At 48.5% G+C, this 119,831-nt stretch overlaps 1 protein-coding gene across 2 annotated transcripts; it reads left to right on the top strand.

Moving 5' to 3' along the window:
* The first annotated feature begins 14,039 nt into the window (after positions 1-14,039).
* LOC104329532 (gamma-aminobutyric acid type A receptor subunit alpha3) lies at positions 14,040-94,246 on the top strand. Of its 2 annotated transcripts, none has more exons than XM_075435248.1 (10): positions 14,040-14,058; positions 23,807-23,935; positions 28,239-28,360; positions 53,738-53,805; positions 57,583-57,803; positions 68,779-68,861; positions 72,593-72,736; positions 74,371-74,523; positions 77,142-77,353; positions 85,766-94,246. In XM_075435248.1, exons 2-10 carry the CDS (start codon positions 23,847-23,849, stop codon positions 86,093-86,095), a joined length of 1,422 nt encoding a protein of 473 aa, XP_075291363.1. In that variant the 5' UTR covers positions 14,040-14,058; positions 23,807-23,846; the 3' UTR covers positions 86,096-94,246. The 2 variants fall into 2 exon arrangements, with proteins under 2 accessions (XP_075291363.1, XP_075291362.1); XM_075435247.1 differs by lacking the exon at positions 14,040-14,058 and adding an exon at positions 14,260-14,431.
* The last annotated feature ends 25,585 nt before the right edge of the window (positions 94,247-119,831 follow it).

The raw sequence follows: 119,831 nt of genomic DNA, 5'->3' as shown, positions 1-119,831 counted from the left end.
TTTTATAAATGTGCATAAGACTGCTATCAGCTTCCATGGGATGAACTTTATATAGGAGACAAAATACTGGAAAAGAAAGTGGTCATGGGCAAGATCCTCTGAAGCTGCGACACAAAGTCAAAGAGCTTCAGCTTGTATCAAACCAAACCACCTGACATGACTGGGATAGAAAGCAAGTCTGACCCTGCCTGCAGGAGGCTCAGATGGAAAAGACTAAATTCACTGAAGGAAACCAAGAGCTGCAAGTGGACAAGCCTAGCCTCTTGCAGTGATTCAGGGACTTCCAGACCCAGAAGAGCCATGTCCAGAGCAGAGCCTGACCGGCTGCCTGCATAAGTGACCACAAGTGTAGCTGTCTTGCACTTCCAATTAAAAACATCACATGGAAGGCAGTAAAGTAAATCCACATGATGAATCCTTTTTTTGGCCAACAGTGGTTTGCTGTCCACAGCTGTTCCAGATGTGTTTGCTGTGGGCTGGAGGCCAAGGACAGCTGGCTGCTGATCTGTGAGGCTCAAGCCATGGCAGCAAAATGCAAGCTAGGCAAAGGCATTAGCTCAAAATTACTCCTCAGAGTCTGTGGTGAGACCTCATGGGTGTTGCAATCGTAGGGGGGGTTATCGGTGCTTGCTGGGTATGCTTTGCATGGCTTTTAGGATGCCTGGAGGCACTCTGATAGCCCTGCTTTCACATGTGTGCCTTCCCACCAAGAAAGGCCAACCTTTCTACTTGCCCACTTTCCCTTTCCCCTGACCTCTACACTCTAGATATCTTTTATAGCTACGGTTTTTACAGTTAACAAAGCACTAGCCCTTAGATCAGCCTTTTCAAGACATTGCACTTCCTTGCAAGCAGCCAAGCTTTTTTGCAAACCTAATATTCTCTACCTTGATTTCATTAGTCTTTTTGGCCCAACTTTTTTTTTGATGTTTTAGTTTCTAGCTTCATTTTTAACTTTCTGCTCTTCATCAAACTTCTCTGTACTATGTATGCTGATGTTACTGAAATGTTCAGGCAGTGAAGCTTAATGTTCAGGAGTTGGGAGATGAAAACTGAATCTGCCTCTTTTACCCCACCCCATGCTGTGCATATGCATCAATACAGCACAGTTACCTGACCCCCATGGATCTTCTCTGAAGCACCTCTGCCTCACTGAGTGCACAGCGTACCCAGTGCTTGCATTCAGTGTGGCTCTTAGGTTTTTTTTCTTTTGCCTATTGTAGGATCTGTTCCTTTGCTGCACAGTAGTACTCATCACTATTGTATCAGACTGCTTCACATATGGTAATGAATTTAATTTCACACCACCACTACTTGGAAGACAGGTTATTTTTATCCTTTCTTCAAATTGTGAGAACTGACATGCAGAGCTTAAAGCAGAAAAGCAGCGAATGCTTTTGGCTGTCAAGCTGAAGATATCTAGGGTCATGATTTTGGAATACTTAACCCCAGATGGCTCTCTGCAGTGCAGCTGCTCCTGAATAACAGTAGTGGGTTCGTGGCACATCTGTAAGGCAGACCCAGCAGCTCGCACATACCTCTGGGAACCAAAGTAAGTGGCTCCCTATGGAAGCTTGGGTTTGAGTGGTTCTGTTGGTACTCTGTAGGAGCCAGAGGCAGCACCTGCTCCACAATGTCCCTTCAAGATGAGCAGCCTGTCTTTCTGCAGCTTTATAGCTATGTGTTATTTGTCCCTCATTATCTGCAACAAATAGCAGTTCCCTGTAAGCAGGAACTGCTGCAACTTCACTGTGCTAATTCAGTCTGGGATAGGTGCATTACTTCCTGTAGTAAAGTAATAGGATTTTATAATTAAACAGTGTCATAATTTGCTGCTCTTATATCTGTATGTAAGGACATCAGGGCTGCTCTGAATTCTGGCACTCCTGATTTGAGTGCTTGACTCTACAACCTTGTGGGTATTGCTTGTGGAGAGGCTTCACAGACTGCTGGCAGCAGAGACTTGCGGCCATAGCAGTGTTTATGGACTTTGGTCCCCTCCCCATATGCTTTGGCTGCTGTTTATGATCCAGGGTTCTATGTCTTCAGTCCAGGGTTTGACCAATGTGGCCTCGTCTCAGTTGTTCCTACCTCACCAACCAGTCCCAACGTCTCTGACTTGACAGGTAGAGCTGTCAGCCACTGAACTCCCTCTTGTCCCTTTGAATTTGGAATTCCCACTGTGCACGTTCAGTGTGTGCTTATGGACTTGCTTTTTGAAGGGCATTCAGAAAGGTTGCTTGGGGGGCTGAGTGGAGTCCAGCTCTGCAGCAGTATGGAAAGTATTTCTTTCTCCTTTGCATTTCTGCTTCTGTTAATACTGATTTTTCGCTAATGCTTTATCAGGGATGGTGATGAGCAAGGAAAACATGGACTGCAAGCAACACCATGTGATCATTTTCCTTGTGAATAGGTGCTTGGGTTGGCTCAGCAACACAGCTATGGAGCAAGAAATGGGAGAGGAGTGCAAGAGAAAAGGAAGGTAGCAATTCCTGCTGGAATATGTGACTAATTGCTGTGCTTTGAATTCAGGGGATTTGCGAAACGTCCAGGACAGAGGCTGATTAATTAGTGGTGATGTCATTCTGTTAGCAATTCCAGGGTAGGCCAGCTGAAGGGTGTGTGTCTGTGCCTCTCTGAGGGTAGTCACTTGGGCTCTCTGAGTAGATCTTTGTCCTGGAGAGGTTGCAGCTTCATCCAGTTATCCTTCTGCCCAGGAAAAGCTTTTCAGCAGCATGCCGCTCCCTGGCTTACTTGGCATCTGAAGACTGTTTCACTAAAAAGCTTTTTGTAGCTTTTGAACTTCTCAAAGAAACCCTCATAAAAAAAAACCCAAAACCTCATGTTTTCATCTCTAGGAAGGGGTGAAGTTTTGCAAATATCTCGTGTTGGTCTGTGTGCAAGACTGTGATGCTGTGCTTTATTGCCATGTCCTGCAGCAAGACACCTGAATTTGGACAAATCTTAGCAAGTTCCCAAAATAGCCCTTGGCTAAAGGCAGGCAGAATTTTCCCATCTTACCTGGGGACAAAGCTTCCATCTTTCCATCCTAATAGTGCTGAAGTAAAAAAAAACTTGTGAGAACTTCTCTTCCTACAACGGTGTGCCGAAACCCTTTCTGCCTGGAGGCTGCTTTGGCTCCTGGAAAAACAAGGAGATAAGCAAGGGACTTCTGAGTCCCTTCTACCCTTCTGAGGTAGGATTGAACCTCCTCCTCCCCCCCAGCCTCTCTTTAGTGTCTTTTCCTTTGCTGATGGGTTCTGCTTCCTTCTCACCTGGTTTTTTTTTTCTCCTTTATATACCCTTTTTTTCTCAGATCCTCTTCAAGCTTAATGAATGTGCTGCTTATTCCCTCTTCCAGGTATATAATTATTATATTTAATAAGGCCAGATCTAGCCCTGACCTGTGCATTACCTCCTGCGCTCTCAACACTTTTCAGTTTGCCTTGATGTTACAGCTTACAGTAATGTAACAGCACATCAGTCCATGCAAGAAGGTCCCTACCAGTCTGGTGTTGTTTAACCCTAGCCAGCAACTAATCCCTGCACAGCCACTCGTTCATTCCCCGCTGGTGGGATGGGGGAGAGAATCAGAAAAGTAAAAGTGAGAAAACTGGTGAGTTGAGATAAAGACAATTTAATAGGTAAAGCAAGAGTGGTGCTTGCAAGCAAAGCAAAACAAGGAATTTGTTCACTGCTTCACATCAGCAGGCAGGTGTTCGGCCATCTCCAGGAAAGCAGGGCTCCGTCACCCCTAATGGTGACTTGAGAAGACAAACACCATCACTCTGTCCCCTTTTTCCTTCTTTTTCCCCTCACTTTATATGCTGAGCATGATGTCGTATGGCATGGAATATCCCTTTTGTCACTTGAGGTCAGCTGTCCCAGCTGTATCCCCTCCCAGCTTCTTGTGCCCCCCAGCCTACTTGCTGGTGGGGGGCTGTGAGAAGCAGAGAAGGCCTTTATTTTGTGTAAGCACTGCTCAGCAGTAGCTAAAACATCCTTGTATTATCAACACTGTTTCCAGCACAAATCCAAAACCTAGCCCCGTGCTAGCTACTATGAAGAAAATTCTCATCCAAAACCAGTACATCTGGTCAGAATGGCTTTTTTCTCAAATAAAGGAAAAAAAAAATATATCGGACCTAGGAAAAGGGACTTCTGCTTGTGCTGTTAAACAGAAGGTGGACAGAGAAGCTGCTGTAGTAGTATTTTTCCTGCCGCAGCTCCTGGCACCTTGGATGGCTCCAGATCTGCAATCCACAGAGCAAGGTCTGCTCTGCTGCTCCTGGCAAAACGTGTGAGCCTGATCCCTCTGTGAAAGCTGATTGTGGGCTCCTGGATTTTACCAGAGCTCTTTCTTTTCTTTATGCCTTCCTAATTATCATCTCTGCATCTGAAAATTGTCAGGTTTTCATCAAAATCTTGGGGGTTTGTATGCGGAAAAATTTCCATTTATGGAAGAAAAAAATGTCCTATTGAAAACCTCTGGCTGGGGACCTTTCAGATTTGCTCCAGAACATGTGCCCTACTAAACACCACCTCCACAGCTTCCCTCCAAACAAGGGAAGCTATTTGGAGGTTGCATATCTAATACCTAATGCTTCCCACTGATCGCTTACCCTTTTGTGTAAAAAAGGTAACAAAGTAGCCTGATTAACTGGGATTGAAGGAATTAAGCCTGTGTTTGTGGAGATAACGATCAATGAGGTCTCTTTTAACACACTTGTTACTCTGGGCTTCCTTTGATTGGCATGTCAGCAGCTACACACCATAAATTACCTTGATGGATTCCCTTGTGCATCTGAATTTAAAAGAGATGAGGCAGAGGGTTATTTTAGTTAATATTCCAGTGTGTGATTTGTGAGGTGCTGTGCAGCTTCTGTCTCGACTCATAACCCCTGTTCTTTCATGATCAACGTCCTGTCCATGGAATTGGCACTGCAGTTGTCCTTGAACCTGCCTCTGGGCTTTCTGTAGCTCCCATATTCCTTGACCGAAGAGTCCTTTCTGCTTGGACCATTCTTTAAACAGTATATGCTCACAATGCCTTAAGGAAGGAGCAAGTGCTGTGAGACTGAGGCAGTTTAATTACTGACACAAACTCTTGGCAGGACCTAGCAGGTTCTCCCAGGTGACCAGCTGGGGCTGCTGGCACGGATTCTGGAGAGAATTAGCTAAAGAACTGTTCCTGGGTGCATGTGGATCCACAGCAGAAATTTTGGTGCTCTCCACTGCATCCCGTTAGCAGTGAAGTGAGAGGCTGCCTTCCACGGATTAGAAAGCACTTCAAGTTGTCATTTACTCAGACAGATTTCCCAGCTGACTGAGCATTCTCATTCCACTAATTACAAACCAAGAGGGTGGCGTGTGCAGTGGCTCCCAGACAGGAGGAGCTCCCCTCACTGATGGTGGGGCTGGCTGGACTGGGAAAAACAGAATGGATCCTGCTAATTATTATCCTCTCCCCTCCCATCAGATGGAGCAAAGTAAAGCTAGCTCTGATGAATCCTGCGAAGTTTGGTGCTCAGATGTTGCAGCTGGGGCTCAAGTCCAGCCCTGCAGGTGAAATGTATCAGCGCTGGAGGCAACTCAGAGCCAGGACCCTGGCTCAGGCTGGCTGCTGCTTTGGAGTCACCTGAATAGCCCAGGACCTGGGACTAGGGAGGCATATGAAGGGAATAGTTAACGAGAATCTTTGGTAGGTGACCAAGCCATTTTGGGACTGTCTTGTTCTTAATGTTTTCAGCTGGTGTGGGAGGGAGAAGGCTTAGGAAATGTTGCTGTTTCAAATTCCCCAGTATTGAAGGCTGGTGTGCTTTGGGATCTGTGGCTGAGTGGAAGCAGTGATGTTCATCACAGTCCAACCAGCCTCAGGGCTTCCTTCTCTGTAGGGCTGTTCTGGTTCATGCAACTCAGCCTATTCTGACTATTGCTGGTCTGGGGGCAGCTACAGCGTCTCTTTTCTCATCTTGAGTATCCTTTGACTCCCTGGGCCTGTGATTTCTTATTTGGCTGAGGCTGACTGCATTTCCAGAGGCTCTGTGTCCCATTACCAGCCAGCTGATAGCAGCAGCAGAACATCTGCATGTCTCTGTGCCCTGTGGCTCTTCCTTCTCTGCACAGCTGCTTTGCTCTGCTGTGTGCCTTCCCATCATCAGATGCACAACTCTTCTTGCTGCTTTTCTCTGATCTGTTTACACTAAAAAAACTCCTCCTGAAGCAGACAGGCCCTGGGAAAGCATTGGCTATCAGTAGTACATGTGTAGTCACAACTGCAGCTGGATTCTCTGAAGCACTGTGCTAGGAAGGAGTCCCAGCTGCCCACCCTGGGACACGTAGCCTAATGTCTGTCTGCCTCGGTGTTGGCCCAGTTCTGGCAGGCAACTGATGTAATGGTTTCCAATGCATGTGTGTGAAGGTGTTTCTGAGAGTGGGGGTCACCATTAATCATAATGAAGTTAGAGATGGATGGGACCTGATAGATAAGCCAGTCCTCCAGCATGCTTCCAGCCTTGGCACCTGCTGTGCGTGAGAAGCTGTGTGAGTGACAGTGATACAGCACTTAGGCTTTGAACTGCCCCTTTTTTTGTGCTTCACCACATGCCAGGACAAGGCTAACACATGAACCATTTCTGAGCGGTTCTTCCTTTCATTAACTACTGAGCTTCTGGCTCAGCCTCAGCTTCCCACGCGGGTCCCTCCAGGAGCCAGCAGTTGGAGTGTCCTGTCTCCTGCAGCCACCACTCACCTTAATATCATTAAGAGCTCTTATTACCTAGGTCTCTGCTGTTTTGTTTCAGCTAATTAGAGCTGATGAGATCCACTCAGTGCTAAGGCAGTTGCCTGTCCCTCAGCTTCCTGTGGTCCTTGTAAAGTTTACCAAACATGACAAGATATTAATCCTTTCAGAAATCATAGCACAGGCAATGTGGTGATGTTTAGAGCTCTTGTTAAAGTAGCAGCTTCAGCTGAAGTCTTTAGGAAACTTCTGCTCTCCTGCTGACAGGCTCTATCTACAACCATAGTGTGTGGCTAACTATCCTGCTTGATGGAGAGGATCCTAAAATTGCTGTGTCAATGAAAGTATAATCAGTCTCCAGATGTGGTAGGCTCCTGAGTGCACCAGAGTTCATACTTCCCTTGGGATTTATTCTCCTAATGGCCTTTGTACCTGAAGCTCAGCTACATCTTTGCACCAGGAGGCTCGCTGTTGTTTGGTGCGCAGCTGTAAACTGAGCTCAGTTTATCAAGCGATTACAAGACCAAGGTCTCCTTCAAGTTGACAAAGAAAGCTGAGGAAGGTATTTGGAGGGTAAGGAAGACCTGGAATAATACATTCCTTGTAGTATGAACACAGGGCATTTTCCAAACACTTCAGCTACTGTTGTCAACTTCTGCAGTTTTTAGTGTGAGCCTCCTCATGTTTGGCCCTGTTTCAAGTTCTAGGTTTTGGCTTCATGCCACTCTCTACTTTCCTTTTAAAACAAAAAATAAGTTCACAGATTTGTGGGTGCAGAGACAAACTCAGAAGGACCATGGATCAGAAAAGCAAACAAGGAGGACTCTTAAAGCCAGCCTTCCTAAACACTTGATTTAGATAAGTGTTAGGTACCTAAATTGCTTAAGCATATTTGGACTTGATAAGCATGCGCAAAGTTAGAAATTAAAATGCTGAGGCATCTAAAACTTTATGACTCCACAGGGGGATTTTTGAACTGATGCTGCTATTGCAACTGCAGAATGAAAAAGAAAGAGTATGTGAACAGGTCTTTCTCTCCAGGTTTATTTTTGCTCTTGCCAAGGGACTGCAGGACAAATACAGTCTCTTTCAGGCCCATTAGCTTTTATGAATTTGTTCCACTGCCAGCATATAGTTTTTGAAATTAGAGACAGCTATCCCTGCTAAAAGAACTCTGGTACTTCTCCATGTAGTTGGACCTGGCTTCTGGAGATTGGATGGACATATTTTGTCATAGAAACAAGGCTCCAGCTCTTTACTTTACCAGGATCTGCAGAGACACAGACCTCGAGCTCTACAGTGTCCTGGAAGAAGGGTTTTTTAGCTCTGTGAGTTGTTGCGTGGGTATACATGCTGAGCACCTATGTAAAATGAAGATGTATAGCTATCCCAATGCCCACTTCTGGACTTCCTTGGGCATGTCTAAGCTATGGGTAAAACCCCAGGTATTCTGGAGCCCTTATCTAAAGCAGCAAGGATTATGTGATCTTGTATAGAAACACAGTGTTGTGCCGCAAGCATCCCTTGGGATTGTATGTGTAGATCAGTACCTCTCAGGGAATGTGGAAAGGTGAAGAAAAATTGTCATCATGTTAGACCTGTCTGTTTTGTCACGGGCTGTGTCTGTGGCCACAGGTGAGCCATTTGTTGACTTTGCCTTAGCCCACCTTCCTTCTTTTACCAGCACAGCCCCACAATGCCCCAGTGGCTTCTGAAAAGGATGCTTCCTTTCTCACTTACTTTGCCAGGCTTCTGTAGACTGAACTCCTGGTGGTGGGAGCCACCTTTGCATTTCTGTTGCCAAGGTTTAGCCGCAATGTTATCAGGTGCTTGAAATGTATGGATGAAGTGACAAACAGCATAACGCGGGATACAATGATAAAGCTCTCTCCGTTTTCTAAGTCTAAGGTTTAGAGGTGGAGAGTTTCAGCAGCAATACCACACTTTTGCTGTGTGTTTGAGAGAGTGAAAAGAGTAGAATGTCCTGCAGCCCCTTTCAAGTGTCACGGGGAAAAAGTGTGTGGGAAAGTCTGCTTTTGTGGGGACCAGCAAATCCTTACCAGTCACCTACTCTTAACTCATCAGCATGTGTGCGATAACAGCCAGTGGGTTTACTGGTAAGGTGGTGCCCAAAGGACAGTCCCCATGGGAGACCACTTTGAAGGGGAGCCTTGCCTTTGAACTGTGCTAGGGTAAAGTTTGGTCTTGAGCGGTTCCTGGATACCGGAGACAGCACAGCAGTTTAGGTGGCTCTTTTTTCCCTCCTGGCAGGCTTTGAGGGCTTCACCATGGAGAAGGAAGGGAGGGGACTGCCTTACCATGGGGGAAGGAGATGCTGCCTTTCTGCCTCAGCCCAGTGCTATGCCTCTTTGCTGGGGGCTAGCCCAGGACTTTGCTCCCTGCTGAAAGGAGGAAGAGCACCAGCTTGTTGCTGATTTGTATGGGTGGCTCCAGTTTGCCTGCAAACTGGGAAAACCATCAGCTTTTTGATACTGTTTCTTTGGATGACTATTAGACTTTGCTTGAGGGGTGCAAATGTGGTGCCACTGAGGGCAAATAGCAGCTCTGCCGTGCCTGCTGCCTACGTGGGACAGCCGCAGCAGGGAGGCTGGGACAGTGGCTGCAAGGCTCCCAGCAGCATGCAGGATGAGCGGTGGCCCCTGTCTCCGACCGAGAACACAGGCGGGTAGCTGATTTATGGCCGAGGTGAGGTAGGGGTCTCTCTGAGTTAAGCTGTAGGCGAGTTGCCATGGAGATGGGCTAATAAAGCACCAGGCAGCAGCCGGCTCTGACGCTGCTACGGTTGCAAGGAACGGGCGGATGGGGAGAAGGGGCAGCTGGCCCAGCAGGGATAGGGAGAGAGAACAGGGTAGCACCAGGAGAGCAGAGCAGGACTTGGGTCTGTAGGACGGTTGAGATGGCCCTGGGTGCTTTGAGAGAGGAAGGGATGATGGCAGAAGAGAGCCCCCTTCTCCCAGCTCTTTGGGAGGGGGTTGTCAGTGTGGTGCTCCTTAGCAGTGAGTACGACCAGCAGCTTGCAGGGAAGGGTCTGGAACCCTATACAGCCAGAGTATCTTTTGTTCTGGTCTCCTGCCTGCATCAACCACATGTCTGCTTAGTGACTGTAAGCTGGCTGCTTCCTCTGGCAGTATGAGAGGGCCTCAAAGCAGATGTGGATGTCAGCTTCCAGAGGCCACCTCACACAGGACCGGTGCAAAGGACTGTGCTGCACTTAGGGTTAGCTTACGTGTGGTTAAAATAGGACCTGCTCCATGCCAAGGTGGGTGTCTGCACACAAGCAGTCAGGACCCTTCTAACTGCAGTGCCCTCCCTGTGCTGATGAGCCTTCAGCCTCGGAGCAGGTCTGCACCACCCAGTGCCTCTGGGGAGCGGTGTGTTACTGGGGCACATCTCCCTTGGCACGCTGCCCTACTGCCTTTCAGCACTGGGGAAGGTTCTGTTCCCTGTTCCCGGCTCGGTCCTCCATCCCAGCCATTGCAATGTAACTGCAGCGAGCTTCCCTGGATGCTGAGTACGGGTGTTGGGTGGGATGAATGGGGGGATGGCATGGACTTGCCTCCAAAGAGGTGGGTGTACTGGAGCTGTGCTGCACATCTCTAAGCTCTTGCTCCAGCCTGCATCTTCAGAATGGACCCTCCTGCTTTGCAGTAGTAGGGGTTGAGTCTGCAATCCCATTCAGTTCAAGGGTGCTGTAGCATGGACCTAAAACGAAGCATACTTCCATTCTGGCTGGTTGAGCAGGGTGATGGGAGGGAAAGGCTTAGCTAATTGTTAGCAAGATATTCCTAGGCTGAGATTACTCTTCAGTAATATGGTGACAGCCATATTTTAACCTTGATCACCATAAGAAGGGTTTTGCCTCAAAGCCATCAGCTCCTGGAGTGCACCAGATTTAAGGCAGGTGTTCCAGCAGGTAAAGGAGAGCAGGGTGAGGGAGGTTGTATATTTTAAGAAGGAAATGAAAAGCCTTATGATGGAGTGATGCATTAAAATATAATTGCTTACAGGTTTCACAAGATGTTTTTATGCCTCTTAAATTGATGGATGTATCCACAGAGACTGATGCTCTTAGTGGAGGGTTACCTTTCTTTCTGAACAGAGTAGAGATCAAGACAATTCCAATTAGCTAATGCCAGCTATTAACAACACTACCACTACCCTTAAAGGTTGTCTAAAGCTGGACTTCTTGAGCTAGCTAATGCCTTCTGCGCTGGCCAAAGCCTCTCCTCCCCTGACAGCATCCCCTGTTGTTCAAAGCCCTCCTGTGCTGAATAGCCCTCGTGTCTTTAACTCAGTCATCATGCACTATCCAGACGGTAGGAGGGCTCCCCTCCTTTACAGGTCAGTTGGCTTTCGGCATTGGCTGGGATGAAGGAGGCCTTCCACTGCCTCCATTGTTAACAAGGCCTCCCTTGATGTCTCTGCAGGGCTAGCTGGTGGGGTGAGCCAGCCAGCCCTTCTTGTTGCAGCCTAACAACAAGGGGCACCGAGCATGAAAAGCTTTGGAGTCTGTCTGGTGCAGCCTCCATAATCCAGGAGGGATTTGGCTGGTTGAGATTTTGATTGTTGCTGCTTGGCAGCAAGGAGCAGACCTTGCTGTGGTGGATAGGTGCCTACTCTGCCAACGATTTGCATGAGCCGATGTGGTGTGGATCAGGACATCTGGAGGGTGGAAGAGGTTGCAATGCACATGTCCACCGAAGTCCTCATTTAGGGTGCTTTTTAGGTGCTGTACTGCTTGCTCTGCTCTTAGCAACTTTCTGTTCATGTGGCTACACCCTCATAATTCCTTACCTTGTGCTTTCTTTCCTGTCTGACCCCAATAATGGCCACTTCTCTCAACTTTGTAAGGAGAACTTGGCATGTGGTGTGGCTACAAGGGGAGGGATTTAATTTGATTTTTAGATTTCTGGAAAATTTTTTCCAGTAAAGGGTCCCATGCTGAAGACTATTTCAGGCTGCTGGCAGTGTCAGAGGAGACTTCTGAGCAGAGGAGGCAGTCTTTGGAGAAGGCATCTCAGAGTGGAGTGAGATATGTTGCTCCTGGGGAAGTCTGTATGGCTGTTGCTCATGGATGAACAGGCCTCAAGAGAAGCATGGGTTTTGTTGCCTGTGACTATTGTTAGCACTACTTAAGTCTGTAAATCTTGGAATGTTCTTCAATATGAGCCATTTAAAATCCTGAGTCATTTCTGTCTCCGGATATGCTTGTCTCGCTTACTTTGTTTCATGCTCGTTCTCATATCCAAGGCAGTTCATGCCAGCAGCTGAGTCAGTTTGCAAAGGAGGAAGAAGAAGTATTAGGGCCTCTTCTGCTCTCAGCCTCCAAGCAACCAGTGTTCTTGAGTTAGCCATGTCCTGTGTCTGGTCTCACCTCTGGGCATGGTCATCTCGGTGGTGTTCACCAAGGGAGTGTCACCTTGCAGTGGGAAGATGGTGGACCAGATCCTTGGGGCTTTTAGCCAAGTGTATTCAAGCTGTGCTGTGGGACTCCCTCCGAGCTCTTCCCTGTTCCCTTGCCAACATTCTTGTGTTCACAAGCATATAAATCAGGAACAGAAGATCTGCCTTGGAGGAAACTTAGATGTAAACAGAAATTCAGTGTGAATAAGTATGGCCAATTTGTGTTGCTCAGGGGTTCTTCCTTAGCTGACCGTGCTTTGAGTAGGAGGATTAGGATTAGATGATGTTGTCCTGAAATCTCTTCCAAGTGTGAATTTTCCTACGATCCTACTATTTGCTGTCATTGTGGACACCAGCAAAAATGCTCCTCTACTGACACGCATGCAGAGCTCTCTTTTTGAGTGATGCTTTAGATTATGGCAGGAGGAATTCAATGCAGAAACAGACTTTTTAAAATGGGAACTGCCCCACACCATGTACTGGTTGTTGTCATTCACGTATGAGCCGTCTAAGCACAATTAAAATGTTAGCTCTCCACACAGGATCTCAGAAGTAAGGTCCATGCAGCTCAGCTGAGGCAAAATATCTTTCAGAGGTCAGAAAATAATAACTTGAAGGCCTGGTTGCTTGATGCTTCAAAATTGTCCTGTGAGTAGTTAATCTCCATTGGCTAGGGTTGGATGTTGTGTTGAGGGCTGGAGAAGGTTATCATGATTACATATGGTTTGTGATAGCCACAAAGTTCCTGTAAGAAACCCAAGCGCTGCATTAACACTAAGAACTCTTCCTCCTCTGGTCTAAGGGATGTCAGGTTTGATATGGGGGGTTGGAGCACTGTGTTGGACTAAGCTCAGGTTTTGCTTGAGATGTTGGTCTTCAGATCTTGTGGGGGTCTTCAGATCTTGTGAGGCTCATCAGGTCTTGCCTATGGCCCCTATCCGGCAGAGGAAAGCAGAATTCTACTGGCATTTGAACTGCTGCTAACAGATATAAGTCTGGATAGCTAGATTAGTAAAGACCATGCTCAGATCATAGGGAGATGAAATTTTGCTTTGAAAGAGAGCCCACGTTCTCTTCCTACTGCCCAGAAACGAGTTATGATGAATGCTCCTATCTCACCAAAGTCGAGATGGCTGTGGTCTGTAGGGATAAGGTAGAACAGTGATTGCCCCTAACTTTCTCCTGGAAGCAAGAACTGGGTCATTTTCTGACATCAGAATGCAGAGAACTGACAGTTAAACTGGATTTAATTACTCATGCCTTGAGGGCCCTTGCCCTGAATTATGTTTGCATGTTATTTTAAGTGTTCCAAACCAAGAGTATTTTAGAGGCAGTGTGGGGTGGTCAGTAATACCTGCAGTTATGATCCTTTATCTCCTCCCGCATCCTCAGTGGTGGAGGAATGGTTATGTACCTCGGAGTCACAGCTGCGGCTGAGTCTCGCAGTGCGTGTTGAGCAAGCAGAGCTCTGCAGGGACAATATATTTTGAGTGCGCCTTACTGTCAGCTTTCGCCTTCCCAGCTTCACTGTCGTGGGGCTCCGCAACACCTCCAAAGCCCAGCCAGCTCAGTCCACCGCGTCTCGCCTCGCCCTTGCTCTGGGATCCCGGCACCGCCACACTGGATCTGTCCACGTTTTCACTGCCTGCTCCTGGCTGCGTTTTCACCTGGCTTCCTCCTCCCTCCTTCTCTGCGTTGATTTTTCCTCTGCGTGCCGCTTTGTTGTGATACAGACCTTGGCCGTTCCAAGTTGCGGGCCGAACTCCCCCGCCCCGCCGGCGGACCGCGGCTCGGCCAGGCCCCGCAGCGGGGAGGCGGGTGGGCAGGAGCCGGGGCGCAGCGCACCCCTCGGGGTGCCGGCCAGCGCCCTGGGGAGCTCCCGCCTGCAACAGGTAGGCGCTGGGGTCAGCCGGCCTTGCTCCGCGCATCCTCCTGCGCCGAAAGGAGGGCGGGGGGTGCGGGGTTTCGCGGAGGGCCCCCGGGGCATCGCTTGGGGTGCTGGCCCCGGCCCGGGGCAGGGAGAGCGGTGGGGGCGGGGCGCTGCGGGGAGGGCAGCTCCGCACAAAGCGGGTGGGTAAACCCTCCTCCGGGGCGCGGGGAGGAGGAGGAGGAAGGCGGGGGGATGCTGCTTCGCTCCCTCCCTTCCTCCCTCCTTCCCTCGCCGCGGCCGGAGGAGCGCACAGGCGGCGGCTGGCGGGCGCGGAGCGATGCGGGGCTGAGCGGGCTCCGGCAGCCCCCCCCCTCCCCGCTGGGGCAGCCGCGGCGGTGAGTGCGGGCGTGCGGGGCGCGGCGGCGGTTCGCGGTCCCGCTCCCCCGGCGGCTGCACCGAGCGGAGAATAACCGCCCCTCCGGGGGCTGGGGTGGGGGGGCGCGGGGGGTAGTGCGGCCCCCCCGGCCGGGGAGGGGGGCTCCCGGGTGCCGCGCCGCCCCCCGGCTATTGTCTGCGGGCCACTGAGCAATAGGGGGAGCGGCGGCCCTGCAGGGGAACGGGGGGGGCTCTGCCCTGCTCGCATCCCCCGGGCGGGGGGCTCGGGAGGGCGGCCGTGGGGCCGGAGTATCTCCGCTCCAGCAGCAACTCCGGAGCGTGTTGCTCCGGAGCAGAGCGGCCGCTCGAGCAGTGCCGAGGTCACACACACCCTGCCCCCCCCCCCCCCCCCCCGGTTGGGGACCCCGGGGGCTCCAGCCCGCCTGCCTGGCACTGCCGGCTGGAGAGCTGGGAGAGGTGTCATCGGCTGTGATGGAAAATGTCTGGATGAGGACAATAGTGAGCCCCGTTCCCAGGGCCGGATGGTGAAAGCAGGTTAAGAGCTGAGCTGGGAGAGCAGCACAGGAAAGCAAAGTCAAATTTCCCCCAAATCCTGCAGCCAGGCCTAATGGGCACTGATGCTGTGTCGGGGGGGGGGGAAGGAAAGGAGTTTTGGGGGCTTCAGTCTCTGAGGTTGCTATGGGAGGAAAGGGAAAAGAGCTCAAGATCTTTCCTTATCCCTCCCTTACTAGGTCCTTACTAGGACCGAGACATAGAATCATTAAAAAAGGAGTAGCATAATGCAATTAAGCATTAGGCAGTCCCCACTGCAACGCTTATCTATTGTTCCTCGCTCTGCTTTCTGCTAGAACGATTCTCGTCTGGACGAGAGAAGTATAATTGAACAAAGAGTTGATTTCCCATGCCAATTGCATCTGTGGTCTCTCCCCTGAATGTGCTGATGGCTGGCTGCAAAAGCAGCAGCATTCTTGGACAGAATCGGAGAACCAGAACCTGCTGCCATGGGCCACCAAGAGCAGCTCTGGGTGGTTGCTCACCTGAGTTGTTCTGATGGCAGCAGCAGAGCAGGTTTGCTCCCTCACATTTTGGGGGTCTTAGCTTCCTTGTGGGGAGTGTGGAGAAAAATAACAGGTGGTGAGGCAGGTCCAGCCTATGACTAGAAGATGCTATGTGTGGTTCAGGCAAGTCCTCTCCTTTCTGTAGTCTGTCTTTTAACTTTCTCTTTACCCTGGAGGATAAAGGATTTCAGGCTGTTTTGAGGTGATGCTGTTTTGGTGGAGTTTGCCAGCCTGCCCTTCATCCTGTGTCGGTGGCGGCTGGGTGCCCTGCAGTGCGCACACACACACGCACAGAGGCAGGAGTGTGGGAGCCTGACACTCCTGCTCTTTTCCCAGAGAGCTCCAAGCAGCTGGAGAGGTTGCGGCTGCGCCTGGGCCCCACGGCACATGCTTGGCTGGAGGATGCATCCTTTCCCCTGGCATCTCCTCCTGGTTCACAGCGCACAGCAGAGCTCAGCGCGTGGCTATGCACACATGCATTCTCTGCACTGCTGTGAGGCACGCTCAGCACTGGGAGGCTGCTGCATTTCCTTGCTTCTGGGGCTTCTCATCACAAGTCTGCATCATGCAGCTTTCTTCCTCCTGTTCTTTCTCCTTTTGTCTTTCTTCTTTGTAGACTGCTGCCTGTCCCACTTCACTCTCACCTTCTTCTTCGTCTTTTCCTGCTTGATCCATTCTTTCACCTCAGTTTCTTTTTCTCTAAGTAGACCTTGTCCTCTTCAGCCTGCTCCTCTCAACACAGGAGAAGCAGCTCAGCCCCTCATCTCAGTAGGAGTATTCCTGCCAACTGTTTACAAAAAGTAACACAATACCCAGGCTGAACACTGGCATAATTACATACCCAGCCAGAGTGTAGTAAATAATCCTCCCTTGCAAGCTTTTGCCCAGTGGCGAGTCTTTTGCCATTTCCTTTGCCTGTGGGCTAAATGTATTATACTTGCTTGCATTTATTTATATTCTGGAAACACTAAGCGCAGTCAGTGCACAGATGTGTGGTATCAAAGTGGATGTACGCTGATGTCTTGCACCGTATACGCTTACGGTGCCGGTATGCATCCTGTGTCTGAATACGCACCGTAGGGCTCTGCTCCTGGGTTCGGGCTTGGACAGTTGTGCTTGGCAAGTGCGAGGGCTGTCAGGGAAGAAGCAATTGCTGACGTGTGGATATTGTTCCATCAGTGAAGGAAGGATGGTTGTGGGGTGAAGGTCAAGAGCACCAGCAAAAAGTGCAAGGCTTGGCTAGCTGTGTTTTCGTTGGTTAGACTGCTAGCTAGTTGTCCAAGGATTTGTACGTACATAAGATTGCAGATTGCGGGTGTTGTCAGAAAGGTTGTGTTTCCAGTTGTGCTTGTTAGCCTGAGTCTGTCCGCAGTTGCTTTGATTGTGAGTCAGTCTGTCTGCAGTTGCAGTAGCTGTGAATCAGTGTCTGCCTGTAATTATGTGGGTGAATCAGTGTTGGCTTGTTACACTTTGAGTGCAAACGGTTTCCTGTAGCGATTGTGGGTGTGAATCACTCTACAGTCCCTCTGGATGTGTTTTTGAGTAGAAAGATACAATACTGGGATTAATTTTGTTTTGATGAGGAAAAACTGCCAAGCGGTTTCTCGTTTTGAAAAATTAGAGCTGGTTTGGGAGTTGGGCACAGAGCTTGTTTCTCTGTTACCAGCTTTCTACAGAAGAGTTTCACTTTAAGGCTTGCTCCCAAGATTTCCATTTTGATCTGAACCTTTAATTTCTTTGCCTTGTGCCTCTGGTTCCAAGCGTCGTCTTCTGCCAGCATCTCTTGCAGAGCTGCAGACAACACATTTGGTAACCATCACGTGTGCCTCGTACATCATGTGTGTGGCAGACTGATGGGAAGGTTGTTTATGGCTTGTGCAGCGTGTGTACTTGTGGGGACGAGCCAGCGTATGCCTCTTGGGTAGTTACGCACAAGCATTTTCATGCTCGTGAATCAAAGACTGGTTCCTCTGCCATGTGTCTCTTGCTGTGAGCTAGGGCTGTTTCTCCAAGTAGATGGTAAACAGCAAGTTTGATTCAGGTAGGCGGAGGTACTGCTGCCTGTTTCATGTCCTTTGATTCCTATAAAACACTGTAGGAGCTTCTGGCCTTCAGCAGCACCTGTACGGCACAAAGCAGCGCTAAACTGAGAGGCAAGTTGGAGAAATTTGGGCTAGCTCAGGTGATGGAAGCAAAGCACTCTGCTCGGTCCAGGGTAACAAACTGAGCCTTCCTCCTGTGCTGGCGGGTGCAAGCAGAGTGTGATGCTGGCATGACTGGGCTGATTCCAGTGCGCACTGGCTTGAGTGTCTCTGCCTGTGTTGTGCAGTGTACGAGTGTGTCCCAGTTAGCTCACTTCAGAACAAAGGGATGCAAACAACCAGCAGGACAAAGGTCTTGTGAAACACCACAGTGTTTTATTCCATCGTTTCCAGGCTTCCAGATGAACCATGTGTGCTCATTGCTGCCCCTGCCCTCAAATAAAAAGGGACTTCATCCAAGGGACCCTTCTTTTTAGCTGAAGTGATTAACAACTGAAGCAAAACCTCCCCAACAGGGACGCAGGGCAGCATGTGCATCGCCTGCATTTATTGCTGCTGCACTAAGTGCTTTCTGGCTGCCTGTCTCTGCAGAGAGAGCTTGGAGCTTTATATGAAGAAGCACTAGGAAGGGTGTAGCAGTGGTGACCACAAGGCTGGTGTGTTTATGGAGGATCAGGGACAGTTGGGCAGAGCGCAGCCCATGCAGTTTGGATGATTTTGGAATCCTTGAGAGGTGTCGAAGTACCTCTCCTAATGCCTGGGATCTGTTTTGCAGAGGCTGCTGTGCAATGAGGAAGGACTTTCAGGAGCTTCTTGTGCTGTGAAAGCGCACCTGACTTTCGGGGTAAATCTGCAGGTGTTGTGAGGTCACCTATAGTGCTTTGCTTGGCTGTGCTACCGTGCAGGTGGGTGGATGTTCTTGGCACCCTCCAGGTCTAGATCACTCTCTTCTCCATGAGTGGAAGTGCTTGTATCTGGCTTTTGGACTGAGGCTGCCTCTACTTCCTGGTCTGTTTTCCAGCTGGCTCCCCAGCATCAGCTCCTCATTGCTCCCCCCTCCCGGAGATACCTGACTTGGCAAAGATGTGGAGCAGCTGCAGGTGCTGTGGGCTGAGAGAGCTGTAAGTGCTCAGCACTCCTTCACTTGATGCCACTGGTGTAGGTGCTTGCGTGTGGGCATGCTCACCTAATGACACTGCAGGTACACGGCTTCTCTGGGTGCAGTGATGGGGTAAATCTGTCTTTTGGGCTCCTTCATGAATGCCGCCTGTATGATAAGAATAATGCTAAGTGAATCTGATTGTTCCCTTGGCTATATGTGTGCCAAGGAGGCAATAATTTGGGAGAGATACTGATGTGTCCTGACGGTCACAGATGTACCCAGGTGGGTTTATGGGCCTCTTCATTCCCTTTCTGATGCTTGCAGTCTCCCCCTCTCTGGGCTGTTCTCCTAGATTTTTTTACATGCTTTACCTTTCAGTCTCCACCTCCAGAGCTCTATCTGTCTTTCCCTTGTCAGCAGTAAGCCTGTTCTAATCACTCTTTCCTAGGAAGGCATTTCAGAATATTTAATGGTTTCTAGAATAAGGATTTTTGAAAAGATCAGGCTTAGTATGCCAAGTCAGGAGATACCCAATGTTAACATAATTATTAGGGTACCTTGCTGATCTGGAAGGTACCAGCACTTTTTTCGTTCCAAAACCCACCTCAGTAGGAGCAGGGGCTGGAGCATGTTGCTGTGTTGGGGAGAAGGAAGATTTTCCAATTCCTCATTCCAAAACTGCACATCCAACAGTAAGGCCGTATTTCTCAGGAGTGTTGTTATACTGTGATGCTCTGGAGATTGGACAGACTACATGTGTTGGAGAGGAGTGGGTATGTTTATGATGCCTTTAGGTATGTGGTTATAAAGAGACGTGCCAAAATCCAGAGTGCACAGAATTGTAAACATCAAGTATTGCTGGATTCCAGCTGCAAAGTGTTCGCAGGGCTCCTTAGAAAATCTGCATTTGATTCAGCTGTAGAGGTTAACAGCAACTGCAGAATTAGCGATGAATGCATTTGCTAACTGTGCCATTAAGAAATGAGCAGTGGACAGATGGAGGAAGGAAGTGCAGAGCTGCTGTGAGTACGTACCATGCTTATAGGCTCCATCTTGCATTGGTAGAGACGAGAATCAGAAGCTATAGGGTCATGTTCTTTAACTTATGTGAAAGGGGGTCAGTCTAAGGAGTCGTACCACTCTTTTCTGAGCTTAGAAATCTTTGCACTCTGCTTTTTTTTTTTTTTCCTCACAGATACTATGTAATTTCCTTTCAGCAAGACCTAGTAAGAGATTTGGAGTTTTTTTCTTCTTTAAGACTATTACCATCCAATTAACATTCCTAAACCCTCACTAGGTTACATGCAGTTAAATGCATGCTGCCTGCATCCTCCCTCCCCTTCCTAGAGCATCAAGCATCCCTGCAGGTATTCAGATCAAGAGTTGGCTGTTTCAGAGCCTTCCTGAGTGGGATGTGACAGCTGGACAGCATTTTGTTTAAGCACCTTCTGCAAGGGCAGCACCAGTTCGGGCTGGAGGAGCCCCAGTGTCCCTTTTCCTGAGGTGCACTCGTGGGTGTTTCCATTCCTTTCCTGCGCTTGAGATGGTGCTATGCACCGAGGGACCCCTTCCTGCCTGCTCTGCTCTGAGCAGTAACTGCTCTGGGGCAGGCAGTCCTTTCCAAGAGCAACTCTTATGTGTAAAACCTGAGGAGCTCAGTTACTGGGCTATTGAAACCAGGACTGATTTCTGGCCTGGCAGGTTTGTAAAACCTTATTATTAGAGAGGCTGTGTGGCCAGTAGTTATTGGGCTAACAAAGCACTTGCACTGGCTGAGATTTTGTGTGTCCCTGTGGTTGGTGCTGGGCCTGGGCTAGCAAGAGCCCCCGGAAAGGGGAGAGGTGATGCTGAGAGCTGTTGTGCCATGTGAAGCTCTGGCCATGGGGAGCTCTGCAAGATCCTTTTAACTGTATGAAGGGTGGAACCTCCTCCTCTGTAAAAGCCTCCTTGCATCCTCCAGAGACATGTTTCCTGCCTGGCAACAGGGTGAGGAGCACTAGCGCTGGAAGGGGGTTGTTCCTTCTGCCGCTCCCCCAGCGCTGCCTGCCCAGCCCTGGCTCAGTGTCACAAGGCCACCAGGGTTCATCACCAACAGTTAAAGCACCTGTGTTAATCAAAAATGTCAGCCACAATCCTCAGGACCGGGTCTGCTTCTCAATCCATCTCTAAGTGTAAAGGAGCCAAAGAACAAGAAAAATGCCGTGCAACCACTTCTATCCAGCTCCCCAGGAAAAATACAGTACAAGAACCGTAGGAAAGTGGTAGAAAGCAGTGCCAAGCTATTTTCCATGCTGTGTTATCCTTCCCAAGTCTGTAAGTGCAGCCATGGTAAACCAGCCATCCGTGTACTCTCACACCACATTTTTGGGGCATTCTCTGTGCCAACAAACTGAACCATGGCTAGCAAAGTAATCACTTGGGCAAGTAGTTAAAACAGATTTTTCTCCCAGTGCAGGTTATATTCTGACACTTAAAATGAGACTTAAGCGTGTTTTTAACTTATTCAAGAAACTCTGTTATCCTTGGCTAGCACCTTCCTCAACAGAACTATCCAAAGTAGAAAATCAGCCCTTTATCTCCATGTAATATTGAAGGAAAACTGTATGAACAAGGTTTGGTGGAAATGCGTTTTTTTAGAACTTTTTGGCACAGATAGGCAAGTCTTACACACATCTACATGGAAGGTGTAAGTGCTTCCCACTTTTGTCACTTCTCCTGACCTGTCACTTTCTGAATTGCCTTGATGCCTCATCTTCTAGTCCTCTTTTCTTTAGCTACTCTGTCCCGCCTTTGGTGCGTAATCTGCTCAGCCCACAGTCTCATCAAATCTAAAAAACAATGTTCTAGAGGAGTCAGATCAGTTTCTGCAGAACCAGGAGGCATTTGCTGCAAAACTAAAGGGTCCTTATTTGTATGGATATCCCTGGTCAAAAACTGCTGTCAGTGCAAATTCTGCCGAAGCAAACCATTTATTGAAATCAGCATTTGAATGGGAAAGTGTTGATTTAAATGAAATTTGTCAATGGTATTGTGGGGAGGGGGCAGGGGAGACAGCGATGTTGTTTTCACTTTTGGCTAGTGTTTGAAATTGCCTTAGGAAAAATAAATCAATTAAATCCTATTGTGTAATATGCAAGTTTAAGTGAAATGAAAGGGAAAAGTTGAAAGGAAATCTGTCAAGGAGCTGCTAATTGAAAGAGTTTTGAATTTGCCTTGTAAGAAACATCAACATTTTAGTTGTCCTTGCTGTGATTTGGAACGAGTCTCCCCTGTTGGAATTTCCCACAGAACAGATGTTCAGCCTCTTAATTTGTGCTTCATCAGCAAATACTTGAATTTCCAAGACTGAGTGTCCCTTCTCAGCTGAGGGTGGCAGGAGGCAGAGGAGCTATCCTGAATCAGGGCTTCTCTCACCAGAGGTGTAGATGTGTAGATGTGCCCATGCCGGAAGGCTTCTGCAGCCTCCAGTAAGCATGTGCTTCTTTCATGTATCATCCTGATTAAATAAGCCTGAGCACATCAGCAAATGCTCATATGCACAAAATTAATCCATGCACTGATATTTGCAAAGATTTGAAGTGAGTGATGGGGAGGAAGACAGAAGTAACACATCTGAAGTACGCTCTATGCAAGACAATGCGAGAGGCCAAGGCTATTTTATTTTTCCTGTGCCGGCCATTAGTGAGTGCCAGGACAAAAGCTGAGGTGGGTAGGTAAGGACTTGTATTGTCTGGCTTTTACCTTCTGTCTATGTGGTAGCTCATGTCCTCCTAGAGTTGTGGTGAGCTATAAAGCAAGGATCAAGCACATCATCCAGGAAGACTGTACGGAAAAACTGTTGTGGAGCGACCAGGGGCAGCTCAATGAAAAATCCTGGCCTTGTGCCCCTTCTCCTCTTCCAGTCGACTGTGGCAAGAGTAGCAAGACACATATTGCTGCACGTACATGATGTATGTGATCTCCAGGTGCTTCCATCCTGCTCGGCTGAGCTCCCTGCTCTCTCTGCACGGGATTTCTGCTGGGGGTTCCTGTCTCCCATGTCTGTGTGCAGAAACCGCAGCTCCTTGGTAGCACTTGCATAGCTCACCTGCCCCCTTCATCCTGGGGCACCCTGTGCTAGCTGAGAAATGTCATTCAGGTGGTGGGATTTATCTTTCAACCCAGCATCTCCTTTCTTGCTGGAAGGAGCTGTCTGAGGCTCTGCAATGTTGGTGTCTATTGAGTGGGGAAATCCAGAGGTCAGATTTGGCTATCAACATCTTGCAATGGTTTCTGCAGTTTGTGATTGAAGTGAGCCTTCATCTCTGGCTTGAGGGGCTCACTCTGGCCGGTTGTGCCTGGCTGCCGAGGTGCTGAGCCTCTGCCAGGCTGAATCGCATGTGTGCCAGGCATGAGGTGTCGTGTTGGGAAGACATCACAAGAAGCTGTATTTATACAGGCTGTTGCTTGGCAGTGCTGTTCCAAGGTGTGTCAACATAATGAGATACATAAAAGGGGAAGGCAGTTAAATGTGCAATAACATCACAACAAAAGTAAAACTGAGTATTAATGAAAAATCTGAGCACACTAAGTGCACTAGTCGAACACTCCCACTACCTTGTGCCTCAGTGCGCGAACATAATATCTGGCAGTGTCGTTACCAGAATTAAATGAGGGCCTAACTGTCCAGAAAAAGATGTTTGGAAAAAATGGTTCTTGAGACTTTGCAAGTGGTTCTGCTGTGTGGGTGTCCCCAAGGCAGCACAGGTAGTGAGGGGAGCTGGAACTTGCTGCAAGGGGAGGGTGGTAACTGAGATTACGGGGTGAGGAGGAAATGATGGGTGGAAGAAGAACCACTGTGGTCATTTTGGACATGGAGCTGAAAGGTGCTGAAGCACCTGGGGAGCTGCTGGATGTGCTGTGAAGATGGAGTGAGGGTTTGTACATGTTTGTACATGCTTGGCTCTGACCCCATGCTGCAACTTCCCCAGGGCCAGCAGTGCTGCAGGGGATGCTGCTGCCTTTGGTCCCTGGAGGGGTCTCTGGGACTTCAAATACAGGACCCCCAAAACACTGACTGCTGGCTAACATAGATGAACTGCTGGGAAAAACTGAACTAAGCGGATTGTTTTCCTCCTAGTAAATAAAATCTCTTTTCTCTTCTCTCCTTCCCCTCTGTGCCCACCCTGGTAGGTTTTGGAGGCTTGCTTACCAGTCGCCGCGTGCTGAGGCCATGGCGCTGAGGCTCCTGGGAACCAGGTCGCTCGCTCTCGCTAGCCTTGGAGTCGTAGTCCTGACTTTGGCTCTCCCTGCTGATGCTGGGTAAGGTGGTGAGCACTGAGGCTATTGGCCAAGGCTGCAGTCCTCTCGCTTTGCTTAAGTATCCTGGGGCCGGTACCTGTGTGAAGTAGTCCGGGGAAAGCACTAAAAAGTGTCTTTGCTGTGTTTGACCCTCCCCTTGTCCCCATCCCCACGCATTTCACCCAGGGACTGTTTCAGGCCCTTGTGGCTGAGCTGACTGATTACATTAGCATTATTTGAGCTGCTCTCACTCAGGACAGATGTCAGCGGTTTTTTTGCAACAAAACCAATTTTCAGATTTGGCCTCTGCACAATTCACTCTTGGCAAGGACTTGACTTAGAAGAGTTTTAACTGGGAAGAGAGACTTCCCCCCTCCCCTTTAATTATTTTAATACTCCATTAAAGAAAAGAAAATGAAACTGCTTCAGCTATTTGGTTGTTTATGGTATAACAACCCATGAGCAGCATGCCTGATCTGTAGCACAGGAGGTCTCTGGCCAGCCCTGGCTAGGCATGCTGCCTGGGTTGGTGTCCCTCTGGCTGTCCCAACACTGAGAACACTGCCACCAGCCTTGCCCTCCCAGCCTCTGGGAGCTGTCAGATGAAGATGAAAGCCTGTTAGTCCATGACAGGCTCTGCAGCCCAGCTCTGCATCCCACCAGAACCACTGGTGAGTCTTGGTGAGCTTGGAGAGCTCTTTGAGGAAGGGAGGCAGAGACCCCCCCCAGCACAGCCTACCAGCTGCAGGGAGGGAGGAGCTCTGCACAGAAGAAGAGAAATGCAAATAATACATGACTTCTATAAAAAATTCAGAAAAGCCTTTAGAGTGCCAGGTATGACCACTGAAATGCTGCCTGCTGAGTTACAAGTCCAGCAGCGATCAAGGAATTTCATGCGTGAAAAAATGTCAGTGCTGCCACTCCTGCTTCACCCACGCACTCCTCTGCGTGTGGTTGTTTGCCTAGCTGCACACTCCTACCCTGTCCTGCCCACACCACTTCACCTCCCTGGATCTGACTTTGCACAAGCAAACGCATCCTGACTATGCTCTGACACGTAGATGCCGACCCTTCGATGCATGGCTGCCTGCCCCTGCCCGCCTGCATAGGTACAGGCAGCCCGGGCACTGGCCTCTGGGTCCCCATCCCCATGCGGGGGGGTGTCAGCAGCCCCTCTGCCTGCAGCCCTGCCTCTGCCTTCCCCACTGCCGCCCTTTTGCTCCCTGTCACACATCCACTGATGCAGCAGCCACTGCTCCCTTGCCGCCTGCCGTGCGGGTATCACTCCGGTCCACAGGAGGATTTGTTTCTTCAATTGCTTACGAGGGGACCCTTGTTCAGAGATTAGCATGCCAATGTGGCAGCTAGCTCTCCAGAGAGCATGTGCACAGGGACGGGTGGCAAGGTAATGACTTTTCCTCAAGCCTATCCTAATTAAATTTGCTGTAAACCTCTGTCTTCCCTGCCTAAAGGCTTTTAATTATTTTAAAATGGTGATCCCCATACCTCTGCCTTTCCTTAGGGTTCTTCACTGGGGCTTTGAGACAGATAAACACGACTTGTTTTTACGCTTTGCTAAAGGGCAGCTTTAGCTTTATGTTAAGGTTAGATGAGCCAGCCCAGACCTCAGCTGGACTGGGGAATCACCCAAATCAGGTGCCAGGCAGAGGTGCTGCTGGCTCTCCCCTGTCTCCACCTTTCGCTTGCCCTGGCTGCATCGCTCTTTCCCCTGCGCCTCCTGAGTGAATCCCACGCTGCTCACATTGAAGTTGAAACCTCAAATGTCAGGCTAAGTAAAACAGCTTTGAAATTTGTAAACTCACTTTTCCCATCACCGCTGAGCCTCCGCTAGGAGTTCCTTCACAAAAATCTGTCCTCTCGCTCTTCATATTACGGGTAATTTTTAAAGATAGCTTATAAAACATTAATGAATGAGCTTTCATGAGCATGCTAGCTATTCATAAGTTATAGATGGTTATATACCCATCAGCAGCCACTGGTACAGATTGCTTTTAACCATGACATCTATTGAAAGCTGGTACAATTGGAACTTCACTAATTACAGTAGACATTTTTGAAATTCCTCAAAATTCTACTCAACTGCAGGGAGTTCAGCTATTTCAAATAATTCAAGTCTAGATGAAAAGCCAAAACCAGTGTTTTGATTTGAATGCGAAGTCTCAAAGGCTGTGATGCGGTTTGTAATATCAGCAATGTTCCGATGTTTCGGATCTGACAGGTCGCATTAGGGCTGGGACGGGTGTTTTCCTGACCACGCCTCGCTCCCCGTACCCTATGGGAACTGCACTTTATTACTCTTATTGGGCTCCTGTAGGCTGAGCTTCCTGGCTTGACCACTTCTCCCATGACAGCAGGTATTGGTTTGCTAAAAATCAGAGGCCAAGTGGCCTTTTGAGAAGTGGGATCTGATCCATGGAGAAGCTAACTGCAAGCACTTGAAATACAATTTCCCAGAGTGTTTGGTCATTGATGCCGATGCAAATTAATGTCAAAATTGCCCAAAATGGAATATTTCAATTAGCTGCAGCATGCTGAATAGTATTGATTCAGCCTGACTCTAAAAATACCTATACCCTTCTCTCAATTTTTCATTTTTTGCTAGAAAATACTTTTTGCTCTTCTTTTATCTTACAGAAGCTGGGTTTTCTGTTGGGAGCACATTTTGACCAAATGGACCAGTAGTGTCAGGGGTAACTAGTCTAACCAGATGGGATGCAGCAAGATGAAGCTTTGAACTCCTTAAATTATATTCCTCTTTCTGTTTGTTTTTTTTTCCCCAGTTATTTCCTGGCGCATGCTTAAACCAGTGGCTGCACACATCAATGGGAGCAAGACAAAATGAGGCTGGAGAGGAGGAGGAAAGGGGCAGGGGTATTGGAAAGCAATAATTTAGGGGCTTCCCTTCCCCTAGCTGTGGGGAGTGGGACCCTGCTTCAGAGGGTCATAGGTGCCCTCCATGGTAACTCCACCCACATCTTGCATCACCAGTGTCTCTCTAGTTTGCTGCATTCGTGGTCTGCATCTGGGCAGTGCTCCCCTGTGACTTATCTCTCCAGTTAATGGCACGGGGCTGATTTGCCAGTCAGGACTGTCCCGCTCCCAAGGGGCTCCTGGTGCCACTGCTGAGGATTCCTCTGCTCCAGCAGCCTTTTACCCCCCTGCCTGGCTGGGCTTCCTCAGCCATCCCGCTGCCTGTCTGTGCCTTTAGTCTTTTTTTTGCCCTCATTGATGTCCCTTTTATTTCCCCTTCCATATTCCTTGCCATCTCTGCATCTCTATAGATTTGTCTTTTGGTTTTCTGTTACTTCATCTTCTGCCTTTCCACTTGTTTTGGTCCTAAGAGTTATTTCTGCTGGGGAAAGCTGTGCTTGGAGCCGCAGCACCAGTACTCTGTGTTGTCTGAAATCTCTTTTAGAGAAAGCCAGTTTCAGAAGGATTTGCAGGCTCCTTTCCTGTTGATTGAAAGGGAGACATAAAATGCAAATGTATTATTTGAGCCTCTTGGGCTTGCAAAACTGCATTGAAGATTTTGTTTGGTGAGATGAGCTTTGTATGAGAAATTTACTACTTATTTTATTCCACCTGGGGCAGCATGTGCCCTGAGGAAATCGTCTTATTTGGGGGCTTCCAGGCTTGTTGCATTGAGCAGAGATAGGAATGTAAAAACTCATTTGGTTTTATAAACAGGGAAAGTTCAACAAACCACAGAAATGGTTCATGAAGAGTTTTAATGATGGACTCAGGCCTCAAGTCTGCTGTACTGAATTCCTACTTTTCTCCCTCCCTTCCCTCTCCCGAGGAGCAGAGAACTTGGAAATGGTTCGATATGGTAAATAACTGGCATCACTTCATCCATGCTGCCTATAAGGAGATACTGGCACTTGAGTAACTGAGGATTCCACAGCCTCTGTTCACAAAATGCCCTTTCTTAGGGGCAGGCAAGGGTGCTGGGGCATGGGAAGGCTCCCTGTAAAAACAGGGCTCCTAAACCACTACCCACAGTGCTGCCTGCCCTGAGCATGGAAAGGTGGGGAGGGGGCAGTGGTGATGCCTCAGCTTCCGTGATGAGGGCTGTGGTGGCAGAGACCAGAGGGGAGTTGATTTGGGATGCCCTTTGCGGAGTCCTGCAAGCATATCACCTTATAAGCAGGCCAGCCCCATCCTGCGGTTCAGGGCCCACTGCAACACAGGCTGGGACATGAACCAACATCCCTCCATTTTCAGTAACTGTTCAGAGCAAGTAAAGTGTAGGTTTCTCTTCTGATGATTTTTTTTTTCCCCTCTTTTTTCCCCCTCATGCCAGACTTTCTCAGAAGCATGTTTCAGATGTCGTCGATGACAGCAAAGATAACATCACCATTTTTACCCGCATCCTGGACAGGCTGTTGGATGGATATGACAACCGCCTGAGACCCGGACTTGGAGGTCAGTTGGGTGGAGAGATGATGTTTTCCACAGTTGTGTAGCTTTAGAAATGAGAGGCTGCACAGATGACTTTTTAATAAGCCTGGTCCTGTCGGGAGAAGAGGCTGTTTCAGTGCCAGAGTCAGTCTGTTGCTTGTTTCCCCATTTTGATTCCGTGCTATCTTCTTGTTTAATATTTTGTGAGATGAGAGGTGCAAGTCTCTGACTGCTGTAGTCTTCTATGACATTACGTTGATAGGCCTGTAGATGGAGCAAATACGATTAAACTTATTATGCTACTTTTGTAGGCATTACCATTTCAGCAATGATGACACTAACAGTTTACAGGACCTTCAGCTTGTGTTGGTGTTGCTTTTTAGTCAGTGGGCTTTGCTACAGAACCTCTATCTTAGCATATTCTCAGTTATTTCCTACGTAGCTGTCACTTGGCACGCTCTTCTCTGTGCTGGTCTGGGCACTGGGCAGTCAGATGGGCTCTGCTGTCACCTGAGCTGCTTTTAACACCACTGCCTTTATAGCTACTGCTGCTGAGATTCCCTCCAAGCAGCTACAGTTGTTTAAGGTGATTTAAAAAGCAAAACCATGGTAGTCACCTTCTCTCCCAGCGCTTACGGTGTACATTTACTACGATGTAAGGAGGCAGAAGCAATGGGGAGATGTGTGGTGAAGACAAGAGCTTTCTTGTTGACATAAGGGACACGTGGGCCCATGTGGTTTCTTGGTGCATTGTTGTCAAAAGGCATTGCTGTGGCAGAGATGATGACCCCTCTCAGGTGCTGATGACTGTGTGCCACAGGGGCCGCTGAGGTGATGTCCCTGCACTGCTCTGAACTCTCCGACTCGGCTAAAAAGGTGTGCTGCTGGTCCACAATTCCCACCCAAACCTGGAGTCACTATGTTCTCCCCCATTCGCTGAAGGTCCTGCGGCCAAGGGAGGTTAGGAACAAGTTTTCTGAGCTCTTGCATGTTGATAGGGGCTCCAGTGATATATTGCTAGCCTAGAATTGCATCCTCCATTCCTCAGAGCAGCCTTATTGTGTCTTCCATGAGCACGTCTATACCATGGCCCTCTGCCCTGCAGCTGTCCAGAAGTACTTTTATCCCAAGCAGAGACCATGAAAAATCTGGGGAAGAAGGATTTCACCAGTGAGCATCTTCATCTCTGAGGGGCTGCAGGACCTGGACAGGAAAGGGTTGCTTTGTCTGCATAAGCCATCCATCAGTTTTATTGCTTCTGTTGCTTGTTTCTTTCCCCCAGAATTAACTGCGGTCCCACTAATAGCTTTGCTTCCTCAAGTCTCCCCGATGGCCTTATTGATTTAACTGGAACGAGTTCTGAAAGGGGACTGAGGGGGCATTTATGTTCACCGTAGGCTCGGTTGCAGACAACCTTGTGCAAAGTATTAACAAGAGGACTCCCAGGAGCCCCTTGCTGGGGAAGTTAAAACCTTTCTTGGAACATCTCTGCTCTGTTGCTTTAGATCTTTTAATAACATGCTTAACATAATAAATTGCCTTTGCCTGAACCAGACATTGCATATTTAAAGGCCGTTTTCACCTCTGATTTCCCCTCATGGAGCACACTCACAGCCCTAGATGGGAGGTTTTGACAAGGGCTACAGGTTTTGGGGGCTTTTGGCTGGCAACGAATTTTCCTCAGCATGTGTGTGTGTATGGGGTAGCCTGGTGAGCCAGGCTCTCCCCACTTTTGGCTGGACCTGTTTTGCTCAAGTCTGGGCTTTTATTCCTTGGAGGTCTGTCAGGGCTGCTATCAGGAAGAACATTAGAGGGAAAGACCTTTCCTACTGCCACTGGTGGCCAGAGAAGCAGAAATGGCCTAGTGCAGACTCTGGACTTAGGGGTTAATCAAATAGCCTGGAGTGATAGTCAGCAAGAGATGGGGTCCTGTTGTCCAAGGTTAAGAGAGATCTGTGTAGGGGATTGCTTTGCTTCAAATTAGCAGCTGTGCTGCCGGCTGGTTCAGTGACTTACAAGGTCCATTGGTTTTCCTGTCGGACAGCACTGGACAGTCCATGTAGACCTAGCACTGACTCTCCCCATTTCCCTTGGGAATAACTTCCACTTGCTTTTCTGAATATGTCAGGCAAGAACATGCATTAGCACCATGCAGTTCTGCTTTGGTGTCCGTGGAAAGGGCAGACATGGTGGTACTGTGCCCACACACAGGCTAATGGAAAGATGGACTGGCCTAAATTGTGGGTAACAAGGAAGCAGGACACACAGGGCTCCCTTCTTGGCCTTCGTTTCCCTGCTCTGTATGAGACAGATCCCTCTGAAAACACTGGGTTGGGATTCAAAGGGCTGAGTGGGGTGCAGGGCTGCAGCACCTCTCGGGGCTGTGCGGTGCTGTGTGTGCCTGGGCGCCTGTCGCCCGCATTCAGCAGAGTCATTTCCTTGTGCGCCGGGAACCGAGCAATGTTTGTTTAGGCTTTGGGAAGAGAAACTGTGTAAGCAACAGAGTGTTGATGTGGTGACTTCTCCCCTCAAGATAGCCTCTTTGTATTTATTTTCTTATCCCCCCTCTGTTTTCACCATCTGCTGCCACCCACTCTAATAGCTCCCATGCCAGAGCTCCTCTTTCTACCAGGATGCTGCATACACAAACTGAAGAAAACCAGTGCTGAGGCTGATCAGGAGCTAGGCTCTAGGCGAGGGTGGTCCTGTGCCTTGCTGCTGCTTCTGCTCCCAGGAGATGGCTCAGGACATTCTCTCCAGCGAGAAGTCCTTGCAATCTTGATGGCACATAGAGGTTTGTGAGCATACTGCAGGCTAGCTTAGAGGGGGGGAGGGTGACTGTCAGACCCCTCCTTCTGCAGGAACACCCTGTAGCACTGGGGACACAACCATTGTTGTCACAGAGAAGTCTTCTGTGGCTGACAGGAGGTTTCTCCTTGTCTCTGCCGGGTGAGCTGGAGCTGGCTTGCTGTTAGGGACAGAACTGAGTCTTGTGTTTGACGCCATGACCACTGAAATACAGTCTGGGCTTGTGGAAGGGATAACTGCATAAATAGATTGTGTTATAGGACTCAGAGTGGGGGAGGAGAGGAAGGAACTGTCAGCAGATAACCTGTGTTTCCCCTGGGAAAACACAGGGCAGATTGGTTATTAAGCCAGAAGAGGAAGAGAAATGGACCCCGAGGAGATGGAGACATCTGTTGTCATGGCCAACCTTGCCGGATAAGAAAATCTCCCTCGGAGAGAGTTTCTACGGACAGCGCTGGCCTCCATTCCCAGTCTGGAGCTGTGCAATCATGCAGATCCTCTGCCCAGCCCTTCAGGGGCTGCAATGAGTGGCATCTATTTATAGCTCTCGAATTCTCTTTGCTGGGGCTTCCTGCAGAGCTGGCACACAGAGAGGCCTCAGTTTTGAACCTGGAGTTTGGCTTGTTTGCAAGAGTCGGAGAGAGGAGATGTGGCCAGGAGAAAGAGGTAGAACTGGCTGACAAATGGAGAGACATCATATAACCGAAAACAAGAGATGGTCAGGGAGCAGTATGTGAGTGATGGGACCATGAGCGATCCTCCAAGAATGACTAATTCACAAAAATACCCTGTATATACTTGTGCTGCTTACTGTCAAGAGTGACTGAAGTTCCGCAATCCTTACACAGCCAGTGTGATTCCCAGCACAGCTACCATGAGAGGGGATGCAGTGGTTGGGTTGTTTGAAGTTTGGTGATGGTCCGTGTGCAGCTGTACCTACTGCAGACGAATTTCCTAACTGGTGAAGTTTGGGTCCATTGCGGGGCAACTGAAGCACAACCATATCTTGAATGCCTGGGGAGGGGAAGGAGGAGAGGTTTCTAGACTTGCCCCAGCCTTTTCCTTCCTTACAGTCTGGAGAATCCTTTTAACACACTTTGGCAACACATAGCTATTGGGGAGCATCTTACTGCCCAGGGAGGAGGCAAGTGGGGCCTTTCCGTAGCTATTTCCAAAACAGGGTAGGGATTGATTCCAGCTCAGTCAGAGACTGTCTGCTTCATGGGGGGCCGGGGGTGTGTCTGAGGTGCTATTTTGTGTAAGGATGAGGAACCCAGAAGGCATCTGGAGCAGTGGTGGACAAAGTGTCTGTATTGGGTGGTCAGGGGAAGCCTGCGCTCCAGATATTTGCCAGGGGATACCAGGGAAAGATTTTACCCCAAGCAAAAGGAGGAGAGCATAGGCTGTTCAGTTTTCTAAAAGATGGGCTGTAAACTTTCTAGATAAGGCAGTTTCTCCAATTGCAATTAAAAAGTAATTTGTACCATGTTAAGCAGCTAGGCTAGGATCGATTGGTGTTCTCATTCCTGGATGCAGCATCGCTTATAAGGTAACTCATGGTATTTCTTTGAAGCTTCTACCTCATGTCTCTGGAGTCCCTGAATGGCTGACTCGGCCACGCTGAGGGAGTGGTGGCTGGCGAGCATCCTGCCAGTCTGTGTCTGCACAACATGCGCCTGGACAGATGAGGGGTAGGAGCCTGCCGAAATTTTGAGAGCATGGGGTTTACTGAGACCAGCAAACACAGGCAACTGGATTAAAGCAGTGCAGTTCCCTAGGCAGAACAAGACACTCAGCCCTTTGGTTTCTTCTCCCTTGGGGACAGGGCATGGCACCCATTCCTTGTCCTCAGGGTTGGCAGTAAGTGGGACACATCCAGGCAGAGGGGAAGCCCCAGATTGTACCTTCACACCTGGATGTATCCAGAGAGTGAAAGCAACTCAGGCTCATGGGTGTCTCCTCTTCATTATCTCCACTGGGTTGCTCTTTGTGGCTTGTCTGTCAGCATCTCCCTTCCCACGATTAGCTCAGCGCAGATGCCCCTAGACTCGAGTAGGTTTTGGTGCAGTCACTCTCTGCTTCTCTCAGTAAGACTCAAATCAAGGATACCCAACATGGGCCTACAGTAGCTTTTATCTGGCTTTACTGTGTCAGTTCTGCCCTGCTAATGATGTTGATTTGTAGCCACCTGTTAATATTTATCCTGCTGGTGTATTCCCTTTATTCTTTTGTAAGTGAAGTGACCTCGGTTGGACTTTTTCTTGTTTCTTCTTTCTGCGATGCAGTGTTTCTTCCTGCTTTTTTGATGACAGTGTAGTTTGGCAGAATGGCTTCTGAGCAAGCGAGAAACATCTGTATCCTTGTCTTGCCACCTGTATTTCACTCATTCAGATGCAGATGGACAAGAACTTTTGGACTTAAGTTCAAAGTTCAGAGAGGCTCCCTTTAGGTTGAAATGTTCCTCTGAGATGCCTGGTGTGTTACACCTCAGCGCATCCCTCATTTTGTCCTGACCTCCTGCAGGTAAGGGCTTGTCTTTTATTATGTGAGCATTAAGGCAGAGGGGCTGAAATACAATAATTAAATTATAGAACTGCCTTCTCGAAAGTGCAGTGCTCCTCAAGCTGGAACAGTGAGGGCTTATCTGGCTGGCAAGATTCAAGAAGAAAGCTGTTTGCAGTGAGAGTAACCCGTAACAGTGGGTAGAAATTGTTAAAATGTGCAGACTGAAGTTTAGAGAACTTGTGTTCCCTAAAGTCTGGATCAAATGTTGAAACTGTCCTTTTCTTCTGCAGATAGGTTGCAAAGCCCTGGGGAAGGGACCCTCACGATCTCTTTGGGTGTGTGTAAAGTTGCAGCATGCAGCAGCCCAGCTTTCGGGTGCTCAGTGGTGGACAGAGGGGTGGTGGCAGGGCTGCTCTTCGTCCCTTGGCAGCAGCATTGGCCACTGCCTGTGACTGTGGGGACACCTGAGCAGTGGTGGCAGAGTCCCACTGCAGTGTGTCCCACAGGCCATTGCAGCAGAGCTGGTCCCCAGGTGTTCAGGGAGGCCCGACTTTGTCTGGCTTCGAGCTCTTCTGCAGTTTTTTCACCTGCATGCGATGAAGCTACCTACGGTTTGTCACAAACATTATCTCTAGGCCCATTGTTTGTGCAAGAGAAACATTACATGACAAATCCAGTGGTCCTTTGTGGTTTGTTATGAATTCCAGGGTTTCAGGACTGTGTTTAATCTGTTTTTCTGTCTTAATGTTCCACCTCTCCCAACTTCTCATGTCTTCTCTCTGATCTGACTTCATGCCTTGTATTGATTACTCCAGGGGGAGGAATTTGATCCTTTCTTAGGAAAAAAATCCATGTCTTATCTCAGATTTTTGTCTTTGTCTGAGATTCCTTGGTGAGTTTTAATTTGAAGCTGAGGCGTTGCCTGAACAGCGTTTTCTACTATTTACCTTTCTGGGCAATGGGGACCCTGCTCTGTCTTGTCAATCTTCTGAAGTTAAGATCTATGAACAAATTAAAAAAAGGTTGTCTTCCTCTTGGATGCAGCTCTCCAAAGGCAGCTTTGCCATGGATTAGCACAGCCCTGATGCTCTCCTCTCTCATGCAGAAATCCCAGTTGTGCTGCTGTTTAAACCCACGGCGTACAGGGAGGGGGAGCTCTGTGTGAAAAGGCATGCACACATTAGAAGGCAAGTGAGGAATATGGGCTTGACAGCTATGCCTGAGGGTGAAAGTCTTCTCTTAAATAAGTTATGAATTTGCTTAGGGAAACAAGCCTGTATCAAAGCTTCAGGGATATCGCAAACACTCCGGAGGGGTCAGAAACCCATTGTGAAAAGAGATTCATAGCTTTTGGTGTGAAACGGCACCTGGGCTTCAGGTCAGCACCAGGTCTTTTGGGGGCATCTCACAGCTGCCTGTGACCCTGCAGTGCAGTGGGAGGGAGTGGACCACCACGGTGGGTCAATGCCCAGCCACCCTCTCCACGGGGCAGTTGCGTGGCCGAAGCTGATCACCAGGGAGGAGGCTGTCCTCAGGCTGCAACCTCCTGGGCTCTCCAGAGGGGCCACAGCCAAGCCCCCAGGCTGCTGGGCTGTGGAGGGGAAGGTGTTTCTCATGCTACTTTGGATGCCTTTTTTTAGATGGTGCCTTCATTTGCTGTGTGTGGTTCCAGTGAGGAGTCTGCCCCAAGCTGCTAGCCCCTCCATAGATCCACACATGTAAGCAAGAAGTAAGATTTTTCCCAAAGGCTGAGAAATTTCTCTGGGAAAGTGAATCCATTTGGAGGAAGTTTTACCCCGGTAATTTGTACTGGAGGAATGCCTTGCAGCTTCAGTGCTAGATCAGACACCTGCAGTGAATCAGTGTGAGCATTAGGCAGCAGATCCCTGCTGGGGGGAAGCTGGTGGGTACATGTTGGAGACGGGATGGCGTTATTTGTTTATAATGACTTTGGAAGATAGGAGCTGGTGTTTAAGCATGTTGAACATGTGTTAGATGGTTTTAAGAACATTAGTAGATGATGTTAGAGATGGCTATAAACTGCTTGCAAGGATGTCTTTATTGATCTGTTGGACTATGGCAGCTTCTCATTTACTAGAATTTCCATTCACTTACTCCCACATAAAGGATTTATAATGTGTCTTTGATATGGATTGTGAAATAAGATTTTTTTTTCATATTAGATATTATAGAGTTTAAAAACAACTTTCATTGGTTTATTCTGGGAAGCTGGTGGTGAAACAACTGGTCAAATACTGAGGAAACAGCAGCTATTTTATTCATTGAGCTGGAGGATAAAATGTTTGCAGCAGTTTATGTACCTTTACTGAGGCACTGATTATGTCTGATGAGGTGAAGTCATTGATCATGTTTGTGGTGAATTTCAGCCCGGTTCCACTGGAAGAAGCAATCAAATCACATCTACCTGGCCCCTTTGCGGTGGGGGGGTTATTGCTGCTGATTCAGACCTGTTAGCTTGTTAATGCTGTTTCATTTATTTAAAGGTTATTGTTTGGTTAAATAAAAATATTGGCATATTCATGAGGCTCTGGAAGATGCATGGGGCTTTGGGGAGTGAGTTGCTGCGAGGCAATGAGGCTAAACCGTTCAGGGTCCCTTAACCAAGTAGTTAAGTGTCAGTGAAATTCTCACCCTGTTGCAGTAAATGGCACAACTCTCACTGAGTCTGGTGGGCCAGGAGGTTTATGTAATGATTTCTCTGTCTGTGTGTACTAACCTGTAGCTTACTTTAAAAATCTCCTTCGGAAGGACAGACAGCTAATGTTTATTTAAAAAAATAAACAAAAATGGAGTACTGGCAACTGTAAACATAGAGTATAGCTTAGAGTTTTTAATCTGCAATTTGCGTTGTGAGAAAAGGACACCCCGTTCACTTCACCTTCTGGAATAACATAATTCAAACCAAAGTGATGGGAACAATAGGCATGGAAAAAGCATATGATTTCCCCTCCCTCCCCCAAACCTGCAGGAAAATTGCATTGATGACAAAGTTAATACTGAATCAGTGGATGGAATGATTCATGACTGGAGCAAAATAAATTGTGTCTGAAAATTCAAGACACTATTTCAACCTTGCAAAAGTCATTTCAGATGCCTCTTTTTTGGAAGGATCAGTTCTGATAGAGGAAACTCTGTGAAGGAAAGGATCTGATGACTGTAAAAAAAACCACAAAACCACAATTTGCAAAACACAGCAATTTGCACAGGGGAAGGTAGCAGAGGCTGTGCATAAGGCTTACTGCACCCATCTGAATTCTTGCCGAGGAAGTTCTTTGTATCCATACAGGCCAGATCAGATTTTTGCAGTCCTGCATTTGTACTTAGTCACCTGAAGACATGTCTCCTGGAGAGCTGTGAATGTCACTTTAGCCAGTTAAGGCTACTGTCCTGCAAAAAGTAAAGGTACAAACTCTTCTTTCCACAAGTTGTGTTTTCTGTAAAGGGTCCGTGCACATGTGGGTATTGAATTACAGACTTTTGTGCTTGCAAGATTAGAGCTGTTTCCTTTGGACAGATGCACCTAGTCTCACCCGAGAATTTGAAAAAGCCTTTTCCTAGAAAAGGGCCCTGTCTGCTTGCATGAGGAAGGGTTAAAGAACAAAAGCATGAAAACTCCTTTCTTCTTTCCTGATCAATCTAGCCATAATCATGAGAGAAGCTTTCTGATAGCTTGTTTTTGTCATGTAACGTTAATACCATGAAGTCCACTTTGGCAAGGAAAGCGACGTATGATTAATGGGCAAATCAGGAAAGTGGATGCGATTTTTATACAAAAGAGAAGGTATTTAACTGCAGAAGGCATTGTGTGGGCATAGCTGTGCTGCAGATGAGATCTTTCCTCTCCAGCCGGACGGGACTTCCTCCTCAGGCATCCCAGCGGTGGTGTTGGGGGCCACAAGGTCCCAGGCTGGGCTGGTTCCCCCGCATGCCCCACTCTGTGCACACACCTTCAGTGGGTCCCAGTTTGCTGCCAGCCAGAAAAGGAACTGAATCTAACAAATAAGAGGAGAAACAGGTGGGACAGGGGTGAGGTTAGGAGTATGCAAGTGCCTCTGAATACCTGCAGAGAAAGTTGGTTGAAACAGGTGAAAGTATCTTTAAGCCTCTGCCTCCATCCACTGTTGTTTTGGGGTTTTTTTTAGAGCTTTAGATCCATTGGAATTAGTTATTTTGATGCAGAATGCATTAAAAAGGGAAAAGAGAAAAAAAAAAACCCACCACCAAACCCTATCTGGACTGATTTGTTCCCAGAAAGATGTTTAATTTTGTATGTATAATTGAAAGGGCTAAATATAGCTGTATTAATATTTATGGGTCTTATGTTGGAGTCAATACAAGAGCTGCTGTTCAAGGCAATTAAGCTTTACCTTTTCGTATCTAGGATTTCAGCATTTGGAGATGACAGTAGTTGTGTGACCTGCATCCAAGAGAGAAAAAACTAAAAGCATGCCATTATCTGTTGAATATGATACTCTGTATTTAATGCTGTTTGCTGACAGGCAGTTTGTCTCCAACAAGGGTGATCTCTCAGAAGCAGGACTGCTGTCTAAATAGGGGGGAAATCTGAGAAATCAGTAGGCTCAGAGGCTTGCAGGAGAACTGTCCCCACGGTTGATGCTGTGTTTTGGGAGGGACTGAGTGACCAGACTATCTCACGGCATCAGAAAGTGGGCATTGCCCATCCCTGTTGCATCAGTAGCTGGTGGGACTGAGAGGAAACTGAATGTGGTGGCATTTCATGGACTCCATTCGTCTTCATACCACCTCCACCCTGGAGCCAGGGCATGGGAAACGCGACCCTCAACAGCTCGTGTGCGGAGGCGCATGGGGCAGGAAGAGCTGTTTGCACTCCGTGCCTGGGCTTGGGCTATCTGTGCCTGTCTGCAGGGCTGGTCACAACCTTCATGTCATTAAAGCACAGGGAAAGCAAAGCCTGTCCAGAGATCTGAGCTGCTGTAGGGAGCGTGTGCGCGGGGAATTAGGTCGAGGCTGTAACGATGAAAACAAGTCAGTTTGCATTAATAGCACAGGCAAAATGATGATGTGCTTGATTTCTAAAGCACTGCCTTTCAAGAGAAGGGTATCACTAGGATAACACGACAAGAGTCCTGGCAGCAGTTGAATTGCCCTGCATTGCTGCTTTTTGGAAGCTGCAGCTCCTCACTGCTCCAGCTAACAAGGAAGCTGTTAGACACTGTAAAATCTCTCACTGGTAAGGACTGTCTGAATCTTGCCTTTCTACTAAATTTGATCAACGTGTCGGATTTTTCCTTTCTTCCAGTTGGACTCTAATAACTGCCTCTGAGAAGGACTGCAGTAAGGAGCCTCGGTCACGGCTGCTCTGCAGCCTCCTCGGGGAGTGAGGGGTTAACCTGCTCTCCCCAGGGCAGATGCTCACAGCCAGGGCTGCAGACGGAGGTTGTGTCAGTCAGGATGAGCTTGGTGCTCGCCCCTTCTTGTAGGACTCATGCACCCCACAAATTTTAAAGATTTGTGTGGGTGGTTTTTGATTCACTGGTGCATTGTGTATTTTGGTAGCTGAAAGCCTTTTAACCCCCTTCAGTAAGCATCAGGGGAATGTGTTTTCCAATAGCTTTCATTAGCTTTTGCTGTTGGAGCACAATAGCTGCTTAACCAGGGAGGGAAAAGTGGAAATCAAATGGCACACCCGTGGAGGTAGAAATGGTGTCCACACTCTTAATGGTTGGAAATGAGTTCTCAACTCCAAATGGCCCTTCTGAATTCAGCCATGGCTCTGGGGATTTGCACCAGGTGATGCTGACCCCAGCAGATCAGAATTTCCAATTACAGATGACAATATCCTTGCCAAAAGGTGTTGGCTTGATAGTAAAGAATTGTTCCTTGGTGTTCCTGAGAGCAAGCCAGTGCAGGGCTTAGTCCCACCTCATCTCTATTCCTGAACAAGGGCAAGCCAAGCTATGTATTAAGGAACAAGGAAATTGCACCAGTTAAATTTAAAAAAACTCACTTAGCTAAAGCAGCACAAGCCCCATGAATATTTATCTGATGTTATGGAAGCATGTGGACTCCCACCTACTTTATTAAATTGATTTTCCATAAAAATGCCAGTGGAAGATGTTTGATTAATGGCTGGTGGGACAATACAATTAATGTGAAGTCTAGAGTCAGCAAGAAGTGTCCCCTAAGCCCGTGTGTCCCTGCTGGAGGCTGGGCTAAGAAAATGTTTCTAAATTGCTCAGAGGGACAACAGCAGTGTTTATCCATGTGGTTTCTACCATGGGGTGAACGGAAGCTGATGTTTTGCAGCTGTTTGGCTGGTGCCTGGTTTTACTGAGGGCCAATGTCCTCACCTTGAAGCCGGTGTGTGGCTTTTGCTCACAGCGCTCTCGTTTTCCTCTGCTTTTCATACCCCTCTGAGCAGGCTGCACCTGAGAATTAAACACAGCAGCGAGGTTCAGGGATCATGTTGGGTTTGCGTGAGGCTTCCTGGGCCTTTGCATTTAAACATGCCTGGGATTAGCTCCATCAGCCTCTGGATCCTCTCAGCTCCTACCAATTTACCTGCTTGGATTTGTCTCCTGAAGGAAGGCAATTTGAAGCTGTAATGTTACAGCTCTATTAGAGAGCAGTAAGAATGGTTTCTTGCTGGGACCCTTGCCAGGGCTGGTGCTGCCTCTTTCCAATGAGCTGTCGGGAGCTCGGGTGGCAGATGCTGAGCATGGTGCAAGTGAGGTTCGTGGGCACTGTGGTACCCAGGGCTTTGGTGATCCGAGGAGCCTGGACATCCCTGTGGGGTGAGGGGGCCTCCCTGCCCCTGCAGGGCAGTGGGCCTGGGGGCTGCCTGCACAGCTTGAAGCAGAAGCTCTCCCTGGGATCCTGCAAAAAATCTTTGGAAGCTTCTGTGGGTGGGATGTTACATCTCACTTTGTCTGCAGGGGGTCTCTGAGCCAGAGGCACAGGTTTTTTGGGTGTAATGGTTAGAAGAGGACTGTGTGGGAGCGGAAGCAGGTAGCATGCCTCGGCGCGGCCGGGAAGGCAGCGTGTTAGGCAGGGAGGTGGGTCCATCTCAGCATCCCTCAGCTCCACAACCATGGAGCCCGGAGAGATACCGCACTGCTGTGAACCGCTGCAACAGAGTGCCCGAGCGGCACCAGATAACCAAGACCTGGGGCACAAATCCTTCCCCCAGTCAATGTGGGAGCCCCATGCACAGGGTCCTGTGCTGGGGAGCAGGATCAGTGCTCTGATGTGCTCACCCCTTCCCGGAGGGCTCGTGGTACCCATTGGGCTACAGCCAGATGGCACAGGGAGAGCAACTGGGGACAGAGATCATGCAGATGCTCCTGATGTTGCCCTCCGAGCCTGAGAGGCTCTTGTAGTGGTCTTTATTTGGCAGTACTTTGGGTTGTTGTCTGCATGCAAATGTATAACGAGGTCTGTGATGGCTCTCTGCCTGCAGAAGAGGGGGTCCCTGGGCAGCACCCATGCCAGCAGGCAGTGAATGGGTGCAGGCACTTTCAGCGTGTGCTGGATTGGTTGGGCACTCCCCTGCTGTGCTTGCATTACCGGGGAGCTGGGCTGAGACTGGGCATGTGGGAACAGAAAGGAATGGAGAAAAAATAAAAGGGAGCGGGTTCTGGCTAATAGGTATGTGGCAGAAAAAGAGAGGAGAGTTCTGGTTGAAAACAGAAGCTGAGAAAAGGCAGATTGGCAGCCAGCATATTTCTGGAGACAGCTTTCTTCTCTGTAGGATGTGAGTCGCCTAAGAAATGTGTCAATAAAGCACACTTGCAGGCACCGTCTCTAATAAATATATATTTAAGAGAGACATTTCTTCAAATCTTCTGCTAGGAGATGTCTAATGATGAAGGGATGGCATGAAGAATGGCATCTCCAGTGGAAGCCGAGAGTTGCCATGGCAACTGGAACGCTTTGAATGCATATCGCTAAAACAAGAAAACATTCTCCCTAGCAAAGGAAATTAAAAATTACATCTGGAGGCATCTGCCCTCTGCTTGTCTCTGATGAGAGTATTAGAGTATTATGCAGCATATCGTAATTCATGTAGTGGGCAGAACTGAAAATCTGACATTTGTTGCCAAATTTTTGTGAGTGACTATGACAAAAAGCCTTCCTCCACAGGACAGACAATGCTGGTGTCTGAACAGTGCTGGGGAGGGGAAGATTTAGGACCATAATGGAATTTCCTCTGAAAGGGTTTTGCTCACCTGGGGATAAAACAACCCAAGGACACAAATAAGCCTGTCTTGGCACGTGTGGATCACCCCGCTGCTCCTGGGATTTGCTGGCCCTGTTTGCCAGCCAGTGACTTCTCTGGGAGGTGTGGGGAAGCCGGGTGAGAGGGGAGATGTGATGGAGGGGCACAGTGTGTGTCCGGGGATTTAGCTTGTGTTTCAGAGACTCTCTGTTGATCCTTGCGTGTCTGGGACAGGAGACACAGGAGGAGTTATTTCCACGTGGCAGAGGTGGACTCGCAGTCCATGCTGTCTAATGCATTGCTTGGTGCCTTGGCAGCAAGGTGTGCAGAGGGAAGACAGGGAGACAGGCGAGCCCAGGCAGTGAGGAGAGGTTGCTGTGCTCTATGACAGGACTCCAGCATCAGAGGAAATGCTAAATTGACCAGTGCAAGGCAATGTGAATGAAATAAGTTTATTTGTACCATGTATTGGCATTGCTGCTAACTCAATGAGCAGTGGCTATGCAGCCCAGTGACCCGTGCGTGATGGGGGAGAGGCAGCTCGGTGGAGACCATGGCTCTGCAGGCAGCTCAGCAGTCACACAGTCCTACCTTGGGGTGCATAAGGAAGGGAAAGCACTTGTCTGCCTTGCCCTTGGGGCAGTGGTGAAGGATGCCGAAAGCCTCACCGGAGGCACACCATCACGGGAGCTGATTAAGTTCTTCTGCTGAAGGAAATGCCAGCCAGGAGCTAACGGAAAAGAGAACCAGAGTGCAAATTACTGTGTTGCTCCCTGCTATGGTTTTCTTGTATCTTTATCTCAGTACCTGAAGCTGGCCTCAGGGGACAAGCTTGAGAACTAAATGGACTCTTCCTCTCAGCTATACAGCAAGACCCAGGAGCCACTTCTTTTTTTTCTTTTCTGCACACCACAGTTTGTCGTGCGGTCTGACAATCCTCAGTCTGCAGAGCAACCCTGAACAAGTTATAGCCAGAGGCATGAGAAGGCAGCGCTGAGGCTCAAAGCTCTAGGTGACCCTGCTTTGGCAGAGGGGTTGGACTAGATCCACAGCGGTCCCTTCCAACCCTTACCATTCTGTGATTCTCTAAAAGGCAGATGGGGAAACTGAGGCACAGTGGACCTCCATTACATGCTCAGTGCCATGGTGCAGATTAGCACCAAGGGTGAGACTGGAGCTCAGAGCTCAGCCTACAAACCTCACGCACTTGATTGAGACATCTGGTTGATTCTTTCTGCCTCTGCGATGACATAAAATTAATGAAATGCAGTGTGTCTCTCATTTGCTTTTTCTTGCATTTCCCTACTTGTTTTTGGGCTTTCCAGTCTTTCCAGCTGTTTTCTATGTATCAATGATTATCAGGTTAGCAATGGCAGTTTTGTATTGCACTCTTGTGCTTATCTTTTTTCTGGGGATCTGCCTTGAGCTCTGATGAATTACAGAGCTCAGTAATTGCTTTACAAATGCTGGCACTGATCTGAAGTTTTTGCAGCTCCTCTTCAAGCATGTGAGTGGCTTGTTGGGAGGTGATGATTTCTGTTGAAGAAAGACTTGCTGAGAATGAGTTAAGAAAACGTTCAATGTTTTTAGGAAAGAGGGTAAGCAAGGTCAGTCTGCAGGCTCCCTGATAGAGAAGCTTCAGAGGTGTACCATGTCCGCACAGGTTCTGGATAACCTTGGTCTAATGACTGACTCTCCCAGCTGAGCTATGTACATATAAAGGGACAGAGCAAAGGCAGCAGCCCAGTGGCTGCTTTGTTCTGGTGCCTTCTCTCTCCTGTGTATGTGCAACTTCAGCCACAGTACCGGGGCCACGGGACCTGTGCAGTCCTTCCTTGGGGGTACTGTTTGCCAAGATGCTTTGATGTGGTCAAGAAGAACATTGTCACTAGCCCCTAAAGAGGGAAATTAACTGAAGATGAGGTCAGGAAGGTAGGCCCAAAACAAAACACAGGCATTTTGCAAGTAACGTGGAGAGGTTTGCCTGATGCTGAAGTACCAGTCTGGCACTTTTACCCTCATCTCATTGCTCCCTCTGGTGCGTACAGCTGTGCAGACACCCTGCGGGACCACCCTGTGGTCAGCAAAATTCTCCTGGTTTTGGTTTCTTTAGGGCCACAGCTGGTACCGGCAGCACGGTGTTGTCCGAATGCTCTTCCCCTGTCCGCTGGGACTGGCAGGGATTCCCTTCCCTGAGCACCTCTGGCTTAGCCATCAAGGGCAGACTCTAATACTGAGTATGTTAAATTATGCATGCTAATTTACGCTCACACATTTTCTCATTGTATTTATAATATATAACGAACTTGTTTATGTAGCATCTCTCTTCCATTACCACAGGGTCTCAAAGCGCTGTAGAACCTCTAAAAGCATGCTCATACATACATATTCCTCCCCTGTCTTCACAGCGTCTGAGGGTGTCCTAAGTCCTTAAAATAGTAACTACAGTAGCTTTGTTCGTTCTGTCTTTTCTGTCTGTGGCAAAAATAGCTCGACTAATTTGTAGTCTCTGTTTGTAGTCTGTATGTGTGAGAATGAGGGGCGTGTGTAAAGCCTCCATGACTGCACATCCTCTAGCAGTTGCTGCTTCTGACTCTCTCTGCTATCTGACTCGCTCTTCTATTCCTCCTGGACTTCATGTTTATCACTCACTTGCACCGCATCCTCATTTTAACTTCTGGATGTGTATTTTATGTCACTTAATGCAGTAATAAGAATACTTGCGTGTGTATGCCTGCACAGGGCAAGGAGAGAAAGATGAATTAAATTTTGTGAGCCAAATGCATAGTTCTGTTAGGTCTTGCAGTAGTTTTTTGCTTGGGCTCCTAATGGAGGAAGGCTTACCACATCTTTCTTTCTGTCTTTTGTCTTCTAAAAGCTTTTGAGCCCGTTGGCTGATCTGAACAAAATCTGACAGAAAGGTTGATATCTTAGAGATTTAAGTCCCTCCAAGATTTGTGGAATTATGCACCTGAGTGGAAAAAGACCCAAAGTAGAGAGAGGTTACTGGATGGGATCAACTGGTGTTAGGCATCAGAAAAACGGGCAGGAAACACTGATCTACGGGAAAGCAGCATTTGTTAGCTCCACTACTGGTAGAGCAGCATCTCTCCTAGGCTGTTCTTCTGGATAGAGCTGTAACCTGCATTTCTTGCTCTTGGTAAATGTGAGAAAATGCCTTTCTCCAGCATGGGAGAGTGTGAAATCTCGATAGCACCTTCTACAGCAAGACGTGGACTTACCCACCACATCAGGTATGCTTAGAGCTCCCTTATTCATCGCATCTTGAGACAAAGGGGCAGTGTAGCATGCTCTGTGCAGGGCATTCAGAAAATCAGAAAACTGGGCTACCCTGTGCTGTTATTCATGTGGAAGTGCTAGGGATGGTGTGCAGTTTCTCACCCAAAAGGGGCAAGCAGATGCCCTGTGTGCCTCTCAGCACTGTGCTGGGACATTGGGTCCCTGCTTACTCGGAAGCAAGGAGAAACAAGGTGTGCCTGACTCCTCTGCTTTCAGCAGCAGTTATGCCTTGATCCGAACTCTGTAGCCAGTGTGTTACGTAGGCATGGAGAGAGCTCAGACTTGGGTCAGAGCCATGAGCCCTTGTATAGTGCATTTGGAGACTGCTTAGGGATTTCTCTTCCAAGAACTGAGCTAATCTTCCCTACTACGTAACCTGAGGAGTTTGTGCCCCGGGGTGGCTTGTGCCCCAGGGGTCACCTGGGAGTAAGACATCCATCTAGGCATTAGAGTGTGCCATAAATCCCAGACAAGCCATGGTCAAGTGGTAACTCTGTCACTTCATGGTCCTGCATCTTGTTCCTGCAGAGGACACTGGATGCAGCCGTGTTAGAGCGCTGCGTATGCAGCATGCCGTGTGAGACAGGGAATTAATCTCTTCATTGCATCAGCTCTCCACTGGCCCTGCTAAGCGAGAGAGCCAGGGCAGTAGGCTGTCTCTGAGGGATTTTACAGGCATTATCTCACTTCATCTAGGCTGAAAAATTAAGCACATGTAATTGTAGACCATGCTGATCTCTCTCATCATGTGTGAGTAGTTTCATTGTCAGCTGTCGCTTGAGAAAGCCCCTGAAATTCTTCTGAACCTCTTGCTCCTCCTATGCTGAAATATACAACTTGGGGGGAGAAAGGAGTGAGAGCACAGCTAGCAGTGATACCACACGTGTATCTGTATCCACAGATTTGATGACTTCTCTCTAGTCTGGCTGGAGGACATGCAATTGTAGCCACTGATGTGCCGTCACACCAGAGAGAAGGTAGTGATTAATCACTGTGGCTCGCAGAGCAGCTCCTTGGGAACTGGCTGTACAGTAAACGCTGGCAGTCCCAGAGGATCTGAGCAGCAGTGGTGGGTGATAAGACAACCCCTGTGAAAAGATGCCTTGGCGCACCACAGGATGGGAGGGACAGGCTTGATGCTTTCACAGAGAGCAGCAGATAGCCTTGTTTCCTGTACAAATGTGAAGCCTTCTTGATCATAACTCTGCAGAAGTCACTGGGAGTGTAACTGAGGGGGTCAGATCTGTTTACAAAGACTGAGTTATTTCAGCTTTGAGTGAGACAGGGTGACCACTTCTGTGAGCAAGCAAATAGCTGAGCAAAACTGCATTAGACAAATAGCTCATGACACATAGGCAGAGCTAGATACAGATCTGATCCAAAGGTCTCTTTGGCAATCCCCTGCAGGCTTTTACTCACCCTGCTTTTGCTGAGATAAGACATTTGTTTCAGAATTTTATATTGTTTCTTTCCTTGCTGTGTGGTTTATTCTGCGGAGTACAGATTTCCCAGTGCTCAGTCCTTAGCTGACCCCACTTTGCAGTGGATGAGCGTCCCATCATCTTTAACCATGTTGTCCCAGGCAGGAGCATGAGGCTAAGGTCAGTCTTCATCCATGGGAACCCTGGTCATCCTTATCTCTATGTTCACTGGAGAGAGACAGATGCCATCAGTGTCAGGTCTGGGTGGGCTGGCCTACCTTTGGGATTACCCTCCCCCCACAGACAAAATAGGGCCAACGGGGCCTCTCTTGTCTTGATGCTTCTGCCCAAGTGAGTTTTCCTGGAGACGTGTTTGTGTTTCAGGTAGTTTGGGGAATTAAACCTGATGCTGCCGTTATCTCTGTCTGGCCTGTGAAGGATTGGGCCAGCTGCCAGCCCTCCTGGTTACACTCTTGGCCATGATCACTGCTGTTCGGCATTGACTTCTGTGGGCTGTGTGGTATGCTACCAAAAGCCTTTGCTTCTAGCTGATTTCAATTGTTTCGATTCTATATAAGTCTATATATGAAGGTGGTTACAATTTATTCCTATTCAAGGAAGGCTGCTGACAGGACCAAGACACCCAATGTATGTTCTGGGTTATTCTTCTGAGAAGAACATGTGCAAGCTGCTGTCCACTTTTGGCAAAGATACCCAGGCTGAACTTGTCAAACCTGGGTGAATATCTGAGATATGAGACTGGCTTTTTCTTCTGAACAAGTAATGATGCTGAGGCACTAAAACAGCCAAGCAACATCTGAAAATACTTATTTTGACTTTGGGACTGAGAGTCTGAAGAGGTTGACTGTGACCTCTCTACACGTTGTCTAAGATCCCCAAGTCAAAACCCACTGGGGAGAAAGAAGGGACAGTGCTGAGAGCTGCCCAGATCTCTCTGCGCTCCAGCTCTTCTCTCCCTTTTGCAGATGCTGGAGGAAATGCCAGTACCTTCTCGGGTTTTTTGCAATATCTGCTCCTCAGCCTTCACCTCCTGACCCATGCACAGCCTCTGTTCCCAGGATACTTGGTGTGAAAGCATGCCAGGTGCAGTTGGGGTGGTTTTGGTCCTGACATTAGCAATAGCTCATGCTGCTTTGTGACCTTTGGTTGGCAGGAGCTCCATCAGAGTATGTCCTTGGAGTCAGCTGTATCCCCTGGCTGGGCCGAACAAGCCTAGGAGGCATTAACAGTACTGCAGTGATGTTAACTGAAATATTTCCTGCTGTGCTGATATTCCTGAGCTCCCTAGAAAAAAATGCAAGAAAAGCATCTTTAACGTATGTCTGAGAGTCTTGCTGGCCCCGCAGCAGGAGAGCAGCAGTGAAGGCTACATCAGGGGTTTCTTGTGCGTGGTTGGTGACGTAGAAGATGTCATGTCTCCATTTCTGCAGCTCTTGCAAGGCAGGTTGTAGGGAGAGGCAAGGTTACCCTCTCCCCTTGGCCACTTACACCCCTGCTTGTGCCTCCCTGTCCTCTCCCAGTACTGGCATGGCAGTCCCAAGGGCAAAGTCACAGAGAGGGTACCCCATGCTACGCCATCCAGAGATGTGCCTTTGCTTCTTCAATGCCTCTTTTCTTACTGAAAGGAGAAACAACTCAGCTCCTGCTTCCCAAAACAAGGCAGCAACACAGGTTAAAAGACCATCTGAAAAAACAAGGTAGGAGCTGGCAAAGGCTGCACCGTGGTGCGATGGGACTGAAGCTGTCAGAGCAAAAGGAGGGACCCGAGGGTGGAGTTTCTGGCTGGGGACTGCACTCCGAAGGCAAGCGCTGCCCTGGGTTATGGTGGGCTCATGGGGCTTGGAGCAAAGGTCGTGGAAACTTCTTTTGCTCCAGAGGCTAAAACTGGAAGGAAAATTAAACCCCTCTAGTGAGAGGCTGAGAAAATGAAGAATGAAACACCCAAAAAGCTTCTGTGTGCAGCTGCAAAAATTACCTTCCGCTGCTCATTAATTAGCAGGGCAAGGATTTGGGAGAAGGCATAAGGTGGAAGTTGGTAGTACAAACCAACTTCTTGGGTCTCCCTTCCTGGGGATGCTGGGTTAGCTGTAAAGCATCACCCTGTCCAGTGTGCTCGCTTTGGGTTATGTGAGGTGGGAAAGAGCTAGTCAGCATCTCCTCTCTCTGCATGGTGACACTGTCCTCACCACAGGCTGGTGGGAGTCGTTCCCAAAGGATTTTGTGTATTTGAGGGGACTCTGGACAGGTCCTTGGAAGAGGATCACTGAATAAGGAGACCTCATCAAGCTGAGAAACTCCTGAGCTGAGGCTAAATGTGGTTGCAGTCTAGGAAGGTGTTAATGGACATTATCAGCTTGTTACTCTACTTTTTAGGTTGTGACCATGGTTGGAGATGGGATACTGGTCTGGCTGGAGTCCAGAGCAGTTCATAGGGAGCCAATTCAGAAACACCTACCTCCAGAAGCTGGCCTGGAGCAGGTTGAGGGTTTGTACCCCTGGGTGCAGAAGAATCTGAACAGCACTGTTCTTCTCTCTAGTCTCAGCTGTGCCATCATGCACAGAAACACCAGTACAGACAAGCTTGTCACCTCCGAGCTCCTTGGGTCCCAGCACAGCCCTGGGGCAGAGCTGGAGCACTGCCACGCAGAGCACAGTCTCGAGGAGGTCCCCATCCCCTCCGAGATAAAGCTGTGCAGCCTCTCTGACGTCAGCATAGCAGCCAGGAATCCCCTGCATGAAGCCGCAGTGGCTTTGCCCCTGTTTTAATAGTGCGTATTGTTTGGGAGCCTCCAGCGCTCAGATGCAGGCACATCATTTCTGCTAGCTTGCGGCATAGCCTCTGGGAACCCCCGCCTGGGAAACGTGACTATGTTCAGCACATCCGCAAACCTCAAGAGCCGAAACACAACTGGCCGAGTGGATTATATTACGGCTGAGATTCTTAAATAAACAGCACTTGATGAGTGCAGCGGGACGTTTAATAAGAGCCTCCTCAGCCCCTCGTGCCCCACGCCTCCCATAATCACTTGTAGAGGCAGCCCTACAATCTGCAGCCGGCGAGGGGAAAGGCAGCGAGGCAGCGTAATTTGTATTCCAGCTCTGCTACTGCTTCTAGTGCTTCCAAGAAGCAAGTAAAAATAGCATTCCGTCATTTTGTAAATAATAGCTATCTCCTCACAGGCCCAGGGAGTGATGAGCACTTAAAAGGGAGATTGCAGGAAGGGGGGGCACATCTGCCTTGAGCCAGGGTCAGGAAGATGGGACATAGGGACTCAGAGGGGGGGACGGGGGGGGGGGGGGGACGGGGGTGTGAAATGAAAACCCTGAAGCACCTCAGCAGCAACCGCTGCCGCTTTACGTCTTCTGCACGCCCAAGGGAAGCCACCAGCCCTGCTGGCGTGGGGTTGGGGGTGGCAGGATCCAGCCCTACACACAGAGCTAATAGGGATGTTTATCGCCTGCAGAAGCAACTAGATCTGGTGTAGCAAATTCTTGGCAAAAGAGAGGGGTAGCTTTTAAAGAGCAGGCAGGTGTAGGGAGTGCCATGGTAACACTGTGGGAAGAGATGTTACAGCTTTTGTTTTACATTTGCATTGCAGATCTCCCCAGCTGTGGGGGATTTCTGCAGGCAGGAGCAAGGCAGAGTTGCCTGGCAGGCATGATGGGGCTTTGTACCCTGTGGGAGAAGGGGCAGCTCTGATCGATCTGCGCCACCTTGTTCCTGCTCACACACTGGTTCCAGATGGTTTTAGAAACACAGTCCTGTTGAAGCTTGGGAATAAGCTGAGCCTCTAAATGGGGAAAGCCCCCAGTCAAGGGCATCAGCCTCAAACAAATGGCTTGGAAACATAGCGTGCCACTTGGTTCTCTAAATTCTGCCCATGTTCAAACGTTGAACCTGAAAATCTCTTGCTCTTCTAGATTTGTGACTGCTTTGGGGTCTTTTTTGCTTTCTGGATCCCCAGGTGGCAGCAGCTTGGGGCATCGTGAGGCTCAGTAACGGGGCTGGAGGGTACTTGTGCAGCACAGTTGATTGTACAGAGAATTGCCAAGCCCTGTGCTGGGCAGCGGTGCAACAGCTCGTGCTGTTCCCTGGAGCAGCTGGAGCTGGGCTCTAGTACTTGCTCCACTTCAGCTTCCTACCTGAACCAAGTCTCTCCTTTTTTGCTTCTCCAACTATAAAACAGGACTGGCAACATCCACCTGCCACCCCAGCAGGCTTGAAGGCTCGAATCACTTATGCGTGTAAAAAAACTTTGAGTCACAGGGAAGGATGATGCTAGGGAAGGAAAAAAGCCATTTAATGTTCTGCAACAGGTCTAGAGAAAGTGCCTAACCCTCTACAGTATAGTCCTTAATTATTAAATCTTTGGTGAAAACTAGGCAAGACAGCCAAGCTGCAGTGTGAGCATGTCTGCAGAATGAGGAGAGAAGGATTTCCTTGACACGTCTCTGAGCAGAAGCAGGAGGTACTCCTGTCTCAGCTTTCTCTTGCTGCAAAAGTAGATGCAGTTTCTTCTTATTCAGGGTCAGGGTGGTTATGTGTGAGGGTAAGGAGAGGGGAGGCTGACTGAGTAGCTCCTGGTTTCTTTGGAGGAGAAGGTCTCACCATCACAGCGTTGATGAGCTTGGGCAGGGCTGCAAGCAGCGCAGATGCTCTCAGGCTGTAGGATCACGCAGGAAGCAAATCTCTGAGGCTAGAGCTGGCTCTGTTCCACTGGTGTTTTACTTATTTCTGGATTTCCCAGCTCTGATGAAATCCCTGCTTGCATAGCAATGGTTTAATTTCAGAAATCCCTCCAGACCCCAACCAAATCCTCCCCATAGGAGCACATATTAACAGGGAAAGTTCAGTCTGGCTTTTGCCATAAAAGGTGCAGGGAGCCCATTTTTCGAAGTGCTGGGGGACATCAATAAGCCAGCGACGGAGCCAGCCCCCCCCCAGCTCATCCCTGCACGAGGCGCAGCCTTGCAGGCGCAAAGGGGTCCCACCGAGTTTGGTGGATTCGCATGGCCCGGCCCAGGCAGTACGTCTGCAGTCTGGCAGTGGGGGATCCTTTTCAGACCTGGGCTGTTATTCTTAATATTAATAAAGTATAAATATTAACAAATTAATGGTATTTATTAATGCTGTTATCTTTGATTGAATTTGCCAGTAGGTTGAAGGGGCAGGGAGGGGTCTCTGGAGCTCTGTGACAGCCACGTTACAGCATGACAAGGACGTAAAGGCTCATGTAAAAATAACAGAGTCGTACCAAAAAGTGTCCAAAACTAATTCTGCCTTTTTACCTCCTCATCACTTCCTGAATCCCTTGTGCTTGGATCCCAAGGATCACCCCTTCAGGTGCAGGCGACAACTCTTTCTGCACCTCACAAGGACTGGCTTCACTGGCCTAGGGCAGCCATGGATCCTGATCTGATAATCACAGCTGTAAATTATTATCTTGGGTAAACTGAATGCCAAGAAGGGAGGAGAGGAGGGGAGAGAGTTTGTGTTTTCTCTAAAACATAATTAGCTTTCTCTCGCTGCATGTGTTAGTGGAAAGAGCCTCACTTCACTAAATGTTCTTCTCTGCTGTGTATCTTGTTTGGGGACTTGTTTGGAGGGAGACAAAGAGAATGCTCTGAGTGTTCAAGATTTACAGAAATAACTCATTTTGTTCAGGATGATGTCTTGTTGGCTTCTGGGTGTTTCAGGAAGTGTATCGCATACATATTTCTCTTTAACCTTCTTTTTATCACATCAAGAGAAGATCAAGGGTTACTTATGTAGCACAATAATATCAGCCACAGCTGCGTCAGAAGATTTCCAGCCATAATAATGAAAGACATGTACACGTATATTTTAGCCATGAAGGAGAAAACCCTGCCAGAATGCTTTATTTTATTTTTTGATACAAAACTTTGAAGCACAAAACTAAGCTTCATAGTACTGCAGAATAACTGTCAGGGGACAGAAGGATTTCCATAACTGAGTTGAGCAATGGGCCATCCAGGATACTTGCAAAGCTACTGCAGTGTCCAAAATGGGGTACTACACATAAAACATGAACTCTTCTTTGTGCGTCTAAATTGGTTCTTTCATTGGGAAAGCAGCTTTGAGCCAGCTAATGCTATACAAAAGGAGCATACTGGCATGATCTATCCCTAAAGAGGTGAGGATTTATGGTAGCGTAGTGCTAAACTCAAGGCACTTCATCTGTCATTTTTTCAGTACAAGCCAGTGGGCCGAGCATAAGCCCATGAATCTGGCAAGACACTGTGCCTTGATTTCCCAGAAAAATGGGACAGCAGCAGAGATTTCAGTTAGGAAACACACCAAACTCATAATGAAGTCAAGAATGAGAGCTGTGTGTGCTGTTTGGCTTGAATAATACCTGCTGGTGCCTGTGTTCTGCAAAGCACTTCTGCTTATCTTTACCTGAAGGCATGGGATTAAGAATGTCCCTGGGCTTTAGCACTTGGGGCAGGAACTGGGGCTCTACGGTTTTGCTGGGACAGGGAGGCTGCTGTTCAGCATCCATAAGGGTGGCTCAGCCCAGGATGAAGGGCAGCGTGTGATGCAGGCAAGCTTTGCAAGACCAGCCGCTTGCCAGGAACAAGGCACTTAAGAGAACAGCAAACACGATGGCAGTAAAAGGCAATCAGAATATTGATTCTTTTTACACACAGATAAGCCTGAAGCTGTAACAAACCCAGGGTTTCCTAAAACTGGTGGAACATTGCTAGGCTGTTTATCAGGCTGGGAAACACAATGGGATTTCAGATTAAAAGCAGTTTCAAAGCATCAGGGCTTACCTCTGTGTTGAAAATGTGTGGATCTGTACCATGTTATGTATCGCATAGCTGCCTACATTTTGTAAACACGCATTGTCTGGCTGTGCAGGATACATTCATCCTCTGTGTGAGTAAAGCAGCAGAGCTACATCAGAGATGAATCTGCCCAATTACAAGTGATAAAATCAGCCATTGTTCAGGGCACAGCAGAGAGCACGATGCCAGCTTGGTGAGGGCTCGCCAGGGAGGTGCCTGGCAGGAAAAACCACCACGTAACAAAACCCAAACCCTTCCCTATACAAGGAAATTCATTTCTCTAATCACTTTTTTCCCTTTTTTTTGTCCCAGACAGTGTAACTGAAGTCAAGACAGACATTTACGTGACGAGTTTCGGCCCTGTCTCGGACACAGATATGGTAGGTGCTACTGGCTGGTTGCCTCACGGGGATGGATGGATTCTCATGCAGCTGAGGCGCACGTGTCCCACCCTCATTCCCAGACAACCTGGGCAAAAGCAGGATTTTCCTAAATGAGAAGAATACCAGTAAGCATCCCAGCTGCCTGCCCAGGCATGAGTGCGCCTCATCATCTTCTCGCAGGCCGTGAGGAGCTCGCTGCAGGTGGTAGACAGGGATTGTTTCTCAAGTGCGTTTGGGCTTTTAGATACCAACTGATGATGCAGCCTTGGAGGGTCAATGCCTTTGCACTGCCCAAGCATGCTGCAGGCTTTAGCATCTTTTTCTTTCCTGCAAGTGCAACCTAATGAAGTGAGGAGACCTGCCCATGGGACCAAGACCTGTACACAGCATACTTCAATGATTACATGACTTGACAAACACCTTCACTGTAGCCAGCTTTCCTTGACCTGACTGTGCATCAAGGAAGGAGAGTGCTGGGAAGAGGGGATAATGCCAGAATCTGGCCCGGAAGAGAACACTTCACCATCAAACTGCCCTTAGCACTTGAACCAGAAGAGAGGCAAAAGAGAAAAAAGAAGAAGAGTGAACTGATTGCAATATTTTGACATGTTCAAGGAAAATTATTAATGAAAAGGCCTGAGGTCTGAATTTAGGCTTGTATTCCCACAACATTTTGTCTTCTAATTAAAACAGGACTGTGGAGCATAATTAATAGTGAGCTTTCTCAACAGCATTTCTTGCAGCTCATATTCCACAGGCACCCAGGCACACGGAGGAGAGTCGGCTGTTGATGGTTGCTCAGCATTTCAAGGGTGCCACATGAGGACAGTCACGCACTCAGGACCGAGACCCCCCCGCGCATCCAATTCCAGAGGTGACCTGCTGCTGGCATAGCCCATGCCAGCAGTCGGCACTCCTGCCCTCAGAGGGAGCCCACTGCCAGCTGGGTCAGGCAGGAGCAATGTCCTGCAGCTCTCACGGCCCCTCCAGAGCTGGGACGATTTCATTTTCTGTGCTCACAAGCCCATGAACATCTCTTCAGCTGCTCCACTGACAGTCGTGTGTTAGCAGGTGGAGGACTTGGGGAAGAATAAAATCTCTGTGTTTCATTTAGGCGGTAGCCCCATCACACAACCTCATGTTGCTTTTGAAAGACCACTCCCTCCAGGGTTAGAAGTTAACTTGATGTCAGCGTAGCCAAGGGTATTAATCTCATCTGAGTTCTCTCTCTATCTCGCTTGCTTTCCTACCGCAGCAGAGACCCATGATATATTCAGCAATCTTAGCCCTTGGGGAGTATCTGATAATTACTTCTAAGGTGGAGCGTATTTGATTAAGGGAGCGTGTATAATGAACTGTGAAGAAGAAATACGAGGTATTAAGGAGAGGAAGGTATTCTTTGCAACGTGATTTGACAAAATGAATTTAAAATTAGGAAGACAGTTAAAGAATAATAAATTATTTCCCCTTTGCGTGCTTTAGTTCCATGTATTTTACAAATGCATAGCGAATGTGTTTTAGCGTGCCATTCTGGTGCTCAGTGCATTCGGAAACGTGAGAGAGAGAAACCCCATCTCCTCAGGAAGCGTGGGGAGAGCCTGCTCTCCTGTGGTAGTTCCTTTCATCTTGGGAGTGGGGAAGTCCCTGCTTCCCCACTCACATCTTGCCTGGTGATCCCGCTTCCGTCCCTCCCACAGCCATTACTCATTGCGATGGAAAGCCGCTCCTGCGTATCTTGATGAAGACAGAGACTGTAATTATGGTGATGGAGGAGAGGCAGGTAAAGCTGCTGTGGGGAGTGGAGGAGAGCAGCTGGTTACGAAGCGTGGAGGAGGACGTGTAGACCTTTTCTCTGAGATGTTTCGAGGAACTTCTAGTCTCTCTTTGAGTTTCTTTTGGAAATCAGAGCTTGATAGGACTTGACATATGCCTGAATCTTCAGTAGCGAGCTCTTGCAGCTTTGCCTCAGTCCCCAGGAAAAAAAAAATTTAAAGGAATTGTATGCTTTGGTTTATGGGCTCTGGAGACAGACTCAGTCTTGATGGTTTTGGTCGCTTCTATAAGGCAGAGGAGAGCACAACATAAAGCTAAGCGTGCTCCTTGGAAGGGGTGACTTGAGAATGATGCTTTCATGGAAGTATAGAAAAGAGGAGAAGAATCTAAACATGATTTGTCTTTTCTTCGGGAACGATTCGTGAGCATAAAAAAAGAAAAACAGGGCCTCGGAAGTTGTTATAGAAGTTTTGCTTCTTTTTTTTTTTTTTTAATAGGAACAGAGAGTTCTGAGTAAGATAGCTCTTATCCTGATATGGACTTTTCCCAAACCTACTTCCTGGGATTTCGTGCAGGCTTATTCCTTTGGTTTTACCCCTTTACTGAGCTTAAAATCACAAAGTGAAAATTACTTCCATGAAGTGGCAGAATATCTTGTACAGGGCAGCGCCTATAGCAGTATAGGATCTTCTCTTTCCTTCCCCCAACAAGGCTCCAGAAATTTCACATTTGAGTGGCTCTGTGACCAGGGAGCAGGGATGAATTTCTCTACCAATATGCTTTCATTCAGCTGCCATCTGCTGCAAAACCTGTAGGAATTTCTGTGACCTATAGGAAACTGATGCACAGCAGCTTTTAAATGGTGCTGAGAAGCACTGCAGGAAAGAAATCACTCACAATGATAAGTTTAGTTGGCCCTGAAGCCTCCAGGAACCCATAAATAAAGACTATGAATCTCCAGCAGCAGGGGAAGAACAACTGGGACAGACAGATTTTCCGAATCCCCTGTCTCTCTCTGAAAACCTTGTGAGCTAAGAAGATCTTTTGTTAGCAAGGGGAGTTCTGTGTGGTAGAGGTGAGCGGTGGTGGAGCTCGTGCTGACGGGCTGAAGACTTTCCCTCAAGTGACATGGACCCTCAGAAGACATAGTGTGGCTCAGGTCATGGGGAACAGCAGTCCCTTATGCCAGGCACCGGGTAGATGGATCTAATTTTGCCTGGGAGCCATAGCACCTTTGCTGCTTGGTCAAGTGGTTTCCGAGGCTGCACACACTGAGCGAGGAGCTGGCCCTGGCTGCAGGGTTTCATATAGATGACTTCTAATTCAAATAGGTGACTTCTAATTGCCTCAACAGGGGGGAGGAAGGGGGGAGGGGAGGAAAAGAGGAAAAAGAGGGGAAAAACAGGAAAAAGAAGAAAAAGAAAAGAAAGTCACAGGATCTTGTAATGCAGGTTTGCAAGATCCTTGATTCAGTGCTTTTCTAGAAGTGGCCTGGGGAAAAAAATCAGCATTAAGATAATGTCATGGAACTTTTTTTTTTTTTTTTTATGAGCAGGGGTATAATTACCAGCATCCTGGCTAAATTCAATCTCCAGGAACTTTATTTTTTGCCTTTTTAAATTCCCATGCAGCTGCACATAATGGTTTCCTCCCCTGAAACATCTGGATAAAGGTGGTGGTGCAGCAGAGCTGCCCCAGGACTGGTCACTGACCACTGTAGGCTCTACTCTGCAGCTTGTCTGCAGTGGTCAGAAACATTGAAATTCAAATTTTGGTGTCACATGTAAGTCATTATAGAAAATATGGTAAACATCCTTTATCCTCCACAGACTTCTCCACTGCCATTAATCTCTACTTCTCGTTGCATCACACTTCATGTCAACAAAGGTGTGCCAGAACACAGTACGCTCAATGACAAAAGATGTTTACCATTTCTTGAGGTGGCTTGTTTACAATGAAGACATAAAACAAGACTTACTTTTCTCTCCTTTCTCCACAAAGGAATACACTATTGATGTCTTTTTCCGGCAATCCTGGAGAGATGAAAGGCTGAAGTTTGATGGTCCCATGAAAATACTTCCCCTGAACAACTTGCTGGCCAGTAAGATCTGGACTCCTGACACCTTTTTCCACAATGGGAAGAAATCTGTCGCCCATAACATGACAACGCCCAACAAGTTGCTGCGCCTGGTGGACAATGGCACCCTCCTGTACACCATGAGGTAAGTTTGTGTCTCCTGGACCAGGATCTTCCAGGTCCCTATACACATGCAGGCAAGGATGGGACCTCAGAGTACATTACAGCAGAGTCTGTGCAGACTTCCACTGACTCTTTTAGCACACTTGAGTCTCACCCTGCTGCTTTCCCAGCTGTCCTTATTTCCTATCTATGTAGCATCACTGATCCTCAACTCAAGCACATTTTTACAGGTAGCTTTTTTCTCATCATTCATGTTGATTTTTTTCTTTTATGTGATTAGGTAGAAGTGTTGGGATCTATAGTTCATGGAGATGGTGCGCCACCCAACTAATTTTTGTTCCTGACCTCTGGTGGGATATGAAGTTCGGTTTCCAGTATTGGTAGGGGAACATTAGGATGGGAGAATTTGTTATTCTCCAGCAGCTTGAGAACAGATCTAAATTTGTTCAGCATGTTACACTGGAGCCATTGCAAACATCTAATGAGCCCAAGCTTGCTTGTGAGAACAACGGCTCTTTTTTTCCTGCTTCATGGAATCAATAATCCAAACCTATGTGATCAAGGCACATCAGTAGGAGAAAAAATCACCAGCTTATTAAAAAATGTGCTTTGGAGGTGACCGGTTTGGAAAGGCCATTGGAAGTTCTCAGTTTAACCCAGCCCATGTTGTCCCCAGCTGAGTTCTCACTGGGAGCCCCAAACATGAGGTTGCCTTTGCAGCATGAGACCCCAGGCAGTGATACAGCCTGTGCAACCACACTGTGAGCTGCAGTAACGGGGGTCTTCCTTCTAAAACACGAGTCATGGTTGTGGAACCATGTTTGGGCAGTCATAAATGAAACATAAATGAAACAACAAGCTACTCACAGGTGCACAAGAAAGGTACTGAGTTGTTTTTGGAAAGCTGTCGATCTTTGTTTTCAAAAATTATTTTCTCCGCCTCCATCTTCAAGCCAATCTTAACTGATAACAGGCTTCATTGTGGATTCTGTGTGCTGAGATGCTGTACTTTCACCTCTGTTTTTTGAGGACCCGACAGAATTTAATCTCTTCATAGTGAAGCTGGCTGTGAATCTACATAGTGTCAGCAAGTTTTACAGCCTACATTGATAAACAATCCTCTGCTTTTGTGCAGCAGTTCTCAAATATAAGCTAATCCTGCCAGTGCCCTGGGGGTTTAGGTCTCCACACATCAGTGATCTCGTGTTACTGAGGCAGATGGGGTAAATGAAGAGAGAAGCCCAACTTGACTTAAGGGCTCAGTTCTGCTCCCACTCCCAGCTCTCTGACCTGTGTGTGTGGATGACTAACACCCCCCAGTTTGTATCCTTGCTTGACTCTCAAGTGTTATAGGAGCTACTGGAATAAGACAGCAAAAAAGGACTCAATTTCAGGGCTTTTATGTCATTTCACTTCTTCTTTATTCAGCAAACAGCCATTAGCTTCAGCAAGTTTTGTGTGACTGAGAAAGGATTGGATTTACTTTTCTGTGTAGGGTTGGGCAGGTGCCAAGATGGCAGCACCACGATGCTTTTGGGAATGAGCTGCTTGAAGAAAATGGAATCATGGGATTTTAAAAATAAATTCAACGTATCCTTCAGTTTAACTGTCTCCCAAAGAAGGGGGGATGAAGGAGAGTCTGGACCTTCCTTTGTGTGTCAGAGATACCCAAAGTTTGAGGGTTGTACAACGAGGCCTTTTGTCACATGTTGTATTGCATAAGTACCAGGAGCTGTAGTGCATAGAGATCTTTTCCTTACCCAGCACAGATTACTGCTGTGCCGATGCGTGTGAAGCTACCTTGGTGGGGCTCCAGGCAGTATTCGACCAACCTGGAGATGTGGTTAGAGGTGGCCAGAGGGCCATCTGGAAAGCACTGCCCACTGCACAGGACAGTGTGTCAGGGGCAAAGCAGGGCTCCTCTGGGTGTGCAGTTCAACGCATCCAAGATGGAATGTCTGTCCTGGTGCATCTGATGATTGCCCGTCTCCCTGCTGCTGAAGGAAATGCCTGCTCAGGGCCACACAGTGTCTTTTGAGTCGGGGCTCAGAAAAGAAGATGCAAGGGCACAGACTGCATGGTCCAGGACTGTACATCAGGCTGAGGGTCAGAGATCAAGTCCTACCTGGCTCTGCCACTCGTAGGCACTCACACGTCAATTCCCCTGTAAAATGATGGTAATGGTATCACCCTCCATTATTAAGTGCTTTGAAACCTCCTCCCAGGAAAAGGCTGGAAGGAAACTAATGTTTTATGTCCAAGTGGCACATTATCTGTTCTCCCCCATGCCCAGGGGTATGCACAGCTGTCCTTCTCAAAGGAAGGAGTAGGACCATGAAGCCAAGCTCAGCCCCACACAGCTGACATCCAGTAAAGTTCAGATCTCAGAGGCATGCTCTGTCCTGCTGACTAGGGAGTGAGTTTGAACTTCCACCAGATTTCCCCTGGACTGGCAGGACTGCCCAGGTGATCCCTTGCAGGCTCAGTCTAGACTGATACATTGCCATGCAGTTTGACTCCTGAGACACAACCTACTCTGTTACCTTGTACCAGCCAATATCCTTGAGGGATCAGTTCTGCTGATGTGTAATTAGAGCCATGTCTCTTGCTATTTATCCTGCTGTGAAAGCCAACTACTCTTAGTCAAGGCTTACGTTTATAGATGAAGTTGCTCTGGTGGAACAGCAACTCTGACACACGCAGCCAGCAAAATTACACCTGTGTGACAATATTTATAGCTGCTGGAGAGAGCCTCTTTATCACTGACCTGAGCTTCAAGGAGTCACACACCAGCTGTAGATGAGCGTCCAGAGATTTTCTTTAGTCACGGCATAGCCTCCTCAGACATTGGTGCAACATCACAGTGCAAACATCTGATCACTGACTCCAGCCTTGGCACCTGGGTGACAAGATGGTCTTTGTGACCACAGCACAAAATTGCATTTCTCTATTCCCCTCCTTCTGGCTGCTGAGGAAGGGACAGGATTACCGATCGCTCTGCCTCTTCCCTGCTGCTCCCGCTGCCTTAGAGGGCAGGGAGAACACAGTTTTATTATGCAGCCCTGCCTCTGCAGTCTTGTTTGTGGAGCTCCTACAAGATCCAAGTAGTTCACAAAGGCCCAGCTAGGGCCTCAAAGATCTGGTGTCAGACCTGAGTACAATAAACTGGGAGTTGAGTGTGAATTTACATAACACTCAGACTAAAACTTAGCTGCTGCAGCAGTCTCTGGATGTACTCTCTGGCTTCAATTGTGTGGGGCACATAGATAATATTCTGGCTCTTCCTGGCCTTGAAGTATATGAAAATAGTAAAAGCTTAATACTGTGCTGATGGGATTCAACTTTGTGAATCCAGGCTTTAAAGAGCTCTCCTGCTCTTCACAGGGACTGTCAGAGCAGCATGTTGAGGTTTTGTGGTTATTGTCAGAGTGGTTCCCAGACAATACGTGCTCATGTTATGCACTTAAAGGATGTTTTCTTTAACTGCCAGGCTGATGCATTCATCTGCATGCCCAGAGACTTTGCCTGGAGAACCTGTATTGCTAAATACAACGCAAAGTCCTTAGCAGCAGTGCACGAGCACTTGTGAAGGAGGGTCGATGAACCGCTGGGTGAGGCAGAGGCAGAACAGGCGGGAAAGCTGAGTACAAAGGCACCCAGGACACTTGAAGTCCTACTGGGACTGTCGAACATGATAACAAGTCCCGTAACTATTGTGACCTGTTCAGGGTTTTGAGCTTCCCAGGGTGCTTTTTGAAATCACAGAGCCTCACGGTGTCTCCCCCAGCAAAGGCTTTGGGTTGTCTTTACTGCCTGGTTTTTTTAACCCCTGAGAAACTTGTGAGAGCTGTAGGCTGGAGCTTGCAGAAATCTTCCATGCAGTGGAGGTGCAATCATCATTCTCCTGTCTGCAATAGCAGCAGCTGGGACATCTCAGCACCTCCTCCTCTGGGTAGTACAGACAGGCAGCTATTTGGCAGCATCCCACATCAGGGCTGATCCTAGACAACAGCGTAAATGGACTTGAGCAGACCTAAGCTAGACTGCTAAACACACAAACAGTCGAACAGAGATGAGATTTGCAGTCTGGTTTTCCCTGCCTCACAGGTTCCAGAGTGGATCCAAAGGCAGAAATGATCTATTATCCAGGCTTGGTTTTGTGCAGGCAGACTTTTGTCAGAAAGCTGTCCCGGGACGGAGAAATCTTCAGAGATCACCTTATCTCACCGCATTTCTGCCATCATGGGCTGAAATCTCCAGGGGCGGGGGGAGGATGCAAAGTGAATTCAGTGCTTTCAGAGCCAGCACAAGGATCCTAGAAGAAATTTGGCCCTCAAGCTCAATTCTCAGCAATTAAACCTAACCTAGATTCTCACACAGCCTAAACCGTAAACACTATTCAGCCTGACTGTGGTTATTAATGAATCTCCTAGAGGAGAAATCAGGATAAAATTCAAGCAATATTCCTGGCATAAACAAAGTTGGTTCTGCTGTGCAGGGTGCTGTCATGCTTTTGTGCCACACATACACCAAGGGATTATTACATTTGCGTCCCAGAAATTGCACTGAGACTCTCGCTCATCCTGCAGCACGACGCAGGTAACGACAGGGGCTCTAATGACACATCAAAGGCTTCGCTAAGCTCCGGTAACCATGAGAACGAAGCTGAAGTGGTTTGTTGTACCGTCAGCCCTGGGAGAGGTATGTTTAGCCTGATTCACGCTTTTTTCCATTGTGTTGAGCAGTTCAAAGGACTTCCCGTGTCTTTAAAGAGACAAATATGGTTTCTCTCCTAGATGTTCCACTTTTGGTGCCATTGTGCCAGCAAAGTGAAGAGAAAACATGAGGAGTTTGGGGTTTGATTTCAAGACAGTTCTGCATAAGTTATTGCTAGTGCTTGGGACAGATGAGTCAAAGGATACAACAGCTGGATTATGTGATTGCTGGCAGCCTGGCTATTTTTCACGTGCTGCTTAGGCTTTATGATGACATTTCAGAGCTCAGTTGTCTGGACCTGAACAGGGCATGGGAGAAATGATGGAAACCTCTGTGGCTAGCTGGCCATAAGCTCCCTTGCACAGGGTAAGGGGCAAAGATGAGTATTTCTGCAACAGGTCCTTTTACCCAAATGCTGCAAAGGCAGTAGTAAATGTCTGGAAAGTGAGATACGTTCCTCTTCATTTGACATTTTGACATTTTGACATTTCATTAGGCAAAGCATATGGTGCTGAGGAGTCCCTCACCAGCAACAGGAGGTGTCGGGGAAGGCCAGCAGGGAGGGAAGTGGATGGGGAATGTGGGCACTCTCCTGAGCAGTCATTGATTCCACAGCTCACCTAAATACCTCTGCTAATTAACACTCTGAAAGATGAGCGTGTGCAAGAGAGGCTGTGGGAAGGGGGTGAAAGTTGGCCAAGGGGTGCGAAGGGCAGAGGTGTGAGCAGGAGACAGCAGCAGTGCATGCATTCTGGTCGTAGGGAAAGCATATCGAGGAGCCAGCACACCCTGGCATGTGTGAGGGCAAAGTGAAGCGATTTCAGGAAGGGAGAACATCTGGGAGGGGGAATGCCTATGTTGCTTCCCTCATCAGCAGGGAAGCTGACTCCCTTCACGTGTCATCTGTCAACGTGCTGACTTCTGGCTGACTGAAGTTGTTGAACCAGACTCATCTCACTGGAATGATACAGCATTTTCTTTTTTATTTGATTTCAGGAGACTTCAGTTGTAGCTGGAGAAGTGGCAATTATGTTGCTTTTTCAGTGGTTTGTTGATAGATTTATTGTGGTGGTGTTTACTGGCTCAGCTAATAAAATACACTTTAGATTTAAAATGTGATTGCTGCATTCCCACACACCTACAGAGTCATCCAGCATCCATATAAAGTTGTCTTCTTCCCTTGACAACACTTGCTTTTGTTGGCCATGGCCTGGAGAGGGCAGGAGGGTACAGCCAAGGCCAGCTCGTGCCCGTCTGGTCTCTGCTTCCACCTTGGTCCCTTCTGAGGCTCCTCTTGGCTGCTCTAAATGGTATCCAACCACTGGACCCACAACTGCAGTCCTTTCAGTCATTCAGCCTTATTCATAGAGGCTGTTGATCACAGCCAAGACTTGCAAAGGCTACAGTGGACAAAAAAGGTCTTTCTGTTTTTTGGGGAGAATTCAGGATACTTCAGGAGGATACACTGATCAGAGGAGAGGTCCTTTGGAAAAGCCAACTTTGGGAACACCCAGCTAAGAGCCTTTTGAAATAATAAAGTAATTAGTGAAGCAAACAAAGGAATAGGAAGGTAAAAAGGAAAAGTCTTGTGTGGCCTTCTGAGGGAGACTGGGGAAATGTATCAACATTTCCTTTACACAAGTGGCAAATATTAGAAGCAAAAAATCCATTGCAGTTGGAAAGGATACAGAAAGAATTGAATGGTAAGATCTGTGAGGACATGCTTGACCAGCTTGCCAACCGTGAAGCTCCCCAAGTGACTTTTGAGCTGACAGAAGAAAGCATCACAAAAGAAACAGAAAAGAAGCAGCATGGCTGTCAAGTCCACACCTTGCTGCCAGGTTTTCATACCTGCTTCTTGAAATCCTAATCTTCATCCAGATTACGAAAGAGAGGCATCTGAGCAAATGAGCAAATTATTCATGGTGACTTTTGAGTGTCCAGAAGAAAATCATGTATGAGCAGTCCTGGTTAACAGGGGAGGTCCCAGACACCTGGAGGCTTGCCAGTGTGACACCCATCTACAAGAAGGGCCAGAAGGAGGATCCAGGGAACTACAGGACTGTCAGCCTGACCTCAGTGCCGGGGAAGATTATGGAGTAGTTCATCTTGAGTGCGCTCACCCGGCATGTGCAGGACAACACGGTGATCAGGCCCAGCCAGCATGGGTTCATGAAAAGTAGGTCCTGCTTGACCAACCCAATCTTTTTCTATGACGAGGTGACCCACCTAGTGGATGAGGGAGAGGCTGTGGATGTTATCTACCTGGACTTTAATAAGGCCTTTTACACTGTTTCCCACAGCATTCTCCTGGAGAAACTGGTTGTTCGTGGTTTGGATGGTTCTACACTTCACTGGGCAAAAAACTGGTTGGATGGCTGAGCCCAGAGAGTTGTGGTGAATGGAGTTAAATCCAATTGGCAGCCGGTCACAAGTGATGTTCCCCAGGGCTCAGTTTTGGGCCCAGTGTTGTTTAACACCTTTATCAATGATCTGGATGAGGGGATTGAGTGCACCCTCAGTAAGTTTGCAGATAACACCAGGCTGGGCGGGAGTGTTGATCTGCTTGAGGGTAGGAAGGCTCTGCAGAGGGATCTGGACAGACTGGATTGATGGGCTGAGGCCAGCTGTATGAGGTTCAACAAGGCCAAGTGCTGAGTCCTGGCACTTGGGTCACAACAACCCCATGTGACACTACAGGCTTGGGGAAGAGTGGTTGGAAAGCTGCCTGGAGCAAAAGGACCTTGGGGTGCCGGCTGATGGCCAGCTGAACATGAGCCAGCAGTGTGCCCAGGTGGACAAGAAGGCCAATGGCATTGTGGCTTGTATTGGGAATAGAGTGGCCAGCAGGAGTAGGGAAGTGATCGTCCCCCCTGACTCAGCACAGGTGATGCTGCACCTTGAATACTGTGTTCAGTTTGGGTCCCCTCACTACAAGAAGGACATTGAGTTGCTGGAGCATGTCCAGAGAAGGGCGACAAGGCTGCTGAAGGGTCTAGAGCACAGGTTTTATGAGGAGCATCTGGGGGAATTGGGGTTGTTCAGTCTGGAGGAGACTGAGGGGGGCAGACCTTACTCCTCTCTACAACTACCTGAAAGGAGGTTGTAGTGAGGTGGGTGTCGGTCTCTTCTCCCAAGTAACCAGTGATAGGACAAGAGGAAATAGCCTCAAGTTGTGTTAGGGGAAGTTTAGTTTGGATATTAGGAAAAAATCATTTACTGAAAGAGTGGTGAAGCATCGGAACAGGCTGCCCAGGGAAGTGGTGGAGTCACCATCCCTGGAGGTGTTCAAATAAACGTGTGGACATGGCACTTCAGGACATAGTTTAGTAGGCATAGTGGTGTTGGGTTGACAGTTGGACTTAGAGGTCTTTTCCAACCTTAATGATTGTATGATTCTATGATTCCAACAGTGTGCTTGTAGGCTTGTCAAAATCACTATCAGTCTTTCCACTGACTTCAGTGAGTCTTGGCTGAAGTCCTAGAGATCAGGTGTTCTTCTCTCTCGTATAAAACAGGTACTTTCAGTCCAGAGGTGAAAAAGCCATCAGCAAGTCATGAAGAGTGATTTGTTTCCAAGGTAGTTACATTGACCACACAGTGGTTCTTGGATTGGCTGAGGAAGCCAATCTGGGGTCAGGCATAATGCAAGCACGACAGTCATCATCACCTTTTTGTCAGCAGAATGATTACTACAGGGCATACTGGTCACTATTCATGTACATGGATTCAGAAAGGATTGACAGACTCAAGAGTAGAAAAGGTCCTCCGTCTCTGGTGCAATCAAAACCTGGATACAGCCTCTGAATCATGGAAGCAGTAAGCTGAGACATGACAGCAAGGTGTGGTTTGCTCTGAGTTCACCCAAGTTTTGTACATCTTTATAAGTACCCACTGGCCTCCTCTGCTGGAGGAATCAGCCTGAATAGACCCAATAAACCTGCTGTGGTTCACCTGGCCAGAGTATGGCGCATTACATCATCCACGCTTGGGCTGTGAGCCCTTGGGACCTAACAGTGAATGGTGACTCAACAGCCAGCCCCTCAGGGCTTCAGTGCAAGTAGTCCCTATGGAGCGTACAGGGACCATGTCCTGCAGATGCTGAATACCTAAGAGCTGTTTATCACGACCAAACCTGTCCCAAGTGTGGGAGTTGCTTTTATAGGTTTTCTTTGTTCCCGCTATGGGGCAGCTCCTGGGGCACAGTGGGGCGGATGTGCCTGGTGGAGATAGGGCAGTGGTACCTGGCACTGAAAAAACAGAAGAAATGAGTATGTGCTGCTGTTGCATTAAAGAGCAAGGAGGTACCACTGAAACACTGCGGGGCAGGGTTCAGAAGGTCTGCAGGAAACTCACTGCTTTCCTGTGCTAGCTCATACAAGAGTAAGGCGTAGACTTCCCCATGATGCCATCTGCTCTGTGGCACTGTGACTGCAGTGACCACTGCAAAGGGGTCGCACGCCTCAGACATTCCCAAAGGCTGGGTTAACTGGGATCTAAACCCCTACTCTGGGTGCTGCAGGGGCTCTGAGTCACGCAGGAGTGTTTTGGTCATCCAGCCCTGCCCCATCGAAGTTATGGCAGTTTCCAGCTCTGCTCCTCCGCTTCTTGATTTAATGCCTCTGCCTGTCTCTCGTGGGGACGCCAGCTTTCCTAGACCCTCTAAGAAACAGACGAGGATGGATGTGGATCTGAAATTGAGAGGTTCATTTCCTCACCTGGCAGAGCAAAATTCACAGCCGGTGGAGTGTTCCCAGTGCAGCCGATGTGGAGCAGCTGTGCAGGAATTTGCTGCTGCCTCATCCCTCACCTGTGCTGGTGCCCGCCTGTCACAGCACCATCTGCCGCCTGCAGCCACCATCGGTGCAGCCTCAAGATCCCCTGCCACCTCCAAGCCAACTCGATTCTGCTTTGCTTCCCCCACAGGGGTTTTTAGAGCAATTTGTGAAGTACTTGGTTTTGTCCACATTTTTTTTTTGTGTCTAGTTCAAAAAACAGTCCTTTTTTTTTTTTTTTTTTTTTTGATAGAATCATTTAAGCTTTGTCCACCTGGAAGAAAGAACCTTTATTTTTCTTTTGTTTCCTTTCTTTTTTTTTCTATGCTTTTAGCAAACAAAATCTGAACCCTTTATTTTTGTCAGGGTTTGTTTTGCATTTGACTAAGCCTCAGTATTTTCTGTGAAGAATAACTTACCTGAACATTTTTCCAGCGGAAGGAAAATATCTCAATAGAAGCTTTCCACTGTGCTTCTTGACCTGAGTTTTCCACAAGCCACATTCAGCCTTAGGTTTGTGTGCCTGCCCTTTGCATCCACCTGTCGCTTCTGTCATGGTTTATTTGTTATTTTGCTGAGCCATCAGAAGTGGGTCCTTTTTTCTACAAATAGTTCCTTCAGAGGAGATTGTATTAGACATCTCCTGAGAAGCCATCTCTCCTGGCTCCCCCTCTGAGGCTGCAGGCTTTGCAATACTGCAGGAAGGAACACGAGCTTAGAGCTACTTTTTTTAGAGCCTTTTATAGCTGATTCTTTTATGCCTGGCCCCATATTCTGCAGCGCACTGCTTTAATGGTTGTGCCTCCCTTACAAAACTGCTTTCTGACGAGGTATCCTACTGGGATTTGGTGGATACGTAAAGCGCACAAGTTGTCCTGCAGCCCCCCACATAGCCTCAGGACACGCAGCTCTGCATCTGCCCGCAGCATCCTCTGCAGTGCCACCAGCGGGGGAAGAGGTGGGACAAGGTGCCCACATGCACAGGGGTGTGTTATACCCTGGTGCAACTCTTGCAACTTCATGGCTGTGACTTTGCTCAGCAAGCCCAGTAGATCTGTGGCTTCTTGACTGAACAATCTGCCAGCTCTCGGCTCCTTCCAGACCACTGGTAAGAACAGGCCATGTTGCCTGGAAGCCCTTCCTTCTGCTTTCCAGCATGATCAATGAGATGTCCCCTGGCCCCAAGCGTTAACGAGCTCTTTGTGCACAGTGCATACGCAAACAGAAGTCCTGGGCTTTGGCAGATTTTCTGATTGCGCTGAGTGGATAAAGATGAACTCAGTCAATAGGGTTGAGTTTACACAATGAGAAAGGTGGCCAGATCCGTGTGTGTGCTGTTCTCTCCACAGCTGATGGACTTCTGCCCGCAGACACAGAGGTTAGTGACCACACTGTGGTCTTTGTTGCCTTGGATGAATGCAGGGCAAAGATGCCATGGCAGAAGGGCCAGGCAGGAGCCTCTGCAGCCGTGTGTATCTGATCATGCCCTGTGTTTTTTTCTTGTAGGCTAACAATTCATGCAGAGTGCCCCATGCACCTGGAGGACTTCCCCATGGATGTGCATGCTTGCCCACTGAAATTTGGGAGCTGTAAGTACTTTGACCAGCCTCTGCAAGGAGGCGGGTACAGAGCTAAAGAACAGGCCTTTGTGTGGCTAGTGTTTTCCTGTATTTTAGTAACTGTTATTAATTATTGCTAATGATAATGTGAATAAAAAATTTATTTCTGGTATCTCATAAGTGCAATTCCTACCATTGTCAGCAGCAAGCAAATCTGTGGTCAGTTCAGGCTTGCAGGATGGGTTAGACACATATGGTTTTGCTGTAAGTTTATTAGGGAAGCGGGCAGAGCAGCTTCCCATTGCCCTCCCTGCCTTTGCTGGACAGTGCTGCCTCTTCAGTGCTACCTCAGCAGGACTGGCATTGGTGGAAAACTGAGAGCTGCTTTTCCTTCATCATTTTTCCTGGGGGAAAGGATTTGGGCAGATAGTAGTGGTATCTGCTGCTAGATGTCCTGTCCAGCTTCCCTGTGACACTCCTGCCAATGTGGGCAGAGCCTGAAATCACTGGTTGCTCTGGCTCTATGCTCCAATGGAGATTACAAACCCTTCCTCCTCTTCAGTCTGTCAGGCAGGATTCTCTCAAGTAAAAGGCTTGGAAACTCATTCCGAACACCAAAGGGTGCTGGTTTAAGGAAGATTTGCAGGCTGCTGGTGAGTCAAAAGGTTCTACCAGGCTTGCAGCTTCTCATCTGCCTGGGCTTCCCCTACGCTGCCTAGGAATAAGTTCCCTCTTCTCTCCCGTAGGCAAGTTGAATTTCTTTTGGTTTTGTTCCTAAAGTGAGTGTGAAAAAAATCCCAAGCCACTGATTCACCATAATGTGGAAATAAACTTCGTAGCCCCACTCTGCCTGAAGTCTCCTCCAGGTCCAGGAACTGAGCACCACTCTCAGTCTGTGTTTGCGTTAGATGGAAGAGTTACCCACCTCCAACTAAAGAATGAGCCCCCACCAGTAATCTCCTTTTTGGACCCTAAGAAAACAGAGAAATTGCAACCTTTCTAAACTGATCCTTCCTTCCTGTAGCCATTTGGGAGTTAATTATGGAGAAAGTTGAAAAGTTTGATTGACACCAGAAGAAATCATGTTTATCATGCACATTTTCTCCTCTGCCTCATGACAAAATACATCCATGAAACTGGATTATTCAAAACTATTAAAATAAAGTTATTTCTTAGGCAGCATCTAATTAAATGTAGAACTCATTGCCAGAAGACATCACTAAGGCCAGTAAGTAAAATAGCAAGCCTTAGAGAAGGATGAATTATTAATGTTAATTGACCTTGTGAGGAGGGATACAAAATCTCATACCTCAGGCCTAAACTCTGGGATTATTACAAGACTTGCAGGAAGGCAGATTACTCGACATCTAATTGCTTATAATGTTTCTTGGTAAGGAAAAGAGATTAATGTGCATATTTCTGCTGGAACACCCTTTGGGGTTCTTCTGGGTGTTTTTACTGATTTGGCCTCTGAATGATGAGAGTTTTGACACAAGCAGCTCAGAGAACTGCCCCTGATGGACATTAGTACAGATCTTTCTAAAGCACCCATCTGCATAGCATCTGAGCTCACCTCTCCTATGTTGGAGTAGGATTAGTGTTTGCACCAAACAGCTGTCGACAGCTGGAAGCTGCTAATTTGCAAGAAGCTTAGAGTGGGTCAGATTTGTACATAGAAGGACAACTCCAGGGCCAGACATGTGCTCTTCAAAGGAGAGCCAAATGTGCCTCATTGACCACCCTTCCAGTGATCCTCACAACCTGAATGGTTCACCAGTGGCCCCCTGTCCCTGTGCCACCATGGAAGCCACCCAAGGGAGAGTGATTTGCACAGAGGGAAGGCAGAGGGCTTGCAGAAGTAAGAGCATCAGGCATTTCAGGTAGCTTCAGCTGCCCACCTGCATCATTCCTTGGACCAAATGCAGTGAAGGTGATGGCTTTACTTATCGCCATGCTCCCTAGAAGATGGATGTACACAGCAGAGAACAACTGTTTGTAAGGCAGTCAAAGGACATTTGTACAGCACCTATCTGAGACTAGGCTAGCAGAAATTGCTCAAGTTACCAGCTCCACTAAATGTCAAAGAGCTGTCCTTGTTTGGATTTGACTAGACTGCATTGCAAGCCAGGCATTGAGTAGAACCAAAACAGCTTCATGACATTAAATATGTTCCAAGCATCCATGCCATGCCTACATGACACCAGATACACTTCTGTCCCAGACAACCAGATATGTAGACAACAGTGTTTTTGGTGATGATGGCAATGAAACTGTGGGCAGGTTTCCTTTGTAGACTGAGAGTGGCAGTGGGTGAACTGTGACTACTAGAGCAGAAGGTGCTGCCCATTAAGGCAGAAGAGCATTGGCAGAGCTGTACAAAGCTAAGCCTGAAGGAGAACGGAGGTCTCCAGAAGCATGTTGAGAGCTGGAAGGAGGGGCTGGAAAAACAGTGTTGCACATGGGATGAGAGGTGCCAGCCTGCATCAGAAGTGCTTAGACAGCACACTGGCATGCTGAGAGACATTGGCTGATCATCAAAACCACTCCTCCCATTTTGCACGGTGCCTGCTTGGTATTTAACAGGTTTGCCAAAACCTACAGTGCAGCAATAACAGTGGTTGTTTTAAAAAGATCAGAGAAATCTGGTTGTCTCAGGATACAATCTTTCCGCAAAGCAGGAGCTGAGACTTTTCTGTAGTAGACCTGACCCGTTGCTTGACCTGATTCCAGTCAAAGAATCCCTTAATAGGAGAAGCTGGTGGTAAAAATTAATTGAAGACTTGTTTTAGAGAGTTTTGTTCTTGCCTAAAAAACTGATGCAGAGCATGTATGGGCAGGAAGCTTGGGCATTACGGAGAGAAGTAGCTCCTAGTAGTCTGAAGAGACTCAGTCTCTGGAAACCACAGGATTGGCAAAACCAAGAGCATGCAGGAGCTGTTGGGAAAGCGAGTGACAAGCAGGGGTTTGGTCACAAAGGCTTCTGAAGGTGATGGTGACTGTGTGTGTTACAAAGAGGTGACTGCATATGGAGAATTGAGCAGGTGGGATAGAGAGGGGAACTTGCAAGCCCCGGGAAGGATACCCTGGCCCTGAGCCTGGCGCTACCCCTCACAGCAGTCCAGTGGCTTTTGCCTGCTGTTTCTCTTTCGATGTGTGGGCAGGCTTTTCTCAGTACTGCCCTCCCTCGCTGCCTGGCAGATTGGCCTGGAGGATGGTAAACACAGGGTCACGCAGGGCAAAAGCATCTTGGTGGGAGGGCACACCACCTCCAAAGCTGAGAGGCTTGGAGAGGGTTGCTTCCAAGTGAGAGTGAGGATTTTTATCTTTTTCTCCCTAACCTAAAATTCAACCCCATCTGCCTTTAGCCTTTCTCACCAGCTGCTGCCAGCATGACTCTCCTGGTCCCCGGCACGGCAGGGCTGTGGCCGTCCTGCTGCCCCAGCAGCCTGCTGGTCTGGACACCTTCCTATCTTGTCTCTACTTTGAGCCAACCCTTGCAGAGTCAGCACGTCAAGGGGACACCCTGTCTCTCTACGACAGTGCTCTGCCCCCTCTTCCAGCTCCCTCCCAAAAATCCCAGCTCCCTCTTTCTCATTTGACTTAACAGTTGTTGAACTGCCTTGGTCTCTGGCCATGCTTGGCTGTGCTCAGCCATGTGGCTCTGAGGAACACACAGGAAGGATTAATTTGGCTACAGGCTAATTTTGGTATATTTTAGGTCAGGCAGAAGCATAAACCTCATTTTTCTTTCTCCTCTGCAGATGCCTACACAAAGACAGAGGTGATTTACACCTGGACACTGGGGAAGGATAAATCAGTGGAAGTAGCAAAGGGTGGATCTCGGCTGAACCAGTATGACCTGCTGGGTCATGTTGTTGGGACAGAGATGGTTCGATCCAGCACAGGTACTTGTGGGACCACAATGAGATGCGTGGGCTGAGCACAGTCAGACGAGATGGGACCCATGGGCTTTGAATGCCATGATTTGGCATAATTATAGAGGCAGTACCTGTGGGCAGTGAGAACCACAGTACTTCCCAAGCCATGTGCTGTTGAAGAATATGTCTGGGGACATCTGGAGCAGTCACCAAGAGGCAGTAAAGGGTTTGCACTGAAAGAGCCTTATCACCCATAGCCTCTAGAAAAATTATTTCAAGCATCTAAAAATGACCTGCTGTGTGGAAAATTTGCCCCACCTTGCCCAGCTGGTTCTTGGTACTGTGGATTCATTTGTCTTGGATCCCTTTCCAGTCCCTCAGGAGAGCATTGCGGGCAGTGGAGGCAAATGCTACATAATGTTCAGTGTGATTTTCACTGCATCTGCTTACACAAACAATATCATAGCTAATAGAAGATTATCCCAAACAAATGCTTCCTCTGATTAATGACCAATATTAATCATCTGTCTTTCCCATCTGCTGCTCCTCCCTTCCCCTTTGAATCCAGGTACTGATAGCTTCTGTTTTCTTATGTGTGTCTCTCATCTTTCCTTTTTTCCTATTTTTTTTTTTTTCCTTCTGTATGCACCAGTAGTTCTCTCATTTGAGGATATTTCCTCTCTGGTGCACTTGATTTTAATAGTGTCTGTCTGTAACAACTCATATCACCTCCCTTGGGGAAATGTGGAGAGTCCAGGGAACTAAATGTCATAATATCTGACCCATCTCTCTACTTAAGTTGTAGTAAAATGTACAGATGAATAACCTGAAGTGGCAAGAAAGCTGCTAAAGGCTCCTGTGTGTAATGATTTAGCAGAGCCACACTCACAACAAAAAGGCACAATAATCCAACAAAATAGCCAAAGCTTTGAGTGGAGGAATAGGGCATCGAGGGAAAACAGGGACAGCTGCTTCTTTGGTTTACAGCCCAGACCTTTAACGACAGAACTTGCCCTGATTTTTGAGATGATCACGGCAAGAAAAGGTGGAATATTTTCAGCTTTGTCAGAGAAAATAAAATCCTTAGTTCTGAAATCCTACAGAATGGTCTCTCTAGGCTGATGGGATCTTAACCACAAAGTTGGTCCCTAGGCTGGAGCAGAAAACGGATGGGAGCTGGGTCAGGAGAGACCTCCAGAGGTGTCTTGTGCCTGGGGTGAAATGGAAAGCCTGTTGCCTGGTTGATAATTGGCATTGATTTGCCATTGTCCCACAATTCTTTGGTAGTGAATTAAAGATGTCTCCAGAGAAGTATTTTTAAAGGACATATGCTACATGGAACTCACCCAGGCTACACTGGGGCATAGGCCTGGCGTGGCACAGCAGTTGTGTGTGCATGTACAGGACATGCAAAGTCAGCGCCAGCAGTGTGCTGCAGCATGCATCCCTCCTTCACACAGCTGTTAGGGTGGCCTGCAGTACTGTGAGATACCAGGGCATGCCAGCCAGTAACAATATAACACACATGCTGCAATTTCATCTAAGAACTTGAAAGTTTGTTCAGGACAGACCTTTAGTGGTTTAGAGATGGATTGGTGGTCAGCTGGCCCCATCCTGGAAAGCACTGGCGGCTCAGCATCTCTAACTGGCTATCTCTGCAGGAGAGTATGTCGTCATGACCACACACTTCCACCTCAAGAGGAAGATTGGGTACTTTGTGATCCAGACCTACCTACCCTGCATTATGACTGTCATCCTGTCCCAGGTCTCCTTCTGGCTTAACAGGGAGTCCGTTCCTGCCCGAACAGTTTTTGGTGAGTCTGGGAGAATGGGGGGCATCCTCTCAGGTCAGGGGAGAAAGGCATGACAAGTGATGGGAAATAGGCTGAGCATCAGAGCTGGTCTTCTCCAGGCCTTGACCAGCATCAGTGAAGCTGCTGGCCATTTCCCAGAATAGCTCTCAGTGTTTTCCCAGTGCTCCTGCTTCCACTGAATCACCACAAAAATACTCCTGTCCATGTTTCTGCTACAAGCCAAGCCATAAATATTAACAGTAATCAAGGTATTGATCATCTAATTATATGCATTTGGCTGTGTCTGCTTATCCATATTGGCTTTTGATTTGAGGAGAGGATAGGTACATGGGGAGGCATTTAAAGCTCTACCTTTGAAATTGCTAATGTGCCCTTGGTCAGAGCTCCACATAACAAGTTCCTGGGCTGAGGCAGTATAACTGCATGGTAAATATATTGTTATTATTTTCTTCAGCTGCTTTCAGATCCTCTCTCCGAGGAAAAGTGTCAGGCTGGCATTGCACATATATTAATAGCTTTTGCAAACATTTAATAACAGAATTGCTTTGTGCTCTCCTGGCAAGACCTTTAGCTCAAGATCTACACACACATGCTCAGAGACCATGTGTGATGCTGCAGGATTGTATTTCCTGGAAATAATGGTGCCCAGCAGATCCCGGTTAACAGAGAGTATATTGGACAAAAGTCACCAAGCAGAGAGGGGATATATGGTACCATCTGCTTGTGTTTTTGAACAAGACAGAAAGTGGTGTGGTTTCAAAAATCATGAAGCATTTCCTCAGTAGCAAGAGTCACGATACAAATAGTCCCACAAACCCAACAAGGCTGATGTCCTCCTTTCCAGACCCTCTCCACAGGCCTGGACCTTGTTCCCATGCTGTGGACTGGAAAGGGAGACAGGGAGGGTCACAGGAGGTTCTGCTTCCTCCTAAATGAACTAGAAGGGATTCATTATGGGGTTTGTGCTCACTGGGGCTTGTGAAATTTAGGTCATAAACAAACTTTAAAATTTACAGTTGACCCCAGCTTCTTCCTATTAGCACCAGGTTGCCTTCCCTTGCCTGGTGATACAAATCCTACAGCAATCCCCAGGGTCAAGTGCAGCTGTAGGGAGCAGGGCAGTTAGTATGACCAAACTGGTTTGCGAGATCCAGACTGCAAGACCTGCGTTGAACAGTTGTGACAGTGAAGAGGGGATATGGCACCTTAGCACCCACTTTTTGGTGCTTTCATCCAGCAGAATGGAAAAGGGGGGGATCAGACAGAAATCACATGGAAAATAGGACCAGTTCAGGCATAGATAGAGTCATGGATGAACTTTCCTTACCTATCTCTGAATAGTTTTGCAACTGAATCCCACAAAGTGCACACCTGGATACCCCATATCTGTCCATGCCTCAGGTGATCTCTTACACCTGCATCAGTTCTGGAGTGTCTCTGCACTCCCGACACCAGGGGCGAGCCCTTCTCTGAGGATATTTGATTCCCTCCTATGTTATCTTGAGATTTGCAGTTGGACTGGTTTCCTGGAGTAGCACCTCAGATTAAGCAGAAAAGAGCTGACTGAAAAATTAAAACCTACCTTTGAGAAAAATGTGTTTGCTCCCAAATTGCCTTGCTTTCCTATGAAGAAAATAATGAGAACTTCAATTGTTTATTCCTTTTTTCGCCGCTCAGAAAGTATTGTCAAGAATATTATTGAAACTCTTCAATTACCAGGAGTATGGCTTAAGGGAAGTGAAAATTAGTCAATATTTTTATAATGTTTTAAATGCATTTTTAATTGAAAATCACATTATTGGGGAAAATGGATAGCAACGGTTGCTTGCTTTAGTGAAAAAAAGCTTTAAAAGGCACTTTGCAACAGATATTTTTTCTGAGAGAAATCATAGTGACATTCATTCTGGAAGCTCGGGCCACCAACAGGTGCCTGGCCATGCCAGCAGGACCCAGGATCCCAGGCATCCATCCATGCAGGTTACAAGACACTATTCCAAAACGCTGAGAGAACCACATTGGGTGAGTGGCCAGTTTCTGGTCCTCCATGAGGTTCCAATCACCTAGCTGTCGTTTTTACTGTTATTTTATTATTTTTATTTTATTGCAAAAGCAACTAGAGGCTTCTCCATGGCATATTCTACATGAGGGAGCTGGGTTTAGCATCACGCAGCTTAGCCTATTAGCAGACGATTAACTGAATGCAGGTGCCTACCTATGAGCTAGGACTCTTTCATAGTGAGGAGAGATCTAGTTGATGGAGTTTGGGGAAGATTAATCTCATCCTAACGCAGATGTTTGCCATTGATTATATGAATTGGAGATATTCAATACTGAACCACCGAAGGCCCTGAGAAACCTGAAGTTGGCCCTGATTCAAGCAAGGGTTGGACAAGCTGATTTCCCTTCCAACCTGGACTGTTTTGTTATTCTACAAGTATCACCACGGACTTGTTCTGGATAAGACTCCCTTAATGACAGCGGGAATGTGGGCCACATGGCTTAGAGGATGGCTCCTAAATTTACATGATGGAAATGACAACTGTGTGGTTTGAGGAGAAACTGGGTGGGTATGAGTGTATGGTGTCACACCATCCTTGTCTCCTGCTGTGTTTCCACAGGTGTCACTACAGTCCTCACCATGACCACACTAAGCATCAGCGCAAGAAACTCGCTACCTAAAGTGGCGTACGCGACGGCCATGGACTGGTTCATAGCCGTCTGTTACGCCTTTGTGTTTTCTGCGCTGATTGAATTCGCCACTGTCAACTACTTCACTAAGCGCAGCTGGGCTTGGGATGGCAAGAAGGTGCTGGAGGCCCAAGAGATGAAGGTCAGCCCTGTGGCCAAGGCCAAGAAGGAGGGGGTGGTGAAGAAACGCTGCATGAGAGAGCTGTGCCGGGGTCAGGAGTGGGTGACATGCAGCCCCGCAGCACTTCAGGAGGCTGGATGCTACTTACTGGGGTCCCCAGCTCAGATCTTGACTGGAGCGGTTCTTGAGGGTTGAGGGAGGAAGGGCTTGAAGGGCTGGTCGCTGTGCTTAGCTGGAGAAAAACACTCAGGCATGACTGCTCACTTTTCCCTCTCCTTCTGCACGACATTTTGCCAGTGGAAACATGAATATGTGCATGTTTTGGTCTTGCTCTACCAGTGATCTCCTCTCTCCTTTCTTCTTCCTCCAACCCATAAATGCCCTGCTCCTTGTTGCTAGCATGCCACACAAACCCAAATATGCCACCGGATGCCAGCCTCATCCACAGAGATGGTCCCACTCTGCTGTGTCCCCTGCGGCTGGTATCCCCAATTGTAGGTTTTCCCTGTCATGGGTAAGCATGGTGTAGCAATGGGGAGGTCTAACTCTCGTGCTGTTGCCCACAGCTGCCAGCAGCTGCTGTTTTGTAAGCTTGGGCCAAGCGAGTGGGTAGGAAGCAAGCAGTCAGAAACAGCAACTGGCAGTAATTTAGTGCCTGGCGTTACCCACATTTTCCCTTCTCACTCAGGATCAGCCTCTCTGGCAGCTTCCTTCCTGATAGCCACTGCTACCCCTGCTCGTGCCCACTCACTGCTAACCGATTTAATATCAGCTGCGCCGAGAAATCGCTTACTGTAGCATGCTACTCCTTGTTCATATTTATTGAATCAATTTGCAAATTAGCTTTGTCCTTATTCTTGGTTCTGGAGCCTTTATATTTTGCTTTTTAATGTGTTGTTTAAAATTGTTGTGGGGCAGTATGCAAATATCTGGCAGAATTGCAGTAACTTTTGGGAGGACAACAGCCAGCCATCTCTCTGGTATGGAGGTCAAAGGAGGAGCAGAGAGGCCTTATGCAGAACCACAGCCATCACTGGGTGTTGAATGCCTCTCTCTTGTGTTTCTTGGACTCTCTCTATCTGTTTACTTTTGCAGCTGTGGTCTGAGCAACAGACTCATGGCAGAAAGGTTCCAGAGGAGGCCAGCTGATGGTCTTCCACTTCCATCGTGAACAATAACACTGATCTGGCCTCTAGAGATAAGAGAATCCTTTCCTGGGTCATTGGCATGAGCGAAGGATCAGAACATGTCCTCAAAGCAACCATGTCCCTTTCAGGGATGGGCAAATTCTAAAGTCAGTATGCACACAGCCTTGAGCAATTACATGACCTGGGCACAGCCGAAAAAGCACCAAAGTCTCAAAAGCTTTAGTTTGTCATAGAAGCAGCATGCTCCTTAATTTATTCATTGACCCAGCACTGCAAGATTAACAGTGCTGAAACAATAGGGTAAGACCATGCAGAATGTTTGTGCGTGTAGTAATCAAACAAGAAAACAAAGCAGGACCAGGAATGTTTCAGAGGGAGTGCTCTTTGTGAGCTTGCTGCAGCTGGTATCAGGCTGGAGAACCAGGAAGGATCCAAATTTCTGGATGCTTTTTCAAGCCAACCCTGATCTTTATCTAGAAGGCTACTCCCGGCCTCTGCAGCTCAGAGAGCTCCCTGAAGATTGGTGGGCTCTTATATTGGCAATACGTTGTGTCATCATATATGCTTTTCATCCTTATTCCATCGAATATTTCCAAGCAGTGAATTTGCTACGCAATGAGGGTGCCTCATTGGCTCATTTTCAGCCTTAATTAGCTCTTCTTGGAACAATTGACAAGCCAGGTGGTTGAAACCACAAAAGGAAGAGGAGGAAGAAGAATAACTATTGGCATTTTAAAGTGTTTGTACCAGGACTAAAACTACAAGTGACAAGCCCAGGCTGTGCACTGGTCTCTGGAGAGCCTTCCTTCCAGCCAAAAAGAATGCTCTTTATTGATGTGATGGCAAGGATCCCTACTCCAGGTTTGATTGTTTCCTTACATGAACATGAAACAAGAATCAATAAGCATCAGCCCTTCCCTCACCTGAAATGCAGGCAGCAGCAATGCTTCCCATCCTATTTAAAAGAAAACACTGCCTTGCAAATCTGCTGGTTGCTGACAGGCACTCCCACTGTGTTCACTCTCTCAGAGCTGGTTCCATTTTTTCTTTCTTCCCTCAGCCAACCTATTGGTTTAGATGGAACAGAATATTTTTTCAGGTAGACTCTAACATGATGGGCTGATATTGGTGAATCACTGATCTCTGCATCATAAATGATCATGATGATGTTCTGGCTATAGCCACAGCTGGGTTATGGTTCTAGCTGGGAGCTACTCTGCACATTCTCTGCAGTTCTCCTCTAATGAAAGGCAGGCAGATATCACCATAGATGTCACCAAAAAATCCCTTTAGCGCACACTCTGAGAAGATTTGACTAATGCTTCTTCGACCCAAAAATTTTCCAAGACTTTCCTGCCTGACACCAGTAATTGCTAGTTGTGGATGAAGGATTTCCTCTCTTTTTGTATGGCAGAGTGGCTGCAACCAACCTAGAGATGCAGATCGAACTGGAGAGAGGTATCTGGATCCAATGTGGAAAACTTGTTAGCAAAGATTATTTTTAAAAAAACATCATCAGGAGGAAGGTGGGAGATGGCAGTAGCTGGGGAGGCATGAGAGGCCAAAGAGATCGAAAGATGAGTGGTATCAGTAGCCGCAAAGCTCCCTATCTCCAGTATCCTCAAAATATCTTGTTAAAAAGATCCACTTCAGGACAGAAGGGCTGTGTCTGAACAGAGTGAGATCCATTGTGTCCCATCCATCCCATCTATAGGGATGGCCATCTCTTGAGCCAACAAGGTCACTTTCTGAGTGGCTGTTACAGTACGGATTTGAAAAGACAACCATTAATGATGACTTTGTCACTGGGAAACTGATGAAGTCTTCAAAGATTACATTTATCGTGGAGTTCTCTGAAAAAAAGTGTTGTCTGTTCCTCAGGATGGAAGATGCTTTAGATCTTTGGAAGATGCTTACTTAAACCCACTCGCTCCTGCAACACAATGTTTATGCATAAAATCTGTTTCAGGTCTGTATCTGTGCTTGTATGACATTGCCTTGAAATCCTTGGTGGCAAGAAGCAACAAAAACAATACAAGTAGCTGCAGTCAGATACACAAGAACAAAGAAGAACACACTTTCGATGGAGGAATAGTCCTGGATCTTTATCCTTCTCACCCTAAAGACAATAATCCTATAGTGCATGATGAGAAGATTAGGTCCAGGCTTTTTATGTACTTTTCACATGTCTTTTCATCAAGAGAAAGTCATCAAAAAGCATCCTCCAAACCTCTCTGTTGATGTGATCATCATGGTTTTCTTTCTTGTATTTTGGAAGTGACGAACATGCTTGCCACTTCCAGTATGTGTCTTTTCCACTGACTGAGTAAAGCCTAGCTTTTTGTCCAACATACTCTTCAGCAATTCTGAAGTTTGCCCCTTGATCCAGGCCAGCTGGGAATCATTATTCTTTCTCCTTTTTTTCTTTCCATTTGTGTCATCTTTGTTTCAATCCCCTCCCTGCCAAGACAGGAACTAGAACCAACCTTGACAGCCCAGGCCACCATTTTCAACCAGTCTGAAGTCTTACAGACTCATGGGGTGGTTCAGACCCATCTCTTTTCTTTTCTGCCTCACTATGGTAAATAAGTTTTTTTCGGGACCTTCCTTTGCTGACCATGCTCTGCAGCCCGTGTGTCCTTTGTCCTATTGCACTTGCAGTGACCTGTTGCTCTCCATAGCATTGCATGTGGTTGATGTTCTCGTCATCTTCACTAGGCTCCATGTATCATTCTTCAACAATTTTTCACCGTCTTTTTCTCAACACTGTGTGCATGGTGTGTTGGGCTCATTATTGACTCCATCCAACCTCTGAGTCTTTGTCTGGTGATCTAGGGAGCATAAGATGATTGGGCTCGGTCCCACATAATCCGAATGAAGAGATGGGAGGGATGAGTGATGCGAAAGGTTACACCAGCAGCTGACAGTAACCTGGCATTGACGTAGACTGCTTGTTAATGCAAGATTGCGTTGTTCAGAGCTGTTGGCTCTGCTCGCAGTACAGGCATCTCAGTGTAAAATACTTTGCTGCTGTTCTCTGATAGGATCAAATCTCTGGTACACTGCAGAGGGGAACTTTGGCAGGCATGAGGAAGGAGTGGCACATTTGCTGGAGCAGAAACTGCTGTTGCTGGACTTTGAATTATAGGATACAAGTATGCCAGAGACTAGAGCTACTTGGCAGTCATTAAAGTGACTTTGCTCTAGAATGGCAAGCGGCAGATACCTTGCATTTCTCAGGTACTGCAGATATAGGTGATGGTAACCTTCTGAGTGGCCTGTCAGAGGAATACTGCTTCCAATCCAAATTTCTAGTCAAGGAACAGGTGCAGAGAAATAAATCTCCAGCAGATCAGAGACAGAACCAGCAGTTCCTGTAATTTAGAGAGAAGCTTGAAGACAAGCATATTTAACAAAAATACTATTATTTTCCAGTATGTGTGTTGTGGAAGAACTTGTCAGACTCCAATATCCCGGGAACGTATCTATTTCTAGACCAGCTTCCACAGCTTTTCTCTCAGGAGAGCAGTGTAGGGACAGCTTTGTGCAGTTGTTCAGTCTCCCTGTGCCCAAACTGGTCCATAAACGAAGGAATTGCTTTTCAACATAGATGTTTTAAATAGGACAAGATTTCAAAGCATATGTGGGGTTTCCTCCTGTTTTTCCACACTTTCCTTTTGTTTCAGTAGGATGTGGAACTCCTGACAGATAAAAGTGCATGGGAAAGGCTGGAGGCTACTTTGCAGCTGACAGCAATAAGCACATTTTGCTTTGATTGTCACTTATTTATAAAGCACAGCCCAGTAAATTCAGGCTGAACCATTTCTTCTGGTATCTCAGGAGCAGAGCACATCCATGTGTCTTGGTGTAGGTAGTGTGTGCTCTGGTGCCTCTCGAAGGCTACCCAGGCTCCCACTCCCAGCTCTGACCAGGGCAGAAGAATCATAGAATGGGTTGGGTTGGAAGGGACCTTAAAGATCATCTCGTTCCAACCCCCCTGCCATGGGCAGGGACACGTTCCACTTAGACCCGGTTGCTCAAAGCCCCATCCAACCTGGCCTTGAACACTTCCAGGGAGGGAGCATCCACAGCTTCTCTGGGCAACCTATTCCAGCACCTCACCATACTCATGGTAAAGAATTTCTTTCTTATGCCTAATCTAAATAGACCCTCTTTCAGCTTGAAGCCATTATCCATTGTCCTATCACTACACACCCTTGTAAAAAGTCCCTCTCCAGCTTTCCTGTAGGCCCCTTCAGGTACTGGAAGGCTGCGATAAGGTCTCCCTAGAGCCTTCTCGTCTCTGGGCTGAACAACCCTAACTCTCTTGGCCTTTCCTCATAGCAGAGGTTCTCCAGTCCCCTGATCATCGTTGTGGCCTCCTCTGGCCCCGCTTCAACAGCCCCATGTCTTTCCTGTGCTGAGGGCTCCAGAGCTGGATGTAGGAATCCAGGTGGGGTCTCACCACAGCAGAGCAGAGGGGCAGAATCCCCTCCCTTTTCCTGCTGGACATGCTTCTTTTGATGTGGCTCAGAATACAGTTGGCTTTCTGAGCTGGGAGAGCACATTGCTGGGTCACGTTGATCTTCTCATCAACCAACACCCCCAAGTCCTTCACCTCAGGGCTCCATAAACAGCTGGAAAAAGGCCCTGGCTGTATGCTTCCAAGCCTCTGCACTACCTGAACAGCCTGATCCGAGGTCCAGAGAAGCCCAAGTTGATGCCTGAGGGCTCTGGATCGCACTAGTAGGAGCAGTAGGTTGCTATCACTACCTGCAGCATTCATATTTTCCTGACTTTCTCCCATTTTAGCCTGCTGTTTTCAGATGCCTTTGGCCAGGCAAGACAGATCCACTTTCCAAGCTCTGGGGCAGAAAGCTAGCCAAGTTGAAAGTGTCATGTCACTTATGGTCATCTTATTCCTGTAACAAGCAGTGTGGATGATTAATATTAAAATAAGCACAGTGCACTTCAAATTACATTCTGCGAACAACAATCTGTTTTTCATTTCATTACTGATTATTAATTATTTTATTACCTCCTGTAGCTGTGTTAATAAGTAATCATACTTAAGCATATTTAAATGTTTTAGAAGGTGAAACATCTTTAGTGCTTTATGTGCTTCTTGCCAGCTCCTTAGCAGGAAAAGTTCACCCCCTGTGTAGAGGGTGCAAGTTAACATGCCTCTAATGATTGCAGAAATCAATCGCTCAGTTAATCATTAAAGATCATAACACCCTCTCCCATAAAAGACTACGAATATGGTCTGATCAGTGGTTTAGTCTGATCTGGAGTCTGAAGACATTTAGACCTCCTTCTAACAGCAAGTTAATTTCTGTAATTGCTGGCATTATTATGAGGCTGCAGGCCTGGCTATGATGTTATTGGAGAGGGGTTTAAAGATTGCACAGAAGTGTGCTTTTAGTGTCCCTCTGAAAATCACTGTGGAAAATTCATTTCCTGAGGTAACCAGAAATATCCATGGTGATTGTGGACACATTTAAAATGAAAGCTAAAGTCCTTGGAATATCTCTTCAGAGCAGACTGGATGAATCTGGCCTTTCCAGATTTGCAGTGCTATGCTGCGATGCTGCCTGCTACCAGTTCTCAGGCTAGAGTGGGGAATTGAACAGGTCCTGCTGGCTGCATGCTCTCCCCTTCTCCCAGTAGTCACTTTGTATGTGGTTGCCTCACACATACACGCACACGCAAGACTGTGCCAAGCACCCCTGGGAAGTGCCTGGATGAGCCTTACCTTGTGTTTTAGTTACTTTTGAATAGAAAATAAGATCCAAAGTCACACCTTGTTCTGAGTTTAGATACTAGACTCCCAACAAGAGTCATTGCTGTGTTTAATGCTGGCTCTTGGTGTAATTACAGTGAACACCAGATGGAGTACATGAGTGCTGGGATGTGTAGGGTGCCTGGATATGAACAGATTTAATTTGATGGGCTTCTGCTGGTAGACTTGGATTGCTTTATATGTTATGGTCTATGGTGCAGCTGGTCTCAGGTCTCTGACAGCAACAGGAAGATCCCCAGAGCAGGGGCAACACCTATCATGACTTCCTAGCTCCATCTTCCTGCCCACTCTTCTTCATTAATGCCTGAACTGTCTGTCTTCATCATCTTCCATCATCCTTCAGTACATCATGTCTGACATACAAGTGCCTCTTTTGCCATTTTCTATGAAAGCTCTTCTCCCTTCAGCCTGCACAGCATGGCGGTCCCTGGGACCTTGTGGGAGGGGTGCACTTATCTCTTCTTTGATTTGCAGCAACCCAGAGATATGAAGGCAAGGTGAAAGGCTTCCCTCTGCCCTACAGTGCCGTGTTGAGCAATCCTGAAATCCAGGGCTGGTGCAAATGCCTTCCATCTGTTCTGTATCTTACCTGGGTAGGTCATGAGGTGCTCCAAAGGGTCCCAGCAGCATTTTGGACATCACGATGTTAAATTGTGAGGTATACTTGTGAGGTATTTAGGGCACTCGTAATATGGTGCAAAAATATTGTGATGGTGTCACCCACACTCTTAAAGCCACTGGGTTTCTGCTACAAAAAATAAAATAGAACTATAATCCTCTCTGATGTCTCTTCCTCTCACCTGACCCAGGAAGCAGGCCAGCAAAGAAGAAAATCAAGTTCTTTTCCTGGGACGATCACATGGGGTGTCATTCTTTGCTAAAGACTACATTCCTGCATCATCTCCCAATGGCTGAACCTTACATGCAACAGATAACACTGCCCATCTGAGAGACAAACCAAGGAGTCTGTACAGTTTGAGCCTGCATTCACTTATACTGACCCGGCAATATGCAATATAGACCTGGTAGCACTTGGCCAGTCAAGGAGTCATCCATCTGGGGCAGCTACTGCAGATGCACACACCCTTTTGTATCACTACTCTGACCTAAGGGGCTGCAAGGAGGCTACAAACCCAGCTATGTGACTTCAGTTATTTGACTTGCAGCAGGATGTAGCTGTCAGGCCAGGACCTCTTTGTGCCACGTGCTACATGCCAGGCATACACGAAATAGCTGATCCACCCTAGTCCAGTATGTCCTTATGCTCCAGGAGCCCTCAAGGGGCAGATGTCACGGGTTCTGGCCATCTTTTCAACCCATCTTCCTTCCCTTCCACAATGCCTTCTTCTTGGTCTCTTGCTCCTCGCACCCTTTTCCATCTTCTCATCTGGGCAAGCAGGTAAACTCAGAGGACAAAATGTTCTCCATGCAATTCTACAGTCACTTCATCTCTATTATGTTTTTTTCTTCCACCTTCCCTAGAAAAAAGAGCCAGTGGCACTAGCGAAGAAAACCAACAACACCTACAACATTGTTGGCACCACATATGCCCTCAACATTGCCAAGGACCCCGGCCTGCCCACCATCTCCAAGAGTGCTGCTGCCACTGCTACTGTCACCAACGTACCCCCCAAGATGCCTCGCATAGAGGAGAAGCTCCCAGAGAGTAAGAAAACATACAACAGCGTCAGCAAGGTAGACAAGATGTCCCGCATCGTCTTTCCAGTCCTCTTTGCCATTTTCAACTTAGTCTACTGGGCCACATACGTAAACCGGGAGTCAGCTATCAAGGGAATGATCCCCAAACAATAAAAACCAGTCACAAAAACCTTCCATCAGTGAGCACCATCCAGGCAGGAATTCTCCAGGGCTGTCTTTTTTCCTGTTTTGTTTAATTATTATTGTTCCTTTGATATTATTATTATTATTACTATTAGATTGTTCTTTTATAATGTAAACAAAACTGTGATTTTAATTTAATCCCGTATAGTTTAGTTTCATTTTACTTTGTCTCTGATGATGAAAGGAAAAAAAAAGGATCATAACAAGTTGTGCCTCTAACATTGTGAGTCTGATGTCCCCCATCTGACCAAGTCACCCCATGCTTCCATCTCTCCTCCTCCAACTCCTGCCATTCCCACGGTCTGCATGCCACTGCCATTCCACACTCTGCTCTGCTGGGGGCTGCTGCTGCAGTCCGCCCCCCTCCTCCTCTTCTGCGATGGACTGCTCTAGCACGGTGGATGCTCCTGGTGGCCTGGGCTCAAGGATGTGGAGGCCTCCAGAGCCAGTCAGACAGCCAGGCTGCTCTTCAGTGCCTGGTGCTTTGTGCTAGGTAGTACTCCCTGGGCTGTGGATGCAGGTGAGGTGGATCATTGAGGGAGCAGCACAACATGGGACAGCTTGTAGCCCAGTGCTTGTTGGGATTGAACCCACCACTGCTGGAGCCATTGCAGGGATGGAACAGGTGGCAGCATCTTGTAGATATCTACAGAGCTTCTTCCTCTCTGCCTTCACCAAACCCAGCTTCTGGTTTCCTCCATGTCTCCTCCCCACATGAGAACAGGTGAGAAAGGTCTTATCTGTCTGCTATCCTGCACTCTTGGGGCAATTCATGTTAGACGGTGGGTTGGTTTGTGCCAGAGAAATAATTTTTCTCAGGGTCAGTCAGGAAGTCAAGGCAGGAGCTTTACAATGCCTTGGAGGAGATAGTAGCTGTGAGACTGCATGCATTCAGCATGAGGACTAGAAACCATAGAGTTCATGTTCAGAATGGTGGTTTATCACTTTCTCTTGACCCTACCCACTTATCCTTCTTGGCGTCTCCTCTCTGTCCCAGGTCCTTCTTCCAGCTCCCCATTCATCTTCCTTTGGCTACTCAGCAACCATCAGTAGTATCTCACTGCTTGCAGGTAGATTTAGGCAGAGAAGCCCCTACCTCTCAGGTAAGTCACACTGACAGAGAGGAGCACAGCCCGGGGAAGTTGAGCTCATGGCACATCCCTGCTTCAGTGCACCAGAGCAGCAGCGATGTTGGTTCAGGCCAGCTCAGGTGCAGGTTGTTTCCCATGGAACACACCAGGGGCCACTCTGATGCTGTGGGGTGAGTCAGGGGACAGACAGTCCCCAAGTACCTCCCTGCCCCTGGAGAACAGATGCAGCTGAGCATCCTCAGCACCATGGGAGAATAGCAGAAGAGGCTTCTTGAAACAGCAGGGAGATACTGCTGTCCCAGCGTGGCATGTGAGCCAGGTGCCATCCCACAAAGCCATTGAGATAAGACCCAGCTCTAACACCTGCACACTCTTCCAAGGAAAGCCCTCCAGTGCCTTGGAGAGAAGCATTTTATCCCTTCCTGGCCACTACAGTCAAGGACCCAAAACAGTGGTTGTTGCCTTGCCAGCAGCAGCACAAGATGGTGCCATCCAAGCCATCTGCCTCCTCTCCCTGGTGCCCGATACATGGACATGCTGTCCTGCTACAGGGAAGGACATGCTGTGCCTGGCGAGTTCTTGTCCCCAGCCCGTGGGCAGAACTGATCCTGCCAGCAGCCCTGCTCCCAGGGTGGGATGCACCCTCTCTTTCCTGGGCCCCGCTCTGACCCTCCTGCTGCCCCACCCTGAGCTGCCCCCAGCACATTTCAGGTGCATGCAGCCAGGGCAAGGCCCCAGCACCCCCAAGGTGATGTCTTCATCATTGCTTTGAGCCGCTGTGCTAAGCTCAGTTCCTCCCCTGCCCACGCAGCAGCTGGGGTCTGAGCACAAGGCACAGTATTTGCCCCACCTGGAATATCCATGTGGACGGCAGGATGGAGTGGAGAAGGCCAGGGCACTGTCCTGCAGTGTGGGTGGCATTGGTGCGTGTCCTGCCCGTTCCTTACCAATCTTGCTGGCTCAACAGCAGTGCAGTCACTCCCCCTGCCTCCAGCTGCAGTGAGGCGAGAAGCTCGGAGACATTTAGCTCAGCCCCAGTGCGTTCAGTCCATGAGCGCATCCACACCAGCAGGCAGCATCAGGCAAGAGGTGGCAACCCCTCCCAGGCTGATGCTAAGGAAACCAGCTCTCTCCCTATTCTCCCCACCAGCATCCACCCCCAAACCACGCACGACATTTCTGCAGTGCCTTTCATCCCTGCGGGCTCCCTGCTGGGTGATGAGGATGGGAAACCCCGGGAGCTGTCCCCCTTTGCACTCAGCATCAGGTTGGAGGAGTAGAGGGAGGGTGCACCATCCTCAGCCCTTCTGCCGGGCAGTGAGGACATCCCAGCTGTTTTTGTACCTGGGGCACCCGGTTCCTCCTGGCACTGGCTGCCTGCTGCTGCTGCAGCCATCCCGAACCAACAGCCCGGCTGCCCCACCACCACCCTGCCACGGCCCTGCACCCCCTCCTGCTGAGGTCCCCTGCTCCTCTACACCAGCACCATCCCCCCCAACAGCGAGTGCCATTGCTGCCGCCCTTCTGCTCCCCGGGCTTTCCAGCGGGAATTGCTACCCTAACCGGCCGTAAGGCTGTTTGTTTTGGAAACTACTTGGATGTCATTTTCTTAAATGAGCTAGATGAAGTGTATCTCATAAAACATTCATGTCATTATAATACTCAGGCCTAAGTGAATGGAATAGAAACCCTATAAAAAGCAAAACAAACACAATAAAATGGTAACAAAGACTATATTGTGTTTGCTAACAGAATCACATCAAAGGCAAGTTTAAATATGGGATCCAGAGACTTAGTTGACAAGCTGGCCCTGGTGCAGAGGTGGTGTCCTCTGCTAGCCTGGGCACTCCCTAAAATCCCCTCTGTCCCAGCGGCCACATCCTACTGTGCATCACCTCACTACGTGTTCCTGTATCTGTTGGTGCCTGCTTCGTAGAGCTCGCGGTCAATTGTCGGGTCTTACCATCAGCTTCTCAGCAGCCCGAGCACCCAGAGGCGCTGCCTTTGCTGCCCACCCGGGGCTACACAGGCTCAGTGCAGCAGGGTGACACGCAGGGTTCCGGCACTGGACCTCTCTGCAGTGCCGGACACAGTATCGGGGCAGCATCTGAGCCTCCTCCCTTCCTGCAGGTGAACTGATCTGTCACATCAAACTGTTGGGGTGAGTCTCCTGCCTGTCTTTTCCCCCAGTCCTTCCCTCCCTGTGACACTGAGACTCTTGTCCTGCCCCAGGACACAGCCAATCTGCTTGCCGGTTACACTCGTCTGCTGGCTCATCTTCACTCTTCCTGACTCCAAAAACTTTGCTCTCTGCCTGATAAAAGGCTGCCTTCCTGGATCTGTTTTAGCACGCCTTGAAAGCCAAGTCTATTCCCACCAAAGCCTGGCATTGGCTCCTAGTCTTTTTGCCAGCTGGAAGCAGAAATATCGGCATCCTTTGGTTAAAGACAACAAACCAAACAGGATTTGTAGTTTGGCTTCCAAGCAGGGAAGCATTTTGGGAAGATAGTTATAAATAAGTGGTTTAACATCTCCTGCCAGCAGACATCACAGAGAAGATAATGTTCTTTTTTATTTTTTTAAATCTGTCAGTGGCTCAGATTGGGACATTTGCTTCCCAGCTAACACAAGGCTGCTGATGGGGGCTTCTTCTACGGGCACGCCGGGCCACAGCTAACCTAGCGTCAGTTACTGGGGTTTACTGCTTGCTGTGATAGTATCCAAGGCTCCATTTTTATAACTGATCCTGTATAGGAATAGACCTGTACATGGCCATCGATAGTCTAATCCACAGTTGTGCACAGAGTGGGCACTTAATTTCGCTGTGAACCTCAATACTCCAATATTTCTTTTCTTCTGGCAAGGCCCAAAGCCTCCCTGACGTGATGAGAGTCTCCCAGGCAGGAATTAGAAGTCTTTGAGGGTGATAAAAATGATCTGCACTCCTGTTCTGAAGCTTGCACCACCTGGGACACACACAGTGCAGTCCAAGCCTGCAGTTGCATTCCTCCTGAAAATGTCAAAGGGACATTTTGGTGCTGGCAGCTTGCCTCTCCCCTCCTCTGAAACCACACATGGGGAAAAGCAGTGCAGCCTTCCACAGCTCCGCGCCCCAGGGAGGCGGGGGACAGTTCGGCTGAGGTCCCCTAAGCAGGCAGGGGAGGCAGCACGTGGTGGCTGCAAGCGCTGTGTTAGCACTGTGGCATTTCTGTAGGGTGACATGAGAGGGATGGGGGAGAAGTGGACTCTCAGTGCCACCCGTTCCTCTAAAGGGCTGATGGAGTTACCCCCATACAATATCTCAAAAGCTCCTTGAACATCACCAAGCAGGACTGTGACACCTGAGACGGAGCTTGTTGGTTCTCCTCCGTGCACTGAGATCAATATAAGCAAAGCTGGCTTCGCTACTGTCTAGGTTTTACAGACAAGTGCTGCAGCCAACACAGCTCACCCCGGTTCTGATCCCTGCCAGCTCGGTGGCACTAGAAGCGTCCAAGTTCATTTGTTGTAGGACATCCCCTGTGCAAGCAGACCCCATGCTTGCTGTTCCCAGACACAAGCCATGCATGCAAACAAGGTCACGACCAGTCTGTTTCTGCAAGCCTGCCCTATGAACACAAGGTGCATTAATTTCATATCTGCTGCCTTGATTTCTTCTGTCCATGTCTTGGATTCCTTTCAGCCATCCCTTGGGGAGGATTATAAGGCTGCATCACACACTACAAAGGGATTTCTCTTACTCCAGATCAGCAGACTTTCCGTTCTGCTAAGAACCTCTCTGAGACCTTCAGAAACGTAGAGCTGTTGCATCTCCCCAAGGGTGCTGTAGAAATGGCCTCTTTGCAGTGCTCTTTGCAGCTGCTGGAGGAACAGAGCAGTTAAACACACACTGATGTTAAAGGAAGGATCATGGTCAAAGGCAAGTGGCTATTGAGAACAAGTCACATGCTCCCCCAGCTTGCCAGGGCTTGCCATGAGCAGGAGAGGACCAGGCAGCTTCCGACAGGCTCACCTGGTGAATGGTTTTGCAGGGACATGCTGGTGACACCCCTCCACATGCTTGGTCCTGGGGATGGTGGAGAGCCGGCGTGGGGGTCATGGGACTGGACTATCACAGCATGCAGAGTCAGGCCAGCCCTCGCTCCAGGACCTCTTCCCCAAATTGTATGCCTCTCTGGTGCCACACTTTAGCCCACCCGATCAAGTACCTGTGTGGATTTTGCAGAGTGGAGAGAAACAACATTTCCCTGTCTCCTCGGTGGCTGTTGGGGGTGGAGAGAGCTCAGCCAGGGCAAGGCGCACATTCACAAAAACATAAATGCTCTATTAATGTCAAAATAGGGAGGGAGAAAACCTCCAAACAATTCACCAGTCCTCTTGCCATATCAAGCTAAACTACTCCTGAAGGCATTTTTGGCAGGAGGCCACAGCGCAGATGAGATTAATGGCTTCCAGGTATAAATATTTACTGTTTGACCTTGTTATTGTTCAGTCAGACAAAGGTTTTTACATATATATATGCATGTGTATATTTATGCTCACAAACTTTATATCTAAAAGTCAAACCTCTTTCTCTTTGGAAGAGAAAATAGCCACTTTCAATTGTTTTACTTTCCTCTCATCCTCTTTGCTAAATCTTCTGGCAGGAGGTGCATCCCTCTCTGCTGGTCCTCAGATGGCTTTGGGAGGCACAGGGAACAAAGGGAGCAAGGGAGCAGAGCCTCCCTCTGTGCTGGGGTCTCGGTGCAGGCTTGCTGCCCGGACCAAGGTCACTGCTGGCAGTGCTGCCCAGCAGCTTTCAGGAAAACTTAGTCCCCCATGTCACAACTTCTCCAATGCAGCCCTTGTCCTGCCCTGGACACCAGGATATTCCCAGGAAAGCAGCATGGCTGTTCAACAGCTGAATGCCACAAGCAATTAGTCTTCACCCCATAGCACAGGCAGGGAATGTGTCACTGAACATTGGAAAGGTGTGTGAGGTCTCCACCCCGAGCCTGCTTTAGGAGGGAGCACAAAACCTGGTGGGACCCATTCCAGCTGACCCTGGCCAGAGGAACACCACAGGTAGGGGCTATGCTTCAGCCTGGGCTCTTCTGCAAAGCAAAGGGAAGTGCTGGCACTTGGCCGTCGCTTGCTGCTCATCCAGGTGGGATGTACTGATATATGACTATGTGCTAATTGTGGGAGGGGTCAGCAAAAGCATAGGCCTTTGCTGCCACTGTGTCCTAGACCCGCACCTGATCTCACCTCAGCCCAAGCAGGACAAAAGACAGATGCTGGATAGCCCATGAGGGGTGGGGTCACGGTAAGTGAGCAGTGCACAGCCCCTAGCAATGGTACCCAGCATCTCCCCTGTCTAGGGAGAAATGTTTAGTCAGCAATCCTGCAAATGCACTCATAGCGCCTATATTCCCTCCTCTGCTGCTGGAGAAAGGCTCTCGTGGTCAGCAGTGATTGCCACCTGAACCTTGTGGTGTCCCAGCCATGAGGATGAAGGATGTCACCACCCATAAGCAAACAAAACCGCTTCTCTTTCTGGGTCTATGCTTGCTTCCCACCACTGAATCCGTGCCGCTTTAAACAGCAGAGAGCCTTAGGCTTGGATTAGTCCTAATGTTTGACCTGTTGTCCTTCACCACAAGTGGGGTTATGCTGGTTTTCGCTCATGAAGCTCCAAGGACAAAATATGATGTTCTAGCTACTCTTTCCTATTCCCCTGTCCTCATCCCCACCAGTGCAGATCTCTTTCTGTACACAGCTTTAATGATCCCATCTGCCTAGAGAGGGAAGCCTGGTCCCAGGTTTGCTACGTGAGCCAGGATGCTCCCACTATCTTCACAGGCTCTTGGCTCTCCACTACTGCTTGAAGGTCCTGTCAACTTGCTAAGTCTATTGGCTCATGTTACACCGCTGGCAGCACTCTGCTTCCCCTGAAAAGTCTTTCTATTCCTCCTGCCTTTTTGCAGGGCACCCAGCAAATTTAATGACAATCATACATCGAATGATTTGATTTTTGCAACCACAAAAATGTAGGGGCAGAGTTGGGAAACCTGAGTCATTGCCACACTGCCTTTGCCAGACTGTATTTAGAGTCAAAGGCTCCTCTTAATTGTCATGAGGGAGTTTCTCAGCCCACCACATCTAGTGAAATATCCCTTCGTCAACTGGGTTTTCACTGTCAACTGACCTGGGGATAGCCACAGGCGAATGTACTATCTGAAGGTGAGGGCACCTGCTGCTTCTTTAGCTGCAGCCCTTGTGCCCAGGGTAGCAAAAGTTGCATTAACATCAGGCTAGGGCAGCCCATCATGGGAAAGAACACACCACAATGACTTGCCAGAGAATACGCTCATTTTCACTGCCTCAGGTTCCGTTTGTGCCCCGCTATGTCTTCTGCTTTGTTTTCCATCCTGTGAGACTCTTTACTCCACTATGAGAAAGAATCTAGCTGGCAGCAGTTTAATGCATGACAATCCTGTTATTAAAGCTGTAAATAATTAACAACTAGGAAAAAAAATGCTTTTTTTTTTGTTTTTTGTTGACTTTATTTTCTCTGTTGACTAGCTGGTAGACACTTTCTTAAGGAATTTTTCACGGAAACTGTGACATTTCTTCTCTCTAATTCTTTCTTTCTTTCTCTTTCTGAGATTTGTGTTTCAAATGCTTTTTGGTGCAATGTTCAATGCCTGTTTGTATTTTTGAATCGTATTTTTCAACCTTTGCCGGAAAAAAATTTTGCCCACTCTGATTGGCAGGATTTTGAGTCCTGCAATTTTTTTCAGCTTTTAGCTTTTTCAGTAAGTTAAAGCAACAGAAAAATGTCTCAAAAAATTACAGTGAAGTTCTGAAGAGAGATTAGAAAACATCAGAAACAAGAACTACATGAATAAGATCAGCAAGATGAGTGGAGGAGGAGGACTCTTCTGACCACCTGCTAACCTCCTGATCTAACACACAAGGCAGGACTAGACCTCTTCACTGAATTAAATCACTCCGCTTCTCCACTCTACCCACTCTCTCGAACTCCAATCAAAACAAATAAAAATTCATATTTTAAAAAAACATCTGTGTCATTGTTTTTTCCATTGTCTGTTTCTCAAAGCCAAATGATGTTGATGTACAAAGGGATAGGGAGTCCAGGAAGCCACTCCTCTGGGCTTCAGGCTACCCGCGCTTCTGGGGAGTTTGTCCCAGTGACGAGCAGACAGGCTACCCATGAAAGATAACTATTCCGGGGCAAATAAAAGAGCTTGAAAATATTCCATGGTTGCCATCATGTTGCATCTAAAATGCTTTCCCTTCCAACAGCATGGGAGTGGAGGGCACAAGGTATGTTCAAGGCAGATTGGCTGGGGAGTTTGGGAACAAACTCAAAGACAGGATGGTAGTAATTTGATGAGTGGGCAAGAAGGAGACCCTGAGGTATGCTCTTTCCCTGCAGTGTATGGCCCATGGGTACACTTTTCTTTTCCAGTAGAGCTTTTTGGCATTTCTCTATGTGCAACATGGATCAAGATTTCTGCTGCTCTAGGGGCAACCAGAAGACGCCTTGGCCAAGACGCTGGTTTATCCAACCCACCACACACTTCTGCAGCTGAATCGGGCCTTAAAGAAACCCTGGTGGGGAGAAGGACATGGAGGCCCTTAGCCCAAATGTCTTTGGCCATGTGGCAAATCACGTGTGCCAAGGAAAGGTTGTGGATTCAACTCACTCTGCTGTGCTGTTCAGCTGTTACAACAATCTCCACTTTCACTTTGGTCCACACAAACAGCTTCCAAGAATGACTTGGGATTTACCATGGTCCAGAGACCTTTGCTTCGGGGAGCTGCGATTGTGGCTACCCTGTTTTTAGAGATTTAACAGCACGTAGCTGGCCATGCCACATCACTCAGACAGTGTGATGTGTCCAGGTGACTGTGTGGTCTGCTGGCAAGGAAGTTCAAGGTGCAGGGTCTTCATCTGGACACTTCATTGCACCTCCTTGGATGCACAAGAAGATATACTTTGCAACTAATAGAAAGAAGGCTTTTGCTCACTGGGTAGGAAGATCTGAATGAAGTATATCTCTTCAAAATGCAAAAGCAGAAGAAAAATCACATGCAAGAAATGCTTAAGTTCTTCCTATTGCACTAAGTTCAAAACAGCCTATGTTCCCCTGTGATTTCTTTTTGTTCTTTTGACTACTCTTTTGTTAAAAATCTTGATGATTTACCCAATTCCCACATTTTCAGTGAGGACTTGTCCCCCCTCAGTTACCACTCGGAAACAGCAGGAGAAGCAAACAACTCCAGTGACATCGTTAGTTGTTTTCCACACCTGAAGAAGTAACAAAACGCCCTCCCCCCTTCCCCAGATTCCCTGAGTATCATCTGGATGCTGCACCAGGGACTTGCTGGCGGGACAGTATCTACAAATATATTGCAACCTTGAACAAAAAAGTTACACATTTGAATTTGCTGCATTCAGCTGAATCCTCCTTCTTGCTCAGAGATTCAGATGACAGAAGAGACTTGGGAGCGCCAGGGCTCACAGCTGCTGTGGCAGATGGATAGTTACCACGGGCCTTAGCAATACAGACATGCATACTTATGTCTTCCTGAGGAAGGAGCATAGATCCTGACCTCGGCAAGAGCAGGCAAGGAAGGAGCCCACCACTACTTTAAACCATAAAAGCTGGAACCCGAGGTTTTCAACCCTTTCCCCACCCACCCCCCCCCCGCCCGAGTCCTTCCTCAATCAAAACTGCACAGGGTTGGTTCCAGCCTGAAAAGATCTTACTGACTCAGAAGACAAAAATAAACAGCGATGTGAAAAGCTTCCCTGCATTATCACTTCTCTATTTGAACCTGGAACAAGGGCCCTGAAGAGGAACAGAGTGTAATTGCAGTGTCCACAGAAAAGAAATACTAATGAAAACAGGCAGAGCCAGGAGAATTGGCAGACAAGTGGCATAGTTGTGCAAGTATTTATTACCCTGGCACTTAGTGCTCAGGCTGACAGGGGTCTTATGGATGCAATAGCCAGGTTTTGTTATTAGGTGCTTATGATACAGCAGTGGTCGGGGGGGCAGTGGGGGAACCGTTGCTGTGTGGCTTCTGAGGTGCCAGATGTTGGGGAATAGATAAATGTGTCCCCTATGCCAGGCTGCAACGTGGACGGTTGCGACAGCTCAGCCCCACAGCCCCATGAAGGAAAGGGTCCCCTGGGGCACAGTGGTCATCTGCCTTCAAAGGGTGGCTGTTCTAGAAACCTCTTCTGCAAACCACCTCCTCATGAGGTGGGGTGAGTGCCCCAAAGCAAGCCCTAATCTAGCCTTCACACATTCGGGTGGTATGATCAGAAACCTCAGCATTAAGGTAGAGTTCTCTCCGCAGAATGAACACTTTTCTCTGGTTCCCTCACCCTGTAAGACGAGTAGGTCCAACACTGCACGACTCCTGTTTGCGAGGCTCTTCTCAGGACCATCACCGTGCTGGCTGGCTTGTAAGAAAATGGTGCTTTCTTCTGCAAAGTGCAATTCCTCCTGACCAAACTCATCCATCAGCAGCTTGTCAGTAGGAACACGCTTCGAGAATTTGCCATTGCCCCACTCCACGAAGAACACCCTCGCTTGCCAGATTTGTGGCTTGCTGGGATTCATTCTGCCTTACACTTTCACACATTGGCAGTCAGCAGGCTGCAAGGGCCTTGCGGGGGATGCCAGGCTTCGGCGCCACAAGCGCAGGCTCACTGCAATCAGAGGTGGGAAAAAGTGGCTGTGACTTTCCTCCTGCCCCCACCACCTTCCCTTTTCACACTCGGTGGACGGGTGATGTGTTAACAGCAGCCAGAGCAGCAAGGGGGGCTGTTTCCCAGCACGGACACACTCAGCTCCTTCTGCAGATCCCCAGTGTCCTTCACGGGGATGAAGATGTCCTCTTCTCCTCCACTCCTAAGCAGGCAGCAAGTGATGGGTTGTGGAGGTGACGGGGCAATGTGCCTGGTGTGGCGGGCGTGGGTGTCAGTCACAGCAAAGCTCCTTCACCCCACAGCAGCAGGGAATGCCTCCCTGAGCCCTCTGGTCAGGAGAAGCAGGAGAAGGAGCCTGCTCCCGTCCTGCTCCAACACCAGGGCAGGGGAGACACCTCTGATGTGGGAACTATGGGGCTCCTTGAGTCTCATTTTTGGGCAACCCTGCTGCGTTACCAACAAAGCAGGTGTCTGCCCTGTATACTGCCGTGGTCCCTGCTCCAGGGCAGGAATATTACAGGTGGGATTCAGATCTTCCCCTACACCCAGCCCCAGGTCTACGATGGGTGTTTTGCAGTGGGAGGTGTGGGAGACACAGCCACAGGGCACTCGGGTGGGACAGGGGACTCAGCCAGCCCAGGGACAGCAGGGACCCTGGGCTGAAGATGGCTGCACCACCCCCAACCCCACGGCCACCCTTTCGGCTAGCAGAGAGAAAATGTCTCCAAAAAACAGCACCAGCTGATTTTCTTCAGAAGGGGAGAGGTGTAAGAGCTAGCTGAGCATTAGGCATTTTATAAAAGTACTTTGGGATCCCTCATAAATAGCAATCTAGGAATTGACAGCAGTGATTTCAGCAGAAAAGGTATTGCAGCTGTGATAGTCTAAGGACCTAAGTGAGGCAAGGCTGGTAGGAAAAAGCTAATTACACAGATAGCACAGCTGGAGGAAAAAAAAGCCAAGTTTTCAGGCCTACAAACTCTCCTTCAGATGCAGTGCCATGGACTTCAGGCTTAGGCCTGAGAAGGACTGGTCTGGGCTAGCTTCATTAAGAAGGCAATCAGAAGGCAAAGACTCCTGGCTCCTGTGCAGAGTGGCAAGTTGCTTATAAGAGGAAGGTACTTTTTGGGAGAATAGGAGACAAAATAGTATTGCTGAGTTTATTAGAGAAAGAAAGAAAAGCAGCAGTGATCTCAATTAAAAATAAATATATAAAAATGCATATAATACAGACAGAAAACTTCTCTAAAATCAATGCACAATTTTTTCAGCACATGCAGGTTTTACACTTGCTCAAGAAGCCTGGGAGCAGTAAGTCTCCAGTCTGACCCCAGTTCAGCTATAGATCAGCCCAGACCTTTGCTGGAAATGACCACAACTCATCAGCCCATCTCCCGGCATTTGAGGGAAGCTGTTTAGGCTCATCTTGCAATTTGTGAATCTTTGCTATTGTGAATCTTTAAATATCTGTGCCAGACTGTAATCCCCCGTTTGACTGTAAAGCTAACCTTTGCCTTCATGCTGCCATATTACAGCCAGCTTAAATCATAAGGGGTACTGAGACAGGGTTGATAAGGAGGATTTATTATGCTTGAATGAGCATCTGTAGCAACTCCTTGCTGAGTGACTCTCTCTCCCTCCTCTGGAGCACAGCTGCTCCCACAATACACTAATTTTCAAGTATGAACCCTAAACCAACTAGGATCAGAGAACCTCACATCCTCATTGGGAGGAGAGGATTGGGTTCACCTGACGATATTTATAAAGGGAAGAATCTCTGAGTAACTGGCTTATGAGGTCCCTGGCCCAGAGGAGATGTGGATCTTGGTCTGCAGGTGGTCCTGGGCAGGGAAAGCCCTAAGGTGGGAGTCTGTCACCACGTGGTGGTGCTGTGATGTCCTGGGTGAGGAGCAAAGATGTGTGGAGTTCCTTATCTTGGGGTAAGGATGCTTCAGGTGCTGGGAGTAAGGAGCCGTGTGTGCACCATGTGATGGCCACAGGGAGCTCAAGGTGGCAAGAAGCTGTATTCACTCAAGTCAGTAACTCCTCTCCCTTTTTGGGTTTTTTGTAGACAGTATAAGGCAAGCCAGCTTCCTGAGAGTGTGCTGGGAGTCAGCATCCTTCCTGGGAATGCTGGCGGCTGTCTACTAGGATGTGCAGGCAACTGAGCCACTTCCCAGGGTGGAAATCAAGTCCAGCTTGTAACAGGGCAGCACTGATCTACTTCTGTAGCCCTGCAGAGGTACTGGGAGGAGGTCAGCCTTTTTGGTATGTTTTGTGAAGAATTATTGCTGGGGAGGTGGATGACACTTTCCTTCCTTTGCTAAGTTTAGAGTGTAATTGTTGTGCCACTTGTTTGGGCTTTTCGCAGTCCTGCTGTCTGGGGATCTCATTTGCGTAATTTTGTTGAGTCCTCGCTAATAATGACATCACGTAAAAACAATTCATTCTGCTGGACCAAGAGTGGGCTTTGTTGTCATGGTAACCTTTGATTCGAAGACTTGCAGGAAGGAGACAGGTAAGTGTTTGAAATTGCCATATTTCAGCATGGTTTCAAATGCCTTGGAAGTCTGAGGACCATTTGCCATAAATGAAATTTCAAGTCTCGTTGAAGTACTTTGTAAACAAAATTCACTTATTGCCTGAAGAAAATGGAGTGGAATTTAGATGAAGAAAGTACTTTTAGAAAAACTAAGGTTTCATGAAGCATTCTGCAAAATAACGGGGGTTAAACACAATCAGGATGTGCTAATGCTTCTTTGTTCCCCAAAACTCAGCCCTGCAGAGGAGGGATCCTTTCCCTGTGAGACAGTCCACTGGCCCTCAGGCCTGGCCCAGTCAGGAGACCCATGCGCCGTAGGGTTATGAAGAGGGACAGAAGCAGGTCTGATGGGACCAGTCTTTAACTAGTTTTAAATGTGTCCCCCACAAGTGTGCTGCATTTTACCCAGTCTGAATCCATGAGCCTCTCTGTTCCCAAAATTTGGGTCAATGAGTACTACATTAGTCAAAGTACTCTGGAAGCCAAGATATTAACTCAGAGCTAGATATCTACACGCTTACTAGGAGATCTGATTATGAATGCTCGTGGCTTCTCTGAAAATCAAACCAGGATGATGTTAGCCCCTCTGGATATGAGTTAGTTTGAACTGGATTGTAGGGAGACATTTCCAGCTGGAAAGCCCTGGGCTTCTGAAGAGAGATTCCCAGTTTGGAGACACTACATGAAATCAGCAAAAGCTGTATAGCGCTGACTTCTTTTCAAAGTGGAAATCAGCCTGAACCCAAAGGCATGCCGCAAAAGGCAGTTGTCAGCATTTGGCATCTGGATCCAGCCAACACTTTGGCTAGGGGGCTTTGATTCTGTAGACCCCTAAATATTCTCCAAGGGGACATCCAGTGATCTCCAAGTGAAGTTGTTTGGCCAGACCATAGTGTGAAAGGAGAACCTGGTGTGTTGCTGTTACCAGAATCTGGTTTGCAGTGTTTTTCTAAACCCTCTTCAGCATAACTTTTATCCCTCTGAAATGCTGTGTCTTTGCCTGGAATAGGGTGGCCTTTTGAGGGAACTTTCCTCCAAAGCCAAAAGAATCTCTTGGCACTTTAACTCTTGTATAGACAATGTCATTTTCTTCAAGAGATGGGGGAAAGGAAGCTGCTTCAGCTCAGCTGCATATGGTGGTTTGGGGAGGGAGGGTGATAATGAGATGAAACCCAGGTGGGCCTGTAGAAATCAGCTGCCCAGGTGCCAGCTTGTTGAGCCTCATAACTGCTGCAGGAAGCAGAGGCACCATGGAGACTGTTGAGGAGGTGGCTCAAGCAAAGGGGTCTCTGGGGCCTGGAGCACAGGCTGGAGAGGACCACAGCTGGTGCAGGGACTGTGGCAGAGCTGGAACCCTTGTGCCTGCTCAGGGTCCTGCTCCAGCTCGATGGATGTTCATCAGAGCTGCTGTGAACTGCACCAGCCCTGGCAGGGTGAGAGCAGGTTCCCATGGAAGGATGGAGCATGGTGGTGATGAGGGAGCTCAGAGGAGAGAGGGGGTAACCCCTGGGGAGAGCAGCAAATCGGGTCTGTGCTTACCAGGCTCACAAGAAGCCTGTCCTTGGTGTATATGGGGAGTGCCTGAAAGAGAAGCATTTTGGAAACAGTGGGAAAAAAAGGAGCATTTCCTAAGGACTCCAACCCTTCTCTATGTGATTTGCTCAACGCTTCAGAGTGTTTGTTGCTTTTTTTGGTCGCGGAAGCTATTCAGGGAATTTGACCTGAATTTTTGCATCACTTTGGATGCCTAGAAATTGCATTTCTTTAAAGCAAATAACTCATTTGCTGAAAAAATATTGCCCAGCTATGTGCAGGAGAAAAGGCAGGTATTCCTAAAATTAAACCAACATTAGTGCAAGTGTTTGCTCGGCTCAGAATCTGCAGATACAGAAGAGCTGCTGTACTGGGAGAGCCCAAATCCTTCTCTAAACAGTGTCCGATTTCTGATATCAGTCAAACCGCAGATGCTTGGGCTCTCTTTCACTCTCATGCATCTTGCAGAGCTTCACCAAGGTATTCTCCTGGCCTCCAGCAATCTGTGGCTCAGGAACTTGCCTGTAAAAGCCACATCCTTATATTTAATTATGTTATGTTACCCTTCTGTTAAGGAGGCTGAGGGGTGATCTCATTGCTCTCCACAGTTTCCTGAGGAGGGGAAGTAGCAAGGCAGGTGCTGACCTCTTCTCCCTGGTACCCAGTGATAGGACATGTGGGAATGGTTCAAAGCTGCACCAGGGAGGTTTAAACTGGACATGAGGAAGCATTTCTTTTACCAAGAGGGTGGTCAAACACTGCAACAAGCTTCCTAGAGAGGTGGTCAATGCCCCAAGGGTGTAAGCATTTAAGAGGCATTTGGACAACATCTTTGCCAATTTGCTTTAGCTTTGTCAGCCCTGAAGTGGTCGGGCAGTTGGATTAGATGTTCATTATAGGTCCCTTCCAACTGAAAATATTCTATTCTAATAACTCTTGATGGATTGTTGTGGTTCTGTGAGTTGGTCCTTGAACGCCTCTCAACTGTGTCCACAACATCCTGCAGAAAGGAGTTTCCTGGTTTAACTGTGGTATAAAAAAACACTTCGCTTACATTTGGGGGCTATGATTTTCCCCTTCCATTTGATGTCTCCTTGTGTGCTTGCATTAGAAGAGAAGGTGAACCCTTGATCCCTGTTCATCCTCTGCCTGCCTCGCACAATTATACACTTGAACTTTATGCACTACATCCCATGTTACGTATCTCAGTCACAGCTCTGGGGGCTGAGGGAGCCAAGGGGTCTGCCTAACCAGTGATCTGGTTGGGACAAGCTGTGCTCACCGTGGTGGACAAAGATGCAGTGTGTTTCCTTACTGCCTGTGCCGGCGAGTACAGCAGCTTCTGAGCAAAAGCCGAGTACTGGGGAGCTGCACCATGGTGTATGTGTGGCCAGTGCCCAGAGAGGCAGCACTAATGTAACACCAGTCCAGTGCTGTTCAGCTGTCTGCCTGCTGCTCAGTGCCCGACTCTGGGTTTTTTGGAGTGCCTTTGATGACGTTTCCTCCAAGAAGAGCCCCCAGGTTCCTGTGCCCGTGGCCAGTGGGATGCGCAGTGCTCCTGCAGCAGCACACCAGAGGATGGTTTCTAGGACAGCATTTCAAAATATGGGTTCACAGCAGCCAGGAAATCCCCAGAACATGCTAGGAATTCTCATGTGGCATACAGGCTTGGTCTCCTTGCTTCATTGCTTTCCCACTGCCTGAAAGGGCTGCAGCTCTCTAATAGTCTTGCCCAGGTTGTGGTATTCACACTGGTTGTGCAAAGTGGCTTCCCAGCCAAAATTTCGGGAGCAGTTGATTGTAGCCCTCCTCTCTCGGGAGTGGTCAGCTCTGCCTGCGGCCTTACAGGCTGCAGAGCCACAACTTGTTGAACTTGAGGGGCCCCCCACCTCCTGGAAGGAGTTATGGAAGAGCAGAGCCTGTTTTGCAAAGTGCTGTGTTTTGCAGGAGCCGATTAAAAGAGTACTGTTACGCTGCAGCTCTTTCCTCTCTTTGCAGCGTTTGAGGTAAATGAGGTTTATGTAAACGGGGGGCAGACGAGAGCTACACGAGGGCAGTGGCGGTGCGTGGAGATGCTGTCTCTGAGCCGCCCTCTGCCCTGAACCCGGCTTTCATGCTGTTCTGGCTCGGGTGCTAATAATGCTGTCACAGTTCTGATGGGGCACCTCCATCTGCATTGGCACCTCCTAGCTATTCCGACCCTCTCTTTGCCCTTGCTCTGCTCAGCAGGGGCACTTCAAGCTCAGGCTGCAGGGCTCCTACAGTTTTGCTCTCGGCTGCTGACTGCCAGTCATGCCCAACAATAGCTGACAGTTTTAATGATGTCGATAAATATTTCTTGAGAGCATGGAGGTCCCTTTATTAGTGATCACGGCAGCTTTTCAGGGACAAAACATGGATTTAGAGCTTAATCCCTGGCTCCTGCTGTGTTGCAAGCACTCTCTAAAACCTTTGTGGACACCAAGGCCATTTTGGAGTTTCAAAGTTAAACAATCCCCCTCTCCCCCTCCTTGTAAACATCAGGAGGATTGGAGAATCAACGCTCCAGTTGTGACTATTTTCTTGTACTTAGGTGTCTCCCTGCCTTAGACCTGCTTGTGTGGGCATGACTCCAAATCTTCCTAGCTTATTTCCTGTGCTCAGAGTTAGAGCTGGTCAGAGAAGTTCAAAACAATCACAGTCCCTCGGGTGCATAGATATATTGCAAACAAGGGAGAGCGAATTTTAACATAAATATTTTGGTTTTTTTAAACTTTTAATTTATTTGCCATCTGTGATTATTCTGATGAAAAAAATCACCCCATCATCCAGTCAAAGACAGGAAAGGACTAGCTGGGGCTTTGCTGGCTGACCCTGTGGCACAGAGATCACCTTGCAGACAGGTGAACCCAATGGTTAATCTGTGCCTGACAGGCTGAAAACGGGTCATCCAAAATACTGGGCAAAGAGTTAAAAATTTGCCAAAGTGAATTCAACCAATGCAGTCAGACTTCAGTGCAGAGTTAATGTCCCTTTCAGAAGTGGGGGTTTAGATCAGCAAAGCCCTTGCTTTGAATTACAGTTCTCTGGCCAGCCCTAAACTTCTGGAAATATCCTCCAAACAGACTAATAAAATGCTTGGGAAGAGAGAGGGGGAAACACAAAAGGTAACCAACAAAGTGAACTGCAAGGAAAAAAAATCAGTGGACAAAAGCCTTTGCTTTGCCAGCAGTCAAACCATTCAGCCAGCCACAATAGCATGTTCCCTGCCCATTCTTTGCACCCCAGCCCTGTGCATTTGTGGTTATTATCTCACCTGGACCAGACTGGTGTTGACAAACAAAAACCTAGGTAGCTTTGATTTTCCTTGTGTGCACGGTCAAAGGGAAGGAGTCATATCTGTCCCTCAGTGTCTGATTTTTCGTTGTCCTCACTCTGCTTTATTCCCTCCGCCCCATGGCATGGAACAAAGACTTGAATTATGGCAGATGATGAATAAAATCTCTGAAAAACTGTTTGAGCAATTAGGCACCGAGGCATGGTACAGGGGGAGACCAAAGGGGTCACCACTTTGAGGGCTTGAGTGCTTTGAGTTTCAGGAAGGTTTGGGCTGGTCCTATGGAAGGGAAGCAGAAGGAGAGAAATGCAGAGAAAAGCCAGGAGTGGTGGCAGCTGCTGCCATCAGCTGTCTTGTCGCTGGCTACCTAGATAAGGTAGCCTGACAGCAAAGTCTTTTCTGGTTCTGCTTCTGCATCCTGAGCTGGTGTGCCAAGCAATTCGCAGCTCTGCTAAGGGAGAGGAGCAAGCGAGAGCCTGGGAAAGCAAGGGAGCAGGACAATGGCAGCTCATGAGAGATGACTCGCTGAAACATGGAGGGAGGAACCGTCTGTTTACCTGCCCCTTTCCTTAGCATGTCCTCCAGGCAGCCACTGGGAGATGAGACGAGGCACAGTGAGGATTTGCCTTTATCTACTGTGCCGTCTTCTAAAATGCGCTGTTACTGTGCGGATCTCCTTCCATATGTACTTGGAAAGAAAATTTATAACAAGGACAGTGGTGGATGATAGTAGCACAGCGTTCCTCGATGCTAAGGGCACATGCTAAAGGTAGGGATTATTTCTTCCATTACACAGCTGGGGAGCTGAGCACTGAGAATCCCCTGCAGGCTCCAACCGAGACAACTTCAGAGCTGCAGACAGCCCTAGACCATGACAGTTTTCAATGGATGATGCTTTTTCACGTGATAGGAGGAGGGTCTGGCAATCTCTAGGGCACTTAGATGGCAAGCAATAGCAGTGTGGATGGGGGAGCAGAAACAAAGACACACAGAGTCAAATCACTGCTGGAAAAAATGCACTGAGGGTGCAAAGCTTGAAGAGGGAATAACCCTAGCACAGCACTACTATTAATTTAATGTTCATCAAACATGATGGGAGGTGGGATGGTGTGTAGGTCTCCCTTCTGTGCTACTGTCCCCAGAGCACTCCCTTTATCATTTAGTCCAGGCTTGGAAGAATCACAGAATCACAGAATAGTAGGGGTTGGAAGGGACCTCTGTGGGTCATCTAGTCCAACCCTCCTACCGATGCAGGGTCGCCTACAGCAGGCTGCACAGGACCTTGTCCAGGCGGGTCTTGAATATCTCCAGAGAAGGAGACTCCACAACCTCCCTGGGCAGCCTGTTCCAGTGCTCCGTCACCCTCAGAGGGAAGAAGTTCTTCCTTATGTTCAGACGGAACTTCCTGTGCCTCAGTTTGTGCCCATTGCCCCTTGTCCTGTCACTGGGCACCACTGAAAAGAGCTTGGCCCTGTCCTCCTGACACCCACTCTTGAGATATTTATAAGCATTTATTAGGTCCCCTCGCAGCCTTCTCTTCTTCAGGCTAAACAAGTCCAGCTCCCTCAGCCTCTCCTCATAGGGGAGATGTTCCAGTCCCCTCATCATCCTTGTAGCCATCTGCTGGACTCTCTCCAGTAGCTCTTCATCTTTCTTGAACTGGGGAGCCCAGAACTGGACAGAGCACTCCAGATGAGGCCTCACCAGGGCAGTGTAGAGGGGAAGGAGAACCTCCCTCGTCCTGCTGGCCACACTCTTCTTGATACACCCCAGGATCCTATTGGCTTTCTTGGCAGCCAGGGCACACTGCTGGCTCATGGTTAACCTGTTGTCCACCAGGACACCAAGGCTTTTACTCCCCCAAAATCAGACTTTGTGGCAATGGAAAATGAGATCATGACTCTCTTGCTGGCAGAGTGGAGTGAAACAATGGTGGTATAAAAAAAATAGTAATCTCTTTAGAAAAGAAAGGCCTGGTCTCGCTTGGCAGGTGTTATTTATTTTTCCTAGCAGAAGGAGCAAGAAACTGCAGGTGGAATCTCCGGTTGGCTTCCCAAGGTACTACTGTGACATTTTAATGAACTAATTCCCCTCAAAGGTGGCATTTTCACTTGTTCCCCTGACCTATTGCTGTACATTGGCTGTGAAACAAACTATCTGCTATCAGCCCTGACATCTCAGGCTCAGAGAAAAAAAAATAAGGCTGTAATACTAATGCAATGAACAGACTCCTCACCCTGTTAATCCTGATGTGGATGTAGCTGGCCATCTTCCCCATGTGCTCCAGGGCCACGGGCTCTTCGGGAGCACATCAGCATAACACTGTTTACCTTTGCAGCTCCCACTGGCAGAGGCTGTGACTCAGGGTGCAGCTGTGTGATGTTTCCTGGCCCATTTACACTCTTTTCCTGCATGGCTAAAGGTGATGTTCATGCTGGTGAGACCCTTTTCTCACTCTCTACTGTGGCTCTGCCCTGTTTAGAGGAGTTTCACCAGGCTGAAGTGTTGTTTGTGATAGGCATGACTTGGACCAGATGCCCTGCCCTACAGCCAGGCTCTACTTTCCGTTCTCCGGAGATAAACTTCTTACATTGGTGTAAAATGTGTGCAATGAATAACAAAACTACAGCAAAATAGTTTATGTAAAGCACTGATGTGGGAGAAGTTTCATAAGAGGTTTCGTATCTCAAAAAGGCCTTTTGTCAAAAATAGAAGCATTTTCTCTAAGAAAAGAAAAATACCAAGTTTCTTGCACAGTCTTACTGTCATGCTAGTGCTGTTCCTAGCTGCCATGGAGACCCTCTTTCTTCCCAGAGTGCGAGATGCTGTTATGGTCCTTTTCTGAGCAGGACAGAAAGCAGAAGCAGCCCTTTCAGGAGTGACTGGGCTGGGGAGACCAGCTGCCACCCACCGGGGCAACTGGCCCTAGAGCAAGGGCCAGTGAGGGCTGAGCTCTTTGTCTGAGGGGTTTCAAGCTGGCAGGCTGGTTAGGGGGCACGAATGGGGACCGCCAAGTGAGCCGGTCTGATGGGAAACAGAGAGCGCGGGGTCAGGCGAGCCACTGACGTGACCTGCCAGGGAGCAGAGGTGGGAAAGCTGGCTGGGAACTGGTGTGCGGGGAAACATCCGCCTCCGCCTTGAGACTGGGTCAAAAGCAAAAGCAGCTCAGCGCGTGTGCTGCTAAACCTGCAGGTAAACACTGGCGTCCAGCACCAATATTTTGTTTTCTTCCTCTGGGAAGGAAACAGGAATACAGCAAAACCCCAAGTAGGCAAGACACTGCCGCTCCGACTCCGAAGGGGCAGGGCGGCTACAGGGATGGGGAGAATCCAGGCAGAGAAACCAGGCCATGGAAATCAATGCAAATGACTTTGATCGCAGAGTTTCAAGCCCATTTGCTCTGTAGGAAGCACGGCTGTCAGCAGGGATAGGCAGTGAGAGGGGTGGGATCTCACAGCTTGCAAGATGAATTGGGGAATGTGGCAGATGCTTTTTTTCCTAGCTTCAGAGAGCCCTTAGCAAGAAGCCCTTAGGATCATTTTAATGGCCCAAAGGGGGATGATTTCAAGCTCCAGGCCCACGCCCCTAATTTCTGTTGCTGTCAGTGGCAGTACAGTGGGCAACGTTGGTACCGTGCCCGCACGGTGACGGGCCAGCGAGTGATGGACACCAGACAGGACTGGTGGTGGGGAGGCAATGGGGGCCCGACGAAGCCCCTCTCCCTGGGGCACAGGGAGGCTTGGTGCACCAGAGACCCACGGGGATCCCTCAGAACCAGCTGGTGAAGCGGCAGAGCCCCTCCACGAGCACCAGCCGGCAGCGTGGGAAGGGAGACTGCTACCTGCAAGAGGGCTCTGCGCCCTGCGGACCGTCCCTGGGGAGGGCTCGTGGGGGGAGAAGCTCCACTTGTGTCAGTCATCATTTTTAAGCATTTGCAAAAAGAAACACCTTTGAGGCAGGGCCTCTGTATTTGTTCAGAGCTGCACGTGATGGGACATGTGCCTCTGTTCTAGTTTCTGAGTGCCACTGTTGTTGTAGGTTAATTATCGTTAGTAATTAATCATCACCACTCACAGAGAGTCTTTTCCCTGCTGGTCAGGAGTCGCGTGGCGCATTAACAGCTTTTCGCCCCTGCAAACAGCTCCAGTTTGGCCCAGGGACTCCTCTGGCCCCAGCAGCTGCCTCGGAGCCTGGCAAACCCTTGGAAGGTGGTTGGGGGGAGCCTGGGTTGTCCTCCCTCGTGACTTTTTTTTTTTTTAATATAATTTAAATAGAGCTAGCTAAAATCTCTCCATGCTCATGTGAAGCTTTGCACAGGGTTTCCTAAGACTAAGTCTTGTTGACTTTTTCCTTCTTTTAGTAAGTTTCTGATGCAGTGAGGCAGGTAGAACAAATCTGGTGATACGTCCAGAGGTAACATATCCGTTTTCAAAGACGTAGCTGAAAACAACCTAATAACTGTAGTCATTGCTTTCGCTATACTTAAAAAATAAAAAAAAAAAAAGAAGAAAAGAGAAGGAAGGTGGTGTCAGGATGTTTCTGCTAGGGCCACCCCAGGGAAGCAGAGACCCTGGGAGCTGCCGGCCTCAGGGTCACGCAGACGTGGGCATGGCCAGGAGCCGTCTCTCCTGGCAGGAGCCACTTCCAGCACTGGCTTCGGGGTTGGTTTTTTTTTTCCTCTCACAGATCCACCCGCCAGATCCTAAAACGGGTCAGGCATATGGGATCATGGCATGAGCAAATTCGGCTGGCTCAAGTTCAGGCTTACAAGGAACTCAGTTGTCTTTTTATCTTTTTTTCAACTCAAACCAAATCCCAAAGAAAAATTATGGGAACCGGGCGCTTCCTGGCGCCTGCAGCTGCTCAGTAAAATTGACTTTTCCGTCAGCGCTACCGCTCGTAGTGCAAACCTGGCAGCTGAGCACTGGACCCAGTTGGAGCCCTGCTTTTCGATTCAAAAAAAGTTCAGCCAACTTGGAGCATTTCAGACTCAGCGAATTATTTTCTGACAAAAATGTTGGTTTATTGGGAAATTTCCGGCTGGCTCTAATTGGGACAGCTGTTAAGGCGGCAGTTTTCACGAGAACTAAAAGTTGCTTTCAGATGAGTACAGCTCTTAAAACGGCTGCTGCTTTGATAGCTGCTCGTTGCCTTTCTGGTCTGATTATTGAGCTTAGTATCTCCTCGCAAGCTTAAAAAAAAATCCAATTTGCCTGTCTCATCTTTCTCTTCCTTACCAAATATTATCTTCTGCCCCTCCTCCTTCTTCAAGGAGACTTTGTCTGTTCAATTTTGACCCTAAATTTGAGCTTGGCAAAAATTAACGTGTATAGCATTTCAGATTAAAAGAATTTCTCTTCTTTTTTTCCCCAAGCTTTCTGGGGTCACAAACACTGTCGAAAAGTCAAAGCAAACATTTGCCTTGTTGCTTTAACATGGGAGATCCTGCCAAGAAAATTAACGGGGCCTATCTCCACAAAGGGAACAAACTCATCTAATTCTGATGGTGGTACTGAGAGACATGCAGCTTGCTAGCTTTGTGTAATGACTTGGGTTTTAATTTAATTGTTTTTCCTTTCTAATCCCACATACGTTTTTGCCATCAAAGCAAGGAAGTTGAATAAAGCATATGAAGGTTCCTAAATAGCTCACACAGTCCCAGAGTCTATGAGCTGGAAATTTTGTATCCTTAGGGATCTGGGAGCTGTAAGGGCTTGATGAAAGCCCTTGATAAAATAATACTATGAGTATTATGCTGATCTGCTGGGAATTCTCACCAAATCTGCCTTGCTCCCCACATGGCAATGGGAAGACCTGGATCTCCAGAAGCCCCTGGCGTGACCTGGCTTTGTAGCTCTTGCAGGAAGGATGAGAGCAGAGATGTGGTATCCCTGGCTATAGCTCAGTAGTCCAGGGTGGTGGCAGCCGCTCTTGCTTGAGGACAGAACAGTGTCCCCATCTCGGCTGGGGATGCAGTGCTGCTGGGCTTCCCATGGGAGCGGGGCCAGGCTGTCTGCTGCCCCGCTCTGCCCTCAGCCATCTCACTGCTTAGGGCTCTTAATTTCTGCTGGAGTTTTACCACTGCAGTCACAAAGCTAGCCGCATGCTGGATACCTGATTGCTGCTGAGCTGCTTGAACAAAACTGGCCAAGTGTTGCTTGAACGTCCCCTTTGTGCCGACTCCAGCTGTGCTGGCTCCGGCCATGCACGCCGAGAGCGCGCACGGCTTTGGGGCTGCAGCGAGAGTGGCTCTCCAGGGAATACATTGCAGATATGGAAATTGCTCTGGAGCAGAGTGAGGAATGGATTAAATTGGGTTCAGATTGAATCAAAACTTTTTTTTTTTTTATGTGGCTTTCCAGTGAAACAGGAAAAATGAAAGAAATTCATCTTGTCATCTCAGTATGTTGTTCAGACTAAAACAGGGGTTCTTCTTCTACCTTTCTTATTTAAAGAAAGTCGAATTTTAAATGAACAATGGTGTGCTGAAGTGGAAAAACTTGAAGCATTTAATTTAGAAAGGGGATCAATGAAACATTTTGGCATTCTTAAGCAAAACAGTTTATTTCAAAGCAGGTTGAAAAAAGTGCTTTGATTGCAGCTGTTTTTTCTTCGATTGTGGTTTTGTTTGCTTTTCTCCCCACTTAAAGTAATCGCCAAATTCCAGCTAAATTTGCCAATTGTTTACATGCCTCAGGACTCTGTTGTGCAGCAGATTCGTGGTTCATTTAAAATGAAAAAATCTTTGACTGTGAATCACGCATGTACAAGGAGCTAATGGAAGACCCCTGACTTTTGGGTCCTGATGCGCAGTTTTTTTCAGCTTGTGCTGGGAATGGCTACCTGACAGCAGTGCATCCCATAATTCCCCTGTAGGCAATGCCCCGTGGAGTGCAGTTTTGCTCCTGCTCATAAATAGGCTGCTAGAAAACCGGGTGATGCCAACGCTGACGCTCTGGGCTCTGTGCTAGTGCCTCTGCTGCTGCGCGGCCCGTTCTCACGGGAAAAGAGCCCAGCAGCCTCCCTGGGGAGCCCAGCCCTCCCTGGGCAGCCAGAGGGTCCCTTCCGCAAGACTCTGGGACCTACGGAATACGTACAGTGCCTTGCACCCAGCTGTCGACCACCAGCTGTCGACCACGGTCCTACCCCTGGGTGGCAGAAGGAAGGAATTTAAACAGAGAGGAGCAAAGTTTATATTTAGAGCCGGAGGATGCTCCTTCATCAGATTACGCCAGTTTTAAGTAGGTCAGGCAGGACACCCAAGATATCCGAGTCCCCTTCAAAGGCATCCGTCCGTCAATTATTATTCCAGGCGTTTCTCTTTCGCTCTGCCTTTCTTTTCAGAGCTCCGGCCCTTTGTCACTGCTTCTGGGCTGCGCTGGCTCTTGCCGTGCTTCCCAACACTTGCTCCTTTCATTGCCTTTCCCGGCCCTCATCCCCCCCCCGGCTCTGGTACGGCGGTGGGGACAGCAGTGGCCTCAGCTGTGTCTTTAAGCCGTGGGGTGCTCAAGACCACCGTTTTGGGGTGCAGCCCAGCAGCTGGAGGCCGGGGGGAGGCTGCATGTGTGGGGTGCTCCTCGCAGCAGCACGTCCCTGCGCACCTGGGTTTTTAACCTGAACACAAACGGGTTTAGAAAAAAGCAAGCAACGATAGCAATGAAAACATCCAAAAGGCAAAAGAATTCCCCAAACCTCCCTGTTTAACCCTTTTATTCTGGGAAAATAATTGTCTGCCCTGATCAGCCTTAGACCACCTGGCTGCTCTCCCCAGCGGCATCAGCATCCAGGCATACTTTCCAGCCAGTTCCCCCTGTAATCAACCCTAATAATAAAGGCTCTGGACATGTACAGGACCCTTCCCGTGTGATCCCAGGCCATCTCGCAAATGAATGCACAGCGAGGAGGAGAACAGCTTAACGGGATCTTGTCGCAAGGCTCTGAAGCAACCCTGTCGCTTTCATTACCCACAAAGACTTAAATCCCCCCTCCTTCAGCATGGGCAGGCCCGACAGGGGCGAGCGCAGCGTCAGGGAGCAGACCCCCGGGCTGATCCTCCAGCAAAGCACTTCGGTGTGCAGGAAGTGTTTTTCTCCCAGCTGACTGGGGTGATCTGAGCGCCCGTGACTGCAGGCTTTGTGGGGCCGCGGCAGGGATCTGGCACCTGGGAGGAGCGGGGCTCTGCGGCTGATGGGAAGGAGCCTGCAGGCGGGCTGGCCAGGTCGACACCGTCCCATTGCCGAGGGCAAGCGTTGGTGCCGTGCTCCACGCGGGTCCCGCGCAGGCTGTGCGAGGGCCAGGGATGCTCCGGGCCCTTCAGTCGGTCATGCTGACACGATCCCGTGCCAAAATCAAGTAACACCCGCTTGTTTTTATCGAGCCCTTTTCTTTGCTCGCTCTCAGCCTATTACATTTTTCAAATCTCAGTGGAATTTTTATTTTTTTTTTAACTCAAGGCCTCCTTCAAGCTGATCACAAGGGAATGCTGAGTGCTTGTTTTTTAATATTCTGACAGGTGCTATTTTGCTATTTGCTCGTGATGATTCAGGACATTTGCATCTCTTTGTCCTTAATTAAAAAGCACTTCACCCTTGCTGCAGGGGTATGGCAGATTTCTCTTGATCTGTTCATTTTGGGGGACTTCTAATCAACATATCCACTCTATCGATGCGGGTGCATTTCTGACAGGGGGGTGAAGCTTAGCGCAGTGTGGAGAGCTGTGTGGGTGTAATTATGGCTTGCCTTTTTTTTTTTTCCTGGGTGAATTTGACTGCTGTTGAAAGGCAGTTTCTAACAGCCTGCTAGAAGACAGGAGTCCCCTGTCCACCAAACACATGGGCAGTGACAAAGGCAAAATTTGCTTCAAAGCCTGAAGCTGGCAGGGCTGCCTGGGGAGTTGGTACTTTGCCTCCCCGCTGCACGCTTTAGCAGAGAGCCTGCAGACAGGCTGCCTGCCCTGTGCAGGACCCCCATTAGATCCCACCCTGCTTGCCCAGACACCATCTGGTTCAGCTTATCTACTTCTCTGCAGCATGACCCCTCCTGTGGACACCCCAGGGCTGGGCATGTCCCTCTGCAGTGCGTGGGACAAAGACGTGCATGCTCGGCATGCTGCGTTGGGGTGCATTTGGAGTATGCCAGGGATGATTCCTGGTCTCTTCCACACACACACACTTTTTGCAAGGTGAAAGGGCAGCACCTTTCATAGCAGGGCCTTATTTAATGGCAAAACGTGTTGCCTTGGGCTGTCAGGGAGGCTAAAAGTACCTGTGAGCTGAGGAAGGGATTCAGCAGCAGCTCACCAGTCTATGCACAAGTACATAGTCTGGAAGCACCTTTCACTGCAGGAACCCCCCAGGCCTCAGGGGAGGAAACAAGGAGAGGGGAGACGCCTCCATGCGTGTCCCTTGTGTGAGGGTGAGAGGGTGCGAGCACGGGGCTGTCTGCAGGGATGCTGCAAGGCAATGGGATGCTGGAGGGGTGAAGCAGCCCCAGGCAGGGCAGTGGGAGCAAGGTGCTGTGCTGCCCTGGCTCCTTGCCCTGAAACCGTGGGATGAGCGGCAGCAATTGCCCTGCCTGGATGTAGGCAGAGGTCATCTGCCCAAGGTGACTCCTTCCATCCCCCCAGAACAGGCTGTGTCTCTGCAGCGCTTTCCACCTGGCTGGATCTCGCTCGCAGGTGGGGCAGTGGGAAGCGACCGCAGACCCACCTGGTGGGTCTCGCCCAGGGAAAAGCATCCAGCCCCTCATGTGCCGCTGCTCCAGCTGGCCCCCAGCCCCGTGGGGAAACAGGAACTGGGCTTTGCGTCGGCACCTGAGCCTGCCAGGCAACAGTGACCCCAGGGATGGGGTCACGCCCTAGGTGCTGAGATCCCATACCTGCTTTCTGACATTCCAGCCTTAACTTTTCTGTCTCCTCCCACAAAATACGAGACTGAAAAACAACTCCAGCAAGGCTCTTGCTGCTTTTCTCAGTGTTTATCTGTTCCGCTTTTCCAGGCTGGGGCATGCAGGTTCATGGGAACCTTTGAAGATTATTTCTCTTCAGTTTTCTGAGGAGGCTTCAGCCTCCTCTTGGATCTTTTTATTTTACCTCCTCTCAATGCATTGGCCCGATTTCTCTGAGACTTAACAGCAACGAACAAGATTAAGATTGGAGCTTAGTGAGTCTTAGGAGAAGATCTTTCTTTCCTGACATGCTGGCAATTACCAGATCCTCGTGCCAGCGTCTTTCTTTTGGAGAGGAACTGTGTGTGCAGGCTTTTCTGCTCCAACGACTTTGGGAGCACAGAAGCTTGAGGGCACCAAGCGCGAATGCTGCAGCTCACAGTGTCGGCTTCTTTGCACTTCAGCTGCCACTGATTGCTTTCGGCAACCGGAGGGGCTGGGATGGAGGAGGAGAAAACTGAGAGTGAGGGGGATGGTGGATGCTGGGCACTGTGGCACCTGCTGTGTTGGCCGGACAGGGTCTGGATTTCCACCTGATGAGGTGTGAGCACTATTCAGTTGGAAAGTAAAATGCCAAAGGTACCCAAGTGTGGTATCTGAGTGGGGCTTGCCGAGCCTGGCAGCCACAGCAGCACAGCCTGAGCTTGTGTGCAGCGCAGGGTTGATCTAGGTCAGTGTTCCACAGGAGATCCTGGAGCTGAGGAAGAGAGCAGTGCTGGCACTTCTCCATGTACTCTTGTGAGCACGGGCTGAGGAGCATCACGAATGCTCACAAGGGTGGGGAGGTGGAAAGTGTGCAAATGGCAGTGCCAGCAGCAAAGAGCAGCTGGCCGCTGGATTGAGTCGGGACTAGGCGAGCAGCTCTGCTCTGCCATGGACTCAGGGGAACCCTGGTGGCATGACCATGGGGGGCTCTCAGGGTTGCCGTGCGGGCCAGCTGTCCTGCTGTGTCCCATCCGGGCCAAGAGGAGATGGAAAGAGAGGCAGCGCCATTGCTCCCCTGCACCTGGGAGTAGGTAACAGCAGCACAGAGGATGCTCTCTTCCCACTGAACGAATGATGCTTTGGGCCAGAGGTGCAAGAGGGGCTGCTGAGCTGCTCCAGGCAAGGAGTGGGCGCTGCCCCTGCCCTGAGCAGGCATGTGCTGGGGAGACCACACACTGGGTGGGCAAAGTGCACCCAGGTGTGCCAAGCCCGTTCTCAGCCGGTCACTTCCCTGGTGAGCTCTTGCTAATGCAGCCCTGTTGGATGACAGCACCACAGTCCCAAGCACTGTCTCCCTAAAACACAACAAAAAACAGCCCCTCCAAAATTTTCTCCTTGAGTTCAGGCACTTGAGAAAGAAGCGCATTTCCCTCTTGTTGGGGAAGACACCAGAGCTTCACAAGGGAGGAAAATAAAGAGGCCCTGAAAATGCCTAGTAGCTCCCGAGAAGGAAAGAGGTGTGAGAGTACGGGCTCGCTGCAGGCATCTGTCCCAGGGCTGCAGAGTCAGTCCCATAACAGACAGCAAAGAAACACAGCTGGTGTGACCTCACATCACCTGGTACCTGCCACAGGAGGGACTGCCTTCTGCCTCGGCTCTGGGAAGAAACCTTCTTTCACTGGTTTCTCCACCCGCCAGCCGCCCTGCGTTCTCCTCAGGCTGACAAAATGTCAAACTGCCAGGCAAACCGCAGAGCAGGGGCAAGAGGGAAAGCAGAGAGCAGGACCCAGACCAGCTGTTGGAAACGGTTGTAATTGCAACAGCTAAACTCGGCCACAGATGAGCAGTTACAATTATTTACTGGTGTATAAACATTCCCAGTCAGCGCAGAGAGGAGTCACTGAAATCCCCGCATATCTGGACAGAAATGTCTAAGGGTATTAAGAACAAAAGGCAACTGTGCCTCCCTCCCTCACGCTCTTAAACCCTGCCAGGGAGGCCAGTGGATGACGATGTGCCCTCAGCTGTGCCTTCAGAGCTGCAGCACGGAAGGGGAAGGGGTCAGGCAGGGTTACTGCTGGCCAGGTCCATCCGTGGAGTTTTGGTCACCAGCATGATCTCTGCAGGCGTAGGCTCTGCTCTGAATGCCGGCGTGTCCTCTGCAGAGCCCCCAGCCCAGCTTTTTCCCAGCTACTGAGCAACCCTGGGAGGAATCACTGTGTGAAATACTTTTTGCATCCCAGTAACAGTTGTTGTTGCCTCCATGACCTTCCTGGCTCCTTTTCTCCTACCCTGAACTATTGTGACACGGGTTGATAAGGAGCAAGTGTGTCTTCATCCATAGGCAGCCGCATTTCTACAGTGAAGAGAAGCAGCTGCTCCTGTTCCTGCAGCTGCATGTCCCCAAAGTTTGTGTCAGCAGTTGCACAGTCTTTAAAATATGGATGTACTGCCTGGGAGTTACTCTGGTGGTGACACGTCAAACTACTAGCTCATGGTCCTGTACTGGACATATGACACCAGACGTATGGATGGCATAGCTGAGAATTCCATTTGAAAAAGTATTGAAATAGCTTGTGCTCAATTCACTGAGATTTTTCCCTTTTTTGTTGAAAGCTGCCAATTGTCCTCCCCATCCCACCTTCTCCCATGTACGGTTTCTCCTCTCACGTACTGATCCTTAGGAAGAACATAACGTGTTAAGCCCTGAGCTGGGGAGAGCGCCAGAAGAGCAGCACCATAAAAGCACAGGAAATGGCATCTTTGCCATCCCCAGGATGACAGCAAGCACCGTTCTGACACCCAGGATCCAGTCACCTGTCAGTTTGGTGATCTCTTCTCAATGAGCAACTGTTGTGAAGAGGGACTGTCCACAGTGGAAGGGATGTGGAGACTCCTTCAGGCCTGGCCTGACGTAGCAGCAGAGGATGAAAGTAAAGTTCTTGCTCCCGTCAACGCTCTTGTCACCCTCTGGGACAGCTTGCACCAGCTCTTGGTATGGCCTGTGCTGTCCTCCTACACCCTTCACTCTCCTTGGAAAACATTCACGTCACATTTGTTCAGGCTCCAAGCACGTTTTTTTAATCTGTCAGCACTGCAAGTTGACTCCAGCACCTAAAAACCGAACTGTGTCCTGTCTGCTTCATATATCATCGCTGTCCATAATGGTACGAAGCCAGAGCCCAGCTGGAGTGGTTATTGATGTCGTGTGAGCCCAGACGCAGCATCTGCTGCTGTGCCCAGTCTGCCTGGTGAGCCTGAAAAAGACAAAACCTTGGCTATGTTGAACAAATGCCCTCACAGAGTAAACAAATGTTTCTGCCGTGCAGGACATGCCCCAACTTGGAGAAAAGAGTTGAGGCTTACACAGGGTTTTTCATCCTCGGGGTTTTCCAAAGGGATCCTGTAACCAGCTTCTCCTGGGATGTCCTTCACCACGCTCGTCCCAGGCGCATCAGCACGCTCAGCCTCACGGATGCTGCTGCACGAGACTCGCAGCCTGACTGGCCTCTGCCTTCTGCCGGAGCCCACAGCTCCGGGCACGGGGAGGACACCCATGGGAAACATCAGCGTGGGAACCTGTGTTGCTCCCGGAGCATGCACTGGCTAGGTACCAGCATGAGCCCCTGTTCATTACCAAGAGGAGAGTGAGCATCAAGGACAGTGGCTCTAACCGTGCTCTGTCCTCAGACAGATGACGTGGAGCTGTGACGGGAGGAGGGGAAGGCAAATTCACCTCTTTGCAGCCCTGCAGAGCTGTCTGCTGCATGGCCCAGGCAGCGGCTGCTTGCAAATACCCTGGCAGCTCCTTGTCCTGACATCCCCAGCTCTGTCAGCAGTGCTCTCAAGCCTGACCTGTTCCTGCAGAGCCCTGTGGGATCTGTCTCTGCCCAGGGTCCTCCGGTCCCGCTGTGGGTCACCTTGCTCCTCCACCCTTGAAAGGTATCTGTCTGAGGAGGAGTTTGCAAATGCCAAGAGCCTGTTTCTCAGAAACAAGCTCCTAAACACCTTGGGTTAATACTTTTCTCCACTTGTATCTATTTTCCCTCAGTACAGCACTCCTGACATCGCCCAGAAGAAGAGCAGTCTCCTTGGAGAGAGACACTCCTTGTCTTTGGCACTGCCCCAGGCAAGGAGTGATCAGCCCCTTGCGCAAGGAAGAGGAGGGCAGAGCGTTGCCTCCTGCCTTCACCTGCTGCTCCAGCCTGCAGTCGCAACCACCACCCACCGACGCAGGAGCAGGCAGCACGGATTTCACGACTGACACCTGCAAAGGAGCATTTGAGAGAGCACAGCTGGATTCAGAAAGGGTTGCAGATGTGCGCAGACTCATACAGGACTCTCTGGTTATGGGCTGGCTCCCTCTGAAAGCACGGCCAGCCTTGCAAGGTTTGGGATCCTGGGCCAGGGCTGGAATTGTCTCCTCGTCTCCCAGGGCTAAATCCTGCAGTGAGGACTGCACAACCAAACTGTCATTTGCTGTAGCAGCATGGCCCCCCCAGGCTCCGTGCTTGTGAGGACTCTGTAAATAATAGGTTTTATTAGTTTGCCAGTTAAACTGAAATACCAGAAGGGACAAAAAGCATCTTGAATAAAACATTTAATTTCCTGTTTAAGTTTGGAGAACCCCGTGACAGTAGACCTCAAAAGGAATGCCTCTTCAAAGTGGAAAACAGGGGCTGTTTCCACCCAAAACACTGGTGCAGGACATTTTGTCCTACTCAGCATTTCGACTGAGGGTGGTTTTTCCTGGTCAGAATCGTTCACCGTGAATTTGCAAGCTGAGCCTGTGCTGTTGGTAAGATGTTTTCTTGAAAAGCAGCGCTCTCCCCTCGCCCTCCTACACCATCAACATGCTTTGTTCTCACCCTTGGTCCAAGTAAAAGACTCAGTACCGGTTACAACAAGAAACCACTGTAGATGAAGGAGAAGACTGGGGAGGGCAGCTGCTCGGATGTTCCCGGTGCATACAACTGCCTGGAAGGTGTCCCCAGGACAGCATCATAATGGACGTTGTGACTCCCTAACACTGCTCAGACCATCTCCAGCTCTGCAAGCACCAGTCCTCCCCAAACCTCTCAGTTCTCAGGTAGCAGAAGGGTTGGTCAAAAGAAATCAGTCCCGTGAATTTCCCCACATGCCACTTCACACCCTGCGTCTTGAGGGGGAGCTGAGAGCACATATAGGAACCCCTGGATTTTCTATGACCTGTTCATGAGCAGAATCCTCGACAGCTACGTTCTCCCTGCGGCTGCTCTTCCACCTTTTCCAAATTCAGCTTCATCTGGATCCCTGAAGAACTTCTGGGGCGATCCAGTGGCTTGCTTTGAAGCTTAAAGGGCACTTTTCACTTTCACTGCTGCTTTGATATTCATTATTTGCTCTTGACATCGGCTTCCTGTAAACTCTGCCATCCCAGAGCTATCTTCCTTGCGTGCAGTAGAGGAAACATCATCTGCAGCTGCTTCGTTACAGGGAAATGCCATCTCAGAGCCGCGATGCCTGCAGCTGGCTCCTACGGCTTTGAGGCTGCTCAGATCTCATGCTTGAGGGCTTAAGGTGATCATTGCAACAATCAGCAAGGGAGAGCCTGCATAGGAAGAGCCTTGAAAAATCACCCAGGT

The sequence above is a fragment of the Opisthocomus hoazin genome, chromosome 14 (assembly GCF_030867145.1).
Source record: "Opisthocomus hoazin isolate bOpiHoa1 chromosome 14, bOpiHoa1.hap1, whole genome shotgun sequence".
NCBI lineage: Eukaryota > Metazoa > Chordata > Aves > Opisthocomiformes > Opisthocomidae > Opisthocomus > Opisthocomus hoazin.
The sequence above is the reverse complement of the archived record's forward strand: the minus strand, read 5'-3'. Positions and strand labels throughout refer to the sequence as shown.

Excerpts from the sequence above, each read along its gene's own strand:
- LOC104329532 (XM_075435247.1), top strand. The coding sequence starts at position 14,289 with ATGCTGCTTCGCTCCCTCCCTTCCTCCCTCCTTCCCTCGCCGCGGCCG. Across the intron at positions 57,804-68,778 it reads ACCCTCCTGTACACCATGAG|GCTAACAATTCATGCAGAGT; the intron begins GTAAGTTTGTGT and ends TTTTTCTTGTAG. Across the intron at positions 74,524-77,141 it reads TCCTGCCCGAACAGTTTTTG|GTGTCACTACAGTCCTCACC; the intron begins GTGAGTCTGGGA and ends GTGTTTCCACAG.